The 121416-nt window shown below is 42.0% G+C and overlaps 3 protein-coding genes across 17 annotated transcripts; all 3 read left to right on the top strand.

Annotated features, from left to right (window-relative positions):
• Positions 1-2188: 2188 nt before the first annotated feature.
• Positions 2189-19132, top strand: LOC118398071 (death-associated protein kinase 2-like). Of its 2 annotated transcripts, none has more exons than XM_035793065.2 (12): positions 2189-2424; positions 8597-8774; positions 9053-9274; positions 11638-11776; positions 12251-12380; positions 14644-14692; positions 15497-15523; positions 15710-15862; positions 16307-16352; positions 16465-16554; positions 17170-17256; positions 17782-19132. In XM_035793065.2, exons 2-12 carry the CDS (start codon positions 8710-8712, stop codon positions 17860-17862), a joined length of 1089 nt encoding a protein of 362 aa, XP_035648958.1. In that variant the 5' UTR covers positions 2189-2424; positions 8597-8709; the 3' UTR covers positions 17863-19132. The 2 variants fall into 2 exon arrangements, with proteins under 2 accessions (XP_035648958.1, XP_035648959.1); XM_035793066.2 differs by lacking the exon at positions 2189-2424 and adding an exon at positions 4951-5159.
• Positions 19133-20142: 1010 nt separating this feature from the next.
• On the top strand, positions 20143-82953 carry LOC118398070 (rho guanine nucleotide exchange factor 2-like). Of its 7 annotated transcripts, XM_052470278.1 has the most exons (30): positions 20143-20261; positions 20349-20414; positions 22735-22842; positions 32342-32625; positions 35754-35928; positions 37207-37315; positions 38718-38757; positions 39250-39394; positions 55013-55175; positions 56947-57014; positions 57254-57317; positions 57628-57760; positions 59558-59667; positions 59976-60119; positions 60435-60685; positions 61027-61152; positions 62325-62442; positions 62727-62803; positions 63959-64130; positions 64363-64439; positions 64627-64799; positions 65004-65071; positions 67437-67631; positions 71747-71845; positions 71946-71995; positions 76367-76408; positions 76656-76706; positions 77354-77689; positions 77922-78090; positions 81301-82953. In XM_052470278.1, the coding sequence occupies exons 3-30, from the start codon at positions 22813-22815 to the stop codon at positions 81372-81374; spliced, it is 3543 nt and encodes a 1180-aa protein (XP_052326238.1). In that variant the 5' UTR covers positions 20143-20261; positions 20349-20414; positions 22735-22812; the 3' UTR covers positions 81375-82953. The 7 variants fall into 7 exon arrangements, with proteins under 7 accessions (XP_052326238.1, XP_052326241.1, XP_052326239.1 ...); XM_052470281.1 differs by lacking the exon at positions 22735-22842; XM_052470279.1 differs by having other exon boundaries at positions 20147-20414; positions 59594-59667.
• Positions 82954-86298: 3345 nt separating this feature from the next.
• Positions 86299-119326, top strand: LOC118398069 (tropomyosin alpha-3 chain). Of its 8 annotated transcripts, none has more exons than XM_035793057.2 (10): positions 86301-86543; positions 88152-88277; positions 99402-99535; positions 103285-103402; positions 103711-103781; positions 105223-105298; positions 110260-110322; positions 111005-111074; positions 111259-111337; positions 111804-112168. In XM_035793057.2, the coding sequence occupies exons 1-10, from the start codon at positions 86430-86432 to the stop codon at positions 111805-111807; spliced, it is 855 nt and encodes a 284-aa protein (XP_035648950.1). In that variant the 5' UTR covers positions 86301-86429; the 3' UTR covers positions 111808-112168. The 8 variants fall into 8 exon arrangements, with proteins under 8 accessions (XP_035648951.1, XP_035648950.1, XP_035648949.1 ...); XM_035793055.2 differs by lacking the exon at positions 105223-105298 and adding an exon at positions 108707-108782 and having other exon boundaries at positions 86304-86543; XM_035793058.2 differs by lacking the exons at positions 111259-111337; positions 111804-112168 and adding an exon at positions 117918-119326 and having other exon boundaries at positions 86299-86543.
• Positions 119327-121416: the final 2090 nt, after the last annotated feature.

Below are 121416 nucleotides of genomic sequence, written 5' to 3'. Positions count from 1 at the left end.
ACAGCATTGCAACATTGAACATCCCCAAGAACACAGTCCATCATTCTTAAATGGAAGAAGTTTGGAAGCACCAAGACTTTTCCTAGAGCTGGCCTCCCAGCCAAACTGAGCAATTGTTGGGAGAAGGGTCTTGGTTTTGGGAGGTAACCAAGATGGTCACTCTGACAGAGCTCCAGAGTTCCTCTGTGGAGATGGGAGAACCTACCAGAGGGACAACCATCTCTGCAACACTCCACCAATCAGGCCTTTATGGTAGAGTGTCCAGCCGGAAGCCACTCCTCAGTAAAAGGCACATGACAGCCCACTTAGAGTTTGCCAAAAGACACCTAAAGGACTCTCAGACCATGAGACACAAGATTCTCTGGTCTGATGAAACCAAGATTGAACTCTTTGGCCTGAATGCCAAGCATCACATCTGGAGAACCTGGCACCATCCCTACGGTGAAGCATGGTGGTGGCAGCATCATGCTGTGGGGATTTTTATCAGCTGCAGGGACTCGGAGACTAGTCAGGATCGAGGGAAAGATGAATGGAGCAAAGTACAGAGAGATCCTTGATGAAAACCTGCTCCAGAGCGCTCAGGACTTCAGAGTGGGGTGAAGGTTCACCTTACAACAGGACAACGACACAGCCAAGACAATGCAGGATTGACTTCGGGATAAGTCTCTGAATGTCCTTGAGTGGTCCAGCCAAAGCACGGACTTGAATCCTGATCGAACACCTCTGGAGAGACCTGAAAATAGCGCTGCAGCGAAGCTCCCCATCCAACCTGACAGAGCTTGTGAGGATCTGCAAAGAATGGGAGAAACTCCCCAAATACAGGTGTGCCAAGTTTGTAGTGTCATACTCAAGAAGACTCAATGTTGTATCTGCTAGCAAAAGTGCTTCAACAAAGTACTGAGTGAAGGGTCTGAATAATTATGTAAATGTGATATTTCAGTTTATTATTTTTAATAAATGAGCAAATATGTCCAAAAACTGTTTTTGCTATGTCCTTATGGGGTATTGAGTGTCGATTGATGGGAGGGAAAAAACAATTTAATCAATTTTCGAATAAGGTTGTAACGTAACAAAATGTGGAAAAAGTCAAGGGGTCTGAATACTTTCCGAATGCGTTCCTTGTGCGTGCATCAATTTCAGACCTCGGCTGGACTGGAACGACTCTTGACGTCTCCGTGTGTAGCCACGAGGACAGTTTTAAAAACAGGTGAGCCCCTTTCCATAGCATTACGCCTTTAGTGCGTAAAACGACGTTACCGTTATATACTCATAACCCAGCTATGTGCTGCTTTTCTGTATCAGATAATGTTGCATTGCTGTGGTATATCGGGACTCAAACGAAACAACGTTACCTGAATGATTATAATAGGCGATATTCCGAGAACGGGATTCCAATCAATTGCAGGTAATTATTTTCATCCAGATGAGTCCATTGTAAAATGAAGTGCACACAGTTGTAAATACCGGTTTTTGTGTTTTGTACGACATGCCATTCTCTCCATGTGGTGTGTGTGTGTGTGTGGTGTGTGTGTGTGTGTGTGTGTGTGTGAGAGAGAGGGGGGGTCATTTTATATTGGTAATGCATAGGCTACTTTACAATCACATTCTCTATCCTAGTTCGTGTTTATGTGATACCCTACTGTACATCTAGTTGTGTGTGTAGTGGTACTACTTCGATGTGATGGGAATTGGGTGCGTGTGTGTACTTGAGCGAAGAGCATCGTGAGCTCTGCTGAGTTGATCCTGCATGAGTTCTCTGCGTTGCTCCCAGGGGAATGTGTTGTCTGTATTGTATCAGTACCACATACCAGTAGTCATCATAATATATTAATTGTGAGAGTTTCAAGTCCATACGTGTGTAATATTGTGTGTCTCTGTGTGTGTGTGCGCGCGCCCAGTTTCCTTGATCAATGCATGACTAGAATGAAGAACTCGTGGCATCATCATTGGCGACCACAGTCACAAAGTCATAATTATGGCTAAACCCGCCTATTTTAAAAAAAAATGTATCTTCTTAAAAACATTTTAACCTTAACCACACTGCAAACCTTATACATAACCCTAACCTTAAGTTAAGACCAAAAAGCACATTTTAGTTTTCATACATTTTTATGATAGCTAATTTATACTTTGTGGCTGTGGTAACTAGTGACAATCGAGGCAAAGCGGGGCTGCACCTTGGCAAGCGAACACTCCCAACAAAGTTACACAGAAACTGAAGGACAGAAACTGAAGGAGGGGCAGAAATAAGGTGAACTTTTCCGCATTCCACGTTTGACTGTATAGAACTCTGGCTTTCGGCCTATCTACACATGGCACAGGAAAGTTTGCTTCGTCGTTGTCTAGTCGTCCCTCGTACTTGTCACGAAGAAAAAGTAATTGCAACGCATTAGAAGACCAAACGGCATTCTGGCATTCAGTTGGGTGAGTGTTTCTCCTCATGTTCTTCTCGAGGCATTTTTTACTTTCGGTATTTTCTCTGATTTATGCTTCTCTCTATATATATAAATCCACCCAAACTACACACCACATGTTTGTACAATACGTTATTAACACATAATTAAGTCATATCACCCATTTTCTTTCAAAGTCCATTCATTGCGCATCATTGCAGCAATCATAGCGCTCTGTCTCTCGCTCATTCCCGACTAAAAACGGTGGAATACCTTTTGGAATATACATTTTTATCGGGTTGTGTTCTGCTACGACATGATGGTAGTAATGGATTGACAGAATCTGAAGGTTTGTCATTTGAACATGAGAAAGGTTGGCACGTTACCCACCTTTTATTTTGGATACATTGTGCGCGTCGATGTTTGGTGTGAGTTTTTTTCATACCTGGTTGGTCAGAGTTTATGATTAAAAAAAGTTTTGCTTTGCATTAAGTTTAGGCACCCTTACTTCTCTTCCTACCCATTGCCTTTCGTATTTCCCCAATTCCAACCTATCCAGCTTTCATATCATTATTGTGGTTTGCACATGATCATAATATTCTCTAAATATTTTGCTCTATGTGGTGATCACTTCAGTTAGGAATTCGTAGTAGTATTTTCTACAAATGCATTCCAATGACTAGCTGGTCAACGACTTTATATGCACACACACACACACACACACACACACACACACACACACACACACACATGGTAAGGCAAACTCAACATAATGTTGAAAAATGAACAGATCACATTCGCTTAAACACACAGGTGTGGTCAGGGTCTGCAGTAGCCCAGTAATGGATTGAAGGAGCATAACGTTACTCCTTATAGTCCAACGACCGCATATGTTCTGTTTAGAGGCATATTGGCTCTGGCAAGCCGAAACAACATCTTTCTCACACTTATTCTTCAGAATAGAGTGCCCTAGGGCTCCCGAGTGGCACAGAGGTCTAAGGCACTGAATCTCAGTGCAAGGGGTGTCCCTACAGTCCCTGGTTCGAATCTAGGCTGTATCACAGCCGGCCATGATTGGGAGTCCCATAGGGTGGTAATAAGTTGGCTCGGCGTCGTCCGGTTTTGGCCAGGGTAGGCCGTCATTGTAAATAAGAATTTGTTCTTAACTGACTTGCCCAGTTAAAAGAATATGAAGCAGTAAGCCACAGCGAGGCCTCACTTTTAGCCACTTATCGGAGCTCTTGACATGATGACGTCATAGTGCACCATTCAAAGACAAGGGCCATTGTGCCACTGTAGTGTTATTGGGGGAAGGGGTGCTTTTGTAGTTGCGCGGGAGCTGGTTCTTGAATCAACACAGTTGTTCTCAGAATGTTGTACTTTTGTTGACTTCATGGTATTGGGGTAGGAAGCTGTGGGTGGATCACGTGGGGAATCTCGGGAATCTCTTCTTGGTAGAGTCTGGCATGGGAGGCAACAACCTATAGGAATGATTTTTAGCACATGGCTGAGGGGAGGGGACATGCATAAATACAGTCAGAGTCTGAGAGTAAAAGAGCGTATACAGGAAGACTCACATGCTGTGACTAATAGACATATTTCCCCAGACAGACAGACAGACAGACAGACAGACAGACAGACAGACAGACAGACAGTGTTCAACAGTCACTTGACCACTTCTCGCCCCCTGTTGGTATCATCTCCGACTCACTCTTTCTTCAGAGAGCCTGAGCTTTCTCTCTCTCTCCGATCCAGCTCTTCCCTCTTCTGTCTTATGCCTAAACGGATCTCCCTTCTCCTCTGTCTCGTCCTGCAAGAGGTCGTTAGCTCACTCTGTCTCTCTTGTCTGTATTCTTGTGTATTTTATACCTCTTTTATTATTATTTTTTATTTTGTTAGTTTTTTTACTCTGCATTGTTGGGAAGGGCTCGTAAGCAAGTCTACACCAGTTGTATTCGGTGCATGTAACAAATACAATTTGATTTTCCCTTGCTCCCTCTCCTACTTTATATGATTGAAAACTGTTCAAGTTGACCTGTCTTGTCCTTGCTCTCTTTCTCTCGCTCTCTTTCTCTCTCTTGTTCTTTCTCCCTTTCTCATGCCATATTTAGCTTTTGTCTGTCTGTCAGTCTCTGTCTGTCTTTATGATGCTGGTTTATTGTCAGCCTTTTTCTCTTTCTCCCTCCCTGCATTGGGTTAATTATATTAGGCACGACTGGACTTCTTCAAGGAGAATACTTCCCTGCTTCTACACCTGCATTGCTTGCTGTTTGGGGTTTTAGGCTGGGTTTCTGTACAGCACTTTGAGATATCAGCTGATGTACGAAGGGCTATATAAATACATTTGATTTGATTTGAATACTTCCCAACAGTTATTATCAGTAATCAAAACTGATCCCCAATGGTTTGATTTACTTTAACACTTTAGGCTTTCTGAGGGTTTTAGCCTGTTATTTTAATCGTTTGTTTTCACACCATGGGTGGAAATAGGAGACAAAGGGCTGTGAGACAGAGGTTTAATCTTAGACACATGAAAAGTGGGATGTATACGGAGGGTGCGGGGCAATAGAAGGGGAATAAAATTGGTGGCTTTGGAAAACCTATTCACCACCATAAGGATGGTGGTGTTGCCATCTGATAGAGGAAGCCTTATTCTGCACACACACAGTGCAGGCGGCAACGAAAGAGGAGATGTCAGAAACCATGATGGGCCACCAAACACATTGTCAGAAGAACGCCAGGGCCCGACGAGAGCCAGGATGGCAGGTGAGTCTAGAGGAACATTCCCGTTCCAGGACCGAGGATTGGGCAGAGTCCTGGACAAACGTACGGTCAGATGGTGTAGCAGTTTTGCTAATCTTGCCAATGAAAAAATAATTAAAGTAGATGGCACTATCAGTGGGTTTTGTGATTCAATGAATGATGGAGCTGAGTTTGTCTTTTTACCCAAAATTTAATTTAAGGTGTTCCAAAGCTTTTTACTATCATTCTTTATGTCATTTATCTTTGTTTCATCGTTTCGTTTCTTCTTCTTTTTATTCAGTTTAGTCACTTGATTTCTCAATTTGCTGTACGTTTGCCAATCGGTTCAGACTTATTTGCAATTCCTTCAAAATGGGTGCAGTCCAGAAATGATTTAAATCAAATGGAACGACCCTTATGCCACTACTGTTGATTCATTGTTCTGTCACTGTTTATGGTTTTAACTTATTTGTGCTGTAATAGAGCCCCCTGTTTTATTATGAGCCAAATCCTAATTTCAGACATGCACGCAGGCCTACAACTCGAACTCAAGCTAATATCATCCATTGGCCTCAACTGAAGATATATCTGAACATTTGAGTTGCGGGTGCACATCTGAAGCACATCAATATTGGTGGTATTATACATTTTGCTTATCAAATCAAATCAAATTTTATTTGTCACATACACATGGTTAGCAGATGTTAATGCGAGTGTAGCGAAATGCTTGTGCTTCTAGTTCCGACAATGCAGTAATAACCAACAAGTAATCTAACAATTCCACAACTACTGTCTTATACACAGTGTAAGGGGATAAAGAATATGTATATAAGGATATATGAATGAGTGATGGTACAGAGCAGCATAGGCAAGATACAGTAGATGGTATCAAGTACAGTACATACATATGAGATGAGTATGTAAACAAAGTGGCATAGTTAAAGTGGCTAGTGATACATGTATTACATAAGGATGCAGTCGATGATATAGAGTACAGTATATACGTATGCATATGCGATGAATAATGTAGGGTAAGTAACATTATATAAGGTAGCATTGTTTAAAGTGGCTAGTGATATATTTACTTCATTTCCCATCAATTCCCATTATTAAAGTGGCTGGAGTTGAGTCAGTGTCAGTGTGTTGGCAGCAGCCACTCAATGTTCGTGGTGGCTGTTTAAAAGTCTGATGGCCTTGAGATAGAATCTGTTTTTCAGTCTCTCGGTCCCAGCTTTGATGCACCTGTACTGACCTCGTCTTCTGGATGATAGCGGGGTGAACAAGCAGTGGCTCGGGTGGTTGATGTCCTTGATGATCTTTATGGCCTTCCTGTAACATCGGGTGGTATAGGTGTCCTGGAGGGCAGGTAGCTTGCCCCCGGTGATGCGTTGTGCAGACCTCACTACCCTCTGGAGAGCCTTACGGTTGAGGGCGGAGCAGTTGCCGTACCAGGCGGTGATACAGCCCGCCAGGATGCTCTCGATTGTGCATCTGTAGAAGTTTGTGAGTGCTTTTGGCGACAAGCCGAATTTCTTCAGCCTGTTGAAGAGGCGCTGCTGCGCCTTCTTCACGATGCTGTCTGTGTGAGTGGACCAATTCGGTTAGTCTGTGATGTGTATGCCGAGGAACTTAAAACTTGCTACCCTCTCCACTACTGTTCCATCAATGTGGATAGGGTGGTGTTCCCTCTGCTGTTTCCTGAAGTCCACAATCATCTCCTTAGTTTTGTTGACGTTGAGTGTGAGGTTTTTTTCCTGACACCACACCGAGGGCCCTCACCTCCTCCCTGTAGGCCGTCTCGTCGTTGTTGGTAATCAAGCCTACCACTGTTGTGTCGTCCGCAAACTTGATGATTGAGTTGGAGGCGTGAGTGGCCACGCAGTCGTGGGTGAACAGGGAGTACAGGAGAGGGCTCAGAACGCACCCTTGTGGGGCCCCAGTGTTGAGGATCAGCGGGGAGGAGATGTTGTTGCCTACCCTCACCACCTGGGGGCGGCCCGTCAGGAAGGCCAGTACCCAGTTGCACAGGGCGGGGTCGAGACCCAGGGTCTCGAGCTTGATGACGAGCTTGGAGGGTACTATGGTGTTGAATGCCGAGCTGTAGTCGATGAACAGCATTCTCACATAGGTATTCCTCTTGTCCAGATGGGTTAGGGCAGTGTGGTTGAGATTGCATTGTCTGTGGACCTATTTGGGCGGTAAGCAAATTGGAGTGGGTCTAGGGTGTCAGGTAGGGTGGAGGTGATATGGTCCTTGACTAGCATGTGGGAACACAGACTGGTATAGGGATTGATTGAATATGTCCATAAACACACCGGCCTGCTGGTCTGCGCATGCTCTGAGGGCGCGGCTGGGGATGCCGTCTGGGCCTGCAGCCTTGCGAGGGTTAACATGTTTAAATGTCTTACTCACCTCGGCTGCAGTGAAGGAGAGTCCACATGTTTTCGTTGCAGGCCGTGTCAGTGGCACTGTATTGTTCTCAAAGTGGGCAAAAAGGTTATTTAGTCTGCCTGGGAGCAAGACATCCTGGTCCGTGACTGGGCTGGATTTCTTCTTGTAGTCCGTGATTGACTGTAGACCCTGCCACATGCCTGAATTGCCGTTGAATTGAGATTCTACTTTGTCTCTGTACTGACGCTTAGCTTGTTTGATAGCCTTGCGGAGGGAATAGCTGCGCTGTTTGTATTCGGTCATGTTACCAGACACCTTGCCCTGATTAAAAGCAGTGGTTCGCGCTTTCAGTTTCACGCGAATGCTGCCATCATTCCACAGTTTCTGGTTAGGGAATGTTTTAATCGTTGCTATGGGAATGACATCTTCAACGCACGTTCTAATGAACTCGCACACCGAATCAGCGTATTCGTCAATATTGTTATCTGACGCAATACGAAACATATCCCAGTCCATGTGATGGAAGCAGTCTTGGAGTGTGGAGTCAGCTTGGTCAGCGTGGGAGCCTTTTGTTTTAGTGTCTGTCTGTATGCAGGGATCAACAAAATGGAGTCGTGGTCAGCTTTTCCGGAAAAAGGGGCGGGGCAGGGCCTTATATGCGTCGCGGAAGTTAGAGTAACAATGATCCAAGGTTTTTCCACCCCTGGTTATAGATATGTAGTGGTGTAATGATGTAATATGATGTACTGTTTGATTTTGTGTGATGTGCGTTGTGTTTAGACTCCAGGAAGAGTCACTGCTGCCAAGGGGATCCATAATAAAGAAAGTCAGGATTCAATTTATCCCCTATGCCCCTCAAACTCAACTCTGGACCTCGAACCCAGTTACACTGTTTTGTTTTTCATTGTTCCCCTCTAACCTGGGACGCCAGGTGTATGCAATTCATTATCAGGTAGAACAGAAAACCAGCAGGCCCCGGACCTCGTAGGGTAAAAGTTGAATACCCCTGCATGCTATCACGTTTGCCTTAGAACTGTGATATTAATTGTTTTCTTTCTCTCTTTGTTCAGGTCCCGACCTGGTGAAGCGATAGTTGAGCGTACCATGCAGTACTTGGACTTCAACCAGCAGTAATATATAGTGGGTGGAAACGGAGGGATAAACTGGGGAGGAAAAGAGAAGTATGGCCGTCTTTAATATGCTTGAGAATGTGGAAGACCTCTATGAGATCGGAGAAGTACTTGGGAGGTAAGGATGGACATTATAAAAGGTCTTCTTGCATGAGGCTGTTTAAGTGAGGAAGGTATTTTAACTCTGAGTTCAATTATTTTTCAAGGTCAATTTTGCATATGCTGTCTTGCTGCATTGTTCAATGTGAACTAACATTCAATGTAAGCAATTGGAATAATTCAGAAACGGACATAATTGTGTATAGAAAGAAAATACTGAAAAGCTCAGGAAGGACCTACCTATTTCAAAACCTTTCCAAACAACAACTAAATTGTCTCACTCTGTCGTCACCCCAGTGGCCACTTTGGGCAGGTGAGGGAGGTGCGCGAGCGGGCCACAGGGGCTCGCTGGGCTGGGAAGTTCCTGAAGATCAGGAAGTGCGCTAGCAGCCGGCTGGGCATGGAGAGGAAGAATGTGGAACGGGAGGTTGAGGTCCTGCAGGCCCTACAGCATCCCAACATCATGGCCCTGAAGGATGTGTTTGAGAGCCGGGCCGAGGTGGTGCTGGTGCTGGAGCTGTGAGTGTAGGGGGAGGTCTGACATGAGATACATGCAGGGCAAGTCATTCGTTTTCCGATGATGTGGCTGAATTATGTAGTAGAGTTAGTTTTTGGGTGGAGTTTTCCTCTATCTTTTGGTATTTGTTTCATTAGTCCATTGATGATATAATCCCAAAATGTTTTGGATGTCAGCAATCAAGTTTTCAAGATATATAACTTTCGAAATACAGCCTGTTTGATGCATTTTGTTTGCATCATATGATGCTGCTTGGGCGGTATCTAGATTGTCGTACCTTCAAATATTAGACAGCAAGGCTCTTGATCCAGGAGGGGATTCTCTACTGTTACCAAGTGAAGCTTGATTTTGGAAGAAGCTAGTCACTTAGCTAGATGGCTAACTAGCTACTAAATGAACACACCGAATGCACAACTGCAGAGCATTTAGCACATTTTAGACAGTTAACTTAATAGTTACAAGATATTTAACTGGCAAACATTTAGTTATCAGTACCAGACTATCAGTATGCTTCATAATGAAAAATTGCGACAGGTGAAACGAAGAAAGCAATCTTTTTTATATCCTAACGTATTGCACAAGTTGACTGCAGGTATTTAATTAAAAAGTAGCTACAAATATGACAATTTATTTAAAAACATCAAATAAATAGTTTAAATGGTTATTAACGGTATTGAAAAACCATGCCGTGGCTATTTCCAAATACCCTGGTATACAGTGCCTTCAGACATGATTCATACCCCTTGACTTAATCCACATTTTGTTGTGTTACAGCTTGAATTAAAAATATACTTTTCTCTCTCCCCCATCTACACCCAATAACCCATAATGACAAAGTAAAAACATGTTTTTAGAAATGTTTGCTAATTTATTGAAAATGAAATACAGAAATATCTAATTTACATAAGTTTTCATACCTCTGACTCAATACTTTGTAGAAGTACCTTGGGCAGCGATTACAGATGTGAGTCTTTCTGGTTAAGTCTCTAAGAGCTTTCCACACCTGGATTGTGGAACATTAGCCCATTATCCTTTTCAAAATTGATCATTGCTAGACAACCATTTTCAGGTCTTACCATTAGTTTTCAAGTAGATTTAAGTCAAAACTGTAACTCGGCCACTCAGGAACATTCTCTGTCTTCTTGGTAAGCAACTCCAGTGTAGATGTGACCTTGTGTTTTAGGTTATTGTCTTGCTGAACTATTATTTCATCTCTCAGTGTCTGGTGAAGAGCAAACTGATCCAGGTTTTCCTCTAGGATTTTGCCTGTGGTTAGCTCTATTCAGTTTATTTTTGATCCTGTCCTCAATGATTACAAGCATACACATAGCATGATGCAGCCACCCCTATGCTTGAAAATATGGAGAGTGGTACTTACTCAGTAATGTGCTGTATTTGATTTGCCCCAAACATAACACTTTGTATTCAGGACAAAAACTGAATTCCTTTTTGCCACATTTTTTTGCAGTATTACTTTAGTGCCTTGTTGCAAACAGGATGTATGTGTATTTTTAAAATTCTGTACAGGCCTCATTTTTTCAGTCTGTCAGTTAGGTTAGCATTGTGGAGTAACTACAATGTTGTTGATCCATTGGCCTCATGGTGAAATCCCTGAGTGGTTTCCTTCCTCTCTGGCATCTGTGTGAGGAAGGATGGCTGTATCTTTGTGACAGGGTTTATTGATACACCATCCAAAATGTCTGCTTTTTTACCCATCTACCAATAGATACCGTCATTGCAAGGCTTTGTAAAACCTCCCTGGTCTTTGTGGTTTAATCTGTGTTTGAAATTCACTGCTCGACTGAGGGACCTTACAGATAATTACATGTGTGGTGTACAGAGATGAGGTAGTCATTCAAAAATCATGTAAAACACGAGTATTGCACATATAGTGAGTCTATGCAACCTATTATGTGACTTGTTAAACACATTTCTACTCCTGAACGTCTTTAGGCTTGCCATTACAGGTTAATGTCTTGACTCAAGACATTTCAGCGTTTCATTTTTAATTAATTTGTAAAAATTTCTACAACATGATTCCATTTTGACATTATGGGGTATTGTGTGTAGGCCAGCGACAAAATGTCTAATTCAGGCTGTAACACAACAAAATGTGGAAAAGTGAAGGTGTGTGTATGGTATACCACCCAAGCCAAATGATGTGTTTCGGATCATATGATGCTAAATGCATCACACTGCCTGTATTTCTGTATTTTGAAAGTTATATCTTAAACCTTATTGCTGACATGCAAAACATGTTAGGTCTATATCAACAATGGACTAATGAAACAAATACCATAAGTTTATTGGGGGAATGTTCCTTTAAGTTCTGACACCTCTCTATTTCTCCCCGTTCCTCTTTCAGTATTAGTGGAGGAGAGCTGTTTGACTTCATTGCTGAGAAGGAAAACCTGACTGAGAGCGACGCCATCGACTTCATGAAGCAGATACTACTGGGCGTGGGCTTTATGCACAACAAACAAATAGGCCATTTTGACTTAAAGGTAAATTATGCTAGTGTTGATTTGACATATGATCCAACTTCTTTAGTTTGTTCTCACTCTATATGATATTTAAGAATCCAGTGCTGCAATAGTCTGTAGTAGTGGTTTACACTAACCTCCCCAATAACACTGCTAAAGTAGTATTACACATAAAAATAGTACTACACAGCTTGTTCATTTATTGAATCCAAAATCCTAGGCTTTTAGGTATGAGTGCTTAATGTGAAAAGAGCATATCTGTATTCATCCATCCCAAAACCACACAAACATGCTGACACAGCTACTCATTAGTGCAAACGTCCATGTCGCATGCTCATGTTTGTATCCACAGCTGCCACTAAAGGGAGTGGGCCTGTGCACTAGGGTGTTGAAGAACATGCTGTTCACGGTCCGGTCGGTCAGCATGCTGCTGACCTTTATGGTCAGATTGTCCAAATTTTGCATGTAAAATGTGTACTCCCCTTCCACGATCAGCCGGAAAACATCATGCTGTCGGACAAGATGGCACCAAACCCCGACATTAAGATCATTGACTTTGGGCTGGCCCACTGCTTGCAGTCGGGGGAGGAGTACAGGTGCATGAGTGGCACCCCCCAGTACATTTGTGAGTAGTACAGTCCTTTCATATGAGTTAGGACCTGTTTAAATACTATTTAAATTCATGCATCCTTCCCCTCTACCTACAGTTGTTGTGAATAACTTATTGACATGACTGGAGTCTTGAGGGCTTTGTAGTGAAACCTATTGCTTACATTGTATGCAAATTCTCACGCCAGTGATTACTTTTTGGAAGGAAACAGAAGAAAAGGACAAGGACAGACTAAGCTACGTTCAGGACTGTTTCTGCCACCATGGTGGATCAGTCAGAATGTGAATCCAGAGATGTAGCAGTAATCCAGGTTTAGGGGTATTTATTACACAGTTGAACAAGGGAACGAACAGAGGCACACGGGGGAGGGCTTGGAATGGAGTTAGGGCTTGTAAGGCCGGTAGGAAGGATGTGACTTGTAAGACCTTGGAGATAGGATTGGATGTGGTGGTCTGGAAGGGATATACAAAAGGGAGACGTTAGAAACACATCAACATAAAAAAAAGTGCAGACAGAACAAAGTAGTACCAAGTGACTTACAGAGAATGGACTTAAGATAACCACAAACTAAGGAGGCTGCCAGGACTAAACATAAAAGGTAATTATCATAGCATGGACATAAAGGATACAACATAAGTTCAGGAAGCATAAAATACATGGTTGACATTTTACTCCTACAACTTAAGGCACCCTCATCATCACAAGAAAGGCAGGGCCACACCCCTTGGCATCACCGAGCAAACTATTCTAGTGTGTAGGAAGGAGCATGCTGGTTGAATGGGGAACTGAAAGTGGTGAAAAGGGCAGAGGAGGGGTGATTTGGGAGTGGAAACAGGTGTGGTGGAAAGGGGCAGATACGTTATTAAAGAATTTGAACAGGCCCCTTGTAATGTAGTGCCTATGTGGCTGAGGTCTCTTCTGTGGAAGTGAGCTCATATTTCTAGGTCCAGGTGTTTCCATGGAGACAGTACAAGAAGTGCAGTGCCATGATCTGTGTTGATGGTTTTACGTTAAACTAGGGTGGTTGCAATTCCAATTGAAACAGGAAGCGATTTGGATGGTCCATGAAAGTTGCCATTTCGGGTCATAACTACATTACCCTCCAACCCAGATAAGTTCAGCAACCTCTTATCAATATAGTAATTATATTCTACATATTTAGTAATATATGACAAAGCAAAATAATCCTTAAAATCCTATTAGATTTTGAAACAACTGGTAGTTTGCCCCAAGACACACATCTCAAGCTGTCAAACACTATCTGCTTCAACACAGATTTGGTCAGCATGATAAGGTTGGCATGGTTACAAAGCTGGCCCTGTTTGGAATTCAAATGTGTTTGCCCAGCAGTAGCAGATAAAGTACTATAGGTTTAAATAATACAATGCGACTGGTGGAGGAAGTTATCTCAAAGTCACTGCCGTTGTTTGACTGGTAGGACCAATCTACGAATGGTTTTCTGATAAATGCAGTGTTCAGTTTGCATTCTTGAAAATGAAAATGTTTCCTTCACAGTAGGTGTGAAGTCTGATAGGCCATTGGGGTTTGCGTATGTTTCAAGAATGCAGCTACATGCATAGACAAGTCTCTCAGATTGCTTTACTGCCATGAAATACCATTTGTAGATATTGCCAAAGCAGTATAGTGGTACAGCATTTCAGTAAATACAGTGCAATGCAATGAGGATAATGAAATACAGTTAATTTCAGCAGTAATAATAATAATAGTACATACAGCTCCAAAATTATTGTGACATTGACCCATTTTTTTGTTGTTTGTCTCTACTACAACACTGCATTTGAAATGATACATTATAGTATGAGGTTGTTGGATGCATTTGCTGTTTGTTTTGATTGTGTTTCAGATACTTTTGTGCCCAATAATAATCCGTGGTAAATAATGTATTGTGTCATTTTGGAGTCACTTTTATTGTAAATAAGAATAGAATATGTTTCTATTCACTTCTACATTAATGTGGCTGCTACCATGATTACGGATAGTCCTGAATGAATTGTGAATAATGATGAGTGAGAAAGTTACAGACGCACAAATATCATACCCCCAAGACGTGCTAACCTCTCAGCATTACAATAACAGGGGAGGTTAGCATTTTTGTGCAGGTATGATATTTGAGTGTCTAACTTTCTCAATCATATTCCAAACTTTATTGTATCATCTCAAATCCAAAGTGCTGGAGTACAGAGCCAAAACAACAAAACATTTGTCACAGTCCCAATACTTGTGGAGCTCACTGTATAATCATCTCTCCCTTTCTCAGCCCCTGAAGTGATCAACTACGAACCTCTGAGCACAGCTGTGGACATGTGGTGAGTGTGTGTACCGCCACCTCTCCCAACATACACACTCACACACACACTTGCATATACAGACACCTAAATGGAACCTCAAAACACACACCCATCCCACACCTCTTGCTACCCAATAATAACCTCTTGGAAGGGGGACATTCTTTATATATATATATATATATATATATACTTGGGATGCGTTCAGGCATGTGTAGGCACGCTCTCTCCTTTCCCTAAAACCACAGTGTGACTGTTTCTGGTTGAATGCATTAGCTTCACTCTGAGTTCAGCCACTGTATAACAATCCGATTCTCTAGTGGGGTTCGGCTAGATACTGTGTTGTTTTCTTTACACAGAGATGAACTGTTTTGAGTCTAAAGGGTCAGATTTAATTGTAGTACAGTGGAATATGAGTGTACCTAGACGTGCTACACCCCAGCGTTAATAAATGGTGCAAGAATATAAGGACTTTGGGGGGAAAAAACAACTTACCCCAGGACACTTCACATTGTGACTATCCCCGAAAAAGTAAATGAGCATTCAGATGTCTGTTGATCTTTGAGGTTTATTTTAGGGACAAACACAGGCTTATGTTTTCGATGTGTCATACCCCTTCCCCAGAGCCTCAGGCAGGAAAGCTGATTATAGTACATTTGGAAATACGAACGCAAACATTAAAAACTACTCACCACAACAGCTCTGTCTACATCCTTTGGAATAAAGTTAAGATATTGAGATAAGAACTGAGCCCCTCTAGGGCCTCCATGAACAAAATAACCACATGACTGTTAGATCTTTGTTTGTGTTTACATCCCCCTATAGGAGCATCGGAGTGATCACCTACATACTGTAAGTTGAGGGAGAAAAGAGGGGTGCTAGTGTACATTTGGATTTACACATATGCTCAATTCCAAGTCAAACCGTAGCCTACTATAACCCTATACAAATGTGACAATGTTGCCATTTTCCTCTGACTTGGAATTGGGCTATAGTAACAGCAACCTTCTTTTCCCCCGACTCCGCTTATTTTTCCAGACTGAGTGGTTTGTCCCCGTTCCAAGGGGACACGGACGAGGAGACACTGAGGAACATCATAGCCCTGAACTACAAGTTTGAAGACCACCACTTCAGCATGACCAGCGCCATGGCTAAAGACTTCATCCAGAAGCTCTTTGTGAAAGATCAGAAGTAAGTAATGCATTGGTCATGGGTAATTTGGCCAACTAGGATGTCCTTTTACGATGTCAAGAACAAATATGGATCGGTGACTGTAATAGTGGATAGATCACTTATTTTGTGACTTTGCACCTATCGTAAATGGACAGATGCTTGTTTTTTTTCAGCCACTATTGATAGAATAGGAACTCTGTATTGTATGAATATATCATCCTTTGTCTGGCTGCCTGTGGTTGCCATTGTTTGTCTGCCTGTCTCTGTGTAGTGAAATAATGATAGCTGAGAATGACAGCTTTTTCCCCAGCTGCTTTTAATAGAATATGAACTTGCACTTATGAAATTAATAGATTACCCTTTGACTGTATGTGGCTGCCACTGCCTGCCTGTCTGCCTTTCTCTGTTTGTCTGTCTGTGTGCCAATCCTTATTGTCTCTCTGTCGGTCTGTCTCTGTGTAGTGAGAGAATGACCGCTGAGGAGTGTCTACACCACCCCTGGATCAAGGTGAGAGTCGGCAGCACAAGGCTTTGCTCCCGACAAACGGTTTAATATTGCACGTTTAATATGTGTACTTGTTATTAATCTCCTTCCCTCGTCATCGCTTCCTCTTTTTTAGCCTCTGACACGGAAACAGGTGGCCAACAGGAATCGCTCCTCCATCAACATGAAGACCTTTAAGAAGTTCAATGCCAAGAGGAAATGGAAGGTGAGTAGGATATGTGTCCTATATTTGTCCTATCATTTTATGCCATATCGCATATTATGGCACTGAATAAAGCTCAAATCTTGAAAATGTGCATGCGTTTTATTACAGATAATGATATCAAACGGAGGTCATTGATACACAGTCAATGCTTGTCTTGTGGAACTAAACTAACAAACAGGGCATGAACGTGACGCGGTAATGTTTCGTCCGAAAAAGGCCCTTTTCAAGTCTACTCTGTCTATTAGAACACAAAGTGCACTGACATTATAGTCTGGGACAACAGAGTACATGTTCACTAAATGTAGTTTTACACAAGACAAACACAAAACCGGTTTTGAACGTACAGCCACATTGAGAAACAGGGCCTATACATTGTAGTGTTAGTTAAGGGCGGTGCTCAAATAACACAACAGCAAACGTTGACACAGCATGTCGATCGATATTTACTCTTACTTACTCTTCTGTTCTCCTGATCGGTCTTTTTTCTGTCTAACATCTGACTCTTATGTTCTGCTGTCCCCTCCCTCCCTCCCTCCCTCCATCCTCCCCTTTTCTTTCTACCTTGTTTCATATCTCCTTTCCTCTGATCCTCTCGCTCTCTCTCCCTCTCTGTAGATGTCATATAACATGGTATGGATGTGTAACAGGCTGCATCGACTGAAGCTGCTTTGTAAGACTAGTGCACTGGCGGGCGAGGAACTGGTGAGTAGTAAGGCTGCCATGACAGTCCAACGAAGAGTTACACTTGAACGAAACCCATTACATTGGTCATTAAGTGTGCCCCTCATTTCCAACCTCTATTGTTAAAAATTATATTAATTGCAAAAATGCTATATTTCCAGGCTTTGAAAATGAACAGGTGATATAGCCTACTGTATCCTTAACTCAAATGGCTTATCATCCAAACTAAGCTTATCTCTTGTTTTTATGTGTTTGATGACATCTATAAAATCACATAAATAAAGACTAAAAAGGGAGCGTGGGGTAGAAAACATTGCATAGAACTAGACTGTATTCAAATTCACTTTGCACACTACTGAGCCAAACCGAGCCAAGCCAAGTTGTACTGGACTGGCCTACATGATTACGCATTCATCTTAGTTGCTTGAACTGTTCTGAAAAGAGCAATGTGAAAATAAAATAACCGAGCAAGCACACTATAATTTGTCTGCCCTATAGTGTGAATCCGATAAATGAGAACTAACCTGCGATATCTTTCCTTGTCAGAGACCGTGTGAGAGTGACCAGGAAGACACAGAAACCGAGCCAGCCTCACTCATTCGCCGGCGACTCAGCAACAGTTCATAGACTCCACCACCAGGGGGGAGACAAAGCATCAAGCTGCAGTGCACAGGTTCCTTTACAGTGACACAACCAAGCCTACAGTATTTGCACTCCCACTTTACCAGGCCTCGAGGGAGGGTAAGACCAAGACAGGCTGACACAAGCGCCGGGCACACAAGGAATTTTCGGGCTCTATGTCCCTACATGAGACTTTTCCTTGATGAAGTGGAATGGAATCTACGGCAGGAGGCCTGTCAAGGCTCAACTTTAGGCTCAATGCACTTCAGGTGGATTGGAGGTAATTCCAGTAAGAGCACAAGTACAAAGGTGTGATGGCTTCCGTGAGGGAGCAGATATTTAACAAGGCTCTCGATGGGGTAAAATTTAAGAAAACCAAGCATGACTTGTTTTTAAGAGTTCAGCTCACCATTACTGTGGCTTATTGCATGTTTTTATGGTGCTTTTGCAGTTGTAAAGGTCAACTGATAGCAGGCGGTGACATTATTGTTCTTATGGTGAAGTTACTGATTTGGGGATGAACAGTACTGGATTGCCAGGTAGGTCACCCGTGATACAAGTCAGTATTTGACGTCCATCCATGTCGGAGGATGTCAGGAGGGGAATATTAATGTATTATATTATGTTATATACAGTATAATAATACAATTATACAATATTATATAATGCTATACAATTGTAAAATATCTAGTGTCCTAAACATGATTACCAAGTACTCTCATATTGTACGACGGACAAATGTTTTAAGATAACTGACCAGTATAAATAGCACAGCAAATGAACTTTTAAAGGTTCTACTCCTAGAAATAGGACAATGAATACATTCTAGTTTTACTAATCCAAACAATGTCGTCCTGCATACAGTAAATACTCTGAACACTCCATGCTCTACTGCAGTGTTTCCCAACCCTAGTCCTCGAGCACCCCCAGCAGCACACATTTTTATTTTAACCCTGGACAAGCACACCTGATTCAACTTGTCAACTAATCATCAAGCCCACAGTGAGTTGAATGAGGTGTGTTTGTCTAGGGGTACCCAGGGTTGGAAACACTGCTCTACTGAACTAGTAGCGTTACTGAAGATCATACATTGATGCATGACAAGTAACGTGACATGTTGATCTATGAATGATCTTTTTGTGAGAACTATATACGTTTTCTGTTTCTCTAAGAAGTTTAAGAATTTGTTTTCTTTGATTATAACCATGTGAAAATACTTTAAATTGACTGTCAGTGTTAAGTGTGGTTATTTTAAATAAAGGTACATGGTGGTCAACAGGTTTTGTGAATACATTTTGGAATCATCCCCCTTGCGCACTTTTTCAATCATAGGGAATCGAACAATGGTACTTTTTAATCAGCTCTTAATATTCTAACGTAGACCAGAGTTGTGCACCTCTGCACTAGTTTAACTCTGCAATGTGTCATTGTTGGTCAGGGGGGACCTGAATGCTGTCAAGCTGCATTCTTAAAAAAGTGTCTGGGTAAATAGGAGCATGACCATTGTGTAATAGCCCACTCTTGAAGCTGTAGCCTATATTTTGAGGACCAAAATTAAAATAAGCCTTCGGGCTTTATTGTACTAATTCTCCTTTAAAAACAGTCCTATGTCATTTATCCCACTGGAGCATCTTATTTTTCATTAAAATATATACATTTATTAATTAAAAACAACCTTTCGGATGAGTGCAGATTGGGGTTCCAACCGCATTTCAACAGTCTTCGGTCGCCCTCTGCAGGAGTAAACCAAAAAGCACAAGAACGAATACATGGGCTGGCCCATCAATGATTTATCTATTGATGAGAGATGATCAATACAGAAAAAAGGAGTAGTGAATGATTGCCTTACCTGGTCCATTATCAACCCGAAAATTAGTTGATATAATAAAGTATCTCATGAAATGTCTAGGCCTATAATGAAATTATAATTCTATAATAGAATACACTTTTGTGAGATAAATAATGTTAGAGTTACATTTAAAGCTATAATATCATGTTTACATATGATACTATCAAAAGAGTTGGTGCAAAAACAAAACGAACAATAAAACAATATTTAATGTTGCACTCCATGTGATTTTCACTTATAAGTCATTTCTACAAATCCTATCAATCGGTAATCAAGCGATACGTTGAAATTCAAATAAGATTTCATGTATGGGTTTAACAAAATTCCAAAAACGTTATTTATATTTCTTGATAAATCATTATTTGTAATAAACCCGTCAATGAAAATGTGCACGCGCGCGTCTCACTCCAAAGTGCTTGAGCTGCACGCACGCAGTCCACAGAAGGAGGAGATGGGGGAGTAACGATTCTCGCAGAAGACCAAGGGGCAAAACGACAAGAAGTTATTTGGCGACACTGCTGAGGCGGGTCAACAAACAAATGACCGAAGACTTCGTGTAAATATTCGACCTGGAAAATCGTTTGGCAATATTCTTACGAAGCAGTCTAGGTGGTGTCTTGAAGCTTGTTTCCTTTTGGATCAGGTTCTTTTGGGATTTCTTGGGATCTCGCGCAGAAAGAAACGGATTGATTTAAATCCAAGAAGAAAGGTAAAAACCGCCGAGAGAACTTCTTATTCAAAATATAACTAGGAACAATGAGTTTATACACCACCAAATTATTGTACGAACTTTGAAACAGAACAGTAGTCAATTTGCATTTTAGTGAGTGAATGTTTCGTGGAGTCAGGTACGAACATCTTCCATTAAAAAAAACGTGAATTCGTCTTAATTTGATTCACATTTGCGTCGATATAACCCGTGTTTTCAGTTAGCCTAAATAGTGTATTCATTAAAATCCGTCTAAATCAGCCTACATACAATTATACTGTAGCCTAATTACTACCTTGCTTGTAATATGCTACGACTTGCTTACCTCTAAATGTAGCGTTAAATAAAATGTCAATGTCTTGACCATTCAGAGCAAACCTAACAGTGCGGGTGGCTTACACTAAGTTAAATATATATCTAAACCTATACTTCGTTTTTAAAGTCTTGTTTCTCCTGGGTTGTTCTTCTAAAGTAAAACGATACAGAAGGCAATAGTAAATATGTCGTCTCCTACGAATGATGCAGTGCCCTTCTCCCGTCTTGGGACAATCAGTGTAATTTTGTAAATGCCAGATCTCAATGACAAGACACATCGTTCACCCAAGTTTCAAAACATTTTTGCCAGTGCTGTCAAAGACTTCACGTACCGACCGAGACAGATCCACAGTACTCTCCCTGATTTCATCGTAGGGGGACAATAAACCCTAGGAGCTGGAGACCGAAAGTACAGGAAGTTATGAGGATGGCCACCTTTTCAGAAAAACTTTTCTCAACAACAGTAAAAAACAGCACTACAAAGTATGCTTTAGCATGTATTTCATTATTCTAAAGAGAACTCTAGACTGCTATAGTTTTACAGCAATAACTCAGCTCTTAGACTCATACCCCATTCATACAGAGGGCTTTAACTACAAAGTACCTTCCTTTTGCAGGTTCAGAATTGTGGGGGGCAAAAATAAGGGATTCTATCAATGTGCATATTTAGTCAATCAGACTTTACCTTAGTAGTGTAGGTCTATAGGCAACAACCAGGCAGCAACTGTAGCAGAAGCCCTTTCCTCAATGTGCGTGTGTCTGAGTGTCCCCATTTCCATCCTAAAGAGATTAGCTAATGAATGCTTGGAGTCATAGGGAGGTAAGGTGAATTCAAGACCCGTTGGCCATCTCTCCCCCAGGAGTCCCAATTGAGTACAATCTGTAGATAGTCACGCTCAATTTTCAGATAAGGATTGTGTATCCCCCTGAGAGCGAGATAAAAAAGAGTAACACAACAATCCTTAAACTCTTTAGCTGTTTTGTGAAGGGCCCATGTCTTTGTATTACGGTACATCCCCCAAAGCACTTGTTACCTGAGACTAAACCATCCTCATCGTGCTGCCTGACAGATTTCACGCTTGAAGTGTGCTACTTACCAAAACCGAGCTGTTGGAATGAAAAGGGTCAGAATGAAGTTGTCGAGAAAGGAAACCAAGATTATGCAAGTGAAGAATAGCTTTTGAAGGTACTTACTTAGAACTTCTGATACAGGTCTGTCTGTGAGAGGTGGAGTAATGGAGGAAAGAAAGACAATGGGGGGAAAGAGATGAGGAGAATGAGAACAATGTTGTGTGGTAGCATGTTGTCACTTTGGATGTAAAAATGACTCATGTATTTTCCTACCTTCAACCATCTCTGTTTTATTTCCAGAAAAACAGGGATGGAAATAGGCCAGTGCTTTTATTGGCACTCCCAATATAAATGTGTGCAGCACCATAAATGTTGAAATATTAACATTAGCAACCCCCTAGGCATAAGAATATTAATGGTGTTCAAGTCCACTGTTCACTCTCTGAAGAGTCTATGTATAATTTGACCCCTGCTTCAAAATGTTCCCACATTCTATCTTTGCCTTAGAACATAAACTGCAGCCTGGCTAATCGCACATCTGTTTTGTGCTGTCATGATGACCCCTATGGACATTGTCATGCTATACAGTACAAACAGATCTGAGACCTGGCTACATGAAGTTACCACTGTACGGCCCCCAGGCAAACTCTCAAAAGAAGCACTGGTGACTTAATTCACCTCACCCCCATGAATAGGAAGAAAGAGCAGGAGACTAAAGATAGAGGGGGAGGGAGGTAAGTGGGGGTTTATGGTGGGGAATGAGTGACTGACATGAGTTGGGGGATGGAGTGATGACATAGGGGGACAGATGGAGGACAAAGACTAGAGTGACAGATGGAGAGAAGGTAAGAGGCGCAGTTATGTCTTCTTGCCTAAAGTTGAAAAATTCTACCCATTTTGAGTCTTTCTGTTTGTGTCTACTGTCTTTCTATAGGGGCGAAAACTGCAGCATGTGATGAAAGTGTAGTCGGCAGCATTGACCGCTGCAGCATGTGGATGTCAGGATGCAGCTATGTCAATTGAAGAAATCCGGTGCAACCATGTCAGTGAGATTATTCCTTTATTTTATAGAGCTGAAGTGTGAGGGTCTGCACCAAGGCTAGTAGTAGTAGGTGGCTAGTGCCTAAGAGGATAAACTGGTAGAGTTCTAAAGTACTCAAACCAAGAAATATTGTGGTAATAGTGGGAACTTTTCAAGTATTTCCATCATAGAATATAACTCAATGGGCAACAAATAGAAGACACTGGTGCTTGTTTTAAGAAACCAAAAGCTAATTTGTCAATACAGGAAGTAATTTGTAATTATCATTTTAGCATGTCATTTTGAAGAGAATACCAGGTAAGTAGTCGACTAATGAGGAATAAGGAAAATAAAATATTTACTCAATATATTGAATAGGTGTAATTTTATTGAATAGTGGGACTTTAGAACAGGTCTTTCAAACTTGAGTTTTACCAATTATATTTACTTGTGTTTTGATGCTTTGGTTGCCCATAGAGACTGTTCAAACTTGTTTGCTGAACACTATTCTGTGCTTTGTGTCATGTGACTGTGTCATGCACCTGCAGTCTGAATGGACATATAGTATTACTGTACACACCATCTCTTTCTTTCAGTCTCACGGGCTGGGCTGTTGCATCATGTGTGAATGCAAATTCAGATAAATATTGACATACTGCGAGACATGTCCAGTATGCTTGCAGACTTTTCACTCTGTCACACACAAATGTGCGCGGACACACACACACACGTTCATTCACTCAGAGTTGAACACTTGACATATTTGTTGACCCATCACACTCCCCATTGTTTTCCATGTTTGCTCTATGGGCCTGAACAAGGATAGGGCGGAAGAGAGTAGGAATATGACAGTTGGATATGATGGGAATTGTTAGAGAAAGACCGAAGACTGAGATATAGCACCTAGTCAGAATAGAAAGAAAGGATAGGGGGATAAAGGCCTTCTAGTACAAAATAACCTTTATGCTTATATTGTTCATACTGCCAGGATCAAGTTATTTTCTCGTTGAAGGCCTACTGGTAGTTGGAAGAGGAAATGTTAAACTGCAACCAGTTAATCCCTTTTGTATACAGGTTTATACTCGTGACTCATTTGGAGTAGTTTCTGTGTATTTGGTGAAAACAAGCCATTTCAAACAGCTGTCATGCATTAATGATGTTCTTCTATTAAGAAGCTCAGCTGAAATTGGCATTGAAGCTCCATTGTTTTGTATAGATCTGTGTTGCATCCTAAGTGTGTCTATTTCCTTTCTCATGCATCTGAGCATAACCCAGCTTTTTATATGCTATCCGAGCTGACACGTGTATATCCATCCATCCATCCATCCCAAGGCAAACCAAAATGTCCTGCAACAAGCTGCTTGTCAAAACACAGCATCCCCCAACCTGATATTAATTACAGATTGAATAGAGGGAGGAAGAGAAAGGAATGAGGTGGGAGAGGATAGAAAAACACCTGCGGGAGTGAGCAGAGGTTGACGAAAAGAAAGTGATGAAGTATAACCTGTATTTGATGACAACTATGCTGGTAAATGTAGTGATATTGCACTTTAAGTGTTGTGAAAGTGATCATGCTATTCATTTGTCCATTACAACACAAGAGCATGCTCACTGAGGGTGTTATGTTATGACAGTATAATGGATGTTATAAAAATGTGACTTTGTGTGTTAGTGTCATTGTATCAATGTTGTGCTTCTACATCTGCATTGCTTGCTGTTTGGGGTTTTAGGCTGGGTTTCTGTGTAGCACTTTGTGACATCGGCTGATTTTAATAAGGGCTTTATAAATACATTTGATTGATTTGATTGATTACTACTGTTAAAGTTGTGGAATCTATTTCACTTGCTATTGGTTTTTTTGTGTTATCATACCTTTTTGATGTGTTCAATACAAGGCTTTCAAACTGTTTTTAAGTATGTTTGTTTAGGGTTATGATAGCCTTGTGTTCTAAAAAGAATGGGTTAGGGGAAGTTATATTTGTTTCCAAAGACATGATGAGTGTTGTGAAAGGGTTGTACAAAGGTTGAGTGTTGTCAGAATGTTGTGCAAGTGTTGTTCTGTGTGCTATTGGGTGTGGTGACATCCAAAGCCAATCTAATTTATCTCAAGTGTTTGCCCATGGTGTGATTGCATGGTAGAACCCTGTGCTTACATCGATGTTCTGCTTATATGACATATCGATGCACTCAAAGCTGTTATCACACTCATAGAAAAACATACAGTGCATTCAGAAAGTAATCAGACCCTTGACGTTTTCTACATTTTGTTAGGTTACAGCCTTATTCTAAAATTGATTAAATTGTTTATTCCCCCCTCATAAATCTACACACACTACCCCATAATGACAAAGGAAAAAACGTTTTTTAGGAATGAGACTTGTCCCAAAGTCACTCCTCATTGTCTTGGCTCTGTGCTTAGGGTCATTGTCCTGTTGGAAGGTGAACCTTAGCTCTGAGGTCCTGAGCACTCTGGAGCAGGTTTTCATCAAGGATCTCTCTGTACTTTGTTCCGTTCATCCTTCCCTCAATCCTGACTGGTCTCCCACTCCCTATCCCCACAGCATGATGCTGCCAACACCATGCTTCACTGTAGGGATGGTGCCAGGTTTCCTCCAGATGTGACACTTGGCATTCAGGCCAAAGAGTTCAATCTTGGTTTCATCAGACCAGAGAATCTTATTTCTCATGGTCTACGAGTCCTTAAGGTGCCTTTTGGCAAACTCCAAGCGGGCTGTCATGTGCCTTTTACTTAGGAGTGGCTTCCGTATGGCCACTCTACCATAAAGGCCTGATTGGTGGAGTGCTGCAGAGATGGTTGTCCTGCTGGAAGGTTCTCCCATCTCCACAGAGGAACTCTGGTCACCTCCCTGACCAGGGCCCTTCTTCCCCGATTGCTCAGTTTGGCCAGATGGCCAGCTTTAGGAAGTCTTGATGACTCAACTTTTTCCATTTAAGAATGATGGAGGCCACTGTGTTCTTGAGGACCTTTAATGCAGGATACATTCTTTGGTACCCTTCCCCAAATCTATCTATGCCTCTACACAGTCCTGTCTCGAGCTCTACGGACAATTCCTCCAACCTCCTGGCTTGGTTTTTGCGCTGACATGCACTGTCAACTGGGGGACCTTATTATAGACAGGTGTGTGCCTTTCCAAGGCATGTCCAATCAAGTTGTTGAAACATCTCAAGGATGATCAATGGAAACAGAATGCACCTGTGCTCAATTCTGTATCTCATAGCAAAGGGTCTGAATACTTATGTATATAAGTTATCTCTGTTTTTATTTTTAATGTATTTGCATATCTAAACCTGTTTTTTGCTTTGTCATTATGGGGTATTGTGTGTAGATGGAGTTAAAAATAAAAAAATCATTCCTGAATGCACTGTACACAGACACCGCAGTACACAAACAAACTCCCTACCAAAGACATGAGTAAACATAGTTGGGAGCATTCAAAAGTTAACCTGTATTGCAGTACAGGTAAACATTTGCTTAAAGTGGATGTAACTGCACTGTCTGGGGCATATTTCACTACATAATTTATTGTTAGATAATTGCTAATGAACTTGGAGCTTGGCATCACCCTATGAGAGATTTCTGTCACATTTAAAGATGTACAGTTGCTATAGCAAATTTGGAATAAGTTACTTTTTAATGCCCCCAACTGTAGTTGTAGATGCTTTACCTCCGGTGAAGTGTGTTTGCGTGAGCTGGCTTTTGGCCTGTAAAAAAAAAAGTTTAAAAGCTGGAATTAAATTGGTGCCTGTGTAGGCTACAGTATATTTGTTATGCTCCCGAGCGGCTCATTGGTCTAAGGCACTGAATCTCAGTGCTAGAGGCGTCACTACAGACAGCCTGGATACGAACCAGGGTAGCACAACTGTCTGTGATTGGTAGTCCCATAGGGCGGCGCATAATTGGCCCGGCGGCGCACAATTGACCTAGTGTCGTCCGGGTTTGGCCTGTGTAGGCCGTCATCGTAAATGGGAATTTGTTCTTAACTGACTTGCCTAGTTACATGTTGTATTTATCTTATCACACGCATTGGGCATACAGAGCCTTCGAGCGGAAGGAAGGAAGGCTTCATCAGTGCGTCACACACCACTTTGCAATGAGCTGGAGGCAGTAGGCTATGCATTTTGAAAAAATATGGTTAATTGTTTGAAACCTGAACATTTTAATACATATTATGAGGCATGTCTTACCTTGCTTCAAAGTAGCCTATTAGATCTCTTTTATAAATTTCAAACTGATATTTTCATAAAATGTCCCCTTTTCAGGACCCTGTCTTTCAAAGATAATTAATAAAAATCCAAATAAATTCACAGATCTTCATTGTAAAGGTTTAAACACGGTTTCCCTTTGTTCAATGAACCATAAACAATTAATGAACATAGCACCTGTGGAACGGTTGTTAATTGCCTACCGTCTGTAAGCTGTTAGTGTCTTAAGGTCAATTATGAAAACCTAGGACACTAAAGAGGCCTTTCTATTGACTCTGGAAAAACACCAAAAGAAAGATGCTCAGGGTCCCTGCTCATCTGCATGAACGTGCCTTAGGCATGCTGCAAGGTGCATGAGGACTGTGAGACGTGTCCGTACTGCGAGTACCTAAGACAGCGCTGTGGGACAGGTTAAGGATGGCGACAACAACTGCCTGAGTTACACCAGGAATGCAGAATCCCTCCATCAGTGCTCAGACAAGAGGTTGACCGATTTAATCGGAATGGCTGATTTTAATTAGGGCTGATTTCAAGTTTTTATGGCCGATTACATTGCACTCCACGAGGAGACTGTTATGCGAGTGCAGCAAGGAGGCAAGGTAAGATGCTAGATGGCATTAAACTTATCTTATAAAAAACAATCAATCTTAACATAATCACTAGTTAACTACACAATGTTGATGATATTACTAGTTTATCTGCGTCATTTATCACATTGCGTTATATGCGTTGCATATAAATGATGTGGTGCCTGTTCATTTATCTACGCCAAAAGGGTGACTTCACCAAACGGGTGATTTAACAAGCACATTTGCGAATAAAGCGCCGTCGTTGCACCAATGTGTACCTTAACCATAAACATCAATGCCTTCCTTAAAATCAATACACACGTATATCTTTTTAAACCTGCATATTTAGCCTGCTAACATGAATGAACATTAATTTTGCCTGCTAACATGAATTTCATTTAATTGGGGAAATTGTGTCACTTCTCTTGCGTTCTCTACAAGCAGAGTCAGGGTATATGCAGCAGTTTGGGCCACCTGGCTCATTGTAAAGGTAAAGTAAGTAAAGGGGCTGAATAATTTTGCACGCCCAATTTTTCAGTTTTTGATTTGTTAAAAAAGTTTGAAATATCCAATAAATGTTGTTCCACTTCATGATTGTGTCCCACTTGTTGTTGATTCTTCACAAAAAAAAAAGTTTTATATCTTTATATTTAAAGCCTGAAATGTGGCAAAAGGTCGCAAAGTTCAAGGGGGCCGAATACTTTCGCAAGGCACTGTAAATCTCTGGAACATGCTAATATCTCTGTTGACGAGTCTATGATACGTAAAACACTAAACAAGAATGGTGTTCATGGGAGGACACCACGGAAGAAGCCACTGCTGTCCAAAAAAAACATTGCTGCACGTCTGAAGTTCGCATAGAGCATCTGGATGTTCCACAGCGCTACTGGCAAAATATTCTGTGGACTGATTAAACTAAAGTTGAGTTGTTTGGAGGGAAAAAAAGGCACAGCACACCACAGCACACCAACATCCAAACCTCCTCCCAACTGTAAAGTATGGTGAAGGGACTATCAGGGTTTGGAGCTGCTTTGCTGCCTCAGGACCTGGACAGGTTGCTATCATCGACGGAAAAATGAATTCCCAAGTTTTATAAAGACATTTTGTAAGAGGATGGGTTGGGTGATGCCACAGGACAAAAACTCAAAACAGAAGTAAATCAGCAACCGAATGGCTTCAACAGAAGAAAATACGCCTACTAGAGTGGCCCAGTCAGTGTCCTGACCTTAACCCGATATGAATTAGTTTGTGGAATTAGTTTGACACCGCTGGTCTGTAGCCTAAGCCAAGGCATAGGCTATTCTCAATCACAGCTTTATAATAGAACAAACAATAATATTTTGTTTCTGTTTTGAGGCAAATTAAGCAAGTATCAAGTTCTGAAGACAGTGGATTACTTTATCCAGGCAATGATGTCATAATTAGTGATCCACCGATATCCAATATTTTCCTTGCCAAAAAAACCTGAGACAGATATTTACAATTTTAGCGGACTTTTTAAGCATTCTAGTACAGTTATAGTTAACACATACACATGGACACAACGATATAAGGCACTGCATCTCAGTGCAAGAGGCGTCACTACAGTCCCTGGTTCGAATCCAGGCTGTATCACATCTGGCCGTGATTGGCAGTCCCATAGGGTGGCGCACAATTGGCCCAGCGTCGTCCAGGTTTGGCCGGGGTAGGCTGTCATTGTAAATAAGAATTTATTCTTAACTGACTTGCCTAGTTAAATAAAGGTTACACACACCACACTGACCAGTAAAACATTAATCAAAAGCTATTTCTTTCACTTGCTGTGCTGTTTCGTTGTTGATTTGTTCAGTCGTTTCATTCTCAACCAGGATTTCTCATACTATGGAGCGCCGTTTGGGTCTTTGTCAAATAAGCTTGTTGACCAATCAGGACCTGTATATGACTGCATCATATAATAATCATTTAAAGTGTTGTTTTTTTACATGGTGTAATCAATGTGTAATAACTATATTTCATTGATACGTATGCTATGATGCTGGTAAAGTTGTCTCGCACACCTAAGGTGCTGGTCATATAAAAAAAAAGCTAGCTAGCTCATGGATGCAAACACTGTTCTTCCCCAAAAACATAGCAAATACGACATCTGTTTCAGTAGCTATATAGTTAGCTTGCTAACAATATCGCTAGGTGTCATCTAAAATAACCCTAATTTATAAGACAATTCTTATTTGATTAATGGTAGTCGGACTCATCTGTGAAGCTAGCCACAAAAAGGATTAGATACAATAGTAGACTTTGCAGTTAGCTTTCAAAATAAATGTATGTCATCGACAGTGGCACAAATAGTAGAATTATGCCATAATTGAATAGATCATGCTAAATGAGGTTGTAATGTTATAAAATGAACAAAAGACAATTTTATTAATTTAACAAATCTAAAATCACACTGGATGTATTATACTTTAGAATTGCATTGGGGGCATACTTATTTCACTGTACAGCCTTACCTATAGATTATGGATCAAGGACATGGGGTGTCAGTCTACTCAGTGACACCCAGAGAACATTAGTGTCGTAGCTCTTATTGTGGGTCTCTGAAACAACTGTAAATTGAGCCACATTTGTCAACCTATGTGTGTTGAACACTATTCCAGAGGAAAAACAATACTACGTGGATGTTTTGGAGTCTGATAACTCTGGGTATTGAGTAGACTGATACCCCATTTCATTGATCCCCAATCCTTAGCTAAAGCTGTACAGTGCAATATGAATGTCAATACACACTATAGGCTGACTGGGGAGATGATTTCACACACTCACAGTCCCGCGATAAGAGCTACAACGCTAATATTTGCGTAAACTCTGCAGAGTTAGATTTTGTGGGTGTCACCGAGTAGACCCATACCCCATTACATTGCTTTACATTCCAACCGTGTTTAACATGTATCTAGTCTATATATGGCATGATTCCACCAATTGTAACCTTTTGCATCACTTTCAAGAGGTACTTTTGAAGGCAAACCGCAAAATCCACTATTGTGCCTAATCCTTATTGTGGCTAGCTTCACAACACAACCCGGTCCGGTCGAGTCTCACTAGCCAGATGAAGCTACCGGGCTGCTTATAATGTTAGCTTTGGGCAACACGGTTAAGTAGCTGGCTAGCTATTTATTTTCATGAACTGAAGTTCAATTTCAATAGGCGAACAACAAGTGGCTACCTAGCTAATACTTACTCACAAGGATTCCTAAATCATTGCTAATAATAATGAAAATGACTGCAGTTTCTACTGGTCATTGTTTTTAGGCTGGCTGTATTGGTGATAGCTAGGTACCAAGCTAAAGCTAGCTACCCCAGAAGTTGTGGTCAAACAAATAATGCTTTATTACCAATGCGGTATTGTAAACACATCGTTCGTGATTGGTGTTTGCAAATTCAGAACACACACCATTCTATAAAAGAACTGTGTTACTTGACGTTGCAAATTAAAAGCTTATTTAACGCGTCAAATAGTGTTATTTGACGTGTATCTTTGACATGCAAAGACCCAAACGGCATTCCATAGTATGTTGTGACGCTAATAGCAGTGACGCTATTACTGTGTAACTTCGGTGGGGCGACATGTGTACCGGTGCTTAATCAGTCGGCGAAAGCCAACATCACCCACGACAGAGAACGGTTGATTGTCAAGGGCAATGAATTCCATTATCTTGGCTTTAATGGATTTTGCCTTTTGAGTTGTCTCGCTGAAATGTTCTTACTCTTTCAAATGGCTGCTCGACTTGTTGACTGCTTGATCCACACAGCAGTCATTGTGGGCTAGGTTAGGAATGCTGTTTTTGCACGTGTAGCGCAAAATGTTATGTGGCGTCATTGCCTCATGTACCTGCGTTATATAGGTACACACGTCGGCTTTAGCATCGGTTTTGCAAATCGGCGTTAAACTAGACATCGGGCCGATACCGATGTTGGCATTTTTAGCTAATATCGACAGATTCCGATATGTTCACCGATATATTGTGCATCCCTAGTCATTCCTCATCAGACAGTCACTGCTCTATCACAGTGCACCAGACAGACAAACACACAAACCTGCTCCACGCTGAAGCTCCTCCACCAGAAAGAAATATTAGAAAAGATTTGCCTGCACTTAGCCTCTGCCCAGGCTTTCAACATCATTTCATTATCTTTCGTCATGATTTGTCCAGTTGCATTTGATTTTGCGCTATAGCCAACTGTTGTCTTTAGCTGAGTTAAAACTGCGATATGTAACTTTCTGGGTGACCCGACCAAATTCACATAAAATCTGTCATTCTCATTGAAAGCATGTCTAAGAAGCGGTAGATCTGTTCTTTGTGCGCTATTTCTATGCTTCTCGTGCTTAAGTTTAGTTTTCCATCATTTACTTTTGGTTTTGTACACCAGCTTCAAACAGCTGAAAATGCAATGTTTTTGTTTATGGAAAATATATTTCACAGCAGTTTAGATGGTACAATGATTCACTATATTTGCTTGTTTTGTCTTAAAAACTGAAATTAGGCAAACTATTTTAATTTTCGCAACCACGAAATGGCGGCGCGATTTCTGCATGGTGCATATAAAAAAAAATCTAACATTTTAAATACTTTTTGGAGGGTGATGTCATATCACAATGTTTTATGGCCACATAATCCCCATAGGACAAAGGTTGACATCGCCCATCCCTAGTGAACAGTATAAGCTCTCACTGTGCCCTTCTCTCACTTCAGCTCCTCATCCAGATGCCGACCACCCCTTCCTCGTACACCCACCCACCAGCTTGCCTGCCCTCTCCCTCCTCCACACCACCCACCCCCCCCTATTTCCCGTTCCCCTCCCCGCCATGCTCCCCAGGCCCTGGGGTGAAGGGGGTTGGCAGGGCCGGGGGGGTTACCCTGCGCTCTCCGGCCACCCGTCACCTCACCCACCTGGACCCCTGGAGGAGACACAGTTGGGAGCCCGGAGCTATCGTTACGGTGCAGCAGAAGGGGATGGTACCCAGTGACAACCGCAGGTAAGGGGCACAATAAACACACACTTATTTTCGGGAATCTTTATGTTAATATTTTATCCATTTACAATATTTAAAAAAAAAAAATCTATTATCCAGAAACAATGGAAATTTGTACGTTTTTTTTGTGTCAAGAGTCCCCAATCCCACCACACAACTACAATATAGCTTTAATAGACACTCTTATCCACACACTCTTAAATCACATGTTCACACCCAAATATACAGTCAAATCTATCAGCATCCGTGTATGATTTATTTGAAAACCGTATTCATGTGGATCTCAGGCAGTCCCTCCAGAATTTAGCAGGGATTATTTCTGATATTTGCGGGCAAAAATGCTTGATTTGCTGCCGCAATTCTGACATTGTGCGTGGCATTGTGCATTGGGGGCAAAAATGCGCTGACGAGGGAACGTTTGACGTGCGACTTGGTTGAACCATGCTGTTCGGTAAATGTGCAGTGATTGGTTGAAATTGCAAGCCCTCTTTTTCTACTGCTTGATTTTTCTAAATTGTTTGCAATCACGAAATCCTGGAGGGACTGCTCACTGGCAGTTAACCCCCTACTCACTTTTTCACTCTCTCTCTTTCACAAAATTCATTGCAAGCTTTAAAGGAAAACTCCACCCACAAACTATCTTTTGGCATTTATTTAATTAGTCCATTGTTTGACGTAGTCAAAGGTTTTGCTTGTCAGCAATCAAGTTGTCAAGTTGGGTAGCTTTCAAAATACAGAAATCATCCCCTCATGATGACAGTTTGGGACTATGTCAACAATGGACTAATGAAACAACTGCCAAAAGATAGTTATTGGGTAGAATTTCCCTTGAATGCTTTTTTAGTTGTTGAGACTGTTTCCACATCTCTTAAAAGTGCCTCCTTTTCACCTCGTCACATGATTTACCTGACAATAACACATTTCCCGTGGGTGGTAGGTACAAGGTAAATCATATTTGGCACAAGCCTTGGTGAAAGCTTGGTGATATGACTGGTAAGGGTTGGTTTATCCCACAACGGCCCTGTCTTGGGAAGAGAATTGGGAGTGTTCAGTGTGTCCAGATTCACATACATACAGTGCCTTAGGGAAGGAATTCATACTCCCCAAATACAGGTGTGTCAAGCTTGTACCGTCATTCCCAAGAAGACTAGAGGCTATAATTTTACCAGATTTTAAATTTCAGCCGTATTGTAAAATGGAAAAATAAAAAAATTAATCGATCAACACCCAATACCCCATAATGACAAAGCATATGAATATATGTTTAGAATTTTTTGCAATTGTATTAAAATAAAAAACTGATGTTACATTTACATAAGTATTCAGACCCTTTACTCAGTACTTTGTTGAACCACCTTTGGCAGTGATTATAGCCTCTAGTCTTCTTGGGAATGATGGTACAAGCTTGACACACCTGTATTTGGAGAGTTTCTCCATTTTTCTCTGCAGATCCTCCCAAGCTCTGTCAGGTTGGATGGGGAGTGTCGCTTAACAGCTATTTTTAGGTCTCTCCAGAGATGTTCGATCGGGTTCAAGTCCGTGCTCTGGCTGGGCCACTTAAGGACATTCAGAGACTTGTCCCGAAGCTACTTCTGTGTTGTCTTGGCTGTGTGCTTAGGGTCGTAGTCCTGTTGGAAGGTGAACCTTCACCCCAGTCTGAGGTCCTGAGCTTTCTGGAACAGGTTTTCATCAAGGACCGTTCTGTACTTTCTCCATTCATCTTTCCCTCTGTCCTGACTATGCTTCACTGTAGGGATGGTGTCCGGATTCCTCCAGACTTGACACTTGGCATTCAGGCCAAATAATTCAGTCTTGGTTTCATCAGACTAGAGAATCTTGTTTCTCATGGTCTGCGAGTACTTGAGGTGCCTTTTTAGCAAACTCTAAGCGGACTGTCATGTGCTTTTTACTGAGGAGTAGCTTCCCTATGGCCACTCTACCATAAAGGCCCGATTGGTGGTGTGTTGCAGAGATGGTTCTTCTGGAAGGTTCTCCCATCTCCACAGAAGAACTCTGGAGCTCCGTCAAAATGACCATCGGGTTCTTGGTCACCTCCCTGACCAAGGCCCTTCTCCCCTGATTGCTCAATTTGGCCGGGCAGCCAGCTCTATGGAGAGTATTGGTGATTCCAAACTTATTCCATTTAAGAATGATGGAGGCCACTGTGTTCTTGTGCACCTTCAATGTTGCAGACAGTTTTTGTTACCCTTCCCCAGATCTGAGCCCCGACGCAATCCTGTCTCGGAGCTCTAAAGACAATTCCTTCGACCTCATTGCTTGGTTTTTGTTCTGACATGCACTGTCAACTGTGGACCTTTTTTATAGACAGATTTGTGCCTTTCCACAGGTGGACTCCATTCAAGTTGTAGAAAAATCTCAAGGATGATCAATGGAAACAGGATGCACCTGAGCTCAATTTCAAGTCTCATAGCAAAGGGTCTGAATACTTATGTAAATAAGGTATTTCTGTTTTTTAAAAACATTTGCAAAAAATAGTTAAACAGTTTTCACTTTGTCATTATGGGTTATTGGGACGAGGAAGATTTTGTATTTAATCCATTTTAGAATAAGGCTGTAATGTAACGGAATGGGTCTGAATACTTTCTGAATGCACTGTATGAGCACATGCATTCCAACTCACACTGTTATGGGCACTCTGCGCCTCTCTTGCATGCACACACACACCGCCCAGAGAGTAGCCATTGTTGGACAACATCTCTCCCCCTCCCCTCACACACAGAAAACACCACGACAGGTCCAGTCAGACAGTGTAACAACCATAACACACACATACCTCCTTGCCTTGACACGTAATCAGGAGTTACGGAGACAACCTCTCATCTGCAACTATAGTCATTGTGAACTAGTGAATGGTAGTGTGTATAAGTGTTCGGAGACTTTCTTTACAGAAGAGAGACCCTTCCACTTCTATGTTGGTTACTTTTTGCAGACTTTCCCTTTCTTGTCTTTCTTCTCTCTACTTCTATTCTGCAAATGTATCAGGATAATTTATTGGGAAATGTGATGTCTGTATGTATTTTTGGAGGATTTCTTTGTGTAAACTGACAATGCCTTTCTTAATTGTTCCTGAGGGGATAAATAAAGTTCAACTGAACTGAATCTTCCCTTAGTGTGAGTCTGGAGAACCTGGACCCCGAGGAGATGGAGAAGGTTCTGGGTGTGGCTCTGGATGTCCGGCGAGGGGGGAGGGATCCTCGGAGGAACCCCATTACCCAGGAGGGCTCCCTGTCCTCCCTCACAGAGGAAGAGGCCGGGTCTGACGTGCAGCACTACTCCATATTGGAGGTGAGCCTGTACAATCAGGGTTGTGTGATTGGACGAGCAGGCTGTCACTCATTCTGAATTGAAATGCATGTATTGAGAAAACATAGGGACTTTTAATGCTATGAAAGTTGTGGGATGAGCAAAATGTAATGTTTTTTGTTGTTGTAATGTTAATGTACAAACCGTTCAAAAGTTTGGGGGTCACTTAGAAAGGTCGTTGTTTTTGAAAGAAAAGCAATTTTTTTCGTCCATTTAAAATCACATTAAATTAATCAGAAATAGAGTGTAGACCTTGTTAATGTTGTAAATGATTATTGTAGCTGGAAATGGCAGATTTTTAATGGAATATCTACCGAGGCGAACAGAGGAAGTGCAAATCAATCCCAGAACAACAGCAATGGACTTTGTGACGATGCTGGAGGAAACAGGTACAAAAGTATCTATATCCACAGTAAAAACGAGTCCTATATCGACATTACCTGAAAGGCCGCTTAGCAAGGAAGAAGCCACTGCTCCAAAACCACCATAAAAAAGCCACACTACGGTTTGCAACTGCACATGGGGACAAAGATCATACTTTTTGGAGAAATGTCCTCTGGTCTGATGAAACAAATAGAGCTGTTTGGCCAATAACCATCATTATGTTTGGAGTAAAAAATGGGAGGCTTGCAAGCCGAAGAACACCATCCCAACCGTGAAGCACGGGGGTGGCAGCATCATGTTGTGGGGGTGCTTTACTGCAGGAGGGACTAGTGCACTTGACAAAATAGATGGCATCATGAGGCGGGGAAATTATGTGGATATATTGAAGCAACATCAAGACATCAGTCAGGAAGTTAAAGCTTGGTCGCAAGTGGGTCTTCTAAATGGACAATGACCCCAAGCATACTACCAAAGTTGTGGCAAAATGGTTTAAGGACAACAAAGTCAAGGTATTGGAGTGGCCAAGTGAAACAATTTAAAAGCAATGCTACCAAATACTAATTGAGGTTATGTAAACTTCTGACGTACCGGGAGTGTGATGAAAAAGATAAAAGCTGAAGTAAATCATTCTCTCTATTATTCTGACATTTCACATTCTTAAAATAAAGTGGTGATCCTAACTGACCTAAGAGGTAATTATTAATACGATTAAATGTCAGGAATTGTGAAAAACTGAGTTTAAATGTATTTGGATAAGGTGTATGTAAACTTCCAACTTGAACTGTATATGTCAAAATAAAGATTTTTTTGCTCCAACTTGTTGTTGGGTCACAGGAGCAGTGCAATGCTCATTTTGTGTAACTTTGTGTAAAACAGGAGCAGTCGAACCAGCTGCAGGGTTGCAGTGCATCGGCCCCGACCCTCAGTGTGGCGCGTCACAGAAACCTTCAAAGCACGGCCCCCCGACCACGCTCCGACTGCTACGGTAATCCTACGCTGCACGCCTGGTTTGTGTTCATTATGTACCAAACGAAGAAAACGGGGAGGGCCTACCCGGAACTGTCCAATAAGAAACAGATTTTTGTTTCCTTTTGCAAAACATTTAATAGTGTTCTGTTGTGTGCCCTAATGAACACAACCTGTGGTCAGACACAAGTTCACAGCGTTAAAGGGGTCACATGGGCTGCCTGCGGTCATATTCTGTATCCCTTCCCCCTAAAGTGTACACTCGTTTCTCCCGTATTTCTTACATCTGTCTGTCCATCCCTTTTTAAATTCAGTCCATGAAGGGGACTGTGTACTTTGTGGAGAAGTGTAGAGAATTGGAACGCAGCCAAGGAATGTTACCTGAAGCGCTAAAGTAGCTGATTCCAATGTTTTCTGGGCAGAGTGTATCCTTGTAGTCATCTCTAGATTTGAGTAAGTCTATAAACTCCTGACTCTTCCCAAACGCTGCTCTCACTGCAGAGGGTTTTTCTTCCCTTTATGCGGTCTGTAATGTGTCTAGACTGTGTCATTGTGCCTTGTTTTTGTTTACACTAGTTGAATCATTTTGTAAATGTTATGTGGGTATATTTAATTATTATAATTGGGTATTGTAATTTGCACTAAGTGCATGCCTGTTTTTGTTTGCCAATGATTGTCAGTTTGTGCACGTGTGTTTGTCAGGATTGTTACTCGGTGTGTGTGTTTTGTTTTTCACTGTTTGTGTGTACTGTGTTTCAGTTTGTGTGCATGCTTCAGTCTTTTTCTCATTGTTTGGCTCTGTCTTTTGTCTCTCAGTATGCGATTCTTAAGGGTTTGTTTGTCCGTGTGTGTGCCCCTGCCACTCTGTGTGTGTATGCCTCCATCTGTGTGTGTATGCACCAGTGTTTGTGTGTGTGTGTGTGCAGCAGTGCGGAAGCGCTCTTCCTGTGTTTGTTCTGTCGCTAGCCCCAGTCCCAGGTTCGCAGCAGAGCCTCCATTTCTACTGCTAACTCTCCCATCTCTCCGCTCTTGCTCTGTACTAGTCTCCTCCACTTCAATTCCTGCTCAGATGACCAACTTGGTTTTACTATAATATCTTCCATCATTCTCTTCCTATCCCTCTCTTCTAACCTTTGTTCTCAAACTCAGTAGCCTATAGGCTATCTGTGCCTCTCACTATCATAACAACTTACTCTTTGTGCTTGGCAAGTTTTTTCTTGGTAAAAGATAGCACTGCAGCCCTTGAATGAGCATCAGGTGATTGGGACATTAACCTACTTTGTGTGTTTAAAAAATTATTTTTTTTCTTTTTTTCTGCCTTGTTCTAGGCATAGCTGTTATTGAGAAGTTCAGCCAGAGTCATAAACTTTGGAGAGTGTTTAGGAAGGTGTGTTGAATGTCTTCTGATCTGTGCATTCCAGAGACTTTACCCTACCGTCAACTTGGAGGATCCACGCAGAGGTGAGTTGCCTTTCTCCCAATTTTCCCTTTTGTGCAAAGGAGGCCGCCATTTTGGATCTATTTCCTTTAGCAAACCACCGTCTCAATTCTGAGCATGTTTTGTCTCGCGCATTGCAGTCTCCATTCTGGCTCTGTATCCTGTTCTCACGGAAGCCACAGTGCTTTTTATAGTTGTGTCCGATGTTATTAAATTACCATTTACAATCAATCCTAAAAGCAGATTGCAGTGATAATATGCAATCTGGCATTCCTCTCTCTCTCCACTTTTCTCCCTATCTCTCTTCTTTGTCATTTTATCAAATCATTTTTCTTCCTATAATCCTCTCTAAATCGTTCCAGTCTTCTGTCCCTCTCTCCTCTGTAATTCTTCCCTTTGCCAACCTCTGTCCTCTCATCCTCTCACAAACTTTCACGGTTTCTCTTTTCTTTGTCAAACTTTCCTGTCCTTTCCCATTTCCTCTCTTGTAATGTTCTCCTTCTCTCCTCCTGCAGTGTGGATAGTGACCTGGGTCTGCTGCTCTGGGGGAGAGAGGGAAGCTGGACAGAGGTAGAGAGAGACGAGGCCCGGGAGGAGAGGACAGGCAGCCCTTTAGAGCGCACCTTCAGTTTCCTACGCAAGATGGCCGGCAACCGCAAGGTAGGAGAAGCCTACTTTCTGCAGTAGAGTCAATCATATTTTTATTGACATTGATGGATATCAATGAAGGAGAGACCTTTAGAGGAGAAACAGTGTAGAAGATCGGGATTCCATCCCTCGCAGACATGGGATCGCATATGTGCCATTGGTGGCAGCCTTAACCGCCCGACCAACCCACAGCACACATTATCTAAAACCCGTTATACATCGAAGGTCACTTCCTAATAGGGTAATATCATTATGACAACAGCACTGTATAGTAGTGCTGATCATATTGAATTGTGTACCCGTAGACTTGCTACCAAAGTAATGGTAGAGGAGACGGTGAGTCAGAAAAAAATTGACCTTTGAACAAGGTGTGTTGACTCATGACTTTAAATGGAATGGCGACCAATAAACATACTACATGTCAATAAATATGTTTGCATATATTTGTTTGTTGTCATTAGTTGGTGATATCGGAATAATCTTGTCCCATAAGTAGCCATTAGTTGTGATAACTGCATAATTGTGTCTAGTATAGTCAACCTATGGGCTTAGAGACCTAGGAGGTTGTGTACTTATCACACAACAGAGTGCATACTTCATGATTATTTGCTTCTGTTGGTTACAGTGGACTTTGTCCATGGTCTTTAAATATGTAGTATACTGTGAAAGGGACTGGTCATTCTCTTGCAATGACGGACAACTTATATTGAGTAACAATACCAGCGAAACATTACAATGGAAACAATGTTTTTTGTATGGATTGGCACTCAAATAATTTCAATTATACTGTTTATTACATATTCAATATGTATGTTGATATTTTTTATGTGTTTCAGATCCCTGAAATTCCCTGAGATATTAGTTGTACTTGACAATGTGCTATTGGGAGTGTGTATGTACCAATTATGTCCATTAGAGGGCAGAGTAAATCACTTTGTTTTGTTTTGAGCACAGTAGAGCTTAGCAGTCAGCTTTTAATAATATAATAATATATGCCATTTAGCAGACGCTTTTATCCAAAGCGACTTACAGTCATGTGTGCATACATTCTACGTATGGGTGATCCCGGGAATCGAACCCTTTTCTCTCCCTCCCTCACTGTCAACCCTCCTGCTACCAGTTAGAATCTTGTAGAGGACAGCTAGGTGTTGTTAGCATGGGCCAAAAACTGTTTCTGCTCTCTTGCTAACTCCTACAATTATTGTCATGCCAGCCTTGAACAAACAGATCTAGGCTAGGGATTTTTTTTGGTACTGGTGCATTAAGCAGCCCGACAATGCTGAGTCAACCATCAGAGCTTGTACAATCCATAAACTGAAGGGACAATGGCATTCAACACTAACAGTGACTAATTTAGTGTGACTCAAACTTGCTCTTCCCTGTATCAGACAGTTCGCTTGGACTTTATACATCATGTGCACACCCATACATAGGCACACACACTAATGATCACACACACGCACGCACGCACGCACACGTCCAACTCACTTACACCCACACACTCACATGGTCATGGAAGAGTGTTCCAGGAAATTTATGACAGTGTTCCAGCATATACTGACTGGAGGCCATGAGAACATACCATTGGCAACACACTGTAACACATGTCACATCGGAGTCTGGTTGAAAAATCTAACTATGCCTCAACCCCGGAGAATGTTGTATACACTATCTACTTTTTAAACAAAGTAGCCTAAGAATACTATCCACGTCAGGGGGGTCTAGATAAATAAGAGTACTATATGAAGCCTAGCCAATGGTGATCCAATGAACAGTTGTGATTTATCTTTTACAGGCTGGTTTCTGTCTAACATGCCGAGTTATCATAAGTCTACTTACCCAGAATGCATGGTTACAGGCTACAGAAGGCGAGCCCTGTCTTCAAGGCTGATTCTGTGTAAAATTATGATTATATGTAAAAGACCTGGTCAAACCAGTCGACCAAATAGCCTGTGTATGTTTAAGACTGGTTCTTTCTTACAGATTCTGACGTCTAAAATTTAGGTTAGGAATCAGGGGCCTGATCAGCTGAGTACTGAGACATGACTTCAACACAAGCTTGTGATAGAAAAGTAGAGGGACTTTTTAAATGGGGCGGGACTTATTTGGTGTGGTGTGTGTTAGGGCTGCCCCCCCCCCCCCCCAAAAAAAAAAAACCCTGTGTACTGATCTTGTCTGATGCTTAAGCACGCTGTTTGATTAAATAATTAAGACACACAAAAGACTCAAGAGTGAGCCTGAGATGTGGTCCTTCTGTAGCACAGTTGGTAGAGCATGGCGCTTGTAACGCCAGGGTAGTGGGTTCGATTCCCGGGACCACCCATACGTAGAATGTATGCACACATGACTGTAAGTCGCTTTGGATAAAAGCGTCTGCTAAATGGCATATATATTATTATATATATTATTATTATATATTATATTATATTATATTATCTCGATGGCCTAACCAGAAGAAATAAAACTGTTCCAGACCCCCCTCCTCCCACTGCCAGCCTTATGCTCCTGAAGTTGCTACTAATAGGCTACACCATGGTTCGGCAACCTTTTCCATTTGGAGTGCTAATTTTCTACTGATCTGCGTGCCAGTTATGATTTCCATGTACACATTTTCTTTGAGCAGTTTTCAGTTTCAATTTAATTTATAATAGTCTTTATGTAAAAATCACTGTCGTTGTTCTAAATTAATCTAAATAAAAATGATAAAAATCTTACATTTTAATTGCCAACTATGTAAAAATAGCCTACATAAAGCCAACAAATAGAAACATTGCAGCCTGCAGGTAGAACATTTTCTGATTTAACAATAAATGTCCTATAAATCATATTGGCTATGCAAGGCCTGTCTGCAACGAACTTGAAACATTGTAACAACTGTGTCCAGCCTGAAGCTTGTGCTAGCAAACTTGCAACATTGTATAAAATATTCTGAGGCCTCAGTTTCCTGCCCAGTGAGCTCGGGACAGACACAGTTGTAGGCTATTTGTGCAAGGGATAAGAATTCATCAGTTATTTTATGTTTCCACAGGATCAGAGCCTAACATTTTTCTCTTTGCCAAGTTGGTATCGGAAGGGAGAGAGCTGGAAATATTTTTCAAATACATCAAACTTTTGTAATTCTCAATGGATTCTAAAAAACAGACTTTGTTTACTTAGTTTGAGGAGAAGAAAAATCTACTTTTGAGTAGCTCCACAGTTCATTGGAGGTGGTGAGTTAAGACGATCAGAAATACTATCAGACATCCCCAAATGGGCAAATTTTATAGGTCTACATTTGTGTGCAGGCCAGGTAGCCTAGGCCTACTTCCTATATACGTATTCAGGTGCGCGTCCTTAACATTTGATAGAAGTGCTCCAAACAAAAGACATTGACAAAACTCGTAAGTGGAATGAAATAAACAAAAACTTATTTCTCACAAGTGTAGCATAGGTTGTTAGCTCTGCAAAAAACCTGTCCACTCCGACAATGAGAATGGTAAACGACTGTAATAATATATTGAATGCATTATCAGATAATACCGTAACCAAACAAACATTGTAATGTAATGGGGAATTGATAGACACTAACAATCAAAGAGCAAACAAGAAGTTATGAAACAATGAATGTGCACGAAATTGCAGGAGAGAGCGCATTCTGGAGAGGGAAGTGCCTTGTGCAGCCCCACGGCCTCCTCGATGAATTAGTCCACTGAGACGGGTGTAAATCAGACTGTGTCTCGTGTGCCATGAACAATAAAAATAATATATTTGTGACTGCTAGACTAAAAAAAAAAATCTTGGTCGACCAAAGAATCAACCAGTCATCTAAATGGGGTCAGCCCTTGTGTTTTGACATAGTAGTATGAAGGAATGTAAATAGAAGTTCACAATGTGCAAGTGTGAATGTAAGTACATTCAATGTTGCAATGTTTTGCACAGTAATTGAATGTGTGTGTACAGTATTTTCAACTGCTTCAACTCTTTTCAGGAATTCCTGATGTCTATTGATATGGGTTTTGAAGAGAACCGTAAAGCCTTAATGTTTTACTCCGGCATCTGTCTGCTCCCTTAGTGGGGGACAGCTACAAACCTGCCTCACAGATTTTCATTAAATACACTGAAACAACAGAGGAGTGTCCTGTAAGCATGCTCCAATTAGCCGGCCTAGATCATTTCAAGTTAAAACTAAGTTGTAGGCTATAAAAAGCAGTTGAAACTAGTTGCGATGACTTCCTTATGACATTTTTTTGTGACATTCTGGCCAGGTTGTATAGGTTATTATCAGTGAAAGTCACAATCCGTTTCAAAGGACAGCCTCTGGTCTCTGACTCAGGAAGACTTCTACACTAAACTTAGTCACCTCTGACCTCCACTTCAGTTAATCCTCCAAGTGGCAGTTGTGGCAGAAACACCTAACAGGGACCTGGAGGTTCCATGAAAGTCAACTAATAAATGCTTTATAGAACATTCATGAAGTCTTTATAAGCACTACATATATTTTGCTTCAAAACAAATACCCATGGATCAATCAGTCAAATAAATAATAACTATTTTCCACGCTTACCCTAGTTTCCCATTCCCTCAGTTGCAGTACAGTATTTGAGTAAAAGCAATTTTTAAACTGTTTGAAAACCAACATTTGTGTTTCTTATTGGACCTGGTCCAGGTAATCCATCCTCGGTTTGGTGCCAGTCTTTCCTGTAGGCCCCTAACACTTCATAATCATACAGCAGTAGCCATTTAATGAAAAGTATTTGAAAAGCATTGGTAGCTTTATACACAGGGTGTATAGATCTGCTAGCTTTTATAGGGTATGTGTGTGTTTTTGTTTTAAGCGCAAGCCAACATCTGGAACATGCTAATGATTACAAGCCACTGATTATGTCAATTGAGTGTCAGCTAATTTTTTTACAATTTTACCTTTATTTAACTAGGCAAGTCAGTTAAGAACAAATTCTTATTTTCAATGACGGCCTAGGAACAGTGGGTTAACTGGCTGTTCAGGGGCAGAACGACGACCGTGTCAGCTTATTAGACCAGCATGAAATGGCCCCTGCATTGTGCCTTAAAAAACAAGATACTTGTACAAAGCACACATGCATGAATGCACACACACATTAAAACGGTTCTCCAAAACCAGTCAGGCAAGTATCACAATTTGACTTCAAACGAGGCGGGCAGGGTAGCCTAGTGGTTAGAGCGTTGGACTAGTAACCGGAAGTTTGCAAGTTCAAACCCCCGAGCTGACAAGGTACAAATCTGTCGTTCTGCCCCCGGACAGGCAGTTAACCCACTGTTCCTAGGCCGTCATTGAAAATAAGAATTTGTTCTTAACTGACTTGCCTAGTTAAATAAAGGTAAAATAAATCATTAGTGAAATACATTTTTAACAGCTGGATTTGTCTGTAGTGACGCATCTAGCACTGAGATGCTGTGCCACTCAGGAGCCCAATTCATTGCTCGACTGAGGGACTTTACAGATAATTGTATGTGTGGGGTACAGAGATGAGGTAGACATTCAACAATCATGTTAAACACTTATAGTCCATCCACCTGTTAAGCACATTTTTACTCCTGGACTTATTTAGGCTTGCCGTAATTGTGTGTAGGCCAGTGACACAAAAGCTCCATTTATTATATTTTAAATTCAGGCTGTAACACAACAAAATGTGGAAAAAGTCAAAGTGTGTGTGCGTGCGTGCGTGCGTGCGTGCGTGCGTGCGTGCGTGCGTGCGAGCGAGGAAAAGTATTGTGTATGAATTCACTATAGGTGAGTATGCGATGTGTGGGTATTTGACAATGTGTGTGTCAGAGTGAGTCAGTGCACCATCCACTCAAGCAGATGTTTTGTAGGTACAGTCATCCACCCCTCTGCCCCCTCCTCTCTCCTGTAGCCTCCTTCTCCTATCCTCTGTTCTGCCATATTTCTGGATTGCAACAGAGAACAAATGTAAGTATATCTCAAACAAGCTACTCAGAATAACATTGCTCTCTGCTGTTGCTACATTATCACACTATGAAACACATTCAAACAAACACACTAATGTGGTTATTTTGTCCTGGTCTCCCTGTGCTGGGCTGAATACAGGGTTTGTGGGTAAAGTCTCCCAGCACCTGGTCATTATCTCACTGGAGCAGGAGCATATCTGTCCATGGAGACGCCTACGCGCTGCTGACTCAAAATACACACACATACTTGCATTGGTTTTCACACAGTCACACCGACACGCACGCACACACAGGCACACACAATTCTCCACAAAGCGGTCTGGCTCTGCAGCGGAGTGGTAACCCACAGCAACGCTTTGGTTTCATGCCTACCAAAATTCACCAGAGCTGTGGAGGGAGAGGACTAATAAAGGCAGCACAGTCAAACGTGTCACACTGTCACTCTGTCAGTGTCTGCCACCACCCATTAACATGTCCTTCAAAATCAAGAGGACCCTTTCCCTCCCACGCAGACTCCCTAAGATGAAGCCTTTTTAAAAGACGACAGTATAGAGCCCATGGGTGAGTGGTAATGCTCCCGTCTCTTGACACGTATGTGTATAACCCCAAAGACTGGCGTTCAATCCCTACGTCCTTCAAGAGACTGACATACAACATGTTAAGAATATCTGTTCTTTCCGTAACAGACTGACCAGGTGAATCCAGGTGAAAGCTATGATCTCTTATTGATGTCAATTGTTAAATCCATTTCAATCAGTGTAGGTGAAGGGGAGGAGACAAGTTTAAGAATTTTTAAGCCTTAAGACAATTGAGACGGATTGTGTATGTCAATCAAATCAATAACATTTTTCTTATAAAGCCCTTTTTACATCAGCCGATCTCACAAAGTGCTGTACAGAAACCCAGCCTAAAACCCCAAACAGCAAGCAATGCAGATGTAGAAGCACGGTGGCTAGGAAAAACTCCCTAGAAAGGTTGGAACCTAGGTTGAAATTTACAGAACCAGGCTCTGAGGGGTGGCCAGTCCTCTTCTGGCTGTGGGGGTTGGCGATTATAACAGTACACGGCCAAGATTTTCTAACGTTCATAGATGACCATCGGGGTCAGATAATAATAATCACAGTGGTTGTAGAGGTTGCAACAGGTCAGCACCTCCAGGAGTAAATGTCTGTTGTCTTTTCATAGCCAACCATTCAGAGTTGGAGACAGCAGGTGTGGTAGAGAGAGCGGGTCCAAAACAGCAGGTTTGGGACAAGGTAGCACATGAACAGGTCAGGGTTCCATAGCCGCAAGCAAAACAGTTGAAACTGGAGCAGCAGCATGACCAGGTGGACTCGGGACAACAAGGAGTCATCAGGCCAGGTAGACCTCCGACGATACCCCAGGACAGGGCCAAACGGGCAGGATATAACCCCACCCACTTTGCCAAAGCACAGCCCCCACACCACGAGAGGGATATCTTCAACCACCAACCTACTACCCTGAGACAAGGCAGAGTACAGCCCATGAAGATCTCCCCCACGGCACAAACCCTCCAGTGCCTTTCCGTTCACCTTCACACCCCTGGGCCAGACTACACTCAATCATAGGACCTACTGAAGAGCTGAGTCTTCAATAAAGACTTAAAGGTCAAGGCCGTGTCTGCGTATCTCACATGGGTAGGCAGACCATTCCATAAAATGGAGCTCTATAGGAGAAAGCGCGGCCTCCAGCTGTTTGCTTAGAAATTATGGGGACAGTAAGGAGGCCTGCGTCTTGTGACAGTAGCCTACGTGTAGGTATGTACAGCAGGACCAAATTGGAAAGAAGGGTAGGAGCAAGCCCATGTCAAGCTTTGTAGGTTCGCAGTAAAAACTTAAAACCGTAGCCTAGTGGTTAGAGCGTTGGACTAGTAACCGGAAAGTTGCAAGTTCAAATCCCCGAGCTGACAAGGTACAAATCTGTCGTTCTGCCCCTGAACAGGCAGTTAACCCACTGTTCCTAGGCCGTCATTGAAAATAAGAATTTGATCTTAACTGACTTGCCTAGTTAAATAAAGGTTAAAAAAAACACACACAAAAAAACCCAGGAAGCTAGTGTAGAGAGGCTAGCACTGGAGAAATATGATCAGTTTTTGGTTCTAGTCAAGATTCTAGTAGCCGTGTTTAGCACTAACCTGAAGTTTATTTAGTGCTTTATCCGGGTAGCCGGAAAGTAGAGCATGGATGAATTTTTCTGCATCATTTTTGGACAGAGATTTCCTGATTTTTGCAACATTACAAAGATGGAAAAAAGCTGTCCTGGAAATATTCTTGATATGTTCATCAAAAGAGATCAGGGTCCAGAGTGATGACGAGGTCCTTCAGTTGTATTTGAGATGACTGTACAACCATCAAGATTAATTGTCAGATCCAACAGAAGATCTCTTTGTTTCTTTGGACCTAGAACTAGCATCTCTGTTTTGTCCAAGTTTAAAAGTAAAACATTTGCCGCCATCCACTTCCTTATGTCTGAAACACAGGCTTCCAGGGAGGGCAATTTTGGGGCTTCACCATGTTTCATTGAAATGTACAGCTCTGTATTGTCCGCATAGCAGTGAAAGTTAACATTATGTTTCCGAATGACATCACAAAGAGGTAAAATAAATAGTGAAAACAATATTGATCCTAAAATGGAACCTTGAACACCGAAATGTACAGTTGATTTGTCAGAAGACAAACCATCCACAGAGACAAACTGATATCTTTCTGACAGATAAGATCTAAACCAGGCCAGAACTTGTCCGTGTAGACCAATTTTGGTTTCCAATCTCGCCAATAGAATGTGGCGATTTGATGGTATCAAAAGTAGCACTAAGGTCTAGGAGCACGAGGACAGATGCAGAGCCTCGGTCTGACGCCATTGAAAGGTCATTTACCACCTTCACACGTGCAGTCTCAGTGTTATGATGGGGTCTAAAACCAGACTGAAGTGGTTGGTATACATTGTTTGTCTTCAGGAAGGCAGCTTTTTAAAAATGTTTTGAGAGAATTGTTAGATTCAATATAGGCCGATTCGTTTAAAAAAATATTTTCTGGGTCAAGGTTAGGCTTTTTCAAGAGGCTTTATTACTGCCACTTTTAGTGAGTTTGGTACACATCCGGTGGATAGGGGGCTGTTTATTAAACACTTGAGTGTCTCCCTTGATCCTAGGTCCTGGCAGGTGTTGTGCAGACTCAGGACAACTGAGCTTTGGAGAAATACGCAGATTTGAAGATGGAGTCCGTAATTTGCTTTCTAATGATCATGATCTTTCGTTAAAGATATTTATGAATTTATCACTGCTGAAGTGAAAGACATCCTCTCTTGGGGAATGCTGCTTTTTAGTTAGCTTTGCGACACTATCAAAAATGAATTTTGGATTGTTCTTATTCTCCTCAATTAAGTTGGAAAATAGGATGATGGAGCAGCGGCGAGGGCTCTTCGGTACTGCACGGTACTGTCTTTCCAAGCTAGTCTGGAGACTTCCAGTTTGGTGTTGCTCCAATTCCGTTCCAATTTTCTGGAAGCTTGCTTCAGTGCTCGGGTATTTTCTGTATACCAGGGAGCTAGTTTCTTATGACCAATGTTTTTTGTTTGTGTACCATTCAGAGGTCGAATGGGCAGGACAAAATATTTAAGTGACTTTGAACGGGGTATGGTACTAGGTGCCAGGCTCACCGGTTTGTGTCAAGAACTGCAACGCTGCTGGGGTTTTCACACTTAAGTTTCCCGTGTTTATCAAGAATGGTCCACTACCCATTGGACATCCAGCTAACTCCTTTAAAAAAAATCCTGACCAAAGTATCACATCCTCATCTAATCATCAAAAATACATCTGTACTTATTTGTTACCAGATGGTCTTCTCAATCACAAAACCAGTTTCCAACCAGAAAATTGTCATTAAGATATCATGTGCCGAATTTTGCACACTGGGATGGGAATCTGATAGAGAGCGGGTAAGAGAAAGGTAGAGAGCGACTGTGTGAGGGAGTCAAATACACCTTTCAAACCAATACGTTTTTCCACCAACTATTGCCGACTTTTCTTTATATCTGAAAGCTATTGTCGGCAACAAAGCCTGTACTTTTTTTCCCCCGGCAACAGACCTAGTCATGATTGTGCTAAAGTTCTGCATACAGCTTAGTATGAACATAGTCGTGAATCTTATGGGAAATAAGTAAGTCAGTGCTGAAACTGCTTTGTTGTGGGCGGGCTTCCACACAATCTGTCCTCTTTAACTGCCACCCTTCTAATGGGCTGATATATTGATCATTAGCCAGGAGAGTGATTGGGGGAGAGATGGACAGAGGGGTACAGTTCAATTTAAAGAGCTGAGAGAATGGAGAGATGCCATGAGATGGATACAGTTGAGGGAATGAAGAAATGTGCTTCTTCTCCTTTTGAAAGGTACTGTATAAAAGCTATAACAACTGAAGTCCCGATTCACCAATAGCCTTATTTGTCATTTTAATAACACTTCTCAAACAAATTGTGCTATTGTGTCAAAGGACTTCATGACAAGTAGCGCTAGTCAGTCCAATACTCCCTTTGTTTGTTGGGTGTTAGCTAATAGCTACTCAAGCCCAGTTTGAACTATAAACAAATTATATTTCCTCCAACCATATGAGCGCTGGGTTGTGTTCATTAGGTCATGCAACGGAAAATGTTTTCAAACCAAATGCAATATTTCTTATTGGGCAAGTCCAGGTACTCCCTCCCTGTTTCGGTCTGTTTTCTTCCATTTTAATAAACACAATCCAGGCATATAGAGTTGGCAACCAATGTTGAGGCAGCGTTGCCAGGAGACTGTAACCATTAGCCTCTCCTCAAAATGTCCCTAGATTTTGGCAACCACTCACCCCACCCACTTTACATTTCTTACAGCTTCAACGTTTATGCTGCTATTTTCTGCCCACTTTCCTCCATAGAAAATGTTTAAATGAGAATGACATGATCAAAACATGCAATTTAATATGAGATTGTTATCAACAATGCATTTACAACTCATAACATGTCCATATGAATTGACAAGGCATTGATTATGTCATCATTGGAAGTGGTCCCCTCAGTGTAAATTGGTAATGCATTTCTCCGCTGTTACATGTGAAGTTGCAGTCATCTTATTTCAACATATTTGTGAATATTTGATTTCTGGTATGTATGTAATATTATTATCCTGTAATTGTCAATTTATCTAGCATGGTGTGTGTGCGTGTGTTTTACATTGAGTGACCTCTCCCCCAATCTTCATGGTACCAGAAAGAGCTCAAAAGTTTTCTTGATTTACTTCCTTCCATTTTTTTTTCTCTGTGTTAGCATAGCGCATTGAGTGGTACAACAGAATTGAGAGAAAGAGAGGCTGGTTCTGAAACTATGAAACCTCCTCCAGTAGGCGTGATGGTGGATCATCTGAAGTGCAAAAAAACGACCGAATTTCCTGTATGAGAAAGTCTCCTCTTACGCAGCATCAGAGACCGAACCGCTGGAGAAGTTGAACGCGCTATTTTGTAAAGGCGTAATAGTTTGGTTATTACACAGTCCATTTACCCTGGTCATATAATCATATAACTACTTTAGCGTTAACCTCTCAGGGAAGAACAAAACAGGCGGATATTTGAAGTACCTGCTTGACAGCTACAAGCGTTAAGCCTTTATAAGGATTTATCATACTGGAGAGGAAGGGATAAGATTCTCACCATGTCCAGAGTCGCGGATCTGTCAAAAATTCGACAAGAGAGAATGAGAGAGATTAGTTTACGGGTGAGTAGATGAATTTGGAGGCTTACTATTACTGACAAACTTCTGACAAGAAAAGTGAAATGCGCAACAACCACTTTGTTCGAGAGCATCTGTACTTACAACTAATACAACTTTAAAAGTATAATGTCATTTTAGAATTGGAGACATTATCTTACATGTGGTTATAATAACGTTTAGATTGCGATCATCATTGCAGAAGCACGTAGGCAATTTTTCAGGAAGTTTGCGCAATATGGAGATGCTTTATAAAAGCAAGCGACGCGCTTTCCAATGATGTGCATGTATGGTGAGCACTGATCTGGGTATGCTGGAAACGTATACTGTTCATCACCTTTTTCTGTTTGGTCATGATTCCCTCGGCGCCATTATTTTGCGCATCGGAACCCAGAAGTGTTACCACATACTAGAAAGCAAACATGGTCACTGGGAGTAACAGTTTACATTTGGCTGTTTTTAGGATATATTTATACAGCCTATCGGGCACGATTAAAATAACTTATGTTGGAAGTTTTGCCATTTTTGTTTCACGTAATCTTTCTGATTGGAAGAAGCATCCTTCTGTACAGTGTTTGTTCAGAATTATGTATGGATGTTATACACCATACATAGCAGGTTACAACAACAGTGCATCATGCTCTTATCATGCAAGCATGCAATATTAAAATATGACATGTTGTGTGTACCATTTTGCCTTCCTATCCTATTCGACTGATACAGCAGGTACTGATTCAATGAGTAATTCTGCTCTCCTGGACAGCACTGGTCTATGGCTGCATGTTTGATTTTATCGAGATCCTCTATGCAATATCAGTATCGAATTATGTATGCATGCATGTGTGTGTGTGTGTGTGTGCTGGTTTCAGGGAGTGAGGACTGAATGTGCCCTTAGTTTAGTTAATGTAGTGATCTTGTGTGTAAGGGAGGACTACATGCATTTGTGCTCAGTGTGTGTTTGACTATAGCAACGGTTGCCATAGAAATGCCACTCTGTTAGTGTGATATCATCTGTTTTCTCAGGCACAGTGGATGGCAGAGAACCTTGGCTTGCCAGCGCCATATAAACATCACTTTCCTACATTGGGGTGTATGTGCGCACATCTATGCCTGTGTATTCCTTTTGCATATTTATTGAACATAGTATTGGGGTCAGTGCCACCAAATCTATTGGGCCCTCATACACTACTACAAACTGGACAGTTAGAGGCTTGCATGGTCAACTCAAATTCAGGACACACCTATGCTTCCAGTAATTTTGCTGGTATCCTCAGTTCAAATTACACATCATCTCCGTTACACTAATCAGACCTGAGTTTAAATAGTATTTGTTTTCTCTTAAATACTTTTGAGTGTTTTTTACAGAGCCTGCTTGGAGTGCCATATGGGTGGGGTTTGCACTTTTGGGAGAATTCTTTTGGTTTATTTGCACCAGACGAGGTCAAGCGATTTATGTATTTGGGGAAAAAACAAATACCATCTGAACCCAGGTCGGTCCCTAATAAAGGTTGAGAAACACTGCCCTAGTATATCAAAGTCAATATTTTTACTGAAACACTTATTACAACCCCTACTGTTGATGTTTTAAAACCTTTACGGCTCTTATTTGCTTTGATAGTCCCTAGCACTCCTACAGCCTTGTAATTCGAACCCTGATAAAATAGTGACCAGTGTATAAACCACCATCGTCACTATGTGATTCCGTATTTTATTATTTTAATTGGTATTGCTACCGGTATGTATGGTCGGTGGTTGTGTTGAACTTAACCAAATGAAATAGGAATACTTCCTACAGTACAAGTGGGAGGGAGCTATTGCAATCTATAGCACACAGGGGAAACTGTAGGCGGCAATGTGTTCAAACGAGAGGGCCGAGGGCGAAGGACAATGCTCGAGAGTTAGAAATAAAGTGAGAGGGAAGGAGCGAGTGAGTGAGAAAGAGAGGGATGGATGGAGAAAGATGGTGCGTGTGTGTGAGACGGAGGGAGGGAGAGATGGAGCATATGACTTCCCGTAGATCGCAATGACCTCATGCGTTACAGAGCTGTGTGTCAGGTTGAAGGTATAATGAAAATGTCACATCAGAACCTGATCCAGAGACAGCCAGACTCTCACATACACTACACACCACACATATACACATATATACACACACTCTGGCCAATATTAGACTGACTCCTCGTTATCTTTTTGTCGTTCAGGGAGACTAAACTTAAATCCACCTCGGGCTCTGCTTTGCTCCAGCATCCCTCCAGAGGAAAGAAACCAGGTTACAGGGCCACCTCAATCCACACAGCAATTACAGATCAGTCCCTAACCTGGAGGATAAGCACACACATACATGCACACACGTATTTTATGTCACCGCACATACCAACACACAGGACACATGGATATTCTAGGAAACGCACACATAGAGGTGTGAAAAATACTTTGTGTGTTTATCAGTGACTCAGTGAAGTAAGCAGGTGTAAGAGAATAAAATGAATCACCCCTATAGACTCCGTCCGTAATCTCATGTCTTTCTCAGTGTTATGCTCCTGACACCTTTTAATGAGAGCACAAACTAACTTCGGCTAAAACAGCGTTTATAGGGAGGACAACTATAGCTGCCTGTCTCCATCACACACCATCTATTTTTTCACTCCCTGATGTATTGCTCACATTAGCACCTCAGCCAATTCTACAGCACTAGGCTGTACATTGAGAGAAGAGGTGCGTGCAAAAAGGGAGAGGGGAAGTGTGCTCTTGCCTCTGACGCATCAGAAATGACTCATTCTAAACTCCGTTGGTATAGTTCTTGTTGTTTTCCTGTAAAAATGTTAGTGCTTTGCATAGCTGCATCAAAATAACATTTGACCTTAAACAAGTGCACGAACATTGACCAGCAATTAGGGACAATGCAGATGTAGAGGTTTCGAAGACCTGTTCCAGCATATCAAAGTCTGAGGTGATGATGCTAAAATGTAAAGGTAGTATTGGGAAATGTTAACTTTTGAACATCACTATGCCGACTACTGCTATTTTGAACGGGTCACTCTTGCAAAAGACATTTCTCTCAATGAGAGAAACCTATATAAATAAAAAACGAAACTGTAGAAGTAGTCTCTGGATGGATTCAGAGCAGTGTTTCTCCAATCCTGCCCCTCAACTCACATTTTTGTTCTGGCCAAGCCCTAACACACAATTCAACCCGATGTGACAAATAATCTACTCATTAAGTCTCGTTTTGTCTACCAGACAATTTCTCAGGTGTGTTAGTGCTGTGTGGGCTATGAGATGGTGGAAAACACCATGACGGTCATTGTCTAGACATTTACCACTTGAAAATATTATTATAATAGAAAACTACAGAGTGTTTGATTTTATAGAATGTTGTACAGTCATTCTGGCTACCGTGGGTTCCTTTTTTATTGTGACGGTCACAAGGCATCCTCCAAATTTCTTTTCAATAGCAACCTCCAAACGAGAAAAGAGACCGAAGGAAGAGCGAGTGGGAGGTAGTGAGTAAGAAGGTGGAGAAAACCGTGAAAATGAAGACCCACGTCTATTGTTTCATTATAGGCCTATGTTGTGTAACATGCTGGAGTCATCTATCTTTCTCTCTCTCATATTAACATCCTCTGCTGGTCATCGCTGTCAGAAAGTTCTGACCGGTCTTGTAAATGCTCTTACTTTTACAGTGACATTTGGTTTTGAGACATACCCATACATATGGATCTAATACACAGGGAATCAAGTCTCGTGAAGTCCCTATTTTGCAGCTGTTGACCTAGCAACAGTTCACCCTGCCCAATTTTAGCCACAAAAGAGGAAGCCTTCCCTGTCTACTTCCTTTGCTGGATGACAACAGACAAAAGGCTCTGACCTGTCCACCTCATGTCAACTGTGCCATTGTATATAATCAGTGCATTCTGCTTCTCTCCTCTTTTGTAATTTCCTTCCAGAATAAGGAGAAAGAGCGCATGAGGGAGAGGGAGAAAGAGGCACGGGACAGGGAAGCGCGCTACAGCAATGGGCACCTCTTCACCTCCCTCACCGTGTCGGGGACCACTCTCTGTTCAGCATGCAACAAGAGCATCACTGCCAAGGAGGCCCTCAGCTGCCCCAGTGAGTACTACTAATGCTAATGCTACTACCACTACTAATTAAACTACTACCACACACACACACACACACACAGCACCCCTCTATAGTGTCCCTTAACTGACCAAGTAAGCCTTGCCTACCCACCACATCCTTCAGATTCAGGCCTCAGCTACACAAAAAGAGTACCTCAGCAAACCACAAAAGCACCTCAAAAACAAACCATACCCTGTATCTCTAAAATCCTAAGATGCTTTCAAATAATGCATCATCATTTATCAGGACATACATTGTCACATCACTCTATAGTGGCAGAATATCGGGGCACTACCAAAGGGAACAATCTATACCATTCCTTTCCAACCAAATCGACCTGTTAACGCTCTGTTAAACCGGTTAACACTCACAACAAGCTACAATACAGTAATAAACTACAATGTGACGATAAATTCCGTTAAAATAGTTTGATTATGGACATTGATCTACATGCAGTCAGATAATGGGTGAGAGTTGGAGATGGGGAGCTTCACACCCACTCAAAAACACCTCTCCACTGTCATCACAACCAAATTGGCCTAGAAGAGCTTCAGCCCAATGTGTTTTCATTACATTTGATTTAACTTACAATAGATTGTGCTGGGATATGTTTGGGTCTTATGCTTAGTATTTATTTTTGAAATATGTAAATTCCAGGAATACATTTTGCCACACAGTTCACACACAAATATACATTAATTTACACAAAACCTGCCACGGTGTGTCAGTCATGCGCACAGGCAAAACATTTCACGCACAAATATAGACACAGTCATGCTCATGTCACACACACACACACACACACACACACACACACACACACACACACCCTTTCCTGTTATGCTGTCAGCCGGTGCACCTCCCCTACTTCACTTTTTCTGCTGGCTAGCATTTCTTCATTGTCTTTCTCAACCAAACCTGATGCAGTTTTCCAGACAGAGGGTTGGTCACAGATAACAAACATACCCTGTGTAGTGTCAGGACTGCATTCCCCTGTTCAGATAATACTCATGGTGTTGTGTCAGAACTGTGCAACCTGTGCTGGCCCTGCACCAAGCTCTTTTCTGATATCCCACATTAACATAGCCAGGCGCTAACTCAGTTCCTTGCAGGTTCTTCCTATTTTGCGGCGGAGTTAGAGATCAAAGGTCACTCTTTGTTTTAGTCTTACAGCGTTGTTCTAATTCCTATTACTCAATTATGAAATATGGAAATTAGTTTCCGGTAACATTTAGGGGTTGGGAAAAATGTCCTGAATACCATGGATGCCAGAACACTCAACTTTGTTTGGCTTGATTTCACAGCACCAAATCAAACAGGTGAATATAAGTAATAGAAAAAACAGTCTTCACTCAAAATATTGTTTTAAAAGATCTCACAGGGAGTCATGATTGCCTTTTTCAGTGTGTAAGTCCAGATTTAGGTCAGTTAAGGGTGGGCGGTGGAGGGGCAGTGGAACTGGGTTAGAGGGTTCCAAAACACCCCTGGGTCTCCTCCCCTCCAGCAGTTACCTAAAGCCTTACTTCCGGTTCACAAACCCTGTACAGGAAGTCAAAGTTATTTGAAACAATGGCCACAACCAAGGCAGGGGGGAGAAAGATCGGGAGATGCTCACCATATATTCAGTGTCTCCATATTCGATATGACATAAAACAGAGGAACAGAATGAGGGACAAAATATCTATATAGGGGGACATTGAGAGTGAGAGGAGAGAGAGAAAATAGTTGAGTGAGTCTTGTGTGTTTCTTTTTCTCACAGCTTGTAGTGTCACCATACACAACCGCTGTCGAGACACGTTGCCCAACTGTGCCAAAATGAAACAGAGGGTAAGAGATGATAAATACTGAGTAAATATATAATGTATATAATTTAAACATTAGACTGGTGCCTTTCCATGACACACAAAATTATGGGAATTGCACAAGAAATACACATTAATGAATTCATATGGATATATGCCTTTTGATATGCTATCTGTATATTGCAACCTTTTTCTACTACATATACAAGTATGTAATGATAAGTGCCGTGGTATATGATATTGAACTGTATTCTGTAACCACAGCAACAGAAGATGGCTCTCATGAGGAATAACTCAGCTTTGCAGAACGTGACCCTTCGTACCAAAAGTGAGTACATGCAAACACACAAACGTGCGCACATAGGCACACACGCTACACATTTAGATTTCTTTATTACATACGAGAAGTGAAAATTATTTTTCACTATTGGACTAGAATGTAATAACAATGTCAGTTTTGCAATTGAGCATGAGTTGCTATGGTTTCACTTTTAAACCCCTTAATTGCATCTGTGGAGACTCCTTTTCCACTTAGTTTTCCTTTTCCATTATTCCACTATATTTCTCTTCCCTCTTCTTCCTTCCCATCTTCCTACTACTCCTCTTCCCCCCCTCCTCCTATATCTACTCCTTGTTAGCCCCCATGATGAGGGAACGCCCCAGCTCAGCCATCTACCACTCTGACAACCTCCGCCAATCCCTGCTGGGCTCGCGCCGTGGACGCTCCGGTCTTTCCCTCTCCAAGAGCGTCTCCACCAATAACATTACAGGGTGAGCCCCGCCGCCACCTGCTCATTGGCCAAAACAGAAAAAGAAGGGCGAGGGTACGAGAGAAACCTCAAGCAATCTTGTCATTGACATTAATAGTGACATCATGCCTATATGTCTGCCACATATACACTTTTCATAGTGGAAATGAAAGTCCCACACACTGTGTGTGTGTGTTACAGTGCATTCGGAAAGTATTCAGACGCCTTCCCTTTTCCACATTTTGTTGCCTTACAGCCTTATTCTAAAATGGATTCTTTTTTTCTCATTCATCTATACACAATACTCCATAATGACAAAAGAAAAAAGAGGTTTTTAGAAATGTTTGCAAAAAGTATTCAGACCCTTTGCTATGAGACAAGAAATTGAGCTCTGGTGCATCCTATTTCCTTTGATCATCCTTGAAATGTTTCTACAACTTGATTGGAGCCCACCTGTGGTATATTCAATTGATTGGACATGATTTGGAAAGGTACACACCTGTCTATGTCAGAGCAAAAACCAAGCAATGAGGTCGAAGGAATTGTCCGTAGAGCTCCGAGAAAGGATAGTGTCTAGGCACAGATCTGGGGAAGAGTACCAAAGAACACAGTGGCCTCCATCATGCTTAAATGGAAAAAGTTTGGAACCATCAAGACTCTTAGAGCTGGCCACCTGGCCAAACTGAGCAAACGGGGGAGAAGGGCCTGGGCCAGGGAAGTGACCAAGAAGCCCATGGTCACTCTGCCAGAGCTCCAGAGTTTCTCTGTGCAGATGGGAAAACCTTCCAGAAGGACAACCATCTCTGCCGCACTCCACCAATCAGGCCTTTTATGGAAGCCACTCCTTAGTGAAAGACGCATTACAAGCCAAGACACAATGCAGGAGTGGCTTTGGGACAAGTCAATGAATGTCCCAGCCAGAGCCCGAACGTGTCTGGAGAAACCTGAAAATAGCTGTGCAGCGACGCTCCCCATCCAACCTGACAGAGTTTGAGAGGATCTTCAAAACGAATGGGAGAAACTCCCCAAATACAGGTAGGCCAAGCTTGTAGCGTCATACGCAGGAAGACTTGTGGCTATAATCGCTTGCAAAGGTGCTACAACAAAGTACTGAGTGTATGGTCTGAATACTCATATAAATATTCTATTTCAGTTATTTTTTTAAATACACATTTGCAAAATAATCTAAACTGTCATTGTTGTGTGTAGATTTATGAGGGGGGGGAAACAAATTATCAATTTTAGAATAAGGATTTAACGTAACAAAATGTGGAAAAGGTCGAGGGGTCGGAATACTTTCCAAAGTGTGTTTGTGTGTGGGGTTTTATCAGTTTTGGTTTTGATCTTACACGGTTCAGACATGTATAATAACTGTCAGCAGTTGGTGATAGAGGAGCAGTGGCAGATTCCAGTCTACTGAATGTGTGAACTAACATGTTTATCTACACATGACATGTGCCTCATCTGTATGTGTGTGTGTGTGTGTCTCAGGACATAAGCATGAATGATAATATTCACAGTGGCTCGTACATTGGTGTGTTTTGTGAATTTGTACCATTGTAAACATGTGTGTCTCTGTGTATCCCATTGCATGGATGGGTGTGCGTGTATTTCGTCTGTGTGATTTGTATCTATATCACCGTTTTTGTTTTGTATTTTCTGTGTGCTCATACATATTTATGTCGATGGTTTCTGTGTGTGTATACTGTACCTGCATGTGTATATTATACATGTTTCTTGGTGCATGTGTATATATATGTGTGTGTTTTTGTCCGTGTGTGTGTGTGTGTGTTTGTGTCCTCGTCCTTGCCTCTACTAGGAACCTGAATGATGACTCTCCCTTGGGGCTGCGCAGGATCCTGTCCCAGTCCACAGACTCGCTCAACTTCAGGAACAGAGCCATGTCCATGGAGTCGCTCAACGATGAGGGTAAGATGTGGGCTATTTGTGCTCTGTATTTGCTATTGATCTTAAGTCTAGGCGCACAGATTGTGTAGCTTATGCAAGTCTTTGTGTCTGGGACAAGGTTGCATCCGTTATGTAGGGAAAGCCTCAGGGATTCGGGGTAAGAACCTAAAATGGATATTGGCAACTGTCATGTCCATGTCTACCTTGAAAGTGAAAAGAAAAAACGATAGATTGTTAGGAGCAACTTCAGAACTGTGAACATTTGAGGCATTGATGGTCTGTTTTTGTCCATTTGTTGTTTACGCTGGATGAATGTTTTCCTCTCTCAGGGGAAGAGTACTACACCTCCATGCTGGAGGAAATGGAGATTGAGGGGCGGGATTTTGAGGCGGACTCATGGAGCATGGCGGTGGACTCGGGCTACCTGCAGACGCATCGCAAAGACATCATCAAGCGGCAGGACGTCATCTATGGTGAGAGCATTGACATGCACTTGAACTTCTTTCCCTTTGTGGTGAAAAGGCCATGGGCTGGGCAATGAAAAAGTGGAAACTGGAGAGTGCTACTTCTTTCAGATGGCCACAATCCACTACTGTTGTGCCCTTGAGCAAGGTACCTAACTCCGACATAGTTCCAGGGGTGCAGCTGACCCTGTGCTTCCTCCCAAATTGTCATGTGTGTTCTACGTGTTTCTGGCAGGTTATGAACAGAGCAAAATATGAATGTTCTTTCGCCAGATCTTACATGTTACATGATCGACTCTTTCTTTGCGTTTCTGTCTTCCTCAGAGTTGATCCAGACAGAGCTGCACCATGTGCGGACGCTGCGCATCATGGAGAGGGTGTTCCGCCAGGGCATGCTGGAGGAGGTGCAGCTTGAGCCGGGCGTGGTGCACGCCATCTTCCCCTGCCTCGACCGTCTCACCGCCATACATGCCCGCTTCCTGGCACAGCTGCTCACCCGGCGCAACCACAGCCTACAGCCTGGCAGCACCTACAACTTCACTATCCATCAGCTGGGAGATGTGCTACAGGAACAGGTAGAAAGACATGGGAATTATACCCACTGCCTTATGTAACTGGCTTGCCTAGTTAAATAAAGGTTAAGAATAATTACAAAATAAAATATGTGATCTATACATTTACCATCCGAGTGGATCATTCATTCTTTTCAGAGCCTGTGAAACTATCTGGCCTTTATTGTCATACGTAATCTTAACTACACTGTACAAACAGAGGAGTATGGTCCTCCCCTGGTTCTTCTCGAGGTTTCTTCCTTCTAGGGAGTTTATCTTAGCCACTCTGCTTTTGATTGGTCTTTGGGGTCTAGGCCAGGGTACTTTAAGTAGATTTGATTTGATTGACGGATTGTTTCTCTCAGTTCTCGGGCCAGTGTGCTGACGAGATGAGGAAGACCTACGCTGAGTTCTGCAGCCGCCACCTGAAGGCTGTCAAGCTGTACAAGGAGCTGCTGGCCAGAGACAAGCGGTTCCAGTACTTCATACGGGTAAGACCGAGGGAGAGAGAGAAACAAGAGATGTCACTTTGCCATTTTTGTTAACTTCTGAAACTTTTTTTGAATGTTTTTGCAATATTCACAGAATGTATTTCATGTCAATAAAAACATTGAATTGAGATGGGGATAGAGTGAACAACTGAGACCGAGGGAAAGCTGTTGTGTTTATGTAAAATGTTTTGTCACCACTTCTGAAGTCTTACTTGCGATGATCATGCTATTTGGTAGTTTCATTTTCCTTAGCAGAGTGAGAGAGGGGGCACAGAGAAAGAACAATAGGTCAATGGAAATGTTCGTGTGCACGTACTTTTTCTATTGTAAATGGTATGTTTTGTCTCCTATTTAGATTTAAAGCTCGTCAAGCTAGTTTTGAGGGTGTGTCATTCATATCAATTGATATCTCCAGAATTCCGGTGAAAAAAATGATTTGCTCTTGATTGCGTTACAAAACACATATTTGTTGTTTTCCATCGATCTTTCTGTTTGCTGCTTTTCCTGTTTTTCCTCACCTCTTTTTGTCTTGTTCATATTCATGTCTTCCTTTCTCCTGCTGTTTCACTCTCTTTCCCTCTCACTCTCTCGCACTCTCTTTCACACTAACTCTCACTCTCTCGCACTCTCTTTCACACTAACTCTCACTCTCTCGCGCTTTCTTTCGCACTCTCTTTCACACTAACTCTCACTCTCTCGCGCTTTCTTTCACACTAACTCTATCTTTCCCTCTCACTCTCTCACGCTCTCTTTCACACTAACTCTATCTTTCCCTCTCACTCTCTCACGCTCTCTTTCACACTAACTCTATCTTTCCCTCTCACTCTCTCACGCTCTCTTTCACACTAACTCTATCTTTCCCTCTCACTCTCTCACGCTCTCTTTCACACTAACTCTCACTCTCTCACGCTCTCTTTCACACTAACTCTATCTTTCCCTCTCACTCTCTCGCGCTCTCTTTCACACTAACTCTATCTTTCCCTCTCACTCTCTCACCCTCTCTTTCACACTAACTCTATCTTTCCCTCTCACTCTCTCACGCTCTCTTTCACACTAACTCTATCTTTCCCTCTCACTCTCTCGCGCTCTCTTTCACACTAACTCTATCTTTCCCTCTCACTTTCTCTCTCTTCTGTCTCATCTTTAATCTCTCTTTCCCGCTCTCTATTCAGCGGGTGTGTCGGGGTCACCTGTTGCGTCGCCATGGCGTCCAGGAGTGCATCCTGTTGGTCACTCAGCGTATCACCAAGTACCCCGTACTCATCCAGCGTATCCTTGACAACACCAAGGGTGAGAACAAGACCCCGTGAATAAAGCAAATGGAACCAGGGACGAGGGTGATAAGTTATGCTCACATTAGAATTAAATATATTGTTGGGGGAAGCTAAATATAACGTGGGCTATCAAAAATATAGCCAAACTATGCCAGCTTTTTATATCGAGAGACGAGGTTCCTCAGAACTAACTAAAAGCACAGGGTTTAAAGGCAATGACTGAGCACGGTAAAAAAAACAGCACTACTAATAATGTCTAACCCCCTTATAACCCTCTCTCTTTCTCGCTCCCTTAACCAGACAATGAAGAGGAGGCCTTCTGTCTGGCCCAGTCTCTGACTCAGATCAGGGAGTTACTCACCTCAGTGGACCAGCAGGTGCTTTCCTCCTCTATTAATCCATTTATAGTTTGATTTACTCAGGTTATTACTGAGATCAATTCTGACATGAACTTACACCTGTTAGTCAGATTAAATTAAAGGACGCCATTTTGACTTGCCACACTATCTATAAACCCGTCCTTTTACTATGTCCATGAGAAAGTGGCAATTACATTGTGCAGAAAATACATTGCACACTGACACTATTGTGAACCATGTTTGTGTTCATTAGGGCAGGGGTTCCCCTTGGGGGCCTTCCAGCATTGGGGAACATCCTGCACCATGTCTATTTCTATGGGCACAAGCACTGTTCATGACACAAACTGTTCACACCCCTCATGTTGGTGGAGAGAATTTTGCAGGTTTAAAGCTTTTTTCCAGCAATTCTACACATTTTGTCATGGGGTGCAAAGAAAAGTGTTAAGATTTCCCTTCACTGGAACTAAGGGGCCTAGCCCAAACCATGAAAAACAGCCCCAGACCATTATTTATTCTCCACCAAACTTTACAGTTGACACTATACATTGGGGCAGGTAGCATTCTCCTGGCATCCGCCATACCCAGATTCGTCCTTCGGACTGCCAGGTGGTGAAGTGTGATTAATCAATCCAGAGAACTCGTTTCCACTGCTTTACACCACTCCAGCCAAAACTTGGCATTGCACATGGTGATCTTAGGCTTGTGTGCGGCTGCTCGGCTATGGAAACCCATTTCATGAAGCTCGCACAGAACAGTTCTTGTGCTGACGTTATTCAGAACTCGGCTGTCCCGTTCTGTGAGCTTGTGTGGCCTACCACTTCGCGGCTGAGCCGTTGTTGCTCCTAGATGTTTCCACTTCAAAATAACAGCACTTACAGTTGACCAGGACAGCTGTAGCAGGGCAGAAATTTGACAAACTGACATGCTGAAATAGCTGAATATACTAATTTGATGGGGTGGCCACATACTTTTCTGTATATATAGTGTATATTATTACATTTTATGGAGGGAGGGACCCTCTCCCGCCAACCCCTCGCACTCACCACAGTTTGGGAACCACTGCATTAGGGCATGTAAATGGATGATTCTCATTGGACAAGTCCAGGTAGTCCCTCCCTGTTTCAGTCCATTTGCTTCCATTCAGTGCCTAATGAACATGACCCTGCTGTCCAGGTGATGGAGCTTGAGCGGACCCAGAGGCTGCAGGAGATCCGGGCCAGGCTGGACCCTCGCGCTGAGGCCAAGGTGAGGGACGGTGGCCTGTTCAGAGGAGGAGAGTTGCTCCGCAGGAGACTCATCCATGAGGGAATGCTGCTCTGGAAAAACCCTGGGTCCAGGCTCAAAGGTGTGTGTGTGTGTGTGTTGAAGGGTCTGTATGTGTGGCTGAGGACAGGCTATTTGTAATGGCTTGAGTGGAATGGATATATTAACAGTATCAAACACATGGAAACCAGCCTCCATTAGCTTAATTTGTTACAGAAGTTTGTAGGTGATGGAACTATCCCCAAAATATGTTGTTTAACCATGTTTTAAAGGAGGTTTCTATTTTGTGTGCGTGTGCATGCGTGTGTGTTTAGATGTGCAGGTCCTGCTGATGACAGACATCCTAGTGTTCCTACAGGAGAAAGACCAGAGGTTCATCTTCCCTTGTCTAGTAAGTACAAACACACACAAGTGCGCGCTTACACTCTCTCTCTCACTCACACAATGACAAACAAAAATACTTGTGTGTGTGTGTATATAGAGACTTGTTTTGTCACAATTTAATATACCGTATGGGGACGTCAGGGAATATAGCAGCTCTCCTTCTTTCTCTCCTCACTCCCTCTCCCTCTTTGCAGGACAAGTCTCCGGTCCTCTCCCTGCAGAACCTCATGATTAGGGAGATAGCCAATCAGGAGCGAGGGCTCTTCCTCATCAGTGACTCCTCTCCTCCGGAGATGTATGAGGTCCATGCTGCCTCGAAAGATGACAAGAACACCTGGATACGCCTCATACAACACACTGTCAGGAGGTACAGACAGACAGACAGACAGACAGACAGACAGACAGACAGACAGACAGACAGACAGACAGTATATGAGTGGTGTGGTATGAGTGGTCTGACAGACAGACCACTCATATACACACACACCACTCATATACACACACACCACACATATACACACACCACACACACACACCACTCATACACTCAAAATAAATTCTGTCTCTGCAGTTGCCCTTCCAGGGAAGAGTTCCCACTCATAGAGACTGAAGACAAGGCCCTTCTGAGACGACTGAAAGGTCAGCAATGAACACACACACACTCATACAGATCAATATGTAATGTAGAGATGGCAAGATTACGCGGACAGACACGGCAGCCCTATTACTAGATCCAACTTTGCATTATTTAACTTTTTGTATTATTTCTTATTTTTTTATGGTATAATTTCCTATAACCAAGAACTTCTGGACCACAAATTTGACTTCCCAGACCTGAACCCTTTGTTTGGGTTACACAAAGCAGCTCCATTCATCCCGGGTGATTTACCAAAAAGATGCCGCCGAAGGAGAGCTAGGAGAGCTGTCGTTCTAGTCAGTAGAAGGACAAACCACCCACTGCTTCCGAGTATATTACTTGCTAATATACCGTCTCTGGACAATAAGATTGACGAGCTCAGGGTGAGGATCTCCTTCCAGAAGGACACGAGATTGTAACATAATTTGTCTTACAGAGATATGGCTCTCCTCAGCTACACCTTCTCCGTCCACACAGTCTGTTTTGCTTCTCCGTATATCGTGCGGACAGGAAGAAAGAACTCTCCAGGAAAAGCAAAGGTGGACGTGTATGTTTCATGGTTAATAACTCATGGTGTGATTGTGGCCACGTATAAAAAAGTAAAACCTTTTGTTCTCCCCATCTGGAAAACCTCTCCATCAAATGCCGATTTTGACGGTTTTTGTCATGGCCGTTTATATCCCCCCTCAAGCCACCGACACCACGGTGGCACTCGAGGAGCTATACAGGACTTTGAGCTAACTGGAAACCACATATCCTGAGGCCGCAGGAAATCTGAAGAAAATTCTCCTGTGGTAGGCCTGATTACCAAAAGTGATGAGACAGCCTACAGGGAGGTGCCAGGAAAATAACCTCTCCCTCAATGTAAAAAAACAAAAAAAAAACAGAAGGAGCTGAATGTGGACTACAGGAGACCGAAGAGAGAGCACACCCCCATCCACATCGACAGGGCCGCAATAGAGAGGGCCAAAAGCGTCATCACTGATGACCTGAAATGGTCCAAGCACACCGACACCTTGGTAAAGGCATTGTCGCAGGGAGGCTGACGAAGGATGAAGAAATTCAGCATGGCCCCCAGGACCCTCACAAACTTCTACAGATGCACCATTAAGAGCATTCTGTTGGGCTGCATCACCGCCTAGTACGGCAATTGCACCTCCCTCAACCACATAGCTCTCCAGAGGGTGGTGCAGTCCACCCAACGCATTACAGGGGGCCCGCTGCCTGCCCTCCAGGACATTTACACCACTCCATGTTGAAGGAAGTCCAAGAAGATCATCAAGGACCTCCGCCAACCGAGTCACGGTCTGTTCACCATCTTGCATACAGACAGTACATGGGCATCAAAGCCGGGTCCGAGAGACTGAAAAACGGCTATCTCCAGGCCATTTGACTGTTGAACAGCCATCACTAGCCATCTACCTGCCATACTTTGCCCTTCACCTTGAGACTTATGCACCATGTGTATAGTCATTGATCGCTGGTCACATCATATTCTGTTGTTTACTCACTGTGTACTCACCACATTAATATTCTGGATCATGTCTTGATTTTTGATTGTCTCGCAAATACAATACAAACATTCTACTGCACTGTTCGAGCTAGTAACTTAACCAATTTGCTGCACCTGCTATAAAGCCTGCAAATCTTTGTACGCGACCAATAAACTTTGATGTGTTTATACCTACGTGTTTATACCTACGTAAATCTAAAGTGTTTGCACATAGGAACTCCATATTTCACTTCTTCTCTACACTATCCTCTCTCTTTCCTTTCTACCTACATTGTTCTCTTTATCAATCCCTTTGACCAAATCCATCCTTTCCTTCCAATCTCTCTCTCTCTCCTTTCCTCTTCGTTCCCCACCCCCCATCTTTCCCTCTACATGGGGCTTACAGTACAATGTGCAGTTCTCGCTCTGTGTGTAGGAGGATAAGTGCGAAGCCTGACTCCTACTCAGGCTCAGTGGAGGATCTCATCAAACTCAGTCTATACATCACAGGCTTTCTCTCTCTCATTTTCACTCTTGGTCACTCTCTCTCTCTGACTACAATCTTTCTTGCTCACTTGTACTCCTGTACTTCCCTCTCTCCCTTCTTCCCCTTCTCTCGCTATCTCTCACAATCTCTTATAGCTGACATCCAACTGAACAATGTGTGAATATGATTGCCCCCCACTTTTAAGTCGAGGTCTTAAGGAGGAGCATCATGTCAGATTTTCCTTCTCTCCTCTTTCCCTCTTTCTCCCTTTCCTTCCCTCTTTCTCTCTACTCTTTCCCTCTTTCTCTCTACTCCATCTCTTTCCACCCGCCCCGCCCCGCCCCCATCCCCTCCATCTTCCTTTCTCTACCTTCATCTCTCCTTCCAGCGGACATCCAGCAGAAGGACCGGGAGGTGCTGGAGCTGCTCCAGGAGCGAGTCACCCTGTTCTCAGACCTGGCCGAGGTGACAGGGGGCCAGGAGATCATGCTGCCGGGGGGCCCCAACTCCCGGAACCTGTTCCGGGCTGACATGCCCCAGGTGCCGCTCGGCGAGAGACTGCTCACGGACGCCATCGCAGAGGGTGAGGGGTTGGTGGTGGGGGAGAAAAAGTGAAGAAGATAGGTAGGGTAATAGACAGAAGGATGGAGAGCAAGTTTCTCAGTTTCAAGAAAATCAGCACAAAAGCGTGATGGAATTATAATGAATTTAAGTGTTGCTATGGCAGCCGTCGAAAATAGTCAATTATTGTCAGCTCGTGCTTACATGGTGTGCTTCTTCATGCAATGGCATCAGTTGGAGCATGTCTATGCCACAACGAAAGCTTGTGAGTGTATTGCTGATGTTTCTTTCTTGAGATATAAGATCTGTTCTCTCAGTGATTATACTTTGTGCTCATCATGGGCTCTTAGCAATGCCATCTCTTCCTTTCTCCTGTCTCACCATTCCACTACAGTTTCATTTGGTGGGGGCGCGGGCACCTGTAAGGTGCGCACTGTTTTGGCTTCTTTGACATCTGAGGTGTAGTTTCAGACTGAGGCTCAGAATCCGAAGAGAAATCATCAGAGATGTCAATGGTTAATTTCTTCCCCACCATCTGAGTGGTTTTCATTTGGATTTTGTAGCAACGCTAACGCAGCATGTGCATCCATTCGTCTTGGTCTTATTGCCATTGTAAATTCTGCATACTCTCACTGTGTAGGCCAGAGTAGACTGATAAAACTGCGTGGATTTGGTGGACTGATATAGGGTAAGTGCCATTTTGAGATTATAACTAGAATATACTAATACAATAGAATGGCAAGCCCTGTTCTTCATTCACAATTGGTGATTACATAATTATGCATCGTTCGCTCCCCCTCTCTCATCAACTCATCCATTCTCCCCTTTATCCCCCATCATACTTTACTTCATTTATTTAATCTGTCGTTATATGTGTGAAATGAGTTTAGGTTCAGTTTCGAGGAAATTATTGGGGTGATTATCAACTGGGCACGGCACCTTCATGTCGGAAGAAGGAGCGGAGCAGGCCCTACTGTCGGTAGAAGGAGTGGCATTGTGGGAAAACCATTCAAAAAATGACATTCCCCTTCTAAAACTGTTCATAACTCCAGTTCTGTTTGTGATATTAGATTCTAACATCCACAGTGTGTTATATAGACTTATTTAGGAAAAGTCAAGGACTGAATGGGGCATGACTTTAAGAATAAATAAATTAATGAGCAGTTCAAATGACTGCTTTCACGGTTCTAGTGTTAACTGACTTCAACGATACTTGAAAGTTGCCATGTTCTCGGGTTGTACTTGGCAATCAACTGTTGCTATTACTTTCCTCATTATTCAACAGATGCATGTGCAATGTGTTGGCACAAAATAGCTGCCAGGTGGTGGCTCAGTTGCCAAACATACCATACATTTCAGATGACTGACTTCAAAGTTCCCTCCATAGAAGACCATTGGTTGGCTTACATTACAGTTTTATTTCACTTGGAACTGTCAAACAGACATTAGAATTGTGTACTGTCTACAATTATAGATATGTTTAATTGTCCTCTGAGAAGGAACTTATTTTTCAAAGCCTTGTACAGTGCCTTCAGAAAGTATTCATACCCCTTGACTTAGTCCACATTGTGTTGTTAAAGCCTGCATTTAAAATGGATTACATATTTGTTTTTATCACCCATCTATACACAATACCCCATAATGAAAGTGATTAAAAAAAATAAAAAATAAACATTTATTGAAAATGAAAGCAAAAGCTCATTTAGCATAAGTATTAACACCCCTGAATCAATACTTTATAATACTAACCTAGGCAGCGATTACAGCTGTGAGTTTTTCTGGGTAAGTCTCGAAGAGCTTTCCACACCTGGATTGTGCAACCTGCACATCATTTTTTATTTTATTCTTCAAGCTCTGTCATTGCTAGACAACCAGTAGATTTAAGTCAAAACGGTATCTCAGCCATATCAAGAATATTCACTGTCTTTTTGGTAAGCATCTCCAATGTAGATTTGGCTTTGTGTTTTAGGTTGTTGTCTTTCTGAAAAGGTGAATTCATCTCCCTGTGTCTGGTGGAAAGCAAGACTGAACCAGGTTTTCCTCTAGGACTATTCCTTTGCTTTGCTCCATTTAGTGAATTTCTTTATCCTGAAAAACACCCCAGTCCTTAACGATTACAAGCACACCCATAACATGATACAGCCGCCCACTCTGCGTGAAAATATGGAGAGTGGTACTCCATAATGTATTGGATTTGCCCCAAACATAACACGTTGCATTCAGCACAAAAAGTGAATTGCTTTGCCACCTTTTTTACAGTATTACTTTGATACCTTGTTGCAAACAGGATGCACGGTTTTGGAATATGTTTTATTCTGTACAGGCTTCCTTTTCAATCTGTCAATTAGGTTAGTATTTTGGAGTAACTACAATGTTGATCCATCCTCAGTTTTCTTAGCCATAAGGGAAAGGGTATACCTAGTCAGTTGCACAACTGAATGCATTCAACGGAAATGTGTCTTCCACATGCCTTAATCAACGGGTGTCTTAATAGACGTCCACGTCATCATGGGATTTGAATCAGCAGCTTTTAGGTTACTGGCCCAAAGCGCTTATTTGCTAGGCTACCTGCTGGCCCTCTCACTGTTTTAAAGTCAGCATTGGCCTCATTGGGAAATCCCTGAGCGGTTTCCTTCCTCTCTGGCAACTGAGTTAGGAAGGACCACCTGCATCTTTGTTGTGACTGACTGTATTGATACACCATCTAAAGTGTAATTAATAACTTCACCATGCTCCATATTCACCTTTGCGAGGCAAAGAAGGGCATCTTCCTAGTATTTGTGGTTGATTCTGTGTTTGAAATTCACTGCTCGACTGAGGGACTTTACAAATAATTGTATGTGTGGGGTACAGAGATGAGGCAGTCATTCAAAAACCATGTAAAACATAATTCCACTTTGACATTATTGTGTGTAGGCCATTGACAACAAATCTAAATGTAATCTATTTTAAATACAGGGGTGTGAATACTTTCTGAAGGCACTGTGGCTACATTTACACAAACAGCAAACCGTTAACTCATCATCACCCAACCATTGATTGACATGTACAGTTGTCCAGTTTCCACCCTACACACAGTTGTCCTCAGTGTGGGTATCATGTGTATGTTTATGAATTTGAAGTGGCTGTCAACCCCTAGGCTAATGTTTCTCTCATGGAATGTCATTCCTTGAGCACTATATCATAGAAGGTTTTATATGCATTTGAAATGTCATTGGGTGCTTTCTCTTTATTTAGAGTGTGGTTTTAATAAGGTACATTTTGTTTTAGCTTGCCCGCCCATATGGAAAATAATCATAAACGTATAATCTTGTATTGCAGAAGAAAGTAATTTGTACAAAAAAATCTTAAGTATCTGGTAAGATTTTGATATGTTTTGCCTTATGTTAGTGGTTCTCAAACCTCTGCCCGGAGACCCCCAGCTTTTCCATGTATTTATTCCAGAGCTAGCACACCAGATTCAACTCGTCACTGATCATCAAGCCCTTGAATAGATGAATCAGGTGATCTAGTTTAGAGCTACAACAAAATTGGGAAACGTATGAGCAACAACGATTATTATAAGAAAAGTGTATGTTCTATCCGTTATTGTTGGTTTCACATTGTTTTTATTAGACAATATATAAAAAATCATGATAATTACTATCAGAAATGTTTTATATTTTAATATACGAGTTTGCATGGTTAAAAAAGCAATAGGCTGGGCAGCACCTCCTACTGGACAGTTGATTTACCTACAGCTATCTTTTTGGTCCCCCATCCAGGGTTCTAACGAAGCCCTGCTTCGTTTTTATATTTGTCACTGAATACTACCAATGTGCTATCAAGATAATCTTAACAGATACTTATTAGAATACTTATTAGATTTCTGTAAAAATACTCTTCTGCCATACAAGATTCTTGTTTAAATTTTCATGATTCCTTTTGTATTAATCTTGTTTGTGTATTTGCTGCTATGTGTAATACTTTGTTAGATTCTTCCATATCTTGTCCATGTGGGCTGCGATGTGACTTTAGGCCCAATGGAATGGTCTAAAATGTGAACTCGACCCACCCTGTCACAGGTGAGCTGAAATGAACGCACCATACATTTTGTTAAGGCACTGATGCTGTATTGTCTCCATTTGTGTCTCCCAGTGGATAGGCTGAGTGAGCTACTGCTGGGCTCCACCTTTGCAGTGCCTCTGCCCTGCAGTTTTAACGGTCACCCGAACCACACGGGAGCACTAGTGATCAGTGAGTTACTCCTCTATGCCATTAATTGACGAGGCTTATAGTAGTCTAGTCACCATAGCATTGTGAGCGTTGACCACTGATGACCGTTGTTTGTTTGTAGATGGCCAGGAGGTGGTTCTCAATGGAATGCACGGGTGCCCAGCAGCAAAGGTAAAGGTCTTAATAATAATGATTATATTATAATAATCATAATAGCATGGTCATTTAGTGTGGTTTACCAGGCTTAGAACCATGGTACCCATGCGCCACAATAATGTTTTAGCTCGCTGAGCTAAAGCCAAGTCCTTAGCTCGGGAAGCTAACAGAATTCTTCAGGTCCCAGGCAAGATTACTCATTGAGCATGGTTCACATGGGGGAATCAAATCAAGGTGTAGACTAACAGGGAAATGCATACTTACGAGCCCTTCCCAAAAATGCGGAGAGAAAAAAATATAAATAGTAGAAAAATAATAACACAAGGATTAAATACACAATGAGTAACAATGACTTGGCTATATACACGGTGTACCAGTACCAAGTCGATGTGCATGGTTACGAAGTAATTAAGGTAGATATGTACATCTAGGTAGGGATAGTGACTAGGCGGCAGGATAGATAATAAACAGTAACAGCAGTGTATGCGATGAGTCAAAAGTGGTCAATGTAGATAGTCTGGGAAGCTATTGGTTAACTAATTAAGTAACTATTTAGGAGTCTTATGGCTTAGGGGTAGAAGCTGTTCAGGGTCCTGTTAGTTCCAGACTAGGTGCATTGATAAAGCTTGCCTTGAGGTAGCAGAGAACAGTCTATGACATGGGTGGCTGGAGTCTTTGAAAATGTTTTGGGCCTTGCTCTGACACCTTTTAAAGATGTTCTGGACGGCAGGGACCTCTGCGGTACGCACTACCCTCTGGCACCTTTTAAAGATGTTCTGGACGGCAGGGACCTCTGCGGTACGCACTACCCTCTGGCACCTTTTAAAGATGTTCTGGACGGCAGGGACCTCTGTGGTACGCACTACCCTCTGGCACCTTTTAAAGATGTTCTGGACGGCAGGGACCTCTGCGGTACGCACTACCCTCTGGCACCTTTTAAAGATGTTCTGGACTGCAGGGACCTCTGCGGTACGCACTACCCTCTGGCACCCAAACGCAAGGCACTACAATCAGTTGCCATACCAAGCAGTGAAGCATCCAGTCAAGATGCTCTCAAAGGTGCAGCTGTAGAACTTTTTGAGGGCCCATGCCAAGTCTTTTCAGCCTCCTGAGGGGAAGAGGCAATTTCATGCCCTCTTCACTACTGTGTTAGTGTTTGTGAACCTTGATAATTCCTTAGTGATGTGGAACTTGAAGCTCAAGATCTGCTCCACTACAGCCCGTCAATGGGGGTGGGATCGCCCTTCCGTTACCTGTAGTCCACGATCGGCTCCTTTTGTCTTGCTGACGTTGAGGGAGAGGTTGTTGTCCTGGAACCACATTGCAAGGTCTCAGACCTCCCTATTGGCTGTCTCATCGTCGTCTGTAATCAGGCTTATCACCGTCGTGTCGTCAGCAAACTTAATGATGGTGTTTGAGTCGTGGGTGAACAGGGAGTACAGGAGGGGACTAAGCATGCACACCAGACGGGCCCCGTGTTGAGGGTCAGCGTGGCGGATGTGTTGTTGGTTACCCTCACCACCTGGGGACGTCCCGTCAGGAAGTCCAGGATCCAGTTGCAGAGGCAGGGGTTTAATTCCAGGGTCCTTAGCTTGGAGGGCACTATGGTGTTGAACGCTGAGCCGTAGTTAATGAACAGCATTCTCATGTAGGTGTTCCTTTTGTCCAGGTGGGGGAGGGCAATAGAGATTGCGTCATCTGTGGATCTGTTGGGGCGGTGTGTAAATCGAAGTGATGGTGTTGATGTGAGCCATGACCAGCCTTTCAAAGCATTTCATGGCTACAGATGTGAGTGCTACGGGGCAATAGTCATTTAGACAGGTTACTTTGGCGTTCTTGGGCAGAGGGATAATAATGGTGGTCTGCTTGAAACATTAAAAAAGTTTAGTCCGAATTCTTGTTTGAATCTTTGCGATATGCAGTTCAATCATCACGAGCTGTTTGAATTAACATTTCTAAAGGCTTTCCCAAAAAACCTTCCCAATTAAATGTTGACTGCAAAGTAGGTCTACCTGGCAGAATGATATCATGATGATTTGTATCAATCACAGGGCATTTATTTTGCAAACTGCCATCACATGAATCCTATACTGTATATTGTATAGTACAAAAAACCCACTAGCTAAACACAACAGTCCCTAGTCGTGAAATTTAATTAAAGGAAAACTACACCCACCAAATATTTATTTCAAATGTTTTATTGTTCCAAAAGTGGTCTCCTGGTGTTGTTTAAGCATTTTATGTGGACTTAGAACATCAAATGTTAGTTGATTTTTGTGAATGAAAATCTGGGAAAATTCTGAAACCTGGAAAAATCTAACTGGGAAAACAGAATTTACCAGTGCCCTACAACTGTGACTGTCCAAAATTGCTAACAATTACTCTTTTTGAGATTGCGCACCAAACAATCAATGTAAATCTGATATTGTCAAGTTCAAATGTAATTTTGTGTAGGTCATTATTGGCTACTTGCTCAGGCCGCAAATTAAATATAACATTTAAAAGATTTAGATGCACTATTGTAAAGTGGCTGTTCCACTGGATGTCATAAGGTGAATGCACCAATTTGTAAGTCGCTCTGGATAAGAGCGTCTGCTAAATGACTTAAATGTAAATGTAAAAGATTTGCGCATCTTCCGCTTTCACATTGGCACCGGCCCGATGTGCCATGGGCAAATTTACCTGGATGTCAAGCCAAGGGCATGCTACTTTAAAAGGTGGCTAGTCATTATTAGCCTGGTTCTGTATGGAATACAGGTACATTATAGGACACGGGTCAGGTCATTATTGGTGTGACCAAATCATGCGCTGATGCCATCAACTGAAAAAGTTAGTAGCACTAGTGCCACCAGTGGAAAAAATGAGTCTAGAGCCCTGGCCTGAGTAAAAAGGTTTGGGAACCACTGCATTAGGCTATTTACAATGGATAACAAAAATAGTTTCAGTCCAATTTCTGTTTGGTGCCTAATGAACATGCCAAATCCTTTATGTTTGAAGTTTCAAGTGAATGCTTCTGTTATCTGAGTCTTCCGCTCTCTGAGTTATTATAGCTTGACAGCTCTGTTTCAAACAGTGCCGTCGAGTATCCATGGCAACATCCATTTTTCCAATCACTATTCTTTTATGGAGCCTGTTTGACAACTCTCTTCTGAAATGTCATGACAATAATAGGAAAGTTTCACAATGAAGCCCTACTGGTTTACTTAGACAAATATTCATTAATTGCAAAATTTGAAAAGTACACTGAACAAAAATATCAACGCAACATGTAAAAGTGTTGGTTTCATGAACTGAAATAAAATATCCCAGAAATGTTACATATGCACAAAAAGCGTAATTCTCTCAAATATTGTGGACAAATTTGTTTATATCCTTTTTAGTGATCATTTCTCCTTTGCCAAGATAATCCATCCACCTGACAGGTGTGGCATATCAAGAAGCTGATTAAACAGCATGATCATTACACAGGTGCATCTTGTGCTGGGATGATAAAAGGCCACCCTAAAATGTGCAGTTTTGTCACACAACACAATGCCACCGATGTCTCATATTTTGAGGGAGGGTGCAATTGGCACCAGAGCTCATTCCAGATAATTGAATGTTCTGAAACAAAGCTGAAATTGTCCCAGTTCTTCCATGGCTTGCATTCCCAGCAGACATGTCCCCCATTGAGCATGTTTGGGATGCTCTGGATCAACGTGTACGAAAGCATGTTCCAGTTTCCGCCAAAATCCAGCGACTTCGCACAGCCATTGAAAAGGAGTGGGACAACATTCCATAGGCCACAATCAACTCTAAGTGAAGGAGATGTGTCGCGCTGCATGAGGCAAAAGGTGGTCACACCAGATACTGACTGTTTTTCTGAGCCGCAACCCTACTTGTTTTTTAAAGTTATCTGTGACCAACAAATGCATATCTGTATTCCCAGTCATGTGAAATCCATAGATTAGGGCCTAATGAATATATTTTAATTGAATGATTTCCTTATATGAACTGTAACTTTGTGAAATCTTAAAATGTTGCGTTTATAGTTTTGATCAGTATAGTTTGTTAAAGATTTTTCACCACCATCAGTGAGTAATTTGCTTCATTTAATGGGATTTTGAATTTCAAAAGACAGAAACCAAGTCATATGAGGATCATACTAATATTTTTGTTTAAAAGTATTTTAGTTTACTGTATTATGTTTGCATGAAACTCTTCTCAGTTTAGCTCTGTGGCATTAATTGGTGTTTTGTTTATTTAATTGATTCTTACACCCAATTAATCTGATAATGCTTTCTGACATGTTGTGAATAAACAATAGTTTACAATAAACAATAGTTTATTCACAACAATTGTCAAATATAGTGTTGATTTAAGTGTATAATATTTCACATTTCCCAGGACTGGAATGGGAATCAGGCTGGAGATAGGCCCTCAACCGAGGTACAGTAGTAAATGTTCACTCAATCTCATAAGGAACTACTGTCACTTTATCCGTACATGGCTAACTAGCTAAGAGAACCCACTGAAATATTTGACTGGAGATGGCGGGAGGTTGTGTTTGTTTTATTTTGTGTGTCTGTGTGTGTGTATATCTATATAGCCTATTATCATGAGTAATGGTGTTGGTATTTGCTCTTGATTGTGTTGGCATAATATTTATTGTATTCACTGATGGTATGTTTTTCAGGAAGTGTATCAGAGGCTGGTCAACCTTAGTGCCCACCTTCATGCCCTCCAGGTCAGTGGATGCATCTCTTTGTACCAGACCTGAGTCAAATACAATTGTCAAATATTCTTTATTTAGCTGAGTTTGCATTTTCTGGACTATTTCATTTGTTTTAATGTGCCGAGAAGCTCAAGTATTTCAGCGTATTTTACTTAATATTTGACCCAGGTCTCCCATATATTTACTGTGGAGGTTACAGTAGGACGTACCAACTGATGTAGAATTTAGTTAGTTACAGTAGACCTGCTTAGGTTTCTGCTTGTTTTAATCTGCTTGAATAGTAATGTATGATTTCCCTTCCATTATCTCACAGTTAACAAAATAAATGTATTTTCTATTGTGGCATCTATAAATGTATCCAGATTCTTTTTCAAATAAGTTTTATATAGGATTACCCATGAATAGAATACAGTATACTCATATAAAGTGGATGAAATGGTATGTAAACATTATTAAAGTGACCAGTAGTCTCTAAGGTGCAGGGTAGAGTACTGGGTGGTAGCCGGCTAGAACAGTGACTAAGTTCAGGGCGGAGGCCATCTAGTGGTGACTGTTTAACAGTCTGATTGCCTGGAGATAGAAGCTGTTTCTCAAACCCTCAAACTCTCCTCATATCTCCCTTCATTCCCTTCTAACTTACTCTCGTTCTCCTCTCCCAGGGCACTGTGATCAAGCAGGACTCCATCCTGGAGCTCTGCCTGCGCTCTGATGGCCCGCCAGTTGATGCCCCGACCACGCCCACCGGACGGGTGTGGCGCTCCCTTTCACGTGACGCAGGCATGGCCGAGGCCAGCACGGGGGCGGCCATTGGGGAGCTGGCCCTGCTCCAGAGGCAGCACAGCCTCCTGCAGGAGGAGCTGGGTAGGCTGCGAGGGGCCGATGGCCGCCTGAGGGACAGCGAAAAAGCCCGAGCCCAGCTGGAGAGGCAGGTCCGCGACATGAAGGTCCACAGTACCACCGTGTTTGACAGTGTGGGACCTGCAGGCTCAGAGCAGGTAGAGCTACTCACTGGCACTGTGGGTAGTTGCACTTAGCTTAACTATAGGGGGATGCACTGATTCTTAGCCCGCTCATTGTTGTAGATGAGAATCTAAAAGATGGGAATATGCTCTCACTCAACTGAGTTGAGTTAATATAGGTTATACATTAGCCAAATATAGAAATTAATTGTCCGTAGGTGTTACAATCTGATTTGTCGTTCCACTTAACACTTGTCATCTTGCCTAGGCTCCACCCCTTCGTAAAGCAAGTGAAACCAACGCGGACACCAAATTGGCCAGCCAAGAGTCAGTCGAGCATTCGGAGGGGCATCAGGAAGGCAGTGATGTGGAGGTGACATCAGATGAGGAGGAGGAGGAGGAGGCCAAAGCGTCACCGCGCTCGGAGAGTCCCCGAGGTGTGTAAATCTTACGTTTGGCATGTCTCTTGATGGAATAAGATGAGTTTTGGGCAACCCTTCCCCCTCTTTTGTTTCATGCTGGCTGAAAACCTAGCTAGCCAGTTACTACCTAACACCAGACACCGATGAATGCGGAAATCAATCAATCAATCAAATTTTATTTATATAGCCCTTCGTACATCAGCTGATATCTCAAAGTGCTGTACAGAAACCCAGCCTAAAACCCCAAACAGCAAGCAATGCAGGTGTAGAAGCACGGTGGCTAGGAAAAACTCCCTAGAAAGGCCAAAACCTAGGAAGAAACCTAGAGAGGAACCAGGCTATGTGGGGTGGCCAGTCCTCTTCTGGCTGTGCCGGGTGGAGATTATAACAGAACATGGCCAAGATGTTCAAATGTTCATAAATGACCAGCATGGTCGAATAATAACAAGGCAGAACAGTTGAAACTGGAGCAGCAGCACAGTCAGGTGGACTGGGGACAGCAAGGAGTCATCATGTCAGGTCGTCCTGGGGCACGGTCCTTGGGCTCAGGTCCTCCGAGAGAGAGAAAGAAAGAGAGAATTAGAGAGAGCATATGTGGGGTGGCCAGTCCTCTTCTGGCTGTGCCGGGTGGAGATTATAACAGAACATGGCCAAGATGTTCAAATGTTCATAAATGACCAGCATGGTCAAATAATAGTAAGGCAGAACAGTTGAAACTGGAGCAGCAGCATGGCCAGCTGGACTGGGGACAGCAAGGAGTCATCATGTCAGGTAGTCCTGGGGCATGGTCCTAGGGCTCAGGTCCTCCGAGAGAGAGAAAGAAAAAAGGAGAGAATTAGAGAACGCACACTTAGATTCACACAGGACACCGAATAGGACAGGAGAAGTACTCCAGAGATAACAAACTGACCCTAGCCCCCCGACACAAACTACTGCAGCATAAATACTGGAGGCTGAGACAGGAGGGGTCAGGAAACACTGTGGCCCCATCCGAGGCTATATATAAGTATCTTTGCCTTTGATGAATAGGAGAAACCTCTAATTTGCTGACACACTGCAGTAACATTTTGGCACCAGGGGCCGGTTGCACCAGTTTTTGTAAAAAATAAAATAAAATAAAAAATAATAAAAAAAGTTGGTCATAAATGCTAGATTGGGCCTAGCTATGTCCGACGTTGTGATCAGAATTTACACCTGTTGCACTAACCAAAAATAAGACTCGTTGTAGCTAAATCCGACGTAAGCAGTGCTCATTCATAAGATTAGAAGATTCATAGTGACTGTTGCTAGGCAGCGGTCATTGCTTACCTACAATCAGTTTACAAAAGTAAATAATGGGATAGCTACCATATTTGGCGCAATGGAAGCCCATAAAATAAAACTTTTCAGATACTGAAATAAGACTGTAGAGCTGTATAACAAACATATATAGAAATTCTAACAGTTAAATTGAATAGCACTGCTACAAACAGGGGAAAATACCTAAACCTGGAAGTCGTAAAGTACATGAGTAGAGTGGGGAGCTTGGCTGCAGGTCAGTGGAAGAGGTGTGCAAGAAATGGAAAGATCTCATGACATTCACACCCCTTAATTTTTTTCCTACATTCTGTTATAACCTGAATTTAAAATGGATTCAATTGAGATGTTTTGTTACTGGCCTACACACAATACCCCATAATATCAAAGTGAATTTGTTAATTAAAAATTAAAAGCTGATATGTCTTGAGTCAATAATTATTCAACCCCTTTGTTATGGCAAGCCTAAATAATTTCAGGAGTAAAAATGTGCTGAATAAGTCACATTAAGGACTCATCTCTGTACCTCACACATACAAATATCTGTAAGGTCCCCCAGTCGAGCAGTGAATTTCAAACACAGATTCAACCACAAAGACCAGGGATGTTTTCCAATGCCTCACAAAGAACGGCACCTATTGGTAGTTGGGTAAAAATGTAATAAAAAGCCGACATTGAATATTCCTTTGAGCATGGTGAAGTTATTACACTTTGAACAGTGTAGCAATACACCCAGTCATATTTATGTAAGATCAATATTTCTGTATTTAATTTGCAATACAAAAATGTCTAAAACATGTTTTCACTTTGTCATTATGGTGTATTGTTTTTTTTAATCATCCATTTTGAATTCAGGCTGTAACACAACAAAATGTGGAATAAGTCAAGGTGTATGAGTACTTTCTGAACCCACTGTTAATGTGAAATGGTAAAAAGAGACGTGGCTTCATAATGCATTTATGATAAGTCTAAAACCGTCAGTCATATTTACTTGAGCCATATTTAATTTAACATAAAATATGGGAAATGGGCTATATATCATAAGTCTGTTATAGCAAATACAAATAACAAATACTTTAAAAAATATATCTATTTTAGATACTGTACATTTCATTCAACCATACATTTTCTTTGGACGGGCCAGGAGGTATTCTATGGTAGGGCGGGCCAGGCTCCCTAAGGCCTGCCTTCTACGCCGGCCCTGCTGTAGATGCTTTACTGTTGTTCATGTCAGGGCTTTCAAAACCAGCAATATACAAAATATAAAGAAATCTAACATTCCCTAGAGGGGATATCCCCACTGCAGTATCATTATACAGAGATGTGCTTTAGCAGAGATGAGCTCACCTCTGTCCCCTCAATAATGCTAATGCAAGCCCACACACAGTTTTATATAACACATTGATTTTGTGATGAGGCACAAACTCTCTTTCTTGCACACACACACACACACCATCGCTGCCCTTCTCACATCATGTTCTCTCTATGTGCGCGTGCGAACACCTCACATCCCGCTGCTTCTGTCAGTGTTAGGTGTGTGGGTGGAGATGTCTTTCCAGACCTAGTACTCAGCTCACTTATTCTACTCCCTGATGAGAAATTACAGTGCTGGTGTCTCTACTCTCCACAATTTAGTATATATATATATATATATAGCTGAAATTAAGAGAGAGGCTAGCATCCAAGATGACTAATGCTAAAAGCACATTAACGTATTTGCCAGAAAAGGAACGCACTACACCAATGATCTGCAGACCAACGAAACAAAAGCGAGTACAGAACCATTCAAGTTTGTATGAAAATAACCTGTTTGCCACTATTCTAAAGAGTCTGTGATTAACAACTATCTATGGCAATTATAATAAAGGCCATGTGTTTTTTTGCAACTTTGATGTACATTTTTAATTGGCTAATTGTCTCTTTACTCAGATCTTCAGGATATTCCAGAGGAGAGCGAAGCCACAGCAGAACTACCACGAGAGCCTGACGTGTCACATTGCTAATGACCCTCCAGAAACAAAGACTGGACCCCACCTCCCCTACTCTCAAAAATAGGCCGAAGAGAACAAGAGAACTGAACTTGAAATAGTCTTCCTCTTTTTACACTAAAAAGGAAGTATCATATTAATTATCATATTAATTTTCAAATATAGATCTATATATTTGTTCTGTGGCTTTTGCTTTACAGTACACGACCAGTGGCAATATGTGACTTTACGTTATATTCTTTCGTATTTCTTGCTTGGGATTATTTGGATATGTACTGCTCCATTTTGGAATCGATGCTGGACCAATGAGGGCCTATTAGAGTGGCGTGAATAACAGGAAGGGAGTTATGCAATGATGATATTCCAAAGAAGAATATGCAAGAAATGGACAGCAAATATAAAAGCAGTGAATGGATAACCAAATCTGATGGGTTTTTGTCTATTTAGGTGAATGGAATACTGAATTAATGACATTGATTGGATAGCTGCTATTGTGCATTAGGTTGTTGGATGCGGACGTATGTAGGTGGCTGTTTGTGCTGGGACACACACAGAAACACCAATATGACACACAGACACAAACATGCACAAACACACACACACACAGTCATACGCGCTCACACACACACTTGAGTCCTTTACATTTCCATAATTAGGGTGATCTAATTCTCAACGCTGTTTATGATGCTAATGATTTGTTTATTTATTCTTCCGTCCTTCATTATTTAAGCAGGTAAGTTAAGACCTCAAGCATTAGTGACTGTATAAGAAGTTGATGTAGCACTGTATTTTACTCTAATTCTCATGTTTTTATTTAGAAACCTTGGGGATTCTTCGTCTAAAATATAGGGAAGTGACAATTGTTAACAATTCATTTCAAGTAGTTACCAGAATGAATTTTGCAGTTACCATGTAGTTACTAAGTAAATACCTGGCAATAAGGGAGAATGAAATAAAGTTTTATCTAAATGGACAAAAGAATGCATCACTACAGGTGCATCTACATATAAGCAGTGTAGTTTAAAAGTTGAACTCCAGTGGACTTGGTCGACTATATAAAACATTTAAAAAGCTGTCAATATTGCTTTGGTTTTCATCTTTACAAAGAAAAGGCCAAGACGTTGGAAAATGGAACAAGGACAATGCGCCATGTCATCCATTTTGAGATGCCTTGAGGGATAAGGGGAATTAAACTTTTTTGCCAACATGGAAATATAAAATGGAGTCTTCTCTGTTAAGGACTAAACAAGTGACTTCGGAGACTATTTTTGAGCAACGGACAGCAGAGCAACCATTATATTTGCCTTTACATTGTTTTGAAACTAAAATGCTTTAATTGACACTTTCTTGTTGTAATTTCTTGTCATCTGTTAATTTGACTATTGTACCATATTTTGCTGGCTTGCAGAGTGTGTATAAATTTGGCTGAAAATGACAAAGGCAATGATTTTGTGTATGTCTTTGATGAGGAAACTACTGTATTCAATTGCGGTTTACAGAAAGCCATACTAAAGATATGAATGTCAAATCCAAAAGTTTTGCCTCCAGTTGTTTTAATATTAAAGTTATAGTGTCAATAGGCATCGATGACATATCTACTTGTTTTTGACAAGTTCTTACTATACCCTGTGCTGGTGTAAAGGTCATATCTTCCTGATTTGTGCTCCACATCACTTGGGCCCTCTGTCAAAACAACAAATGGTGTAGTAATGAAGACTTATTTCCACAATTGATCATACCCCTGACACAAACTGTTAAGGTAAGTGTGTTGGCATTATGCCTATCCTAATTGGAAGTATGCCTAGGTGAAGGTTTGTGACAGTTGTCATGACTGTTTGACATCTGTACGTCATTATTATGACAGTGTTAGGTAGTCCTTGTGATGAAAAGGTCCAAAGAAGTGTTATCGACAGTTGCTCTTACCTGAAGCATTACCACTGCATGCTGGTAATCAAATATATCTCAGCTTTAAAGTGGCACATTGTACAGACCAATCAAAATCATGGATACCAAAGCTCATCATATCAGACTTTGACGATCCCCTTAGTATGTCAATCCAATTCGGTGGTAAAAAAGCAGCTGTCTTTTGGGAGGGACTGAGCTCAAGTATCTCACTGTCTCACACTCTGTAGGCTGACACCGCTTCCCCAAATACCTCCCCCTAAACCCCTCTCTATGGCTTAATGCCTTTACCGAAACATCAGGTCAAACCTATCAAACCCCAACACACTTACTTCTCCATCTCTTTTCCCTTTTAACCTTTTTAACTTTCTCTATACAATTTTGTATTAATTTCCTCTCCCATGTCACCATCTCTTACTCTCGTTTTCTCATCTCCATGAGAAGTTGTTTCTGGACAGATTCTATCTCCCTCTCTTCGGCATCTCTTAATTTCTCTTTCTCCCTCCTTCTTCCTCCCTTTCACAGTCTAAACCTGGACACAACGTTGACCATGTGACATGTATTCTCTCTGTTCTCCCATCACTAACCCTGTCACTCTTGTCCACTACCTCTCTCTTTCTCTCTAGCTATATATATCTATCTATCCCTCTTTGTTTCTTTCTATCCCTCCCTCCCTAATCCTAGGGACAATGTCAGCCAAGTAACATGTATAAATATCCCCATAGCTGGCATAGTGGTCGCCCCTCTACGCCCCGCCTGCACCCCATTTATCATTGGAATTTCCCAACGTTGGGGATGCCATGGCACTGTAAGCCCAGACAAGCTCCGGTGGTCCAGGAGAGGAGCAAGGGGAGTGGGGTTACCGGGAAGCTGTACTGTACCTCTTTCCCTTCCTCCCCACCATGTCTCTTTCTTTTATTTTCCTCCTGCACTTAAATAATTGCCCGATTTATAGTATTCGTAAAGTTTTAGGTAGGTCACAGTACAACCAAACTGGCTTAAACTGTTCTTACATTTAACAAGTGTGGCAACTATTAGAAGAGTTAGAAACCTTGGACGTGACCTCAGCCCGAGCTAAGGCCTACCTTGGACGTGACCTCAGCCCGAGCTAAGGCCTACCTTGGACGTGACCTCAGCCCGAGCTAAGGCCTACCTTGGACGTGACCTCAGCACTACAACTAAGGCCTATTTTCAATTAGGTCAAGCGTTAACCGGAGATAGCAGACACCCGCATAGCTGATGTTTTGGCTGTAACCTTTATTTAACTAGGCAAGTCAGTTAAGAACACATTCTTATTTACAATGATGGCCTACCGGGGAACAGTGGGTTAACTGCCTTTTTCAGGGGCAGAATGACAGATTTTTACCTTGTCAGCTCGAGGATTAGTTCCAGCAACCTTTCGGTTACTGGCCCAACGCTCTGACTGCTAGGCTACCTGCCTCCCCAGTGTAACTGCTTGGAGTTGGAAAATCAGTGAGAAGCTGCTCTTGATAATTGGCAGGAAGCCACACCCATCTCACTCACGTTTTATGTTCAGAACTAGGAAGTGTAGGCTAAATAGAAAAAATGACGCTCAAATTGAAAATCATAACACAAATGAGGAATTATATCAACCTGATCGAGGTGTAGATTTAATCTCACACCTCTAGTGCACGAACTTTGGCTGCATGGGATTTATTTTAAATGCAACTCCGTGCAGCCAATATCCGCTTTAGGTATAATGCTGCTTGGGGAATTGACATGTATGTCGGCTAAAGCGGATCTGATTGATTGAATCGGGCCCTAAGTTTTTTTTTTACTTTTCCACCTTGATCTAACCTCTGACCTTTAATCTAACATTAGCTAACATGAACTAATCTAACATTAAAATAGAAAGGCATCTCTCTTTCAGTCACTATCTTTGGCTGTCAAGTTTATGTTTAAGAGCGTTGGAGTTTGCAGTAGGGGTGTCAGGCACATGAGCGGGTGTTGCTGAACTGTTAGAGTTATGAAGTAGTATAAGTTTATGACCTCAATATTTACTCTGCCATGATTCTTTAGAATAAGTTGTTGAGATGAAGTGCTTTCTCCTTGTTAGCATGTTTAGTGTTTCATGTCTAAATGATCCCAATGTCTAAAATGAATTGTTTAGTTCAATAAAGTTACTTTTTAAGATGATTTGGACATGCTTATATCGGGGACATTGACTTTCATTGGTTTTTGGCAAGAAATGCGAAACATTTTGTTTGGAGACAGTGGCCAGGTAAAAACCAAAGGATAGATTGCTGTCTTGTCAATATAATCCTTATAGGGTAACCAACCCAATATGTAATTTGAATGAATAAGACAAGGGACTACTGTTTGGTGGTTTTGTTGCCATGGTTGTAATTTCAAACACTGAAGCTAACTAATATTTTCAACAATTTAAGGTGTGCCCAGAGCTATGCTATCAGGGTTTCCTGATTTGTTATGGGAGTGCCCACTACCCAGCACCCCTAGACACCTCTGTAATTCGAACCCTGTGTGTGTGCATGCATGTGTGTTTGGAAGACAAAAAAACAACTGTTTCTTTTGTTTTATGACAGCATCTGCCTAATCCTCTATGCCCCACTCTCATTGTCCCTCTCTATATTTCTCTCTCCCACCATCTCACTTTTTATTACTAAAAGCCCACACAGCAGGAAACGTACAATATATGTTAAATATGTCAAAGAAAATGACAGCTGACACAGGAAGACAGAGGGAAATGGATGGATACTTGGGGACCAGGCTTTCTTTCTGCCGGTAGAAGTTGCCCGTATGCACAGATCTAGAATCCGCTTGCGTTCCCCAAACCTGACCTTAACCATCAGGGGAACAACGCAACATCAAAGTACGTTCATCCTACTTTGCTTTATTATGGAGAGGGAGGATCAGTAGATCCTAGTAGACACTTTGAAGAATGGTGCTTTAAAGGATTGAGTTGGGTGGAGCCAGAAGGCTAAAGTGGGAGGTACATGTTTGTGGGTGTGGCCATCTACACTTGGGGATATATATGTTCTCTGTCTATCCATGAGTTTGGTCTCTCCTCTGCTCTTTCTCCCTCCCTCCTTCTCTCCCTCTCTCTCCTGTTCCACTGAGTCGACCAGACTTGACTGTCCTGCACCCTTTACCCCCCCTCAGTCAAAAAGCCCCCCAAAAAAATAAAAAATGGAGGCAGTCAAGAAGAAGATGCTTATGTTGAAGCTGGATAAGGAGAACGCTCTGGACGCGGCAGAACAAGCCGATACTGACAAGAAGGCAGCCGAGGAGAGGAGCAAGCAGGTGGGCCAATAACATTAAAGAGAAGGGGGGGCTATATCATGGATAGGAACATGGACTTGAGCGGTCAAGGAGCCTATTATATGCTACTACTACCCTAGGGAGCAAAACTGGTTACAATGACGTAATTTATTTTGCGTCATGGTCAGGTTGTATATTTATTGTACAAGGACGTTTTTTCCAAAGTCTTTTTAGTGACCAGAAAAAGACGTGTGGCTCTGTCATAAATGACATCCTAGTCCCTATATATAACACTACTTCTGACCAGAGCCCTGTTTGTATTGTCTGTACAAGTAGAAATCCAATTAACCACCAGAAAATGTCATTTTAATGTCCCATGACAAATTTTGCCCACTGGGACAGGGATGGGGTGTGGAAGTCTTGAAAGGTGAAATAGCTTATAGGTTTCCATGATGTGGCTGTGTTATTGAAAATGGTCAGCGGTAGTCATCTACTTAGATATAACTCAGTTTACAACCCCTTGGCCTGTCATTGTTAAAAGTTTAAAAAGTTCAGAAGTAATTGGTCAAACAGATGTGAAATGTTAAACCGATATTGCAATATACTGGTTAGTGAAAGAGTCATCTCACCTGCTTTTCTAGATGTGTTTGTAACAGATTTGTATGTATGTATGTGTGTGTGTATAATATATATATATATACTTTTATTTGTAAGGGTTTTCTTTTACATTCCAGTGATTTAATGTATTATTCTTGAAAATGAGAACAAAAGTTCATGACATTACTCTAAATACTAGAGGTTAGGATAAGAATAGGACTGAGTTAACTGGACTTAACAACTGAATCCAAAGTGACCCCTGTCCAGGAAAAAAAAGACACTGGAAAATTCAAAACCATGCCAAGACAACTTGATAGAAACTTTAGACCATATTTCTCTCATTAGCAAGGCCAGACAGGCTGTCTGTCAAGGCTGGAGTGGTTTAGCTAGTGATCTCTCCACTGAGAAATTGCGAAGGGCTAGACACTAGGATGGAATACGACAGTGGATCCATTCACTGAGTGATTGTCCATCCAGAGGTAGTATTTATATCTAGATGGCGTTGAAGTGGAACCACGCCAGGCCTGTCATCAGGCTTTAGGTTATTTGTGACAAGAGGACAGGTGAGGCGGTTGCAGAGACGGGTTCAAATAGTATTTGTTTTCTTTCAAATACATTTAAAAATCTTGCCTGGCGCAATGAGCCAATGGAATAGTCTCAGAAGTGTAAAACCGGCCCATGTGCCACCCCAGGAAGGCTCAATCAAATGCTCAAAGTATTTTAAAGAAGAAAACTACTATTTGAACCCAGGCTTGGGTGACAGTCAAAGATGCCTTGATGAATGGATATGGACAGGGCTATGAGGCTATCAGTTAACAAATACTATTTTCACACTAATGAGCCGAGCTTTACTGTGCTGGCCTGGTTATCTATCCACCATAGTTGCTTCAACCTTGTTGAAAAGGTCAAGGTGAAAAGAAAATGTCAGCGTCTGCACAGTACGATTCAGGTCCGCACCATAGTGTGAAAAGAATGTGCAAATCTCACGCGCCCTTTCTCCATCTCTCTTTCCTCTTCTTGCCCTCCCTCCTTCTCTCACTCTCTCTGTCTCAGCACGAGGATGAGTTGCTGCAGATGCAGAAGAAGCTGAAGGGAACTGAGGATGAGCTGGACAAATACTCTGAGGCCTTGAAGGATGCCCAGGAGAAATTGGAGGTTGCGGACAAGAAGGCCGCAGATGTAAGTGTGTTGTGTTCTTCCTAGGTCTTACATGAAGTATTATGAGGACAATAGTATTACGAGGACAATAGTATTACGAAGACAATGTGTTACGAGGACAATGTGTTTCGGAGGACGCATGTCTCTCGACCTTTGCCTCTTCCGAGTCCGTACAGAAGATGCAGCGATGAGACAAGACTGTAATTACCAATTGGATTCCATGAAATTGTGGAGAAACATGGGTAGTCAGATCTAGACAGATGCTTTAGTAAGTCACAAATAAGAGCTTTGAACCTGGAGCGATGCAGGTTCTGTGCAGGTACCCATTAAGCATTTAGCAAGCTTGAAGGCACCAAAAGCCTCATACATGCTCATAGTACATACTGTATGTCAAAGTAAACACACTTGTACTATGAAAAGAATAGTTACAGGGGAAAAATTAGACAATTTGAAGCTGGGGAAAACTAGGTGGGCCAGATATGAGGGCCAGATTGGGAATTTTAAGATAAGTGCCATGGGATCTTTGGTGACCACAGAGAGTCAGGACACCCCTTTAATGTCCTATCCGAAAGACGGCACCCTACACAGGGCAATGTGCCCAATCACTTCCCTGGGGCATTGGGATATTTTATTTTAGACCAAAGGAAAACGTGACTGCTACTGGCCCTACAACACCACTTCCAGCAGCATCTGGTCTCCCATCCAGGGACCAACCAGGATCAACCCTGCTTAGCTTCAGAGGCAAGCCAGCAGTTGGATGCAGGGTGGTACTGACCACAGGAGGTTAAACCTGGTGCCTAGTGTCTCTCCCCTCCCTCCCATTCTTCTCATTCCCTCCAGTCACCCATCCACAGCTGCTGCTGTTTTATCCACATATTCTGACCATGATGTCATCCAGTCGAACTGTGACTATCACACTAATCATGCTACCATTTTAGGGACAATAATCATCGATATTCTCACTAGAGTTCGTCAAGTCTAGTCCTGGGGACCAGGCTTTTGTTCCAGCCCAGCACTAACACATCTGATTTAACTAATCAATAAGCCCTTGAGTTGCATCAGGAGTGCTGGTGCTGGTGCTGGGCTAAAACAAAAGCTTGTACAGCCTGTGGGTCCAAAGGAACAGGTTTGAAAAACCCCAGATCTAGTTGCTGTTATGTTACTAGCGATAGAAACACAAGACACTAACCATCTCCAAAGTCATCAGAGCAACAGATACTATAACCATTCTGACTTTCTGAACAACACATGACATTTGGATTCACGAGCCATAGTGCCTTTACCCATACATTGCCAATGTTTTAGTTAAGTCAAGGAGTATGTGAAAACCACAGAGCCCTGCATGTTTCTGGGATGATAACTTAGTGACAGTTTTTGACTGACACTTTTAGTCCTCTTTGGTGACAGTTAATTTTGAGCAGTAAACCGCTGGAGTTAAGGGTTATCCCTCATGCTAGGAAGCTAGTGGTTAGAGCGTTGGACTAGTGACCGGAAGGTTGCAAGTTCAAACCCCCGAGCTGACAAGGTACAAATATGTCGTTCTGCCCCTGAACAGGCAGTTAACCCACTGTTCCTAGGCCGTCATTGTAAATAAGAATTTGTTCTTAACTGACTTGCCTAGTTAAATAAAGGACAAAAAAAAAAAAAAGATACAATTCAAAGGTTTGGTTTTCATGCTAATTTTGGATAGTGCACACAGGCTGTACTATCTGAACGCTCCCCAGAGAATGGAATAGAATATAACAGACCTTTTCTTGTCAATTTGCACAGATATTGTTATTTTTGCTGTGAAACTAAATACAAACATAACAGACTGGGAGCAGGACAGGGTCAGCCACAGAGCAGCGCCCCTGGAGAGGTTTGGGGATTAAGGGCTTTGCTCAAGGGCACAGTTGCTGTAGATGGCATGTGAGTTATTGATGCCAGCAATCAGTTGCCAGGCCACGTTTTCCACTGGGATTTGAACCTCCCGTTACCAACCTCCCTCTCTAACCTTGAGGCTATCACAGCCAAGACTATACTTGGGTTGCCAATCTCATCCGAGTCCCCTCCCACTTTCTATTTCTTTACTGTTCTCTTCCTCTAGTTGTTTAGGTGTTTTTTTTCTCATTCTACAATTTCCCTTGCATTCCCTTTGTCTCAGTAATTCTCTCTCTTCCCTCTCTCTGTATTTCCCCTAGTTGACTGTAATGAAGTGCTTTTCTCCGGACTCTAGATATAGAACAAACAGCAGCTGTCGTCATAATAATTTTCCTCAATAGGGAGAATGCATGGAAGTAAAGTAAATAGGTCTTGTGGTGCCATGGAGTGATGATTACCCAATGACTCGTATGGCCAAGGTCATTACGGGTGTTATGTGCTCTTGTCTGGTCAGCCTGCCCTACGCTGTCTGTACAGTTATGTGGCAAAATCATGTGACTGTGCGTGTGTGAGCTTCAATATTGCGTTTAATGGTCTGAAAGGGGGACAGAATGGGTCATAACAGAAATACCAGAGGAGGGGGATGTACAGCTCAACATTTGAGTTCAAATGTTTCATATGAAATGACAGTACAGAATGTCACCTTTTCATTTGAGAGTATTTTCATACATTACCTTTTAGAAATGAAAACACTATATCTTGTCCCCCTCCCCATTCGAAGATGCCATAAGTATTTGGACAAATTGCAATCATACTGTATTAAAGTAGTCAAAGGTGTAGTATTTGGTCACATATTCCTAGCACACATTGTCTACTCTACAAACTTGATGGATGGATATGCAGTTTGCTTAGGTTGTGTTTCGGATAATGTTTTGCTCAAAATGAATGGTGAAAAATGTCTTATGTCATTTTTGAGTAAATGTTATTGTAAATAAGAATAGATATTTTTAACACTTCTACATTAATGCGGATGCTACCTTGATTACGGATAATCGTGAATGAATCATGAATAATGACAATCATACCCCCAAAATCATGAATAAAGATCATACCCCAAGAAAAATGCTCACCTCCCATGTTATTGGTAATGGTGAGAAGATAGCATATTTTGTTGTAGCCTATAAACGGCATCTCACTTGCCATTACTCATGGTTCATTCATGATTTTTCTTAATCATGGAATTATTAGGATTCATTAAGAAGTGTTCAGTAACATCTTATCTACTCATTTAGAAAGAAAATTACTCCAGTCATCATTCACCATTCATTTACTATTGGGCAAAGCATAGCACAACCAAAACAAACTGCAATTGCATACAAAATGGTTGTAGTCACAAGCTTAATGTAGTCATTGCGTGCAAGAAATATGTCCAAATACCTGTGATTTCTTCACATGGGTGGGACCAGATACATAAAGTGATTTCATTTCTAAACGGTAAAACAGATATTTATAAAAAAATACCTCAAATAAAAGGTGACATTGTGTACTGTCGTCTCATGAAACATTATATCTCAAATCCAAAATGCTGGAGTATAGAGCCAAATGTACAATTTTTGCTTCACTGTCCATACGAAGGGGAGTGTTCTTTTGCCTGGCTACGCATACACCTTACTATATACCACACCCACGGACGTTCGTTTTTTTCTCCGCAATGAGTCTGGATCTGAGGACCTCCTCGACCCTACACCAAATGCAAACACATTCGGGCAGTCTTATTGGTCCAGAAAGCGATACGTTGGACCAGAGCTAGAACACTCTTGGGTAAAGCAGCAGTTTGAAAATTAGTCATTGGCGTTGATACTCTGATTTGGTTAGAGACAATTCAATCCCTAATGACTTTGTTTTGTACAACTCCCCTCGTCACCAGAAATGACTTCAATGATGGCATCCTCAGACTAAATAAAGTATGTAGCGAACGACAGAGCAGTCAAAGAATTTAGGGTGCATTGTCAGGCTACATGTATTTAGGTTGGCCCCCACCTTCTTTCCCCTATAGCTGGTTATGTCATAAATATCTTACCCAGAATAGAATCATTGTTGCATAGAGACAACTAGATCAACATGAAGCAATAGTGTCAAAGAGATTAGTGAAGGGCATTTATCCCTGCAGTGTATTCGGATCTCTCCAAATGTTGCTCTGCACTGTGTGTGTGTTTGTGACTGTGTGTGTGCTTTTTTCCCCTGTGGTCCGTGTGCGTGCGTGCGTGCGTGCGTGTGTGTGTGTGTGTGTGTGTGTGTCGTTTCCAGTGTTACTGAGTCTCAGAGGAGTCAGAGTTCTAAACAGTTGGGACAGACCTCTCTTTAACCTACGTGGACCTTCTGCCTCTCTCCACATGCTCGGGATTAGCGTCATAATAAGCAACGCTAAAGGACAGTTTTATGACTGCCTGAGGATGCCTAGCTCCTTACGCTCTTGTATTAAATCAAGGGTACCCAGCTTTCAGCAAGAGGGTAAAGAGCAACTCAATCTTCGCACATTAAGGAGCTCTCAAAGCTCCGGTCTTTCAGCAGCACTACTTTGCCAGCAGCTAATGGCTAAAACAAATGTCCATTCAACTCCTGCTGAAGGCATAGTTTAGCATGCAGTATTTACTAACAGCTAACACATTTTAGCATGTAGGCTACCGCTATGCCCTTTCTTACCATGATGCCTAGTCACCCTACATACATATATAATTATACCACTCCAGTATCCCTGCACATTGTAAAGATGGTATTAGCAGACTCTGGAACTGACCCTGTATATAGCTTACTTACTTTTTTGTTCCACTTTACTTTTTAAATTTATTTGATTGTACTACTGGATTGTTGGGAAAGAGCAATAAAGGCATTTCGCTGTACTTGTGCATTGTGAGTATGAAACTTTAAATGTGAAAATAACCTCAATTTAACTAAGACACAAATGTCATGGAATAATTTTTAGATTTTTTTCAATAGACTTACTGTTACAAACTTAGTTCTACATCTAAATAGACCCATATACAAGTAACATTTCACAGTTATGTAAATGTATAGGGATACTTTGGCCAAAGCAATGCAGAATCACTGACCACATTTCCATGCACACCAAATATCCCGTTATTTTTCAGAATACTCAAGTATTCTGTTTTTGAGTTGACTCATATAAACATCATATCCCGTTTACAATAAAAAGCTTGTATTCAGGTTGAGTACCCTGGATAAGATGCTTCGTATATGCTGATCTAAAACGGGATATTGTGGCATGTAAAAGTCTTGTCCTGTTTACTCCCATTATATACGAAACTGAGCCTGCGCGGACCGTGAAAAACCGCGTTCTGCGCAGGCTCAGTTTCGCTTATTATGTGTGCAGAGTGAGGTTTTCATCTGCTTGTCAATCAAATCACTTCAAAAGGTAGACTACCTGCGCAGTTTGATCAACAATAATAATTTAGCCTACTATAATTAATTTACTATAATTTAAATTAAGTTTCTACTTACAATTTCCGACATTTGGTAGGCCATTTTGTTTGTCAACTACGTTTGATACACGGTTCTCTTCTGTCACAACGTGTTGCCCCAAAATACTAAATAAAGTAGAATAATGTCTGACTTTGATAGAATTAATGCATTAGCAATATAGATAACACCAGTAAAGTTGTCGGTTTCGTTTAGGGACCGGGGAGAATATGCAATTTCTCCAAAACAGTGGAATGATTGTTCCTGTACAAAATTGAATTAGATTTATTTTGGGCAACAGACAAAAACAACAAAATGCACAATGCGAACAATGTGGTCCTCAATGGTTCATCGTGTGTGACTATGCGCTTGGTATGTGTACATTTGTCCAAATGTCATGAGTTTGACCAGTTTTAAGGAAATTAAAAGCTGATAAAACGGCAAAACACTCTTCTGATACGACTTCAGCTCGTCTTGGTTGCATATGTTATGTGGTTGAAATACGGTCTGCTTGCATAACGGTGTAAAAAAAAACAACAACAACATGAATTTGCATTTTCTCAAGATATTTATCCACTATATGTGAGAGGTTAAAGGCCTACAGTCGGTGTCCATATTTGTTACTATTCCATTTAACCCATGTGAATTTAAATTAGGAATATTCTGTTTATTCATGACTACAGGGATACTTATGAGAAGAATATCAAAGGTGCATGTAAACAGCTTATCTCGAAAATACCTTAGCGGGATATGAGCTTCTATTCGGAATACTGAGTGCATGTAAACGTGGTCAATGTGCAGAAACTCACTCAACGTCTAAAATTGTCTCACAGTGCCAAACATGTGGTCTGGGGCGACACTTGGTGGTCACAACTGGACGTGCAAGTGAACAATCAATTCACCTACTGAGAACCATTCACACGAGTGAACCATTCACACCACACGAGTGAGTAACAAGGTCGGAAGAAAACAAGGAGGGACTTCCTGGACTTGAACAATTAGAAATGCTTATTTTCTTTTTCTCTTGGAAACTGTTTTTAATCTTTTTAATTGAGTGCCCTAATAAACACAATCCTGGTAGTGAGAGACAGGAAGGGGGGCAAGACCTGTTTGAAACACAAACACCTTCACAGCTCTGTGTATTCACTAAAATTGAAGCGTTCAATCCCATTCAAAACACTTTATTCCACAAGGAAATATTATTTTTTGGCATAATTGAATTATTTAGCTAGGCCTGATGTTTTCATAACCCATCTTTAAACCAAAATTTAACAAGACAATGTGCATTTTCTTGTTTTATATCACACTGAATTTAGTGATGGCTCACAAGTAGTGACTTGATTTGTGTGTGTGTTGTGGTGCATGTCTCAGCATCCTCAAGTTGTTGTGCAATAGGAAGGAATGAAGAAGCGGTCATATTTGGTATCTGGAGGCTTCAGGTGTAATGTGTTGACAAGCAAACAAATGTACACATACAAAGCAAGTAGTCACATATGATGAACAAGTAGACATACCATACAAAATAGCCTGTAGATAGACACACACTTACACCATTCAAACATTCACAAATGTGTACTAAATCGTGACGTTGAGATGACATTCTCATGCAGGTGAATCCCCCCTTACATGTACTTTCATATGCTACCTCGGGAGTGGCTTGGAATGCGAGTGATTTATAAATGAAACGTCACTTCACCTGGTCAGGACACGTGTAACCAAGGAGTGCTTTCCGGTCGAAGATACATTGTGCTGACGGGATCATTTTTTAAACTTTCCTTCTGGGGACCAACTAGTGTTCTCGGGGCTGACTCTGGATCAGCATTCCAGTTTATTGTCTACGCCAGACATTTGGGTGTGGAGCAAGCCGGAAGTGGGTTGAAAAGAAAAGAGCTGAACCAAGCGGGCAGGGCATAGTGATTTAGAGACAGGGGAGAGAACGGACAGCAAATCCCTTGTTAAGCCAATTTTGAATTCATTCATTCGTTTGATTGAGCTTAAATTATAACCGCGTGCAATTGAAAGAATTCGTCCCATTTTTCACAGCGGAAGCCAATGAATTAGGACTGTTAGCTTGCCACGTCTGTAGAATAAAAAAACATTTTTGCGTCTTCCTGGTAAATGATAGCAGCAGAAACTATTTAAAACGTCTAACCGGATTAGGCTACTTTGAAAACACGAATTTTGGACGAAATGCGGTTAGACCAGTGTCAATCTTAAATGCGTTATTGAGTGTCCCTGCTGTTTGGAGGAAGAACGCATATTCCCACGCCACTACAATCAACGTTTGACCATTTGGCAGGGCGTTGCTGCTTTTTTTTCTCCCGTTCTGAAGAACTCGTGCCGAAGTTAAAAGTTTTTTTAAAGAAGGGGAAACAAATTAACTAGGACTAACCTACTCTCACAAACAAAATAAAATGTCTGGAAACAACAGTATCGACGCAGTTAAGCGAAAGATCAAAGTTTTACAGCAACAGGCAGATGAAGCCGAAGAGCGAGCTGAACTTCTTCAGAGACAGGTCGAGGTGGAGAAAACATCAAGAGAACAGGTAAAATGACATTTCAGAATTATCCATCGACATTACCATTTTTAAAAATATATTTATTTGGCATTTTGACAATATTAGATCGACGTGCGCTACATTGTTTCTTTTTAAAAGTATACTACCACTTGGCCTGGGTTGTCATTCATGCAATTACCCTTTTAACGTTACACCCCCGCCCTACAAGGAGCCTATTAACATAGGACTTTTCATAGCAGGTTAGGACAGTGGTACCCAACCGCTATCTGCTACTGTACCACCACCAACATTTTACTGTGCCGGAGAACACCTGAAGTATCCTCTCGTGCATTTTACACGTATATTTATGGCATCATGAGTCGTAGACCAAGTCTTAGTACCGCTGTTTGGGAACTACAGGGTTAGGAGAGCATTTTCGCTAAACCTTTTCCTAACCTTAACCTAATTCTCCTAACCTGCTACGAACAAGTCATTTCCGGTCGTAGCTGTATAGAAGTGAGGTGTTTTTAGGTAATCTCCTATTGACACTTATCAAATGGGATGTGTATTGTTGAGTAACATTACAAAGGAATTGTTAGTGGAAGGCGTTGCGCAACATGGGTGGGGGCTTTATGACCATTTTTGAAGTCATTTTTGAAGTCATTGAGGGACTGGGGCTTAAAGTAATTGTCCAGTGTTTGCGGACATGACCTGTAATTAATCACAATATGGGTTTAATAGTTTTGTAAATTATGTGTGTTAAAACAAATATTTTCTGTGTTGGAATGGTGTGGGCCTATACACCATTCAAAATATGAACACAAGTAGACCACTAATTGGCCAGCTCATCCCCCTTTTTTTTTTTTTTTTTTGACTTTTTGTTTGAGTTTGTTTCCTGATAGTTGTCTCCAATTTATGCTTTGGCCCCATACGAGTATCTGATGAGTCAACAACATAATTTGGTTGTGAGTTAACAGAATATTAACTTTTAAAAGTTAGATTTTCACTGGACAGGTACTTTAAGCCAGATATACTGAGGGGGATTTGATAAATGCCCCGGATGAACAGGGTTAGTGTTGATTGTATTTGTTTTGGAACTGGGCTGCTTTCAAGACTTGAGCCAGGTGCCCAGTTTTGGCTGAAGGTCAAGTCTGCTCAAAACAAAAGTGTTGCAGGTTAAGCACGTGGAGTAAGAAGGATTAGTAGGATTCTGTTTTCACATGCAAAAGTGATTGCTTTGGATAAAAAGGCTTTTATCTGCCTTCCCAATGAAACTAGTTTTAAAATGAAATATATTTTGTTTCCCCAAGCAGAGGCACGCCACTGCTAAATCGTGGCCGCCCCATGAAGACACTTTACCAAAGAGTCAAGTCTACAAAACTTAGTGCACTCAGTCCATAACATATATTAGTTTTGGGGGACAAAACTGCATTGTAATCTAGCTCCATCTTCTCTCCAGTGGTGTGAGATCCATCATCTGTTTCATACATTTCCTTGAATTCGCAAGAGGCTGAGACTCATAACTTTCCACAACTAAGTTACCTTATAGCCTTTCTCTAGAATTGATTAAATAAAACCTTTTCATCACTCTTCACACAATATTTGATTTTGATAAAGCAAAAACAGGTTTTTAGATTGTTAAAGAACAAATCACATTTACATAAGTAGTCCTACCCTTTACTCAGTCCTTTATCCACCTTTTGTCAGCGATTTACAGCCTCAAGTCTTCTTGGGTATGACGTTACATGCTTGACGCACCTGTATTTAGGGAGTTTCTCCCATTATTCTCTGCAGATCCTCTCAAGCTCTGTCAAGTTGGATGTGGAGCGTCGCAACACAGATATTTTCAGGCCTCTCCAGAGATGTTAGATCGGGTTCAAGTCTGGCCTCTGGCTGGGCCACTCAAAGACATTCAGAGACTTGTCCCGAAGCCACTCCTGCTTTGTCTTGGCTGTGTGCTTAGGGTCGTTGTCCTATTGGAAGGTGAACCTTGCCCCAGTCTGAGGTCTTGAGCGCTCTGGAGCAGTTAAAAAAAATCAAATATCTCTCTGTACTGGGTTCGAGTCCAGGCTCGGTCGCGGAGACCCGTGGGATGGCGCACGATTGGCCCAGCATCGCCCGGGTTAGGGGAGGGTTTGGCCGGCAGGGATGTCCTTGTCCCATCGCGCACTAGGGACTCCTGTGGCGGGCTAGGCACAGTGCACGCTGACACTGTAGCCAGGTGTACGGTGTTTCCTCTGACACATTGGTGCGGCTGGCTTCCAGGTTAAGTGGGCATTGGGTCAAGAAGCAGTGCTGCTTGGTTGGGTTGTATTTCGGAGGACGGACAGCTCTTGACCTTCACCTCTCCGAGTCTGTACGGGAGTTGCAGCGATGAGACAAGACTAACTACCAATTGGATACCACAAAATTAGGGAGGTAAAAAAAGGATAAAATAAATCTCTGTACTTTGCTCCATTCATCTTTCCCTCAATCCTGACTAGTCTCCCAGTCCCTGCTGCTGAAAAACATCCCCACAGCATGATGCTGCTACCACCAAGCTTCACCATAGGGATGGTGGCAGGTTTCCTCCAGACATGACACTTGGCATTCAGGCCAAAGAGATCAATCTTGGTTCTGAGAGTATTTGGGTGCCTTTTGGCAAACTCCAAGCTGGCTGTCATGTGCCTTTTACTGAGGAGTGGCTTCAAAAAGTGACGGTAAAGGACGTGTAGGATTCTGTGTTTTCACAAAAGTAATTTGATAAAGCTTTATCTGTCTCCCCAAGGAAAACTAGTTAAAGCTTCAAACATTTATTTTCTGGAAAACCCGGCCCAGCGTAATAGAACTCCCTCACTGATAACGTGCAGCTGTAGCAACACTGGCTTGTGGTCATTGTAGTTAATTACCACATGTTCTGCTCTTAACTAATACATATATTGACCTGTTACAAATTACATCTTACATCTTCCAACAGTTAATGCTTGATAGAGAAACGGTGCGTTGAGCTCACAGAATACAAACAGATTCTGCAGTGTTGTGTTACACTGAACATAACCAGTGTACTGGATGGATGCGTGTGAGAAAATCAAGGTGAATAAATGGTAATCTGACTGGAGCATTTGAGTCTAGCCTCCTACGTCGGTGGACAACGTGAGATGTGATGCAATGTTAAGTGCTTTGAGCACTAGAAAAAGCACTATATAAATCATATCATGGCATATACAGTAAATCGTATGTTGAAAGAGGGGTTGAGGTCAATTCCATTTAAATTTGAGGCTAAATGTCAGTATACGTCCAACTCTTTACCTTCTCCCCCTCCCTGATACAGGCTGAGGCTGAAGTTGCTTCCCTGAACAGGCGTATCCAGCTGGTTGAGGAGGAGTTGGACAGGGCCCAGGAGAGACTGGCGACTGCTCTGCAGAAACTGGAGGAGGCCGAGAAGGCTGCAGACGAAAGTGAGAGGTCAGTGGAACACAGCGCACGTGAACAGAAAGGGGAAAACACTGTAATTCTCCAAACACCACTGTTTTAAAGGGATACTCTGGAATTTTGGCAATGAGGCCCTTTATCTTCTCCCCTAGGGTCAGATGAACTCATGGATACCATTTTTATGTCTGTCCAGTATGAAGGACATTAGAGGTAGTTTTGCGAGCCAATGCTAACTAGCATTACCCACAGACTTCCAGTCATCTGTTAGCATGCAACAACATCTATTTACTCTTGCCAGCAAGTATGAATTATAAACCAACCAGGGCTTTCTGTAAGGCAAGAATCTCGGATTGCAGCTCTATCATAGCTTGGTCAACTGTTGGAAATGGTGTAAGTGTCATCTGCATAAAGTTGTATACACTTGTACATGTTTGAAATAGGACTAATATAAGCACCCACAAATCATTTATCGAAGGCCCTATGCAGCAAAGGAAGCATGACTTTTTAACATGGGATCCCATGAAGTAAGACATATTGGAAAAAGTGGGGACTTGGCCATAGTCACTGGTCTGAACCAGGGATGGGCAACTTTGATGGCGGTGGGGGCACAACAATTGGAGGAGCCACAGTGGCTCATGGGTCTGCGGGCCTATAGTACCAGTCAGTTTGGATACACCTACTCAAGCTATTTCCTTTATTTTCTTTCTTCATTGTAGAATAATAATGAAGACGACTATGAAGTAACACATGGAATCATGTAACCAAAGTTTTTTTTAAACAAATCAAAATATATTTTAGATTCTTCAAAGTAGCCACCGTTTGCCTCTCAACCAGCTTGATGAGGATTAGTCTTAAAGGAGTTTCTTCATATGCTGAGCACTTCTTGTCTGCTTTTCCTTCACCCCAACTCATCAATACAATCAATCAAATGTATTGATGAAGCCCTTTGTACATCAGCCGATGTCACAAAGCGCTACACAGAAACCCGGCCTAAAACCCCAAACAGCAAGCAATGCAGATGTAGAAGCACAGTGGCTAGTAAAAACTCCCTAATAAAGGAAGAAACCAGGCTCTGAGGGGGGACCAGTCCTCTTCTGGCTATGCCAGATTGAGATTATAACAGTACATGGCCAAGATGTTCAAACGATCATAGATTACCAGCAGGGTCAAATAATAATAATTAGAATCATCACACTGGTTGTAGAGGGTGCAGCAGGTCAGCACCTCGGGAGTAAATGTCAGTTGACCTTTCATAGCCAATCATTCAGAGTTGGAGACAGCAGGTGCGGTCGAGAGAGAGAGTCGAAAACAGCAGATCCGGGACAAGGTAGCACATCTGGTGAACAGGTCAGTGTTCCATAGCCGCAGGCAGAACAGTTGAAACTGGAGCAGCAGCACGACCAAGTGGACTGGGGACAGCAAGGAGTCATCAGGCCAGGTAGTCCTGAGGCATGGTCCTAAGGCTCAGGTCCACAGAAAGGAGAGAATTAGAGAAAGCTTACTTAAATTCGCACAGGACACCGGATAAGACAGAAGAAATGTGTTTCTCCTACAGTGTCCCCCCCCCCGACATAAGCTATTGCAGCATAAATACTGGAGGCTAAGATAGGAGTCGGGAGACACTGTAGCCCCTTCCGACGATACTTCCGGACAGGGCCAACCAGGCAGGATATAACCACACCCACTCTGCCAAAGCACAGCCCCCACACTGCTAGAGGGATATCTTCAACCACAAACTTACTACCCTGAGACAAGGTTGAGTATAGCCCAAGAAGAACCCCCACGGCTCAAACCCAAGGGGGGGCACCTAAACCATCTCAATTGGGTTGAGGTCGGGTGATTGTGGAGGCCACGTCATCTGATGCACCACTCCATCACTCTCCTTAGTCAAATAGCCCTTTCACAGCCAGGAGGTGTTTTGAGTCATCCTTTTGGGGGAAGAAAAAGAGTCCAACTAAGCGCAAACCAGATGGGATGGCGTATCGCTGCAGAATGCTGTTGGAGCCATACTGGTTAAGTGTGTCTTTAATTCTAAATAAATCCCTCACATTGTTACCAGGAAAGCACCTCCTACTCCATGTTTCACGGTGGGAACCACACATGCGGTGATCATCCGTTCACCTACTCTGCATCTCACAAAGACACCGCGGTTGGAACCAAAAATCTCCAATTTGGACTCCAGACCAAAGGACAGATTTCCACCCGTCTAATGTCCATTACTCGTCTTTCTTGGTCCAAAAAAGTGGCTTCTTCTTATTGGTGTCCTTTAGCAGTGGTTTCTTTGCAGCAATTTGACCATGAAGGCCTGACTCACAGTCTCCTCTGAACAGTTGAGATGTCTGTTACTTGGACTCTGAAGCATTTATTTGGGCTGCAATTTCTGAGGCTGTTAACTCTAATGAACTTATCCTCTGCGGCAGAGGTGATTGTGTCTTCCTTTCCTGTGGCGGTCCTCATGAGACCCAGTTTCATAGTGCTTGATGCTTTTTGCGACTGCACTTGAAGAAACTTTCAAAAATCTTGAAATGTTCCTTTGTTTTGAAGTAATGGACTGTCTGTTGTTTCCCTTTTGTTTATTTGTTTATTTTTGCCATAAACTGGACTTGGTCTTTTACCAAATTGGGCTATCTTCTGTATATCACCCCTACCTTGTCACAACATAACTGATTGGCTCAAACGCATTAAGAAGTAAAGAAATGACAAATTAACTTTTAATGAGGCACACCTGTTAATTGAAACGCGTTCCAGGTGACTACCTCATGAAGCTGGTTGAGAGAATGCCTAGATTGCAAAGCTGTCTATGCAAAGGCTGGCTACTTTGAAGAATCTCAAATGCAAAATATATTTGGATTTGTTTAATACTGTTTTGGTTCCTACATGATTCCATGTGTTATTTCATAGTATTGATGTCTTCACTTCTATTCTACAATGTAGAAAATAGTAAAAATAAAGAAAAACCCTTGAATGAGTAGGTGGATTAACTTTTGACTGGTCCTGTAAATGCAGGCTGTCAGTTGACCATCCCTGGTTTAAACCTAGTCAGTTTGTCGTTGTTGGACTGGAAGTGAAAGCACATGGGTGCAATGATGACAGACAAAAGGGGAAACGCGTACACATCACGGGGGTATAAATCTTAAGGATCTGTTTAGAACTTCCCCTCAAATATGATGAGGATGTCCAGTGGGATGAGGGGCTGTCCAGTGGGATGAGGGGCTGTCCAGTGGGATGAGGGGCTGGAGCTAGATGAAACTTGGCCAACATTCTGCTAAAAATGTTTAAGAGTGCAAGGGCGAATTGAGTTGTTGCACACGTGCACTTCAGACTTTGCATTCCCTAATGAAAATATGCAAATACATGCTACATCAGGCCAATAGGCTCTCTCTAGCTCGTTCTTGGCTCTTCCCACCTCTTTGCTTGTTCTGCCCATTGTGCTTCATTTGCTCCAATTGGAAATGATGCCGGTTGATACTTCTTGGGTTAGTTACCACTATCTTTGACGATTAGTGTTTGGTCTCGCTATCTTCTGTTAATTGATTGGATGTCTTTCTCTGATGCACCCTTTGAGTTTCTCCCTCATTGTGCTTCCCAGAGTGTGTGAAATGTAGTGTCACATGCTGCTGACAGTGTGCAATATTAAGTATCATGTGTTTTAGTTTGACAAATATCCAAAGTCTAATATCGAGTATTGGCATATTACCACTGTGTTACATTTTTCGTATCCTAAGTTTCAATACCAAATGATTTCCTAGATGATACATCTAACATGTGCGCGTTTGTTCCAGGGGCATGAAGGTGATTGAGAACAGGGCCCTGAAGGATGAGGAGAAGATGGAGCTACAGGAGATCCAGCTGAAAGAGGCCAAGCACATTGCTGAGGAGGCTGATCGCAAGTACGAGGAGGTGAGCATATCTCTCTCACACACACGCGCACACAATGCTTTAGTACTACCTCATATGCGTGCACACATGGACACAGAAGGTAACATCGAGACACAAGTGGATGAGGTCATCATCGCATACTTTTCTTCTCACGTGAGGCTGTAAGCTCACTAGTACAGTTTCTCCCTAGATGTACCCAATTTATATCCACAGTGGGCATCTTTACTCACACTTCACCTGTTCACCATCTGCGCACATCTTGTGAGCAGTTGTTTCCATCTGCCATCTTGTGCAACTGGCAGTAAATAATTGTGTGTGTGCGTCTACAGGTGGCTCGTAAGCTGCTGATCATCGAGGGGGATCACGAGCGCACAGAGGAGAGGGCAGAGCTTGCTGAGGCGTGAGTGGCCACGTGATTGAACTGCACAATAGTTACACACACGCATACACAGAACTACATTAGTGGTACGTTACATCAATTATTCCACACAGCCGAATAGGATTTTGTCAAATAATTTAGTTATACTGATGTTTTCCTCCAAATGAATGTAGAGATCTATTACACACAAAATGCTGCATCAATTTGACATGTACAGCATTGTAGCTCTGTATTAAACATACTCTGGTCACACAACTACAGAACTACACAATGCAGAATGCAAACATACATCTTGATGTCTCATTTGGAATATATTTGAACAATTCCCCATCTACATCACTATACCAGGCCAGAGTCATGTATTAGGGGTTCAAGCAGCAAATCTAGGCCACATCCTCTCATGCAGTGCTGTGCCAGTTGGTCACGCTATAACAAGCGATTGAAGATGAAAACTTTTAAAGTTCATGCCCCTCTATCATCTCAAACATGGCTGCTACTGACCAATGAACATTCAAGTGGTCTTGACCTGGCACATAAATGCATATAAATCAGACACATTATTCATATTGTAACAACTTGATAGACATGTTCCAAACACTGTCGACTCAATGTGAGCACGTTTAAATCGACCACGCGGAGGCGCTATAACGGCACTTATTTATTCCTCTTGATCTGACTACCCTGATTGCACTTGACCTGAGGACATTTGGCACACTCAGGGATGAGTCTAGCTAACCTGTAGAGTATAGTTCTTTGGCCGTATGGTTGCACTGTTGGACAGGGAAAAACAAGCTCATTGGCTTATAGCAGCCATATTGTTTGAGCGAGAGCCTTGGAAAACCTAGCGTTTTAAATATGTATCCATTGATGCTATATACCAAGTTTGGTGCTGAGTGGTTCTGGAGAAGACCACATTAATACAAATGTTCAAAAATACATCATCCAAAGAATTTTGTGTGATCTGTTGAGTTCTGATATTTGGCAAGTGTGGTAAGGAGTACAGAAGTGGCAAATCCTATGGCGATCTGTCCAATTTGTTCTGATGGTGACATTGTGGGGCCGTAGTTTGAGCCCTGCTATGGCTGCTTGACGCTATATTTAACTACAAATACTGCTTGGAGTTTGCACTTTTGTGACTGTTCCATAGTATTGGACCAACAAAATCAAGCACAGCTAAAGTTTTTAAAAGTATTTGATACGGCTCTGCATTATAGTAGTCCCACTTCCGGTATCATCCCAAACTGGCCCCATCATCACTGTTCCCATGGCCATGAGAATAAACTTGTGTGTTTGCATAACAATGGTTCTGCATCCTAATTAATAAATGCCCTTCTCCCCCATCTGTCCGTCTCTGCATGTTTCTGTGGGTCCGACCTAAATTCAACGCATGACCCACCCCCCCACCCTCCATACGCCCCCTGCACCGCATGTGTGTGACTCTACCCCCTCCCTGCACTAACAGCAAAGCCAGGGCCCTGGAGGAGGAGCTGAGGGGTTTCGACCAATCGCTGAAGTCCCTGCAGGCCTCTGAAGACCAGGTATTGTGTGTTTGTCGGAGTGAATTCATACCCCTCAATTTATTCCAAATTTTGTTTTCTTTGTCTCAATTCCAAAATGCTTAAACTTTTTCTCTTGCCTTCTCTTACACACACTACCCCATAATGCAAAGTGAAAATGTGCTTTTAAAAATGAAATACAATTAATTTACATAAGTATTCACACCCCTGAGTCAATACATGTTAGAATCACCTTTGTTAGCGATTACGGAGTATTTGCACTCTTGGATTGTACAATATTTGCACATTATTATAAATTCTTTAAACTTCTTTAAAATGCTAGACACATTTTGAAGCCTTGCCATAGATTTTCAAGCAGATTTAGGTCATACCTGTAACTAGGCCACTCAGGAACATGCACTGCCTTGGAAAGCAACTCCAGTGTATGTTTGCCTTTTGATTTAGGTTGTCCTGCTCAAAGGTGAATTTCTCTCCCAGTGTCTTTTGGAAGGCAGACAGAACCAAGTTTTCTTTCTTCTAGGATTTTGCCTGTGCTTAGCTACAACTCCCGTACGGGCTCGGGAGAGACTAAGGTTGAAAGTCATGCGTCCTCCGATACACAACCCAACCAAGCTGCACAACCCAACCAAGCCGCAACCAAACTAAGAAGCCTGCTTCTTAACACAGCGCCATCCAACCCGGAAGCCAGCCGCACCAATGTGTCGGAGGAAACGCCATGCACCTGGCAACCTTGGTTAGCGTGCACTGCGCCCGGCCCGCCACAGGAGTCGCTGGTGCGCGATGAGACAAGGATTTCCCTACCGGCCAAACCCTCCCTAACCCGGACAACGCTAGGCCAATTGTGCGTCGCTCCACGGACCTCCCGGTCGTGGCCGGTTACGACAGAGCCTGGGCGCGAACCCAGAGTCTCTGGTGGCACAGCTGGCGCTGCAGTACTGCGCCACCCGGGAGGCTGATGTTTCATTTATTTGAGGCTAAATTGATTTTATTGATGTTTTATATTAAGTTAAAATAAGTGTTAATTCAGTAATGTTGTAATTGTCATTATTACACACAAAAAAATGTATAAAAACAAAATTGGCCGATTAATCGTTATCGGCTTTTTTGATCCTCCAATAATTGGTATCGGCATTGAAAAATCATAATCGGTCGACCTCTAATTAATACACCATCTAAAGTGTAATAACTTCACCATGCTTTAAGGTGTAGTCTGCTTTTTTAATTTTTTTTACTCATCTTCCAATAGGTTCCCTTTTCAAGGCATTAGAAAACCTCCCTGGTCTTTGGTTGAATCTGTTTTGAAACTCTGCTCAAATGAGGGACCTTTAAAGATAATTGTATGTGTGGGAAACAGATGAGGTAGTCATTCAAAAATCATGTTAAACACTATTATTGCACACAGCAAGTCCATGCAGCTTATGTGATGTGTTTAGCACATTTTTACTCCTGAAATGATTTAGGCTTGCCATAAACAAAGGGGTTGAATACTTATTGACTCAAGACATTTCAGCTTTTCATTTTGTATTAATATGTGCACATTTATACAAACACAATTCCACTTTGACATGGGCTATTGTGTGTAGGCCAGTGTCACAATCTCAATTTGATTAATTTAATATCGGGCTGTAACACAACAAAATGTGAAAATCAAGGGGTATGAATACTTTCTGAAGGCAGTGTATGTGTGTAAATGCCTATGTCTGTGTGTACTGAAAAGGAGGGGTGTGTGTGTGAATAGGGTGTCTGTCCACTGTCTGAAAACATGCTTTGGCGATAAAATGTAACTTACAAAGACAAATATGATTGTTCATGTTCTGAATCATTCAGTGGGGTATTTCTAACATGTCATTGACATTATATCCAATAAGTCAGATTTCGTAACCTAATGCAACTGATAATCAGTACAGAGCTCTGTTGACCTAACGTGCAGGTTTATCAACATTTTAGGATTCTACATTTTGGTTGTCATCAGTTTCTGCGGGTTGCAAAACTAGCATGACAAGCTGGATTAAATGTAAAAGGCTTTGAAAATAAAGCTCAGTGCTCCGTTGACATTTCAGAGACTCTTGTTTTTGAAAATAACAGGGAATTAGGAATTAATATAAAAGTGTATACATGTCATGTCTCATCTATATCAAATCTGCAGATTTGAGAAGAAAGATTAATTTAAGGGGGAAAGAGCCTGTCTGGCAACCAGTAGCTTTAATTCATGCACACAATCCAGCCTAGCTGACGCAATGCTGTTTTCCTTATATTTTTACCACTTTTTAAAAAACCTGGCCTCCATTGATTTGGTCACCCTAATTCTGGCCATAGACATGAGGTTTGGGCCATTTTGTGTTTTTAAGGGGATTATATAACTTTTTTTTTGACCCATTTGTGAAAATCCTGTTTTTTGATTGGACACCCCACTGTGTGTGGTGAGTGTGGCTACACTTCATTGTGTAAGAGAAATGCATGTATGAGTGTGTTGCTCAACTGACTGCTTTAGTGTAATCTACCATTGGTCTAACATCAGGCTTGAGATTTATGGATGTAGGACCTATTTGTTGTTAAAAGATCTCAAAAGGTGCACATAGAAAGTCTCTCTGTGAGTGTGTGTGTGGAGGATGAGAAAGAAGTAATCAGAAGCATGGCCTCAGGACAAACGGGTGGTCCTCTTTGGTTGACTCCAGGACCTGCAGACTCCAACCTCTCCTTCTCTTTCCATATCTTTTCAGTATCTGCCTCGTCTCTCCTTGACTGGCGCTTGCCTCCCTTTCTCTTCCCTACTCTTTTCTCAACTTGTGTTTGCATGAAATCCAGTGTGCATGTTAAGGAAGTGGCATCCTACTGCTTTAAAATCAATGGGAGTTCCGGTTGTGTTTAGTAGGATAGCTTCACCCAGTTTCTATGTCAACTCATCCAATAAGAAATGCTTGCTTTAGTTTTCTGTTGCAAAACGTTTTGCTATGGTGTGCCCTACTGAAAATAACACAGAATTGACCCATGAGAACTTGAGCATGCACAACTCACTTTTTTTAATGCCCTTAAGGACATCTCCAGCCTAAAACATGCCATTCTAACGACAGTGAACATTACTCGTATAGCTTGTCTTTCGTTGAGGCTGTTTCTTAAACTGATTTCCTGTTGTGAGGTAGGCGCACTATAATATGGAGATTTGGTAGTGTCAAGGGTCTGTAACTGCTGTGGTGTGGTTAGCCTCATGTCTTTTCTCTGACATAAGGCACTCATTCTTCATGTTTCCTAATTATCTACTCCTCCCGAGACCATTTGTCATCTCTCACCATCAATTATCTTAAACTGTAATGCCAATGTTTTCACACTGCTACTCTTTCCTTCTTTTCACTGCTCCGCCCTCGTTGCCATCTCTCCTTGTCTTCTGATTCTCTTGAAACAAACTCAATGGTGACCTCTCCTCAAATCCAGTAAATGTGCTGAACTGGAGGAGGAGCTGAAAAACGTCACCAATAACCTTAAGTCCCTGGAGGCCCAGGCAGAGAAGGTAGCGTGTCCGTGTGTTGGTATTTTACCTGGTTGTGTAAACCTCAGATTAATCTAGCATGTACCTGTGGGCATGTTTTTGTCTGACTCTTTACATCTCTGAGGCGATTTAGTAAGTATTGTGCGTTGACAATTTTTTGCACGTGGGGGGGGGAGGGTGCTGTGTGTGTGTGTGTGTACACGTAGGGTTAGTACCTGTATCTGTGTGCAGCATGTGTATTTGAGTGCAGCTGCTGTATTCACCCTACACCAGAGGTTCTGTATTGACTCTGCCTTGAAAAACATTGCCTGTGTGTGTAATTCATATCCTGATGCCTCAGGCAGTTAACCTTGGGTTACTTGGTCAGTGTAGTTAATTTCCCTTTGGCATTTACCCCCATTCCAGTCTTGAATACCTCCTACCTCTCCCAGACATCCATTCTTGTCATCAATGCCCTTTACAGCCTATGTTTATAATTCATAGAAAGGTCACACTTACATGATTAAATGAGCATTTAATCTCCATATTTCTGATTGGACCGAAGGCCTGCATGGACCAACACCCCCATACTAAGTTACGGGTTTGGTCTAATATAACATAGAGAACGTTACTTTTAATGAATCGTTCCTTTGCACCCACTTTGTAATTGTTATCCTCCAATGACCCTCCAGTGGAATACAGATGAACACTTCCAGAGCTATGTTCAATAGGCACCAAACAGGAGAGACTAACAGGACTCATTTTCTGTTGCAGAAACATTTGACGTTTTCCAATGCGTGACCTAATGACCACAACCCAGGTTTATAATTGTTGCCTCTGTATTCCTGCAAATGCATGTCCAGATCTGCTCTGAGTAGATGCATAGTAAACATGCCTACAAGTAAACTTTCTTCAGTGGAATAATGGTTAGATAAGTGGTATTCTACTACCACCTTTTTATGGACAGTGGTGTTCTCGTGTTTCACCAGTGACTGATTTAGACCTGGGAAACCGATGGCCTTAACTATGGGGCATAATGTTTAGAAGTTTGCCAAGTTAAATGTTTTGCGTAGTAATTTGAAGAATTCCTATCTACAGTTATTTTGTTTGGTACATTTCTATTTTCAACATTCTGAACGTTTTACACCTCGATTACTCAATGTTTTTTTCTTCTTCAAGACAATCAGTGATTGGGCAATTGAGACACTGCGTTCCAACCATATTCAAGGCCCCACCCAGAATTGCAATCTCAGCAAGAATTCTGGTATCTCTAGAGCTGTAGACAGATGGATTAATTTAACCTCTGAAGCAGCCAAGTCACACACGCACTGTTGACTTCACTGGGATGGCCCTTGATATTGTTCTATTTGTTGAACTAATTTGGCATGCATTATAATGGCATGTGTTTAGGAATCCTTCTATTGCAGCATCAACGAACTGGTCTTTTACATGTCAGTTATTTTATGTTTTGGTGTTTGGGCACTCTGCTTTGAACTGACAGTCCTCTATTCTACTACAGTACTCCCAGAAGGAGGACAAGTATGAGGAAGAGATCAAGATCCTGACTGACAAGCTCAAAGAGGTAAGTGGATAACCTGTAGAACAGGGATCATCAAGTAGATTCAGACGTGAGCCTATTTATTATTTTATAAGAAAAATAAGCCGCCGGTAAGGGGGCCAGAACATAATTACAAATAATTAATACTTTGCAAGTTGAGCGCAAGAATCTCCAACAGATGTAATATTTGACTAAAACATGATAATTTCAAACCTGGCTTACATTTGTATAGGATCACATACAGTGAACTCCAAGTATTGGGACCGTGACCGACAAAAATATCATCCCCGCCAAAATGCTAACCTTCCCTGTTATGCTAACCTCTCACCATTACAATGTCTTGGGATTATGATATTTGTGCGTTCAACCTTCACTCATCATTATTCACAATTTTATTCAGGACTATCTGTAATCATTAGTGTGACACTCAAATTACACACTACATTTACCACAAAATAATCTAAAATGCATCAAAAACAAATGGCAAATGCTTTCAACAAGTTTGTAGACTGACATGCTTGATGTAATCATTGCGTGCTAGGTATATGGGACGAACGTGAATTTGTCCCAATATTTCTTTATTCACAAAGTCAGGTTAGTTTGGTTTTAATTCCTTTTGTAGTCTACAAGTTAACCTATTTAGTCTAGGTCATCAAGGTTTTAGTAGTTTCTTGATCGAATGCTTTGTTTTGACTTATTTTCTTAGGCTGAGACTCGTGCTGAGTTTGCTGAGAGGTCTGTGGCCAAGCTGGAAAAGACCATCGATGATCTGGAAGGTAGGATCCAGACTCTTTGCCTTGACGGTGCATTGGGATATACAGGAGGGGTCCTGTTCTGGTTTAATCAGTATATTTTAGCATATATTACTTTCCCTTTGGCAGCTTCCCTCACTCTCCTGTTTTCTCCCCTCCTGTTCTCCACTCTCTCTTTTTCCCTTCACTCTTTGGCCTCTCTGAACAGATGAGCTATATGCACAGAAACTCAAGTACAAGGCCATTAGTGAGGAGTTGGACCATGCCCTCAATGACATGACCTCCATGTAAATACGGGCTGACCGTGTGTGTGGTTGGCATGCAGGGCCTGTGGGGTTTGACTGAGAATCTAATATTCCACTGCACTGAAGTCAGGGGGCCAGGAAAAACACCTGACTCTTTATAACACATCACCTAACAGCCATGTAAATGTTCACTTTTCTAAGGAGTTGGCAAATGTGACAAACTACATCATGCAAAAGCAAAGCTTGAGTCATGCAACAAAATCTGCCAACCAACACTATTTATACTAATGGGTTTTTGTGATTGGAAAAAATATCTAAGTGTGATATGAGTGGTGTGACATTTAAAAGGTGGTTTGTGAAGTAATAGCTGAATTACTGAATGCTTGCAATATCAATTGCACTAAATGTCCACAAGAAAAGAGTCTGTGATACCCAATGGCTACTAATCATCACAATGTTATGATTCTCAGAATCTGTAGTCACGGTCTCTCAACCCCTCTGTTTTCAGATAAATGTCGGGAAGCTCACTTCCTCACTCCCCTGTTGTGGTTTCAAGAATTTCGTCTCAGTCCTCCTGATGAACATCCATTTCGGTGGCGTGGTTCTCTCTCCCCTTCCTTCCTGTCCATCTTCACTCATTCCTTACGTGGTTGTTAAATCTGCCCCCTTTGTGCTTTTCTTTTCACTCTTAGTCCTTTGCCCCACTTTCTCTCGCTCTCTCTCTCGGGCAACTATTTGTTTCTTTGGGTCACTATGCACTGTGCTCAAGCCTGCACTCTTTGTATTTCTCTATCTTGCCTTGTCCCATGTTTCACCCTGTTCTCTACATGTGATTCTATATAAATGTTGAACAAAGGGAGGAGGAAAAACCTGTCTGCTGTCTCTAACAATGTTTTTTTTTTTTTTGGGGGGGCGCTAGGGTAGCTTCAAAGTGACATCACAAACACAATGGTTTCTGTTGCTCTTACCATGTTCATTGTTTTTCCACAAATAGTCATGGTAGAAATTGTACATTTTAATGAGCAGAGGGATTGGCAGTAGTGATGGTGCCTCCACAGTGGGGTTTAGGATAGAAATAAGAACGCAACAGGGCAAAGCACAAGGTTTCATTAAACATGTGACAGTGGTATTTTTGCTAATTTACTCTTATCGAGAGCCGCTGCAACAAGTTCATTCAAACAAGATGTCACATAATTGATAGGGTTTGTTTACACATACAACTAGATGAGCCACAATGGTGCACGAGCAGTACAACAAACTGAATAGAAGTGCAGCTTACATGAAATATGAACATGCTTGAAAAATAAACTCATTCAAATTTCAATATGAAGATTCACCCCATCTACTGTCAGTTTGACAGCCTAACTTGGGTTTGGGCTCATTCTGTGTTGTATCTGATCTCCTGTAGTTCCCCGTCTTGTACTTGCTCCGGGTTATCTTGGTGGAGTGGGTTTGCAAAATTCTATGATGTCACGCAATTTATAAACTGGTCAGGTAAGATGGATAGATTTAGGTCGAGCACTGATTTCGTCCTGGCTTGCAGTCGGCGTTCCAATTCATCCCAACGGGGTTGAGGTCTGGGCTCTGTGCAGGCCAGTCAAGTTCTTCCACACCGATTTCAACAAACCATTGCTGTATGGACCTCGCTTTCTGCACGGGGACATATTTGTATTTATTATGAATTCCCATTAGCTACTGTCAGAGCAGCAGCTACTCTTCATTGGGTACAGCAAAATTAAGGCAGTTTATACATTTTTAAAAACATTACAATACATTCTCAGATTTCACAACACTCAGGCCCCATTGTCATGCTGAAATAGGAAAGGGCCTTCCCCAAACTGTTGTCACAAATTTGGAAGCACAGTATAGAATGTCATTGTATGCTGTAGCGTTAAGACTTCCCTTGACTGGAACTGAGGGGCCTACCCCGACCCATGAAAAACAGCCCCACACAATTATTCTTCCTCTGACAAACTTTAGTTGGCTCTATGGATTCAGTCCGGTAACATTCTCCTGGCATCCGCCAAACCCAGATTTGTCCGTCGGACTGCCTGACAGTGAAGTGATTCCTCACTCCAGAGAATGTGTTTCTGCTACTCCAGAGTCCAATGGTGGCGAGCTTTATACCACTCCAGCCGAGGCTTGGCATTGCGCATGGTGATCTTAGGCTTGTGTGCAGTTGCTCTGCCGTGGAAACCCATTTAATGAAGCTCATGACGAACCGTTCTTGTGCTGATTTTGCTACCAGAAGGCAGTTTCACACTCTTTAGTGAGTGTTGCAACTGAGGACAGACAATTCACACGCTTCAGCACTCGGTGTGCCTGTTCTGTGAGTTTGTGTGGCCTACCACTTTGCGGCTAAGCCGTGATGTTTCCTTTTTACAATAACAGCACTTACACCATACAAAGTGCCTGAAATAGTTTTTTAGTGTCAAAATATTTATACCATTCACTCTGCTTCATAGTTTCATAGTATGGTCATGTCAGAAACATGACCAATAGTGGTAGGCTACATCAACTATAGCAGTAGGCCTACCTGTATGGGGAAAAACACACATTTAAATGGAACTGTAGTCTACCTCGGTCATAATTTGGAGGTAGGTTGTAATCTATAGTATCAATGGGTTTTATAAACTTTTCACACACACAAACCAGCTGATGAACAGAAAGGCAGTTGCAGATAGTGTTAGTTGTATTAACTTTTGAGGCAGCGGATAATGTAGAATAGACCCCCGATATTCTGATTTGATAGGACAAAGTTGTCAATGGATATGCGTTTGTTCTGCCCTGCAAAGTAGAGACAGCTAGCCAACTACTGTTTGAGTTAATGAACAAGGCTAATTGACTGCAGATGGTTGTAGAATTTTACTGAACTTTTATTTTTGATGGCATGAGAAATATGACTGTCCGTATAGGCTACTCTTATTGAACCCAAAGTCAATAGATTCCTGGCAGATGAGACGGTGTGCTTCTGATTCTGCTTCCACGCCCGCATCTGTTTACATCTCTGGTGTGGCAGGTCAAATGACTGCGTTCACGTCCTGTTCACGTCCTGTTCACGTCCTCTTCATGGTGTAGCTCCTCTGAAACAACCCCTCCTGAAAAGAATCACATGAAATCGCACTTGTGCTTAATAGCCTACAGAGGTATGGAATGCAATAGTTGGAACGTGTCCTTAGTACAACAAAGGTGTAGCCTAACTACTCCGAGGGTGTTCATCGCAGATCAAGGAGGGGGCAGCGGAGTGTGCAGCAGCTACATACAAATACATGTGCAGACATCTTTAGCCTAAAGAAAATCAGGTTTCCAGAAAATCCAGACCCGCAGCCACTCAGATTATAGAGATTTCAATTAGATTAGAAAAACTTGATTCAGATTTTAATATGACCACATTCCTGATTATGGTGATTACAACATATTATTTGTAGTAAATTCACTTCAACTTAAGGATGCTGTGGTTGAATATTCAGGGGAATATCTTTCTTGCATGAGGAAAAACATGACAACTTTTCCCAGTGACTCTATCCTAGGCCGCGGTCAACTGGATTTGAAACTGCATTTGAAACCGTTAGCAATGATCTAATGAATTCAGGGCTTTAGATTATACCTAGGCCAAATATCAGCCTTCCACAACCATAAGACACATTAATTTAATTATTTTATCAAAATACACTGCTCAAAAAAAATAAAGGGAACACTTAAACAACACAATGTAACTCTAAGTCAATCACACTTCTGTGAAATCAAACTGTCCACTTAGGAAGCAACACTGACAATAAATTTCACATGCTGTTGTGCAAATGGAATAGACAACAGGTGGAAATTATAGGCACTTAGCAAGACACCCCCAATAAAGGAGTGGTTCTGCAGGTGGTGACCACAGACCACTTCTCAGTTCCTATGCTTTTCCTGGCTGATGTTTTGGTCACTTGAATGCTGGCGGTGCTTTCACTCTAGTGGTAGCATGAGACTGAGTCTACAACCCACACAAGTGGCTCAGGTAGTGCAACTCATCCAGGATGGCACGTCAATGCGAGCTGTGGCAAGAGGGTTTGCTGTGTCTGTCAGCGTAGTGTCCAGAGCATGGAGGCGATTCTAGGAGACAGGCCAGTACATCAGGAGATTTGGAGGAGGCCGTAGGAGGGCAACAACCCAGAAGCAGGACCGCTACCTCCGCCTTTGTGCAAGCAGGAGCACGAGGAGCACTGCCAGAGCCCTGTAAAATGGCCTCCAGCAGGCCACAAATGTGCATGTGTCTGCTCAAACGGTCAGAAACAGACTCCATGAGGGCCCGACGTCCACAGGTGGGGGTTTGCAAATTCGCCACTGGTGCCCTGTGCTCTTCACAGATGAAAGTAGGGTCACACTGAGCACAAGTGACAGTCTGGAGACGCCGTGGAGAACGTTCTGCTGCCTGCAACGTCCTCCAGCAGGACGGGTTTGGCAGTGGGTCAGTCATGGTGTGGGGTGGCATTTCTTTGGGGGACCGCACAACCCTCGCCAGAGGTAGCCTCACTACCATTACCGAGATGAGATCCTCAGACCCCTTGAGACCATATGCTGGTGCGGTTGACCCTGGGTTCCTCCTAATGCAAGACGATGCTAGACCTCATGTGGCTGGAGTGTGTCAGCAGGCATTGATGCTATGGACTGGCCCGCCCGTTCCCCAGACCTGAATCCAATTGAGCACATCTGGAACATCATGTCTCGCTCTATCCACCAACACCACGTTGCACCACAGACTGTCCAGGAGTTGGCGGATGCTTTAGTCCAGGTCTGGGAGGAGATCCCTCAGGTGACCATCCGCCACCTCATCAGGAGCATGCCCAGGTGTTGTAGGGAGGTCATACAGGCACGTGGAGGCCACACACACTACTGAGCCTCATTTGACTTGTTTTAAGGACATTACATCAAAGTTGGATCAGCTTGTAGATGATTTGTGATTTGTCAGCACATTCAACTATGTAACGAAAAGTATTTGATAAGAATATTTCATTCATTCAGATCTAGGATGTGTTATTTTAGTGTTCCCTTTATTTTTTTGAGCAGTGTAGTTTAACCTGCTTTTTGGCAATAACTCTTTCTGGCTTTCTCGTCAGTCCTATGAAAATTCCCCTTTTGTTCATAATGCACATTCACTAATGATGACAACTAACTCCTTGTCGCATGGTATTACAGAAAATGTAACGCGGCTCCATCTCTCAAGCACAAGCCCACGTGCTAGCTTCTTGTCAAGTTTAGCTAACTTGGATCTATTTGCTAGCTAACAAGGTAGAACAGTTGCATTGTGAACACACCCTTCTACCTCCAACTGTTTGAACAACGTGCTAGCCTGTCCACTATGTTCAGATGTTGAAATCAAGTGGCCTTTCCATATTTCTCAGCTCTGTAGTGCTAGAGCAAAAGAACGACACCTCATGGTCCACAGGACCGAGTTTGGGGAAACACTGCCCTAGTGGTTGACCTAGTAAGTCTGCCCTTTTTTTGGCTATTTTTTTTCTTCATCTTCCCTCTATGCTCAGGTAATGTGACCTTTTCTGTACTCTGCATATTTTTATTATTCATTCTGTTTAATATGCTCCAATATTTTTCCTTCTTACATCCACTTGATTGTTTTACTGTCTACACTTTTAATTTTTTTTTATAGCAGTGTTGCTCAATGCGTGTCCCGGTGACCCACTAAATACTGGGTTTTGGGTATTTATACTGCTTTTACACAGGCAGCCCAATTTTATATATGTATTTTCGTTAATTGGTCTTATGACCAATCATAAGCTCAAACATATTTGATGTGTAAAGATCTGATGTGATTGGTCAAAAGACTAGTGAAAGAATTGGACTGTCTTTGTAAATGCAGCTTTTGTATATCTGCCTGGTTCATGAATACAAGTTAAGCCGCTGAATAGGGTTGCAAAGTTACTGGTCATTTACCAAAGTTACCGGACTCTAGTTTGGTAATTAACAGGTATTAACAGGTTGCTTGAATGTGGCTAGCATGACTGCCTATGGTAACTTTTTAGTAAGTTATACTTTTAAAGTGTGTATATACAAGTTTCTAGTGAATAGACCACAAGGTTCAAGAGAAAATGGCTAAATTAATGAAAGCATAATCAATGGCATTTCAAATAACTCTGCAACTGTAATAATTTTAGATTGTGTGGCCTTATCACATAAAATAAGAGACCCAGAGATAATTAGTTACATGATCATCTGAAGTACTCAAAGACCACCTAGTTATCGTCTGATAAAATAACAATGGGAAAGTTACCAACATTCTGGTAATTTACTGGGTAACTTCAAAAGTTTCCAGTAATGCCTTCCTTTTGCAACCCTACCACTGAGGATTGCTCATTTTAGAAATGTTGAGTTATATTTTTAGAGGGTAACATTACCCAAACCCTCATTCATATTGGGCAAAATCATAATTGCAATAGGAAACCGTTGCAACTGTTAGAAAACAGGTTTAAGTAATTATTGGGGTTATAGTCAGCTGTCATAAACTGACAACGGCTGATTATGGCAGTGTTCTGTAGCCCTTAAAACAGAGCTCCATTAGTGGTACCTAGGGATTCTTGGCGTGTTACCCAGATAAATAATAAATGATTAATCTTTCCCTCTCCAGAGAGACTGGCCAATGCCAAGGAGGAGAACCTCAAGATCCATGCCACCCTGGACCAGACCATGCAGGACCTCAACAGCTTCTGAGAACCCACCCCCCCTCCCAATTCTCTCTTTCTGTCTCTCCTTTCTCCTCACTCTGCTGTTTTTGGGGATTTACCCTTGTGATGCTGAAGCATGCCAAAACCACGATTTACTATGACACCTTTATTCTCAACAGCTTTGATTGTTCTTGTTACAGAGTTCATCAATGTGACACATTGTGGAAGGGCTTGCCTTTAACCATTGGAATGGTCTTTAATAGGGACACTCGGTCATACTTATGTGGTCTACTATGCCATCTTCTCCTTGCTTGAATGTGGCTAGCATGACTGCCTTTAAGGATTCCTTGCCAAGTTAGAGAACACGGTCAGTCCACTCACCCATAGAATATCCCATTTTGGTTTCTATCCATTCAAGATCAACCATAGAAAATGGGGAAACGGGGCACATGATTTTTCTAGCCATTTACTACATAGGATTATTCACTTCTGACTTCAGTCCTGCCGTTGTATTCCATGGACTGGTTCTGTTTTCTTCTGTATCACCTTCCTTTAATGACTAAACCCTCAAAGTTCACACATCTGAAAGTGCTGAAGTGGTAAGCAAGATTGAAGAAGCTCCACTTGGTCTATCAGAGGGCTGGGCCATCACTACGTTGCTTTGGCCTTTGCAATCCTTTATGATTAGTCAACACCAAAAAAGAATAGTGGATAGGGTCCAAAATGGAACTAGGCTTCTTTCCGTCCTTATATACAGTATATCCCTTTTATCCCGACCTTTGCCTACTTTACACCAATATAGTCTGGGACAAAAACCACATTGGGTGGTCTGAATTTGATGTCCAAGCGGTATCATGCAATCAAGTTAGTTGTTTGTGTTTTTCCCTATTCCTTGGGAATATGCATAATTTGTTTATGATATTTTGCCTAATGTATGTGTTTTCTCCTACTGAAACCATAGCCACAATCAAAAAACAGTGCTGCACTTGTATAACACTAATTATTCGGCCTCAACTCTCCAATTCTGAAATTTTTTAAGCGAATTGGTCTTTTGACCTATTACATCATATTTGCCAGAGGTAATTAGTCTAACGATATCAGAATTGGGCTGCCTGTTAATGCAGCCTTTAGTTTGAGAGGCTGTTGGGTTCACAAATCAAAGGCTATCACTTTGCCAGTACCATGCCAATTATAGAAAATGGGTGGGGAATTTAAATCTATACTTTAAGTAGGATTTAAACTACAACACGTAAAATAATTCACCTTAATGTTTTAACTGGAAATTCACCAGAGATGTATAACCACTTTGTCTTGTTCCATTGTAATGTTTTCTTTGTTGAATAAAGACCATGATTTTTACTGCCATACAAAACTGTCTCTCTGGATTTTCATATGAAGTTAAATTCTCCAAGTGCAATCTGATTGTGTAGGCTACTTTAGATTGCACAAGCCAGGGATGGGTCAATTCAGTCTGAGTTGCTTTATAATTAGCCCATTTTAAATAATAATAATAATAATATATGCCATTTAGCAGATGCTTTTATCCAAAGCAACTTACAGTCATGTGTGCATACATTCTACGTATGGGTGGTCCCGGGAATCGAACCCACTACCCTGGCGTTACAAGCGCCATGCTCTACCAACTGAGCTACAGAAGGACCACATCGTAAGGGATGCATGCATAAAATATAGACACGAGTATAATTTCCATCATGTTGCGTGCACAACCGCTCACTAGCAAACAGTAATGTACAGCTCCTACCTGGGAGGAAAAGTCATCTTCATTAAATGATGAATCACATTTTTATGTCTTGATGTGTATCATGTCTTCATACTGTATACAGGCATTTGTATTAAATGTTGAGTGGCTGACTTATGTTCAGACCTTATTGTTATTGATAAGTGAATTTGTATGAATGTCTGTATTTGTGTCTGTGTGCTTTGTCCATGTTTTGGTTACACTAATTATGTGTCCACTCGGTTCATATCGAGTTTGTGCCTTGTGTGTGGGAGCCCTCAATGCTTTGTACTTGCTGTACCGAGGCAGAAATCAGAAGAGCAGGTCGTTGTCAGTTTTCCAAGAAAGCCTGGCCTTAGCCGGCTCCGCGTAAACAGGCAGGATCAGCTTGTGATTGGTACGCATCATCACATTGCAGGAGTCTGGCTTCTTAATGACCTCAAACCATCAGGGTAATCAATGGCTGGTTATTACTAGGGGGCAGAACAGATAGACATCAGTCAAATCCCCCATTCCAAATCTACCCCTGGTCGCTTCGACACTTTACCCTGAAGCCTAACGTGATTGTATGTTGCATACGTATATCCAAGGTACGTACGCTAAGCCCTTTGTGGTAAGTCACGTGTCTTTATGTAGGGCTTGGGCCTCATCTCATCAGGTGTTGGTAGTTAGGTTTGAAGTCAAAGTGTGTGTCAATGAGAAATGGCCAATAAGATTCACTCTCTCACCCCCAAGGCCTCCAGACACACACCCTGGCCCTTTTATCAATTAGATTCCTCATGTCATGTGTCCTCTCTCGCTTCTTTTGGAAAAGGTCAAAGTTAATCAAGGAGAGTAAACATGGATGGAAATGAGACGGTCCTCCACTCATAAGTCATTAGGCAAACTACATTCACGAGAGGATCCCAAAATAAATGTGGAAAGTGATCAAAACAAATTAAGTTGGAGACATTTTATAGGACACAAGTAGCTTATTGTTTTTAATCATGAGTATCCTCAGAGGTGGCTAGAAGGGAGGACAGTCTTGTTTGCCTACTAACGAAATGAGACTCCTCGACCACTTACACTATATATATATATATTATATATATATATATATACACACACAAAAGTATGTGGACACCCCTTCAAATGAGTGGATTTGGCTATTTCAGCCACATCTGTTGCTGACAGCCAGGTGTATAAAATCAAGCACACAGACATGCAATCTCCAAAGACAAACATTGGTAGTAAAATGTTTTTTACTGAAGAGCTGACTTTCAACGTGGCATAGTCATAGGATGCCAACTTTCCAGAAAGTCAGTTTGTCAAATTTCTGCCCTGCTTGAGCTGCCCTGGTCAACTGTAAGGGCTGCTATTGTGAAGTAAAAATGTCTAGGACCAACAACGGCTCAGCCATGAAGTAGGTCACACAAGCTCACAGAACAGGACCAAACGAGTGGTGAAGTGCGTAATAGTCTGTCCTCTGTTGCAACACTCCACTACTGAGTTCCAAACTGCCTCTGGTAGCAACATCAGTACAAGGACTGTTTGGCGGGAGCTTCATGAAATACGTTTTCCATGGCCGAGCAGCCGCACACAAGCCTAAGATCAGCATGCGCAATGTCAAGCGTTGGTTGGAGTGGTGTAAAGCTCGCTGCCATTGGACTCTGGAGCAGTGGAGACACGTTCTCTGGAGTGATGAATCACGCTTCACCATCTAGCAATCCAATGGACGAATCTAT

The sequence above is a fragment of the Oncorhynchus keta genome, chromosome 19 (genome assembly GCF_023373465.1).
Source record: "Oncorhynchus keta strain PuntledgeMale-10-30-2019 chromosome 19, Oket_V2, whole genome shotgun sequence".
Classification (NCBI taxonomy): Eukaryota; Metazoa; Chordata; class Actinopteri; order Salmoniformes; family Salmonidae; genus Oncorhynchus; species Oncorhynchus keta.
This window is presented reverse-complemented; position numbering and strand designations above follow the sequence as displayed.

Bases quoted from the DNA above. Each gene is read 5' to 3' on its own strand.
- LOC118398071 (XM_035793065.2), top strand. From the start codon at position 8,710: ATGGCCGTCTTTAATATGCTTGAGAATGTGGAAGACCTCTATGAGATC. The intron at 14,693-15,496 runs GTGAGTGTGTGT...ATCCCCCTATAG, and splicing joins AGCACAGCTGTGGACATGTG to GAGCATCGGAGTGATCACCT. The intron at 15,524-15,709 runs GTAAGTTGAGGG...TTATTTTTCCAG, and splicing joins GGAGTGATCACCTACATACT to ACTGAGTGGTTTGTCCCCGT.
- LOC118398070 (XM_052470278.1), top strand. From the start codon at position 22,813: ATGTCAATTGAAGAAATCCGGTGCAACCAT. The intron at 37,316-38,717 runs GTAATCCTACGC...TGTGCATTCCAG, and splicing joins ACCACGCTCCGACTGCTACG to AGACTTTACCCTACCGTCAA. The intron at 78,091-81,300 runs GTGTGTAAATCT...CTCTTTACTCAG, and splicing joins GCGCTCGGAGAGTCCCCGAG to ATCTTCAGGATATTCCAGAG.
- LOC118398069 (XM_035793058.2), top strand. From the start codon at position 86,430: ATGGAGGCAGTCAAGAAGAAGATGCTTATGTTGAAGCTGGATAAGGAG. The intron at 88,278-99,401 runs GTAAGTGTGTTG...TCCCTGATACAG, and splicing joins CGGACAAGAAGGCCGCAGAT to GCTGAGGCTGAAGTTGCTTC. The intron at 103,782-105,222 runs GTGAGTGGCCAC...CTGCACTAACAG, and splicing joins AGGGCAGAGCTTGCTGAGGC to CAAAGCCAGGGCCCTGGAGG.